General features: G+C 44.6%; 11 protein-coding genes across 30 annotated transcripts in view; 3 read left to right on the forward strand and 8 right to left on the reverse strand.

Annotated features, from left to right (window-relative positions):
* The first annotated feature begins 6,998 nt into the window (after positions 1–6,998).
* Positions 6,999–15,578, forward strand: cd9b (CD9 molecule b). Of its 2 annotated transcripts, none has more exons than XM_077004907.1 (8): positions 6,999–7,480; positions 12,819–12,921; positions 13,722–13,819; positions 14,012–14,086; positions 14,169–14,270; positions 14,353–14,442; positions 14,790–14,873; positions 14,977–15,578. In XM_077004907.1, exons 1-8 carry the CDS (start codon positions 7,412–7,414, stop codon positions 15,040–15,042), a joined length of 687 nt encoding a protein of 228 aa, XP_076861022.1. In that variant the 5' UTR covers positions 6,999–7,411; the 3' UTR covers positions 15,043–15,578. The 2 variants fall into 2 exon arrangements, with proteins under 2 accessions (XP_076861022.1, XP_076861023.1); XM_077004908.1 differs by lacking the exon at positions 6,999–7,480 and adding an exon at positions 10,470–10,605.
* On the reverse strand, positions 15,576–17,808 carry smkr1 (small lysine rich protein 1). The gene is made up of 4 exons (XM_077004909.1): positions 17,678–17,808; positions 17,040–17,163; positions 16,709–16,757; positions 15,576–16,590 (listed from the first exon to the last, which is right to left on the reverse strand). Exons 3-4 carry the CDS (start codon positions 16,709–16,711, stop codon positions 16,345–16,347), a joined length of 249 nt encoding a protein of 82 aa, XP_076861024.1. The 5' UTR covers positions 16,712–16,757; positions 17,040–17,163; positions 17,678–17,808; the 3' UTR covers positions 15,576–16,344.
* A 108-nt stretch (positions 17,809–17,916) lies between these two features.
* On the reverse strand, positions 17,917–39,506 carry strip2 (striatin interacting protein 2). 5 transcript variants are annotated; one of them, XM_077004903.1, is made up of 22 exons: positions 39,363–39,506; positions 36,747–36,816; positions 36,259–36,333; positions 33,782–33,916; positions 33,414–33,534; positions 31,903–31,971; positions 31,126–31,232; positions 30,397–30,524; positions 29,049–29,237; positions 28,396–28,446; positions 26,310–26,542; positions 25,145–25,210; positions 24,909–24,972; positions 24,348–24,419; positions 23,660–23,734; positions 23,307–23,404; positions 23,067–23,193; positions 21,090–21,190; positions 20,916–20,982; positions 20,695–20,799; positions 19,750–19,954; positions 17,917–19,519 (listed from the first exon to the last, which is right to left on the reverse strand). In XM_077004903.1, exons 1-22 carry the CDS (start codon positions 39,384–39,386, stop codon positions 19,269–19,271), a joined length of 2,433 nt encoding a protein of 810 aa, XP_076861018.1. In that variant the 5' UTR covers positions 39,387–39,506; the 3' UTR covers positions 17,917–19,268. The 5 variants fall into 5 exon arrangements, with proteins under 5 accessions (XP_076861018.1, XP_076861016.1, XP_076861019.1 ...); XM_077004901.1 differs by having other exon boundaries at positions 39,276–39,472; XM_077004904.1 differs by lacking the exon at positions 39,363–39,506 and adding an exon at positions 38,451–38,607.
* Positions 39,507–41,532: 2,026 nt separating this feature from the next.
* Positions 41,533–71,791, reverse strand: ahcyl2b (adenosylhomocysteinase like 2b). 4 transcript variants are annotated; one of them, XM_077004911.1, is made up of 17 exons: positions 71,373–71,791; positions 52,731–52,839; positions 52,064–52,207; positions 51,264–51,364; positions 50,960–51,062; positions 50,769–50,863; positions 50,567–50,673; positions 48,522–48,638; positions 48,295–48,358; positions 47,945–48,033; positions 47,769–47,839; positions 46,699–46,793; positions 46,485–46,583; positions 45,168–45,236; positions 44,827–44,905; positions 44,033–44,153; positions 41,533–43,860 (listed from the first exon to the last, which is right to left on the reverse strand). In XM_077004911.1, the coding sequence occupies exons 1-17, from the start codon at positions 71,688–71,690 to the stop codon at positions 43,854–43,856; spliced, it is 1,788 nt and encodes a 595-aa protein (XP_076861026.1). In that variant the 5' UTR covers positions 71,691–71,791; the 3' UTR covers positions 41,533–43,853. The 4 variants fall into 4 exon arrangements, with proteins under 4 accessions (XP_076861026.1, XP_076861025.1, XP_076861028.1 ...); XM_077004910.1 differs by having other exon boundaries at positions 50,769–50,866; positions 71,373–71,789; XM_077004913.1 differs by lacking the exon at positions 71,373–71,791 and adding an exon at positions 69,281–69,519 and having other exon boundaries at positions 50,769–50,866.
* A 613-nt stretch (positions 71,792–72,404) lies between these two features.
* On the reverse strand, positions 72,405–76,734 carry tmem209 (transmembrane protein 209). 2 transcript variants are annotated; one of them, XM_077004916.1, is made up of 15 exons: positions 76,666–76,734; positions 76,197–76,354; positions 76,054–76,112; positions 75,819–75,950; positions 75,509–75,735; positions 75,219–75,423; positions 74,938–75,113; positions 74,689–74,760; positions 74,305–74,401; positions 74,077–74,202; positions 73,872–73,969; positions 73,552–73,666; positions 73,334–73,431; positions 73,174–73,247; positions 72,405–73,048 (listed from the first exon to the last, which is right to left on the reverse strand). In XM_077004916.1, exons 2-15 carry the CDS (start codon positions 76,331–76,333, stop codon positions 72,994–72,996), a joined length of 1,671 nt encoding a protein of 556 aa, XP_076861031.1. In that variant the 5' UTR covers positions 76,334–76,354; positions 76,666–76,734; the 3' UTR covers positions 72,405–72,993. The 2 variants fall into 2 exon arrangements, with proteins under 2 accessions (XP_076861031.1, XP_076861030.1); XM_077004915.1 differs by having other exon boundaries at positions 76,601–76,734.
* Positions 76,735–78,783: 2,049 nt separating this feature from the next.
* Positions 78,784–81,529, forward strand: lyrm5a (LYR motif containing 5a). Of its 2 annotated transcripts, none has more exons than XM_077004922.1 (3): positions 78,784–78,909; positions 79,268–79,330; positions 79,473–81,529. In XM_077004922.1, exons 2-3 carry the CDS (start codon positions 79,286–79,288, stop codon positions 79,683–79,685), a joined length of 258 nt encoding a protein of 85 aa, XP_076861037.1. In that variant the 5' UTR covers positions 78,784–78,909; positions 79,268–79,285; the 3' UTR covers positions 79,686–81,529. The 2 variants fall into 2 exon arrangements, with proteins under 2 accessions (XP_076861037.1, XP_076861038.1); XM_077004923.1 differs by having other exon boundaries at positions 78,900–78,973.
* Positions 80,179–85,533, reverse strand: slc5a8 (solute carrier family 5 member 8). Of its 3 annotated transcripts, XM_077004919.1 has the most exons (15): positions 85,039–85,533; positions 84,495–84,560; positions 84,344–84,395; positions 83,613–83,680; positions 83,257–83,411; positions 83,027–83,167; positions 82,786–82,915; positions 82,558–82,646; positions 82,336–82,445; positions 82,169–82,236; positions 81,603–81,689; positions 80,869–81,086; positions 80,691–80,794; positions 80,510–80,598; positions 80,179–80,435 (listed from the first exon to the last, which is right to left on the reverse strand). In XM_077004919.1, the coding sequence occupies exons 1-15, from the start codon at positions 85,387–85,389 to the stop codon at positions 80,307–80,309; spliced, it is 1,857 nt and encodes a 618-aa protein (XP_076861034.1). In that variant the 5' UTR covers positions 85,390–85,533; the 3' UTR covers positions 80,179–80,306. The 3 variants fall into 3 exon arrangements, with proteins under 3 accessions (XP_076861034.1, XP_076861035.1, XP_076861033.1); XM_077004920.1 differs by lacking the exon at positions 80,691–80,794; XM_077004918.1 differs by having other exon boundaries at positions 80,179–80,598.
* Positions 85,534–85,986: 453 nt separating this feature from the next.
* On the forward strand, positions 85,987–105,244 carry utp20 (UTP20 small subunit processome component). The gene is given in 63 exon segments (XM_077004917.1): positions 85,987–86,180; positions 86,442–86,522; positions 86,737–86,803; positions 86,956–87,088; positions 87,280–87,468; positions 87,645–87,726; positions 87,863–88,000; positions 88,248–88,403; positions 88,677–88,823; positions 88,935–89,069; positions 89,185–89,262; positions 89,373–89,551; positions 89,684–89,818; positions 89,921–90,009; positions 90,117–90,222; positions 90,349–90,499; positions 90,641–90,703; positions 90,784–90,942; positions 91,031–91,107; positions 91,189–91,268; positions 92,206–92,455; positions 92,857–93,054; positions 93,162–93,252; positions 93,351–93,436; positions 93,929–94,054; positions 94,276–94,442; positions 94,594–94,802; positions 95,066–95,209; positions 95,317–95,396; positions 95,572–95,807; positions 95,915–96,059; positions 96,373–96,460; positions 96,561–96,704; positions 96,874–96,927; positions 97,035–97,187; positions 97,375–97,530; positions 97,621–97,761; positions 97,979–98,116; positions 98,225–98,364; positions 98,516–98,568; positions 98,672–98,964; positions 99,051–99,190; positions 99,304–99,460; positions 99,530–99,628; positions 99,712–99,879; positions 99,968–100,134; positions 100,217–100,358; positions 100,455–100,571; positions 100,683–100,853; positions 101,069–101,200; positions 101,496–101,606; positions 101,725–101,804; positions 101,917–101,986; positions 102,155–102,337; positions 102,471–102,602; positions 102,766–102,898; positions 102,999–103,024; positions 103,026–103,187; positions 103,301–103,372; positions 103,459–103,707; positions 103,909–104,035; positions 104,206–104,351; positions 104,449–105,244. Coding segments are annotated over 63 exon segments (8,328 nt in total). The 5' UTR covers positions 85,987–86,129; the 3' UTR covers positions 104,605–105,244.
* arl1 (ADP-ribosylation factor-like 1) lies at positions 105,121–107,128 on the reverse strand. Its single transcript, XM_077004921.1, has 6 exons — positions 106,989–107,128; positions 106,378–106,515; positions 106,195–106,276; positions 105,991–106,102; positions 105,727–105,905; positions 105,121–105,624 (listed from the first exon to the last, which is right to left on the reverse strand). Exons 1-6 carry the CDS (start codon positions 106,990–106,992, stop codon positions 105,594–105,596), a joined length of 546 nt encoding a protein of 181 aa, XP_076861036.1. The 5' UTR covers positions 106,993–107,128; the 3' UTR covers positions 105,121–105,593.
* Positions 107,129–112,280: 5,152 nt separating this feature from the next.
* Positions 112,281–117,235, reverse strand: tnnt2e (troponin T2e, cardiac). Of its 2 annotated transcripts, none has more exons than XM_077004925.1 (14): positions 117,222–117,235; positions 117,056–117,076; positions 116,793–116,813; positions 116,248–116,271; positions 116,103–116,114; positions 115,676–115,697; positions 115,526–115,586; positions 115,104–115,220; positions 114,926–115,003; positions 114,717–114,830; positions 114,404–114,516; positions 114,189–114,279; positions 113,580–113,617; positions 112,281–112,469 (listed from the first exon to the last, which is right to left on the reverse strand). In XM_077004925.1, the coding sequence occupies exons 7-14, from the start codon at positions 115,577–115,579 to the stop codon at positions 112,424–112,426; spliced, it is 651 nt and encodes a 216-aa protein (XP_076861040.1). In that variant the 5' UTR covers positions 115,580–115,586; positions 115,676–115,697; positions 116,103–116,114; positions 116,248–116,271; positions 116,793–116,813; positions 117,056–117,076; positions 117,222–117,235; the 3' UTR covers positions 112,281–112,423. The 2 variants fall into 2 exon arrangements, with proteins under 2 accessions (XP_076861040.1, XP_076861039.1); XM_077004924.1 differs by lacking the exon at positions 113,580–113,617 and adding an exon at positions 113,867–113,907.
* Positions 117,236–121,974: 4,739 nt separating this feature from the next.
* The window catches only part of cald1a (caldesmon 1a), a 35,954-nt gene continuing 22,682 nt past the window's right edge, over positions 121,975–135,246 (reverse strand). For 4 of the 7 annotated variants that reach the window (XM_077004931.1, XM_077004932.1, XM_077004930.1 and 1 more), the window contains 13 exons: positions 134,078–134,441; positions 133,918–133,953; positions 133,625–133,834; positions 132,959–133,050; positions 131,474–131,747; positions 130,195–130,335; positions 128,613–128,656; positions 128,313–128,388; positions 127,912–128,049; positions 127,705–127,800; positions 126,059–126,127; positions 124,545–124,581; positions 121,975–123,488 (listed from right to left, as the gene is read on the reverse strand). In XM_077004931.1, the coding sequence (XP_076861046.1) occupies positions 123,475–123,488; positions 124,545–124,581; positions 126,059–126,127; positions 127,705–127,800; positions 127,912–128,049; positions 128,313–128,388; positions 128,613–128,656; positions 130,195–130,335; positions 131,474–131,747; positions 132,959–133,050; positions 133,625–133,834; positions 133,918–133,953; positions 134,078–134,441 (1,591 nt within the window). In that variant the 3' untranslated portion in view covers positions 121,975–123,474. Of the gene's footprint in view, positions 123,489–124,544; positions 124,582–125,758; positions 125,803–126,058; positions 126,128–127,704; positions 127,801–127,911; positions 128,050–128,312; positions 128,389–128,612; positions 128,657–130,194; positions 130,336–131,473; positions 131,748–132,958; positions 133,051–133,624; positions 133,835–133,917; positions 133,954–134,077; positions 134,442–135,246 lie in introns of all 7 variants that reach the window. The other 3 variants (XR_013130763.1, XM_077004928.1, XM_077004929.1) reach the window with 3 other exon arrangements.

The following is a 135,246-nucleotide window of genomic DNA, read 5'->3' on the forward strand; positions in this document are numbered from 1 at the left end:
TGTTACTTTAAAAGAGCTGTTGTGAGGATATACGTTATAAATTCATTTTAGCTGGTTGTGCAGCCAGCATAGAACAAGAGAACTTAACGAAAATCACGTAATTTGATACCAAGTAACCAATCCATGAAAACAACTCACGATGGAGCCAGAGGGGTCATCAAACGTGCCTGTTACCGGATCAAATCCCATTCCAGAAAGTTCTTTCGCTATGCGGAATAGTCTGTCATTGTGTATGGAGGGCGACTCCATCATTTCCATGGTATCCTTCACCCTTTGGTCCATAGTATTATCTCGTGCTTCTGTTGAGTGAAAACATATCGCTTAAACCTTTTAATGATGAAAGACATTAAAGGACGATTTTCTGGAGAATGCTTTAAGAAAAATATCATGTATTTATTTGTGCAGTTTATGGTGTACTTTCAGTTTTTCACAAGGATGTAACAAAGTATTTCCCTTGTGTTCATGCTCCTTGTTAACCTGCAAGTAAGTAGGCTAAGTAAAGGTGGTTTAATGCTGGTCTATATAGTCGAGCCCACTCGCTGTTTATACTTGGGTTAAGTCAATAGCAAGAGGAAACGCCAGTCGTTTCGTCTTATTTTTGTCACACAACTAACGTGAGTTCTTCTAATTCTTAAGTAAGAGTCATTCTTTTGGGTTTGGGAGGTAGATGGCGGTTAGACAGAAAATTTACTAATTGTCTACTGATTTAAACGTCCATGTAAATTCGTCCTCAAATATAACATAACACTAATTAAATTCAGTTCATTTTGATATGGATAGCACTACACAACGTACATAAACCTGTTTTGTATACATCCGGGTGTACAAACACCTGATGACCAAGGCAAAGCATTGTAATAATAATGATAGATAGATAGATAGATAGATAGATAGATAGATAGATAGATAGATAGATAGATAGATAGATAGATAGATAGATCGATAGATCGATAGATAGATAGATAGATAGATAGATAGATAGATAGATAGATAGATAGATAGATATTAGTTACTTTTAAGCAAAGATTAGTATTAGTTCTTTAAAATTGGTTGAAACGTGTTCATTTGCTAGAGAAACGCTTGACTAACACGGACTAATGACATATAGAGTTTCCTGTTGTAACTCTTTCTGCCACTAGTTACTGAGCTTGGTTTCAGCACCATGGACAGTAATATGCAAATTACTTTTCCATAATAAAAATACATTAAAAAATGATCTTAAATTCGTAAACTTAAAGTAACTGCCTAAGAACGTTGTATTGCTTGCATTGACTGGTGCTTCCAATACTTTATCCCTTATGAATTCTTGTTTGGCCTCATTAGTTGTAATATGGTCGAACTGTATTGTTCAGAAGATGTAGGTCGCATCATCGACATCATCATAGCTAACGCAACAGTTGTGTTGGTGTGTGGTGTCCAAGTGCCAGTTAAACGCTCCGAATAGAAAACATATTATTATGAAACTGTCAAACCATGTATGCGCGTACCATTTTTGAGAAAATTACCGCGCACTTACCTCCGCGTGAAAGCGAGGCAGGCCTGTTCGTAGCCATGTCCAAATGCAACGTGAAACGAGTACAGCTGGTCTCGGGTGCTGTTAGGTTGCAAAATCCGTTCCTGGCTTTCTCCAGGTTTAATTTGCAAACTGTTGTGGCGGTTAATACCATGCCTGCCTGAGAGACGGCTTTATGGATGTGCAAAACTTTGACTAATTGCCAGGACCTTCTGTCTTGGTTTAGTCACAGGTGAACAGAGTCCACGATCCATTCCAGTCCCGTTTTGATCGCAGGTGAGTGTTTGGCAGTACACAGAAACCCCTCAAATTGGAACTTTCATTATGAAAAGTTTCTTGAGCTCTCAATATAAAAAATGAATAAGAAAAGGAAATAAAATGTGGTAAAAGTTAACCCAGTCTGCGTCAGACTGTATCCTGCACCAAGAACGTAGGAGCGCGTTCATCTCGTCGGCTGCAAGATGGTACATAGTATCTCGTTTCACTTCAGCTGTTAAATAGGCCCATCTCTGTGCTTAAATATTAAGGTAACATGTACCTGGTTTTCGAGGAACCCTCGGACTGCCTTCAAGGAAATCAGCAATGTAGTTGACTGTATTAGGCCTAACTATTTGACTGACACGTGGGCAAGGGGGTTTTATATTTAATGAAGTCAGCCTGGCTGATAAGGCAAGTCGATGCTGCCGTTTAGAGTGATATAGGAGGGGAGACAAAATCCATACATACTAGGGCCCTCCCATTAAAAAAAGAAAAGCAAAAAAAGAAATTAAACATTTTGGGAGCCTGTTTTAAAACAGTTCTCATGCAGTTCTGTCAAAGGCTATACTGGTCAGCCAGCCATGCAGATTATACAAGTGAGATTCATACATTGTAAAGGTTTCGAAAACTGGATGAATAACTAGCGAGCTGTCACACGTTCGATTCACTGCCTTAGATCTACGTTGAATGCAAAGGTCAAGGAACAGCGGTGAGTCTATGGCCTATATGAGCCGGAGCGCTCGGTGTAGTCTACACACCTCCATGTCAAGCGAAATGAAGCGAGCGAACTGAAATCATGGTGCCTTTCCAACGTTGTTGATACATTCACAAGCATGGCTTTTTAAAAGGCGCTTTATCAAATTGGATTTCATAATGTACTTAGGGTTCTTTATGCACTATTACTTTATGTATTATGTTTAGATAGATTATTGTAGGCAAGGCCTTCAGTCAAAGAGGCAGCATGTAATCACACTGAGCTAAGCCTACTGCAGCACAGTTCAGTCCAGACTAGGCGAAAAATGCATGTTGAACATGTTGTAAGAATAAAATTAAGAAGTTACATGAATTTAACACAGACTCTTCTGTTGTGCCATATGCAGTAGGCATGTATCAGAAAAGCAGGCTTGCTGTATCTATGCTTTTCAAAAGGGGATTTTAAAAACCACAGGTCTAATGTGACATGCAGGGTTCTTAAAGTAAATTAAAGTAAATTATTAGATGAAATGTAATAATATACTTATCATATTCATATCACTCCTAAGAGTAGAATCAGAATTGATATGGGATAATTAGCAATGAAAATGTTAATTGGAGCAATCTCCAAACACTGTATCACTATAAAACTCAAAGATTAATGTTATGTAAGAACTATGTCTAGGTTATTTATTGTTTTAGCCATAATTGTAATTAGAATGTGTAGTAGTATAAATAAAATATAAAGATGGGAACTCAATTGAGTCAGGGATTAAAGCATTTGAATCACTTCGGTTATCTCGTGGATTCCTGATATAGGCAATATGCCATACTGCCAGAGTAATCCTGAGCCTACATGTTCACACCAGTTGTATATCAACGTGCAAGAAGTGGAACGTTTCTGCACTCTGAGGCTCTGCACATAAATAGCATGGAGCGCGCACCCACACAGAACAGCCACCCGCTCTCTGTGTGCCTGATTATCCCTTGGAAACAAGAACACAAAACATCACATTTTCACAAATCTTCAGTGCAAGGTTGTTAAATCTTATTCATCGTCATTCCAGGGCTACACTGCACACTGCATTATGATTCATAGTGTGAGGTGGTGTAATTAGAAAGTACATCCAGAAAAGGTATGTGAAGGTGCTTTCGATCACATATGAATTCATGGATTTTTTTTTCACATCAGTCTCCTTCAGGCTGTTGGCCTTTATTAAACTTTGAAATATATACACTACTAGGCAAAGATTTACGGCTATTTTTGCATACCATGAAATACCTATGTTTAGTAAATGTATGAAAATAACCCCACACCTAGTAACCAAAAAGTTACTAGGCTAATTATTTTTAGCCCAATCTATCCTTTTACAATAAAGCTGTTTATGTCCAAAGAAAACCAAAAACATTTTAGAAAAAAATGCTATTTTTTATTGTAAACACATAGTCAGAATAAGTTCGTGAGAGATTTTATAACATAACAATCATACCACAGGCATGTGGTAGCTGCACTTTAAAAAATAAATCTTAAAGCTAAATGTACTAAAGGTTTACAGTGAGCCTATTCAAGTCATGTCCATTAGTGTATAACTCAAATTGAGCATTACATACTCTATATGTCGAAGCTCACGTTTTACTGCACTAAGCCGCGCTCTGGCGCGTGCTAGGTGTGCGCGTCTCTCTCTCCCTCCTCACGCACGCACACAAACGCCTCTTCCTCTTCCCCGTACGCACCTCTCATCCGTCTTTCATAGCTTTATATATGACTAGAAACGCTTTTTACTTTGAAGCACACATTCACTCCGCCGAAGTCGTCCCTCAACAACTGCGCTGATTTGTATGTACGGTCATTATTGTGTATATTGAGCACACCTCAGGGAATTACACATCTACATATTGAACATAGTGCGGTATGAAATATGAGAGTGTTCGAGGAAGGATTGCAAATTAAAGTAAAAAAAGTGAAAGTTAAAATAACTGAAACATTGGAATTATACTTTAAATTCGTAAGCCCAAACGTGGGATGTGGAAAGTCAGGAGACGGGAGAAAGCCGCGGCTCTCCACTGCGAAACGCGATTTACCAACGCAAAAGGCGATGACAGTTATTACACGAAAAACAACAGTATACATTTCTATATTTTGCTACAGTGTTTCCACATGTAGGCTCAGATTATGCACCGATGGGTGTATATTACCTAGAACTAAGACTATAACCCGTATGGTCCATACTTTTGGAAACTTTGACAAAATGGCTCCCTCGTGTGGTCAGAAAAAGAAAGTGCGCAGGTTTGTAGCTGTTGAACTGCTTGTAGCATATATGAAAAAGTAGCAACGGTTGATAGTGCTGTACACAAAACACATAAATACACAATAAACACATATAACACGCTCACTAGTTACTAGTGAGTAACTAGTCACTAGTTAAGACCACATCACAGATGTCACATACACTTCTCACAAGTAAATATACTGTAAATTTACACCATTTTAGTTGTTTCATAGCAAATTTGTGATTAAATAAAAACTTACATTTTCGTTAAAACTAATATCATGTAATTTACTTGGAGCATGTAAATAGTAATTGTTTTTAATATATAATGTGAGGTGTAGGCTGTATGATATATTTAAAAATCCAAGAGTCTTCAGATTTCCTTGCATTTCACATTTCATTTTAAACTGGTTTAATACATGTGTGAAAATGTAATTTTAAGTTTTCATACAGATCTTTTCCAAGCTTAATGTTTTTTTTATTTTCTCTATTTATTAACCAAAACCATGAGCTACTAATCACCAGTGTCAGAGTTATTGTGCATCAGAAACATTGCTATATGACAGGACTAATGTCACCTAAATGTGAAAATAACAGAAACCCTTACCCCTACAACGACCACTCTCAGGAGCTTTAGATATGTCTACATTGGCATTGTGACTGGGAATCTTAGTGAATACTGCTGTCACTCCCTTCTGGTTGTTTGTGACAGTAATGCTCTTTGAGACAACAGAAAAGACTGATTACAGCTCACCCAAATGTGTACTTTATAAGGCTCAGAGCAAATGTTTGTTTGTTCATTTGTTTGTTCGTTTTTTTAAAAGCCCATCAGCATTTATAGAGAACAGGGCTTCTTGTAGCACAAGTGAGATAAACTAATAGGAATAATGTGTTCAAACACATCCTTCATTCCATCACAGTGGTGAAGGGCAACTTGGGTCCTCACTGCCACATTCTACAGATTCTGATCAGCTGCGGCCGGGCTGATTGACAGCTATTGTGCTCTCGTTGCTAGGGGTGACGCGTGGCACTGCCCGAGCTGGACGGTGAGTGGGTGAAGTCGTGCAGGGTCACGTCTGACACAATGGGCTCCATTCTTCCGCGCAACACAGCGCTCTGCCAAAGCTCAGTTGTCATCTTTACTGTCCTTTCCCCCCCTGTACACACCCTGCTACTCACAGCCTGCGGGAAAATCACACAAATCAATAAATATTATTGATGAGAGGCAGGGTGATCTGGCATCTTCTGTATGGCTTCTAAATGGCTTTGTAAGAAGACATTAACAGCATCTGTACAACTTCAGGATGGGAAAGTTCGACAGGCTTAGAGCTCAGCTATCGTGAGAATGGTCTTTTTTTAGGGTGGAGTCGTGGTTGCTCTCTGATGGTGTGTGAACTTGTTGCATAGGTGTATTTAAATATTGTTGGTTCACATCAACAGGAGATGTTTGACATCCGTCTTCAGATTTGGGTCTGTTTTTATTGTTTTAATGATGTTTGCTCCCCTATGTCAATCATTATGATACATACAAAAAACAGACGACGTGGCATTTTATAAACTGAAGTAAAAGCAAAAATAAACATAACAGCCAACATTGCCCTTTAAGGCTAATCAAAGCAGTAACAAAAAAGTGCATATCTAAATATTCTTACATTTCATACTGAATGCTGAAATACTGAAAACTATACTAACATTTTTTAAAATGCTATTTTCAGGTCTCCAGCTTATTTTGTGCACACTCACGGACGTAGTTTTGGGGGGGGGGACGGGGGGGACATGTCCCCCCCACTTTTTCAAAAGCCGGTTTTGGTCCCCCCCAGTTTTTACAGTTAAAACCAAATATTTAAGTAGTGACGAAGTCATGTCCCCCCCACTTTTTAACGGTAAAAAAACCAATATTCAAATAGCGACAAATCTAGCACTAGGATCATGCAGCACCCCCCCCCCCCCCCCCCCCCCGCTTAACAGTTCGCCACCCCAGGTTGTGTCCCCCCCACTTATGAAATCAAAACTACGTCCATGTGCACACTGGTGTACCAAAACAAAACTACTTTAACTTTGTTACAGTAAATAGAGCCTATTTTATTATATTACAAAGATATTTCTGGCAAGCTTAGAATAAGTCAAAAGCTGACATGTCAGACATGTTCTTGTTCCCATCTGTGGGTTGTCCAAAACAAAACAAGCCCAGGGACGCAAGAGAGAGTGTGAGGAAGGACACACATCACTTTACAGCTCACAAGGACATGTTTAGTGTGCACTCTCAAGTCAAATTAGCGGTTTGTAAAACAACGCCATCAGTGGTGAAAAAGCGCGCATGTAAATGTTGAATTAATACTGTCCTTTTATGTAAAGCTAGATTTATATATCCACTATAGAAGTATTCATCACTGGACTTTTCTTCTGTTGGGACGAACAAGGCAAAAAAAAGAAAGACAGATTGAAACAAACAAACAAAACAAAGAAAAAGATCTGGTACTCTGAGTTCAATTGTTCTCAGTCGAGGTGGGAGTTATTCGCGCATCTCTGGAGGAGGAGCGCATTTGACCATCGGAAAATAACCGTGCACGAATCAACAGAACCGCCCTGGCGGAGAAACGTTTGGATTATTGATATCCTCGTCAAAGAAAGAAAGCATCTTGCGTTGACTGCGTCTCAAAGTTTTGAAGGGTTCGTCATGGCAGAGCTGACAAGCGCAGAGTATTGTGTCAAATATCTCTTGTTCATCTTTAATTTCATACTTTGGGTAAGTTGAAACAAATATATTTTTTTACTTGACGACGCGTTTCTAAGAATAGTACTTATTAGTTAATAAGTTAGGACTATAAATTGTTTGTTACACACAATTCCAGGTTCAGAAAGTAAAAGTCCTCACCAGGATTTTGCTCAGGCGTCGTAGATTGTGTTGATTCCACTAATTTTACCTGGATTGCACTAATTAGAAAATCTAGCAAGCTTGAGCAAAATCCTGGTGAGGAATTTTTACTTTCTGAACCTGGAATTGACACCTCTGGTGTTACATTAGGAAATTCAAAGTTCATAGTTCAAAGGAACTATGACGGTGACATGGGTTTTGTAGCTACTGATCCTAAGATTTCCCACATCACATTTTAAAACTTGCTTTAACATTGGAGATTATGTTTCGTTGAATATGCCTAGTTAATTTCTTAGATGAACAAAGCATACAAAAATAATAAAAACTAAAATGTCCCACTTAAGGAAGACAGAACACTAACAATTTGTCAACAAGTAACATTTTCAAATATTTCTTCAGTTGTATATAATATGTAATGTAAGCTAAGCTACTACATATATTCATTACTCTGTTCAACACGTTTAGTGAGCTTAGAGGGTACATGTACATTTGTTTGCAAGCCTTATTTAAAACACTATATATTATACAACTCAAAACAGCCTGTGTCTTCAGATGCAACAAAGATCATTAAGAAGAAAAATTTATATGGCTTAAATATTTTAGCCATTTAAGATGATGGCATGAAATTCAGGTGTTAACATTGTTAACAGGTGTTAACTTTGATGACATAATGATCCGTAGGCAAGTTTTTTGCCTGAAAGATGAGGGGGACTGAGTCACCTCATTATGAGAAGAACAGGAGGTTTTCATGGACGAAAGACATCGCACTAGAAATGTAACATCAAAGAATTTGAGGTTGATTTAAAATCAGAATACATAAAAGCAGAACTGGAAAATGATGCAGACCCAAAGTCACCAGCTTGCTTGTCTAAAACAGAACTCATCCATATCTATCATAACTTATATTAGACGTCTCCCACAACGGGGCAGAGCAGTTCACAAGCTTTCTAGAAACTCCAAAGGTCTAACAGGTCTAGTGAGCTAAGTAATCCTTAGATAAGTATATTATCTTATAAATATTCTCATGTTACATATGTATCTGTTCCAATTAAAACCCAAATAAACATATTACTTTTATACCTGAGCCTAATTCATTCTCGTTGTATTGTGCTATAACAAAGTATCCTGTAATATCATGTGCATCCTTGTCTAATATTCAAGGATGTTCGTATGAACATAGAAATTTGAAACAACTTCATCCAAATAATTTGTTCCTTTAATCGGTTGTTCCTTTAACAACTGTAATGTCTGCCTTGTATGTGTTCTGCTGTTTAAGGCCACCAATGTTGGTCTTACCCTTGATGTGCTACTGAGCACAGACCAGCTAGTCAAATGCAGAACAGTTTAGCAATAGCTTGTTTGGACCTTCCACTTTTCCTTCCCAGGACAGTTTAGATACAAGTCTATCATGCTACCGCAGTTTACAAAGATTCCAATGGTTAAAGGGAAATCCTATATAAAAAAGAAGAAAAACTATAATTAGCCTTACATGGTGTTATACATTTCAATTTCACTTCTTAGAATTGTGTCTGTATGGATTGTTTATTCCCCTGCATCCTGTTGTCTTCAGCAAATGTATATGCAGCTTGGGTTTGTCTGAAATTTGGAAGGGTAAAAATATTCTAAACAAATGGTTATACCTCAACTCAACTTACGTTTCCTCACAAACAAAACCAAAGCTCCTGTACTACACAAAATTAATAGTTCTGTTTTTGTGTCGAGACCAGCCTTTAGGGATGATACTGACAATTCATTTTGGAACACTGCTCCGGGTGTGGTCCAAAACGCCCGTGTCACGTGACTATGGTTGGCCCAAAGCCTGGGTGCGTTTCACCCGTTTCAACAGATGGTATACCTCAAGTTTCTATGTTTGAATGACACCTGATTACACCGGATTATCTGTCTCAACCGTAAACTCTCAGAATGCTTAAAAGGCAAACAAACACATCTTAATTTCAAGGGATTTCGTGAGAGGAGAGGGATGAGACATAAGATAGTGGTTGACAGTACGTCGGCCAGTGAGTAAGAGTGAGCGATAGATAGTCCTACAGTAACATTAATATGAGTGATCATTTACATAAATGTTCCGGAGCCTACACTGGGGCTTTTTTATCTTCTTAGACATCATGACATTCACATGAAACCGAAATACTGAAACAGCCTCACTAAGAAATACTTAGTGAAACACACAATTCCTCACAGACCCACTTTACTGTCTCTGAAAGTCTGTAAACGTTTGTTCGTTCCTTATATTGTGATTTTCTCCAAAATATTTAGTCAGAATTCGTGTCGATAACCTTGTATAACACACCAAAATAATTAGCAGTTTAGACTTGTAGCCGCTGTTTTACATAATAAAAAGATGTGATACCAAAGTGGCCACTAGGTGTCACCATAGACAAACCACCATTGCCGCCACAACAATCCACAACCGTACACATAATTGCCAAATTTACTGGGAATAAATTTCAATAGGTACATGCAGGTCATGTCTCTCCATAAATAAAAAACGGTAAATTAAATATATATGATATTCGCACGACATTAAAATCATTCGAGCGCGTTTATAATGGCAGTGTCTTCCACAACAAGATTTTTTCGGTCGGCGAAAATGCGACATATTTTTTCCCGCCGTGTTCGCGTCCGGTATCGTTTTTAGACGGAAAAAAACCCGGCCTTTAAATGTTTCGCTTTTTTCGCCTCTGAGATGTGAATACGTACCGGGGCGTGTAACCACCACCACCTCTCCGTGTCCCACCCACTCATGTGACCCAGGAGCGGACTCCACTGGCTCCATATAAGCGCGTTCGGGCGGTATACATTGTCATGCGAGAATAAACCCGAAAGGTTCGGACGCGTTTGTGCTGTTTTTGGGCTGTTTTTTGGGCTGTGTTCGTCTCCTGCTCGTCTGTCGCCTCAGAAACGCAACCATGGGATTAGGAGGAGGTCTAAGTTTTCTCAAGTACATGGTGTTTGCTTTCAATTTTCTCTTTTGGGTAGGTGGCTCTTAACGGTCCTCAGTGGGAAATGTTGGTTTGGGTTTTTATCTCGAACCAGGAAATAACACAAACACGGGCTGGATGTGCCTGTGTGTCAATATCGGGTGTGCCGGTTTGGAGTCAGCAAGACAGGATTTCATTTAATTAACTGATCAGATAGCCATATTGCTAACGTCTTTTTTCGTATGTTTGCATAGTAGTGGTAGTAGTAGTAAACTGATGAGCTTTTCCAAAAGTGTTTTTCAAGATAATTTAATGGTGGACTGCTACGGCGCCATTACCCTTTAGACCCCGAAAGCAAAAGTGGAAATAAAACTGTGTCGGTTCTGGTGTCCCTTTACTGGCCCGGGTTTGTGTTTTTAATGCCTGCAGCGACTCAAAACGGGCTTGTGTCTCACACAAACGACGTGTGTGAGATGAAATGGGCTACACTTCTCTCTAGTTTATTTTTTCTAAACTTCTGTCTGTTCTTTTTTTTTGTGCGTGTACGTATTTTATATCTAGGATGTTTTCCATGTGATTTGGTGCTTTGATGTTAATGTTAGTGACTTGTAGTAACTAAATGGCATTCATTTTTTTTCTTTTTTACATACTTTTCTAACACGATCCTTTGCCCAGTGTGTCCACTGCCTCTCGCGCACACACACACCCACACCCACCCAGGCGGACAACTCCCAGGTCTACATTTAGTGTTGGTGAAGCAGGCTTTACTGGTTTTGCTGTCCGGTTGGCATAGTTTTCTCCTCCTCATGCCTACGTCGTGTCCTTCCATGAAACTACTATTGTGTCAGTGATGTTTCATGCTTGGGATTCCTTTTGGAAACCTGTTCTGCGAGTTTAGGTTATTTTGTTTAACCTTATCTTTGTGATTGGATATCTCCCATGGTGTGGAGAAGGACAAACCGGTTCATGTGTTGCCTATCGGTGTAGGGCTGATCAGACTAGACTGTCTACATGGTGCTGGGTGTGTGTCATCCATCCATCCATTGGAGGGGGGAGTCAATTCCAGTATCTCCGGGCGAAGGCAGGTACTCCATGGGCAGGTCGCCAGTGTACCACTTTGCCACCACACACGCACACCAACAGAAAATGTAGTTATCAGTGAACCCGACATGCATGTCCATGCATGCCTTTGGACTGTTTGAGTACCCAGAGGAAACCCATGCAGGGAGAACACGCAAACTCCACACAGAGCAGCTCAGACCGAGAATCAAACCCTGACTGCCTTGCTGTGAGGTGACAATGCTAACCGCCACACTGCCCTCGGGGTCTGTGTGCTGCACCATTAAACCTGAGACCCTGACCACTCCCTCTGTCCTATTTGGAAACAAAAGCAGTTTGGTGCACAAGAATATCTGATCGTTCACTCATGCAGCTATGAGAGAGTATTTGTGGGGTGTGTGTGTGTGTCTCAGTCATGCTTTGTGTTTACACTATGGTTTCTGAATCGAAAAAACCACTGCTTTTAAAAAGGTGTCGAGAACCTCGTGTGGAGAAATGTGAGGCCTTTTCCGAAAGGAACCTGATGAGAGTAAAATTTGTTGGTTATAAAATGTTTAAGGATTTATAGGTTCTACAGATAATGTAACTGAGTTAACCAAATTATCCATGCAAGTTGATGGATGGGTAGCCTTTATGTTCTAGATGGGCCTAGTTCAAAGTCAAATAAATGACATGTGCTGCATCATAATATTGTGATTGTTTCAGATGCTTTCATAGAAAAAAGTTGCAAGTGTTTAAAGCTTCTGCTGTTAAACTAGTCTTTAGTTTTTTTTTTTTTACAAAATTGTCCCCAACATTGTCGTAATGAGACCAGTTGACATGGAGTTTTAACCATCCTGCTTGTGGTGGCCAGACTCAAGCAGGCCAGAGAAGTCTGAATTATGTATGGCGAGTCTCTCCAAGTCAAGCATAATTTTTCATACTCCGTGGTTAGTTAATTGTGGCATTTATGAACTTCCTGTGTGAGGTCACTAGTTTGTTTGTTTGTTTGTTTGTTTGTTTAAAGCGGAGGCAACATTTCCCCTAGACCAGTTAGACTTCATTCCTCTGGGCTCAGGGTGCGTCATGCATAACCTGTTGTGCTTTCTTATCACTTGCACGACTGATGTTGATGTACTGGTCTGAGCTTAAGGTATTGTGCTCTATTGACTGGGGAAAAAGGCTATAATAAAAACCCATGGCAATCTTGTTTTTTGTCTTCTGATCAGCTTGCAGGTACGGCTCTCCTGGCTATAGCACTATGGTTGCGTTTTGACAAGAGCACGTCGGACATCTTCCAGATCTCTGGCTCGCCTTCCACATTCTTAACAGGTATTTCAAAGATGAGAAGTTGGATCAGTCCCCCAGCCTTCTGCAGCTTGGCCCCACGTACCTCACCACAAAACGTTGCCCTGGTTTTAATATTGGTCACAATTTGAAGTTGCATTTGTGGAAATATCGAAGAAAATTGGATTTTTGCTTTACAAAATACAAAGAATAACTTTTGGCCATTAGCCCCTAGCAGTACCGCTGCGGTCCACTGGGGGATTGCCGTCCTCGGGTTGAAAGCCACGGTTTGATGATGCGGAACCTAAAATTCCCAATTCCAATAGGTTTAGCAAAGAAGGAACACTACTTACACCTGAAATTTGCACAACCCACATTCCAGACCGCGTTAAGTAATTTCTTCAAGCCACCACAGAGATGCCTTTCTCGGAAAAGTCCTCCCACATGCACACGCTCACACAACAAGATGTGCATTGTCTGAGGGTTGGGTGTGTCTCTCCCTCTCTCCCCCATAACAACCCACCACACTTTGAAAGACAAATCTCTTACCACTAGCGTGTAATACAACAGGAAAGAGATCTAGCCTGCAGTGGCAAATATCTTAATTATATGTCATCAGCAATAGCTGGTGGGTGTAGGTTATAGCAGTGGTACAATTTTTTTTCTTTTTTTTTTGTATTGTTTACACCCAAATTGTGCTAAAAGGATGCCTTTGGCATGATGCAAAGAGAATTTGTTTATTTTTTTGGCCAAAGCGTGTTTACTAATCTTGTGAGTTGGTTTTCTAAGTAGGTGTGCCTGGTGGGTGTCTGATATTACATAGTGTGGGGTAATCTGGTGTGCAGGTGTTTACATCCTCATTGTGGCTGCGGCCCTCATGATGGTTGTGGGTTTCCTGGGTTGCTGTGGAGCTATTCGGGAGTCCCCGCTCATGCTCGGACTGGTGAGTTCTCCGATGCCTCGATGCTGCAATGTGTTTCTAGATACCACCGTTTGCCATCATTGATTCGGTTCATAATGAGCGAATATGGCAACTTGTAAATGAAACTGACCTGAAGTTGAAAGCAAAATTAGGTAAATTTGGGGGTTTTGACTAGTTTGTGTGAATTTTTTTTTTTTTCCTCTCTCCTCTTAGTTCTTCGTGTTCCTGTTCATCATATTTATTGGAGAAGTGGCTGCCGGAATCTGGGCTCTGTCTAATAAAGACAAGGTTAGCGATGACTTTGAATGCTACATTATTAAAGTCTTGACCTAGTTAAATAGTCATGATGCCCTTTCACTCTCCCTTTCAGATTGTGAAAGACGTGAAGGACTTCTACACTGAAACCTACAAAAATTATCAGACTTCAAAGCAGGAGGCACTCAAGGAGGCGTTGAGGGTTATCCAGTATAGTGTAGGTATTGCTGTACTAGTACCATACTGGTAAAAGCCTTGTACATTCGGCCTTGTTAAGTATTTCTCTCACCCCTAAACAGCTTCAGTGCTGTGGTACCACTGGAACCATTTTTGATGGGTCCACCGACACCTGTCCACAACAACAAGGTTTGCAGGCGCTCGTCACCACGGTAAATGGCTTCAGCAACTTTATACTTTTCACAAACCACAAGCCCAGAGTCGTTACACCCACAACTTTATACCCCTCTTTGTTACTCGAGTCATTGTGGATATAATTTTATTGAATTGCGGATAGTGTTTCAGTAATGACTCAGAACTCGCAGACTCTGAAATTTTGTTTTCAGACCTTACTTACTTGATTATCTGAGATTAGACAAAATTTCATAATATGTCTGCTACCTTTTGGTAACCTTAATATGCAAGATGTACAAGTTGATTATTAAAACATGCTGTTTGAGCCTTTCTAATGAATTAAATGCCCATACAGTTGTCTTCCTTTGCTCATCCCTGTGTTTAGAGTTGTCCAGCTGCTATAGATGACCTGTTCAATTCTAAGTTGCATATAATTGGAGGTGTGGGAATCGGCATCGGTGTGATCATGGTGAGTGTCATGGTGCTCGCCAGCCACAGAACGGTTTGAGCAGTAAACCCTTTCAGTGCTGTAAAGGGCCATTGACCGTAACCACCGGCTTTACTGTTGCCAGATCTTTGGCATGATCGCCAGTATGATGCTGCTATGTGCCATCAAGCGAACCAGGAGCGTTCTGTGAGAGGGTCCCTCACCACAACCGCAACCTGCCTGTGATGGATTTGCCTTCAGGGATGGTGGCCCATGTGTTCACTGCTAAAGACTGACGCTTCAACATTCATACCCATATTAATCTGTTCTCTGATGCAAGCTGACTTGGAGGTGGGGGGAGTGACTAGACCATTTATATTAATGAGTATTCAGTTAGTGTCATAAGTTTTACCATTCATATCCTTGTTTTACCATTTTGATCTTGACCATTACTTGTTTTTACTACTGGTCTAGCTTGGGCTACTGAAATTTTTTATTTTTTTCTGCTTATGTACATATGCTTATGAATTGCTTTCACTATTGTAACAGTGATTTTGAGGCCTAATTTTTATCAATATTTTCTTTATACACATGTGCCCATTACCATTATTATTAAAGTATTGAATAACAGTTTGAATAGCTAAATAAGTTATTGAATACAGCATTGTTTAACTGGGTAAGATATTGCTGTACTAAATTGTTTCTTACTAGCACTGAGCCCAAATAAAACTTCAGAAACAAAAACAATTTAAACTCATTGCTGGCAAATTTATTGACCTGTTATGGTTGTACAGCACATTCAAGCCATTAGTGTTCAACAAAAGGACTGCAAGCTAAAGAGGAAAGAGAAGGTGATTATAAATTGTGCTGCGTGGGCACAGCAGTGGAGCTAAGCAACAACATTCACTAAACCACTGTAGTAGTATCTCCCAGACACAAAGAAAACACAATTGCATGTCTTATAAGAAACCCAAACTGTAAGTATGGCACTCGAGTTCATTCGTAGAGACGTGTTTAAGGCAGGTTGTCCTTCGATCTCCAGAAGGATTATGCAAAAGGGAAGTAAGGTACTTGTGCAACATTTCAGATTGTAATCTGAGTTCTGATGCACATATATGTGGTTGTTTTCTGCCACCAGTTTTTAGAGGTAAAAGGAACTAACCAAGAACTATTCATCACCACCCCCGATTTTTCTTCGAATGTAGTTTGAATAAACGTATTTCCAACAGCACGAGAAACTTATGCTACAAATTTAATTGAATTTCAAATTGAAGTCTATCTGGCTCAACCTTCAACTGCCAGGAGTAGTCACGGTACAGATCGAGAGGCATCAAGAGACAAACAATCGTTTTCAGTTCTAAAAGGTCTTGCATGCATCAATGGATATCAACACATGACAACACAAGTACAAAGTATATTTGCTCATGAATGTAGAAGACAATAATGCAGTGCACTATTCCCATTGTGTTTACATGATTGGTTAGCTTTAGTGTAAATATCTGTGCTTCATTTTTTATTTTATTTTTTGTTTTTTTCCTTTTTTCTTAGGGGCCTGGGGCCAGCCAAAGCCTCTGAACTCCAGGCAATCCACTGCATTATGGGATATGTAGTAGGCATTCTCCATGGCAGCTGGGCTGAGAATATCCACTTCTGGCTGTGCGGATTTGGCATTTGCGGACCTTTTCTTTGATGCCTGCTTTTTCACACTCTTTTTCCTAGGTCTGGCACTATGGGAGCGGGACTTTTTGGTCGCTGTAGGCTGTATTTATTAAAAATAAAGCACAGCTTTAGCAAACATTCTTTAAATAGTAATTATTATTAGCATTAAAAGCAGAGGAACATTTTTAGACAAAAATATTTATATTAAATTCACTTACCATACTTAAGTTTTAGCTTTTATTGCACTTCGTGAAAGCTGAAGACATTCTAAGGGAAAATATGTAGCTTATATCATTTGAGATATATACATGCTTTGCTGATGGGCTTTAAACTACATTCTTACACTTTCTGCAACAATTAAAAAACCTCCTCGACCTTTAAGAAGACTACGTTTCACGCCCACGTACTACAGTCTTAACCCATGCCGTTCTTTATGCCCTTTTCAGCCCACAACACAATCAACACCATTTCAGGGGACGAGAAGCACAAACAACCACTATAAACACACGCTGATGTACTTTAATAAAGGCTTTTTCTTTAATGCCCTACCACAGAGACGAAGAAAGAATCACTCCGGGCGCTCCTGGTACTAAAGGTTTCTGGCGGACTGTGTGTTGTGTGTGAGGTTGTCGTAGAGACAGGACGAGGAACCGCATTCCGGCGTCTTCTCGCTCTGCAGACCCAACCAGGCGTGAGATGTTGCTTAGAACCTCACACCCCACACCAACCCAAAGATAATCTGTCTGATCACGAGGCATCAATTTATAATGCGAATCCATTTATAATGGCTTCACTTTCGCTGGAGAGGCACGAGTGTGGATTAATATCGAAATCTGTGCTAGAGAGCTTAACCTGTCCCTGGACAAAATAACAGTAAGGGTTTAATATCTAACTGGCAGGAAGGAGCAGTCAATGTCAGCTGCCAGTCTGGCACTGGCAGCCGCCAGTAAGTCAGTGGCAGCCGCCATTTGGTAATGGCAGCCGCCGATTTATAATGGCAGCTGCCAGTCGTCAGTGTCAGCTGCCAGTTGGTTATGGCAGACACCAGTCAAACAGCAGCAGCTACCAGATCAGCAGCGACGGCAGCCAGTTATTGCCAATCAACCAGGGCAGACACTATTGGGCAGGGACAGCTGCAATTCGTTTTACATGTGAAGCTGAGGCAGTCTTTAAACAAGTCGAATTACCTTGTCGTGCAGCACACCATGCAGCACAACCGCTTACACCGGGAATTCATTTAATTATAAACAGAGATAACATGAATCTGAGGGGAATCCGTTACACTCGTTCTGCTGATCTGACAGGTCTGGAATTTGTCACAACACATGGCAACAACTCGCTAAACTGCAATGAGAAACCAAAACCACTATTCATTACAGATATTTAATAATATCCTTGATATTTGACGACAGAATAAAAGAGATAATTACCGTACAAGATGGAACACTTTAATTATCGACCAATTACACCAGAAAACAGACATAATACTGAAATTAGGGTGGAGTTGTTGTCTCTTAAAGACAAATATCTTCTACAACAGTTCCAAACGTTTGCCTGTAATTAAGTCTACATCCTTTTAAATACTCATATTTTGTACATTAAACCAGTGTTTTTTAAAAGCAGGAAACTGGTCAGTCATATCTTGACAAACACTGTAAAGTTTTGTGAAAAATTGATCGTGATTTTAAAAATGACTGCTGTAAAAAACAAACAAACAAACAAAAACACTGAGCACTGAGGTTCTGGGTAGTTTCAGTATTTAAAGGCCTGTGACACTACAGCTGAAAACTAGCCAAGTGACCAACACTGGCACGTTCAACTTTATGTTAGTCAGCATGCACTGCCCCCTGACTTATAAATAAATGACCATAAAAATGTGCTGTGTGATGAGTGAGAGGGGAATGAGTGAGGGAGGGGAGAGAGGTAGAAGAGAAAATGAAAGAAAGAATCAAACAACATAAAACAGTGTTAAAAAATCAGCACCATTATTTTATAGGAGGGCGAAGCTATTCAAGCTATTCACCAAGGTCACTTTTGTGCTTTTGACTTGTGCTGTTAGCGAGGGGCTCTCACGTTATGAGGACCTATGAGAGGGAGGAAGCTCTTGACACGAGAACAACTCCATGCCATAAGTGAAACAGCAGAAGTGCCTGAAAGGACTCTTTACGGATGGGCTCACCTGGCCCTGATGCCAAACAGGCTATGAGCCACACAGGCTTAGAGTTGACCATCTTGTTTCTTCTTGGACATATCAAGTCTCTTTAACATGACAACAGGGACAAAAAGTGCTAAGCCCACAAAGGTTTTTAGTTAGCTTGTTGTATTTACATATACGTGTACGCAATTCAAAATAAGAGTTCAGCAGTTCCAGACTGAGATAAGTAATTTGGTAAATATAAATAAATACCTTCACTCTTTAAGATATATTTATAATACTTAGAGTATTTTAGTGGAGATTTATACATTTATATATATATATGTAGGCTATATATAATAGAAAGTTTGCTATGGAGGATATGTTGTGTTTGATACTGTACACAGAGGAAGGCGTGACGGAAGACGCCTCAACAATAAAGGACAGCTACCATTCAAAAACCTTTACAATCCAATTGAACATTTTTGTATTTACAAGCATTCATTTACATGGAGAACGCGTTTAGCACAAGTACTGCTGCGTCTGCGTGCGAACATGCATCTGTCTGCGTGTGTGTGGGATGCTTGCCGACCCACGGCAGGTGGCGGGCCGAGTGAGCCTGGCCGCCGTGGTGTGCGGCTGGGTCACTGGGCCTGGAGCAGGCCCTCCCACTGGATGGGCTGGGAGAACACCTCCCTCTCCAGCCACATCTCGTAGCTGTAGTGGAAGTCCTCGGGCAGCTCCACACGCTGGCCCAGGACACTCTGCAGGCAGTTGTCCACCGGGGCAAACTCGCCGCTCTGGTTCCTGTCATAGCGGCGCGCGTTGAACTTCTCGATGCTCTCGCGCAGGGCACACTCCTCCGCCTGGAAGTCCCAGGGACGAGCGTCGATGTCTGATAGGCCAGAAGAGGGGGATATGGAGGCTGATGTTATAAGTGACTAGTAAATATTTTAAATATTTTTTTATGGTGTGTGTGTGTGTGAGAGAGAGATTTTTAATATTTTTTTTATGGTGTGTGTGTGTGTGAGAGAGAGAGAGAGAGAGAGAAAGAGCTATCAATGGGATAATGAAATGACTATTCAACATGTTATCTTTCTCGTAACATGACACAGCAGTTCTCACCATTTCCATAGGCCCAGTCATCGTTTAGCCGATGTCTGACTTTCTGGTAAATGGCTGACATGGTCTTCATGTTGCTCTTCCTCCACTGCCGGCCAAGGTACTTGGTCTGAATCTTGAGGAGCTTGAGGACATAAAGCTGCATCATGGCTTGCTTGACCTTCAGCGCCCTCTTCAGGATTGGAGCAGATTTAAACACCACCAACATCTGGTGAGGAGTGCAAACAGCTTCAAGTAGCAGTTAAATTGGTATCATTAACCTCTTCAACATTATTATGAAGTAGCAGTGTTCTTACTGCTCAAACACAACCGGGTCACATATTTAAGCCTCCAGTTTTACCTCCTGAGTTGTTTCTAGCAGCTCCCTGTATCTGTAGTTAACTAACTGCCCACTGAGTCAAGTACACAGCTGTGGCTTCTTGTAAAATCATAGACCAGCAAGCATGCTCACTATGATCTCTGGCTGAATACTGCATGAATGTTTCTGGCAGGATTTTATGAAATGTTTAAAATGGAGTCATTCGGTTGATGTGTGTGCTTTTCTTTTTAACTATGGGCCTCCTTACTTAATTCTAGCCACACCTCATATTATATTAGCTTATGTATGCATTTACCTGTCAGCTAATGCTAGTGAGTGGGTTGCCCAATGAACAACTGTGTCATTACCTCATTTTAAAATGTAAAGTAGCACTGCGTGTTGTGCGTATCTGAGACATTAGTGTCCCAACGGTCTGTGTATTAGGGGCCTAGTGCCCGAGTTCTCATTCGCTCTGTACTGATTCACTAGTGAATGAATCAAGAATCAATTCTCTGTCAAGTTAAAGCAAGGAAACGCTGCACTGTCGCTCTGGCACAGGACTTTGATTTCCTCTGATCCATATGTAAATGAGTCCAGACGTGAGATTCAACAGCGTGATGTCAGAAACATGGCGGTATCTCCTCCCTCACCATGGTCCTAGAGTGCTTCCACTTGGTGAGTTTGTTGAGGATTCGCAAAAGATTAATGCAGGAGAACAGGTTCCGCCAGCAAAACTGATTGCTATCTCCGGCTTCCTGTTAACACACACACACACACATACACACACACACACAACATCCTTCAGGCGCTTTGCTTACGCCTCCTCCGGCATTCTTCTGCCTATTTAAAGTCCGTGGGGTGTGTAAATTACCAGGCTTTCAGCAGTCAGTTCAGGCATCTCATGGACCACACAGTGAGGAAAATCCAGCACACAGATGCTGTAGTGAGAACACACAGCGCAGCAAAATGACTGCACACATATAAACGTGTACATTACCCCGAGAGCTGTTGGTATAAGGAAGCTGGAGAGATAACTGCCCCCTACCTGTTTTTGGCACTAATATAAGACATGATGTTCTGGTTGAAGAACTTGAGAATGAGGGGGATGCAGTTGGCAAACACCAGATGCTGGGACACGTACTCGAACTACACAGGACAAAAGAACCAGGACAAAGGGACCAGTCATTACAGTTCTGCCCCGTCAGCATGTTCATCCACCTCTACTGCCCCGGCACCAGAACCAGCTCCTCGTCTCTCCAACGTCTGGGAAGCACTGGACTCTGATAGCCGTCTAAAATCAGCACGCCATTTACATTTCGTTTCCACCTCCCAGTACTGCATGTAATGCACAATTTTTATTTTGACAGCGAGAGTGTGTAATTCACACAAAAGGACTTCCTAACCCTAAACAGAGCTCAAAAAATACTGCACAGAAGAAATTTCTTTCATAGGTCCTGTGCGATCTCGCCATCTCTGTTCTTTCCATCAGTGAAAAGGAATGGGGAAGAAAGCCCTTACTGTTTTAATTAGAGCTTTTGTTCCTTTCTAAGATCAAGGCTTCAGTGCTGTCTTGCATCATGATTAATTGCATGCATTTGATTGCTGCATTTAAAATTTCAAAAATTCAAAACCTCTAATAATCCTCTGGGCATGACAGCACTACTACAAACAACTAACCCCCAAAACGAGGCACTCAAATATTTAATATATAATATATATAATAATATATTTCTTTGTCATTTTTGTGTGGGGTTTGTATGCGAGACTCTCTTAACAGACGAGTTCTTGAGAGTGAGTCTATAAGAGCTACCTGTAATTTATAGGTGTCTGTGTTCTGTACTGGTGACAAACAGAAGCTATGTAGAGGTAATGTCTGTGACATTCAGTTACTGTAGAATTATCTGTAGAAAAATGCCCTAGGACCACTGAGCTGTTTACTGACAGTATTAGAGGGGAACCATGTATCACACCAGTGCACCTAAGAATAACACAAAATCCTCTGTAGTTCTCTTTGCAGTCATGACTGATCTCTGCCAGCAGATGGTGCCAGTCTGCCAAATTCACCATAAACCACATTACCCCCATAATCACACAAAAAAGATTGTCTTGCTCATCAGACAGGATTAGACTGAACGGCACTGACAGCAGTACGTGAATCACAGCACAGAACACCCCGTTCTCTCTTTTTGTTCCTCTTCCCTCTCTCCACCTCTCTTTCACATCCCTCACTCTCTTCCCTCACTGCAAAAGCGATGCCAGCACATACTGTTTGATGTGGAAGGGATCAGATCCCAATCTGAGTGCTTTGTTGGGCCAGCACTGTAGAAGTTTCTCTGCTGTAGTCAGCATGTAACACATATTAGCTCAAAATAGGTCCTGAATCCCTGGACCCCTCACACTGGAGGGTGAGGTTTGGCTGTCACCGGAGGAGACTGATATTCTCTATACCACACACTTCTTTCTCTACTGGAGATGAATACTACCATTCACCTATTAGCAGAGCACATCATCAGTAAGCCATTACAGGTGTGTGTGTGTGTGTGTGTGTGTGTGTGTGTGTGTGTGTGAGAGAGAGAGAGAGACTGGAATCTGAGGAAAATACACATAAAATCCAAATATTTGACACAATATGTAAAAGACTGAATCAACATACTACTGCAAAGTGGACGATAGCCATCATGCTTTGCTTTTTATGTAAAAAAAATACAGTGGTAACCAGTTAAACAGTTAAAATTTACAGCCTGGCCTTTGTGCGCCCCCGTCACAGAAATGTCCTTGCACTGAAGCAGATACGAGAGAGAGAAAGAGAGAAAGCAAAGGAAGACAGACAGAAGAGAGAGGGAGGAAACAGAGCGAGAGTTGGAAAGAGACAGTAAGGGAGAGTTAGAGAGCGAGAGAGAGAAGGAGACAGATATGGAGAGATAGAGATAGTGAGTGAAAGAGTGAGTGAGAGAGACAGAAAGAGAAAAAGGGAGGGAGGGAGGGAGGGAGAGAGAGAAGGTGAGAGCAAGCTGTTTGTGACCTGGTAGATGTGGTTGAGTTTGAAGTGTTTGAGCAGCAGAAGCAGCAGAGCGGAGATGGCCTTGACTATAATCTCTTTATGTCTGTTCACATCAATGCCCAGCTTCATGCTCTGGAGGACGGTGATGCTGTTCACACACACACACACACGCACACGCACGCACGCAGAGACACTCGTCAGAACAGAATCACAATACCACCACTATCGTGTCCACACGCTTCACAATATTCGCACACTCACGGCATCTCCTCAGGAAGGACATCGGCCAGGATGTTGATGGAGTCGGTCTTGGCCTTAGAGGTCGGCGCCGCTGCCAGCAGGAGCTTTAGGAGGGCGATCTAAACGCACACGGCACCGGAGACACACCGCCGTTCAGTGCCCATTCAGTCCGCCGGGCTCCAGCGGAAACGCATCCACCCCCCCCCCCCACCCCCCCCCCCAATAACATTCCCGCCGATAAGCAATCTAGTGGCGCCTACACTTTAATCCGTCATCAGTGCGACGGGCCAAATGACAATTCAGTGGCTCATTCACTTGTGATCTGTGCACGATATGCAGTAAAATAGGGAGGAAGACTGCAGCCAAACACTCACCACGTACTGAGAAAGGCTGGGGAGCATGCCCACGTAGAGGACCTCCGCTGGGGCTTCCTCCACCTGCTCCTCCCCCTAACCCAGGGACCAGCAACCCAGACAGGAAGAGCCAATCGTCAAGATATCCACAAAAAAAAATCACACTTCACACTTCATGATTTAACAACAACAAAAACACATGGTGTGTTTTTGTTGATGTTAAATCATGAACACGTAATTGGTGTGACATTTTAACATGATTACATAAAACATTTGCCTTTCTTAACATAATGTAATATAATGCAGTATATTATAACAGTATAATAACGTTTTTGGTATCAGTGAAAGGCTTCCTGTGTTTGACGTATGTTTGGGGTAAATCCACATATTTAATGCAGACTCACGCCGCCCCACTTTAAGCTTTATTCATATACAGACACTTTCCTCACCTCTGCTACAGGATACATTTCCACAAAAGTCAAGTGAAAAATCGTGAAAAATCTCTCAGTATTTGTTGTTTGACTGTTTCTTGTTGCATAATAAATGTCAGGGGGGAGCACAGCTAGAAATGGTCTGTCCACGAATCTCAATTCTCCATAATCGTTCGGAACCATCCACCTTTCATGCGATTTCATTCGCTGGCTTCTAGCCAATCAGAGCCAGATGTAAGCGTCCACTCAGAAGCAATGTTGGATTCGGGGACACTCACCATGGTCATAGGACACTGCTGCAGTTCGTCCTCCCTCTTGATCTGCACCTCGGCGATGGAGACATATTTGTGCTGAGTGGGAAAGGGTACGCGTGTGTTATCATGGCTGGTGACGAAGGCGATTTCGTCCGAGTGATCGAACGAGCTCTCTTGCTCGGCACCGAGGGCGTCCCGTGACCCAGGCAGGAGGGCTTAGACGCGGAGGTCTAAGATTTGTCACTCTGGTACTGACTAAAGCGTCAGTTACCTTTCACAATAACTGAAAGTGATGGATAAACGAAAGGTAACTTTCAGAGCTAGTGACGTGCCAAAGATACTGACGACACAAAGGTGACATCACCAGGATGGCAAAACTGTTCTCCTCGTGATCTGTTATCTTGCTGAGTTTATTTCTGGTTTGATCTGGTCCCTGAATTCAGGAAATGTAGATTAGCTGGATTAGGCATCTCTAAATAAACTAAAATACACAAGAGCACTATGGAATGAAACTAGAGAGATTTTACGATTGAGGTACTATGGAGTTCTGGCTAAAAATGAGGTAGCAAATTGGCTATCACTCACCTGTTTAAGAGTCTTCACACTTTCATGTATTGGTCGGGGCAACCCAACTAGGGTCTCGGTGTCACTACAAAAGAAAAAAAAAAGACAAAGTATCAAATCAGCTATGAGACAGAACATCCCACTAGACTACTGCACACTACCATACTGGAGCAATTTAATGAATATTCATCATCATCAACATGAATGCCAAAGCCTTATGAAGCTAAGCTTGGATGAGGTCATTAGATATGACTCACTTTCCCAGGGTGAAGCCAATGAACTTATTTCTGCTGGTCTCCAGAAACTGCTCGATGTCCTTCTCTCTGTAGACCAAGAAAGGGGGGGGGGGGGGCAAATGAACCCTAAGAGCACTGAGATGCATGGAAGAACCCCACAAACATCTCACTAGTGGAGGTGAGGCCTGATCTCCAACTCCCGCTGGAAGAAGACGTCTTAGGAACCACCACACTGGCTTCTGCACAAAATCCCAAGGACCCAGGCCACTCCTTGGGGAAGCCCTTGCACAACTGTACGAAATCTCCTGTTGTTAATTGCTTAAGGTGTGTAGGAGCTGGGACAGTGAACAAGAAGTGGACCATCTGGGAGTCCCTGCGGACCGGACTGGGAAACACTGGCCTGAATCACAGTCTGTCGTCCCCCACAGCAGACAGCGCACGCCGACATACTGTATGCGGGAAGCTTATGACGGAGCAAAAAGCCAGGAAAAAAACCAGCGTGCAGGCGCCCTCCTGGACAAAGCTTGAGGTGTGTTCGCCGGCCACATCTGTGTCAGGAACATCAGTCATGCTGCAGTGAACGCCCCCCCACCCTTCTCTCCATCCCTCCCTCTCTCCCTCCCTCTCTCCCTCCGTCTGTTACTACACTTATCAGCACAGCACGGCACCTACATTTCAGCCGTAAACACACGGCCGTAAGCTCAGGAAGGTGATGGTAAATAATACACGAGCTCGCTGATAATCAGGAGGGTTTAATAAGACTCGCACCCTCTCTGCCTCTCAGCCACCCCATCCCCCTCCTCCATGCCCCGCCCACTCCCTCATGCATTATTCATGACCCAGGTGCAGCGCCCACTAAGGTTGTTCATTTGGGCCGGCCGGGCAGCGCTGGGGATTCTAAGGGGGAAAAGGCTTCCACCAGCAGAATATGAGTTAGTGTCAATGGACTGCAGATTTAATAGCTCAAGCAATTACAAACAGCCTGGCTTATTATTCATTCACAGCTTAATACAAATATGTTAATAATAAAAAAAACATGCAAATAAGATGTAAATAAATAATGTAGAGCAATGGGGGAACCTGCACTTTCTGGTTTGCGTTTATTAGTGGGTCAGCAGGTCATGACGGAGGAACAGAAGGTGTGCTGTTGGGGACAGTTGTCCTACAGGTGTCTTAACTGTCTCACCTGACTTTGGGGGCCCAGGGAAGCCCTTTAGGGAAGGACACCCTCTCACTGGGGGGGCGCAGAGGGGGTGGCGGGGGAGGGGGCTGGATGATGACGTCACGGTCCAGCGGGTCGACCTCCCCCTCGATGCCGCTGTCCACGTCGTCGCCGTCCTCGTCCTCGTCGCGAGCGTCGTCGTTCTTGAAGGGGTCCCTCTCGTTGTACGTGTCCAGGCTGTCCTGCTTGACCAGGGGCTAAGACAGAGGAAGAGACCATCTTAATCTTTACACAGCATCTTTAAATATAGCCCAATACACCATGATGCTGAGTCTCTCTGATGACCAGGCCAGTTACTTAGAACTGAGATTCATCACACTAACTTCTACAATGTGGATCAAATTCATTTAATGGAAACATGATAAATTCAAACACCCTTAACAGCTATATGATAGGATAATTGTCAGTTACATTTTCTAATAAAACGTTTGTTAAAAAAACATTAGACCACACTCAGATAGGGATAGATTGTAATGGATTTAAATAACAGTGGTATGTATTATAGTAATTGAAATACTCTTGTTATGCAACATTTGTAACATGTTATGTAACATATATATATATACATGCATGGACGTAGTTTTGATTTCACAAGTGGGGGGGACACAACCTGGGGTGGCGAACTGTTAAGCGGGGGGGGGGGGGGGGGGTGCTGCATGATCCTAGTGCTAGATTTGTCGCTATTTGGATATTGGTTTTTTTACCGTTAAAAAGTGGGGGGGACATGACTTTGTCACTACTTAAATATTTGGTTTTAACTGTAAAAACTGGGGGGGACCAAAACCGGCTTTTGAAAAAGTGGGGGGGACATGTCACTTACTTACAAATTGCAAGTAGCTAACGACTAAAGATTGTAATCACATGGCCATTAAGTCACATGTGGACAGTGTTGCTAAAGGTATAGTGACACTTAAAATCACCAACAATGACAGTTGCTAGTGTCACTAGCTTTCAAACAAGTCATACTATGTCTGGCAAGCTGATTTCATGGTTTTGATGGGTGTTCTCTCTAGCATTAGCACGACCACGAGCCAATACTGAAGAATGATGACAAAATGTATTAAATGTATTTCAAATATTCTAAATAAGACACATCTATATTTTAAGTGAATATGCTACTGAATACATTTAAGTGCATTTAGTATTCAGCCATCAATACATTTTAAAGTATTCCTTCCAAATCTGATCATACAGGAAGCTGCAGAGCACAGAGAGGCTAACATCAGGGTGACGTCCCAGGACGCTGTACCACCTACGAGCACCTCCGTCATTTCCTCATTGGACGTTCGTCCCACGCGATGACTGCGAAACTCTCCTCCCGACGACGAGATCTCCTCCGGAAGCCGCTGCCTTCAGCCTTATTGCCCGTCCCACCGACTTACCGTTGCAGGAGCGAGCCGAGAACCCCGCAGTGGCACGGCACCCCCTCACAAACAACACCCCGCACGCTCGGTCGTGCGATCCGCGCGTGAGCCGATCCCATTCGACAAACGGCACAAACAAGTCAACGAGTCCCTCGCACGTCTAGTGCCGTTCAAACAGATGAATGGCGGACTCCGGAGCAAAGCGTCAGGCATGAGTTGCGTTAGTGAATCGGGTGTGTCTTTTTTCGACCCCCCCCCCCCCCCCCCCCCCCCCCGGGTGTGATGTATGAGTGTATGTGTGGAGGCCCAGTGGGCGTGGTGCGGTGGCTATGGGCAGAGATGACACGAGCCTATGAGAGAAGCCATTCTGAGAGCTAGTGAGAGGGAGAGTGTGTCTACTTGTGATCTAGGGCCTAAAACAAGGTGCAGATGGAAAGAAATGAAAGGGAGGAAAGAGAAGAGAGAGAGAGAGAGAGGTACAGAGAGACAGAGAGAGAGAGAGAAAAGTAAACAAATATTTTTGATCTAATGTCTGGTGCATTTACTACACACTACAGCCATTATGACCACAGCCAGCCTTATTTCTAAGAGCTCCCAAACAAAAGTCAACGGAGCAAACTGCAGTGGAGAGGAGTGTGGCAGCCCATGGTGGAGCGAATGCACACAGAGGGGATCTAGGTAGAGACCTGCTTCCTGGCAAAGGGACTGTCTCCTTCCAAGCTATCAACAAAGGCACTCTGTAGGGACACAAGGAAGAGAGGGGGATGAGCCATAAGGGAAAGACAGAAACCGAAAGAGAGAGAGAGAGGCAAAGATAAAGTGAGGCACAGGGAGAAGCAACAGGGTCTCTCTCTCTCTCTCTCTCTCTGTTGAGACGGAGAGATGAGATGTGTCTAATAGGACTACAGTCCGCTCATGTATTTTAAATAAGAGGCAGGGGTATCGGTACATTGCCAGACATCTCGCATTCTGTCACTGGTACCGCAATGTTACTGCAGTGTTTGGGTGACAAGTACATTAGTGCTGCAGTGTGGGAAAAAAAGCAGCCGTATTGCCCCTGGTGTGTGTGTGTGTGTGTGTGTGTGTGTGTGTGTGTGTGTGTGTGTGTGTGTGTGTGTGTGTGTGTGTGTGTGTGTGTGTGAGAATGCAGCAGACTGTGTGTGCTGTGTGGGTTGACTGAGCATACTGCAAAGTCTGCGACTGTTAGCCAACACAGACGACACAGGAAGACCCGCAAAATCGAACGGGACGTTTTGCGGTGGGTTGTGGGCGTGGTGTGGGCGTGGTGTGGGCGTGGTTGGGGGCATGGTGTGGTGTGGGCGTGGTGCGTGTGCCGTACCCGGCGGCTCCTCCGTCCTCTCTTCTGCTGCTGTTGCTGCTCGATGAGCTCCATGGCGGAGGCGGGTGGAGAGGCGGCCCTCATGCTCCGCACCACCTTGATGCTGTCCTCCGGGAGTGGGGGCAGACTCAGCCTCCGCCTCGCCTCCACCTTCATGTCCTGCAGCTCCTCAAAGCCCCCCAGAGTGAACTAGCACGCACACACACACGCACGTACACACGCACGTACGCACGCACGTACGCACGCACACACGTGGACATATGCACACACACACGTGGACACATGAACACATACAGATGCACAGAGACCCACAAGCACGCACACACATGCACACACACACACACACACACACACACACACACACACACACACACACAGGAAAACAATTCAAATCAATACTCATATCAGCACATTTGTATTCTATGACTACATAAAATATTCATATATTTTTTATATTTTTTCATATAAATTACAGTGAAAAATGAAAAGTATGTATAGCCTCATGCATTAATAGCAAAATAATAGAATAGAATAGAATAGAATAGAATAGAATAGAATAGAATAGGAGTAGAGCACCCATGGTGTGATGCTGGAACACTCACCAGTAAGGTGGTGGTATTGGGACACTCACCAGTAAGGTGGTGGTGTGGTACTGGGACACTCACCAGTAAGGTGGTGGTGTGGTACTGGGACACTCACCAGTAAGGTGGTGGTGCTGGGACACTCACCAGTAAGGTGGTGGTACTGGGACACTCACCAGTAAGGTGGTGGTGTGGTACTGGGACACTCACCAGTAAGGTGGTGGTGTGGTACTGGGACACTCACCAGTAAGGTGGTGGTACTGGGACACTCACCAGTAAGGTGGTGGTACTGGGACACTCACCAGTAAGGTGGTGGTGTGGTACTGGGACACTCACCAGTAAGGTGGTGGTACTAGGACACTCACCAGTAAGGTGGTGGTGTGGTACTGGGACACTCACCAGTAAGGTGGTGGTACTGGGACACTCACCAGTAAGGTGGTGGTGTGGTACTGGGACACTCACCAGTAAGGTGGTGGTACTGGGACACTCACCAGTAAGGTGGTGGTGTGGTACTGGGACACTCACCAGTAAGGTGGTGGTACTAGGACACTCACCAGTAAGGTGGTGGTGTGGTACTGGGACACTCACCAGTAAGGTGGTGGTACTGGGACACTCACCAGTAAGGTGGTGGTACTGGGACACTCACCAGTAAGGTGGTGGTGTGGTACTGGGACACTCACCAGTAAGGTGGTGGTACTGGGACACTCACCAGTAAGGTGGTGGTACTGGGACACTCACCAGTAAGGTGGTGGTACTGGGACACTCACCAGTAAGGTCTTCCACAGCAGAAGCAGCACTTTCTTCATGGGGAAGTGGGGAGCACTCATACTGCAGAACTTGGTTACCATGGTGAAGAGGAGAAGAGCAAAGGGCTCTCCATTGTAGAGGGGTGAACCTGTGAGAGAGAGAGAGAGAGAGAGAGAGAGAGAGAGAGAGAGAGATCACAACTGAGGAGATATACATACACACACACACACACACACACACACACACACACACACACACACACACACACACACACTCTCTCTCTCTCTCTCTCTCTCTCCATTGTAGAGGGGTGAACCTGTGTGAGAGAGAGAGAGATCACAACTGAGGAGATATATACATATATACACATATACACACTCATACACACACACAAACACACACACACACACACACACACAAACACACACACACACACACACACACATAACACATATAACACACACATACACACTAACACACACATACACACTAACACACACATACACACACACGCACACATACACACACACACACATATACACACACACACACACACACACACACACATAACACACACACACGCGCACGCACGCACGCACGCACACGCACATACACACATGCACGCACATATAACACATACATACACACACACACACATATAACACACACACACACACACACACGCGCACACACACACACACACACACACACACACACACACACACACACACACACACACACACACACACCCAGCTCAATCTTGAAGGCTTCTCGAGCCGTCCTCCACTCTGGTCCGTCTTCTTCCATTTCCACACGGATCGTCTCCACCATCAGATACATGATGCTCAGCAGAACCCTGCCCAACAGATTTTACTTTACTCAGTGACTGAATTAGTGTGTGTGTGAGAGTGTGTGTGAGTGAGTGAGATTAGGTCATCATATACTCTTCATAACCTCTCATCAAAATGCACCCTTGTGATTTGATTTAGCTGCTTAATCAACATGGTAAACTCCACAAGGTCTCTAATCGCTAGAGGGCTTTGCCTAGAGGGCTTCCTCACCGAGAGCACCCTCACTCAGATGAAGACACAGGGCTCAGAGGACAGAGTCAGCACACAGTGATGGTGATCATGTTCTCATAGCTAATAACCTCTCTAACCTCCCTCTGCAGTAGAGACTTCACACTAATGGAGAAGCCAAGATGTGAATTCATGGGTTAGAAGAGACGTTGATTCATGACTGTGTGCACGCACACATGACTAGACATGTTGTTTGCTTTTTAAATTTTTATGCATGAAAACTTAAGAATATCTAAGGGCAACTAATTAAGGTAAATCGTTTTTCATTAAGCTGTTAGTTACTGAGGTCAAGCTTAGAAAATACTTATTACATGCATACATAGATATAGAAAATACATATGTTGGTATATGCATAACCCCACAAACGTGTATATGCGGCTACGCTCTGGGAGGAGAGGAAGAGTGAGGTTATGTCATGAGGGGAAGCAGCTTCTGAAAGCGTCTCACCTCAGCTCGGTGCTGTCTGCCAGGGATATGGCTGGCTTCCTGACCGCACTGCTACACGCCTGGTTATTACTGGTGCAGGGTCACACAAGAAACACCACACACTGTAACGCCACGGCACATGTGAACACGTCATTAAACACACGTTTGCGCACACGCGCACACACACACACACGCACATACAGTATATAGCAAACAGTAAAACCAAAAGAAGCAAGCGTTCCTCAGTTGGAAGCCCTCAAGAACACTCAAGCATCCACTGACACCAATTGACCACCAATCACTAAGGCCATGACTAGCTGTCCCGGGTGGGCGTGATGGAGGACTCGGATCCAGCAGCCGGTCTCGGGAATGTGGGACCGAGGACTGAGCAGCAAACGTGGACGGTGGTGGAGAGGCTAAGCTAGCTGCTTAGGCTAAGATACCAGAGGGCACCACGCTTCATTTGATATTCTGGTTTTAAGCTAAGCAAATACACCATGCTGTTATGCTGTCAGTCATGGTGCACTGACTATACAGCTGTTCCTAGATGGTACACCAATCCTCTTTTCAACTAGTTTTACCTCAGAAGTTATTTGATTAATTTTGAGAACTTGTCTTGGTCTCTGCACAAAAGCCTGATCACTCAAGACACTCAAGAGCATAATAAAGTTGAAACAGTGTGTGTAGCCTCCAGGATTCTTAGTAAAGCCAGTCAGCTGACTTCAGAATACAACAGCGGTGCTAGAATTGATGGATTACACATTAAACCTGCACTGTTAAATGCTCGACAGCCCTTTAGGTATGGCTATAGATTGGGTGTACTAATAAGATAATCCCTTGCATCAGAACACATCTCAAAAGGGTTTGGAAGCCACCAGTTTTAGATTTGACGGGACAGTTCCTTGGTTGCAGGGAGGGCCGGTGGAGAGGTGTCTCATTAGGGCAGTCCTACAAACAGCACGGTCGACAGCCAGGCCATGACAGAGCTGTTTCAGGCCTGCTCTCCTGGGAGACGGCATAAAAATAGAATTCACTCCTCTTCCACAGAGCCACAGAACACAGAGGGGGGTGGTGTATGGAGGTTTTAAGGTGACCGCGCTCATGATCGACACTGCCGTCATGTCCTTGAGCAAATCGCTTCGTCTCAAGTTGCCCCAGGGCAGTACAACAATCCCCCCCCCACCCCCCCCCCCCCCCCCCCTGCAGTCAGGGTGCTATTATAAAGGGAAGCAAGCTGTGCTATCCTAACAGAAAAGTAAACACCACAATGGTTTCCCCCATCTTTCTCCTCTCGTCTCTCGCAGTACTGCACCCTGTCAACAGAGTCTACAGTCAAAATAGGTTTTAATCCATTAGCCGAGCCATGTCTACCAAGCTCTGCACTTAGCGATTAGCGCCCAGATCAAAGATGGACAAAGAGAGCCGGAAAGAGAGACAGAAGACATAGGAGAGCCTGTAAGAAAACAATATATCAGCAGTAATATTTACACACCTACACACACACACACAACATTTGTGAAGAGCACACTTACTCAATCTCCATGCTGAGGAGTTCCAGCAGAGCTGTGAAGATGCCCATATCATAGAGCAGGAAGACATTGTGTCGTGACCAGTAGAGCACATCTGTTTCAGTGTCACACTCATCAAATACACCTTTGCACACAAACACACACACGCGCACACACACACACGCGCACTTTTAAAAAGCAACATCAGATCATTCTTCACAATAGGAATGCTCTAGAGACTTAGAGAAAATTGAATAATGCAAGATTGTGACTGTAGGGTGTGTGTGCATGTGTGTGTGTGCGGTGAGTGTGTGTGTGTGTGTGTGTGTGTGTGTGTGTGTGTGTGTGTGTGTGTGTGCAGTGAGTGTGTGTGTGTGTGAGTGAGTGAGTACCCTGTGCCAGGTAGAGAATAGCACGAGCCACTTTGAGTCTCTTGTCTCTGTCAGTAACCTCCAGAGCATCTAGCAGCCTCATGATGTACGTTCTCTGCTCCTCTGTGCTCAGCTCTACCCATCTCCTGCCCTTCACTGAATCACACACACACACACGTGCAAACACACACACACCAAACACACACACACACACGCACACACACACACACACACACACACACACAGATAGAGATCTGTAAATACACATTTAAACAGCCCCTACTCTCATGGCGTTTCCATTCATTTCTCTCCTTCCTCACACAGGATTAGTGATCAGAAGGATTAGTGATCCTCGTTTACCAGAACACACTAACACATACAGCCATAAACACTCAGGACCATTGCCATGCTCATTAAGCCATGTACAGCTTTACACACATGTGCGCTGCAAACACAAACACACTCCAAATCTCTCCTCACTTCGCCCTTTGCAACACGACACTCTTTAGGACACTGCTGCGTTGCCTCTTTTGTACAACGGCAAAACTCAGTCTCACCACACCACAAAGCCCGAAGATGAGGCAGAATAATACTGCTAACATCCAACTGAAAGATTTCCTTTGGAGAATACTGCAGGCTTTGAGCCTGATGGGAATGTATGTGAACAGATGTGTTGAAGAGGGAGGGACAGACAGGGAAAGGACGGGTAGAGGAAGGGAGACAGACAGGGAAAGGACGGGGAGAGGAAGGGAGACAGGGAGACAGACAGGGAAATGACGGGGAGAGGAAGGGAGACAGGGAAATGACGGGGAGAGGAAGGGAGACAGGGAGACAGACAGGGAAAGGACGGGGAGAGGAAGGGAGACAGGGAGACAGACAGGGAAATGACGGGGAGAGGAAGGGAGACAGGGAGACAGACAGGGAAAGGACGGGGAGAGGAAGGGAGACAGGGAGACAGACAGGGAAATGACGGGGAGAGGAAGGGAGACAGGGAGACAGACAGGGAAATGACGGGGAGAGGAAGGGAGACAGGGAGACAGACAGGGAAATGACGGGGAGAGGAAGGGAGACAGGGAGACAGACAGGGAAATGACGGGGAGAGAGGAGAAGACCGCAAGCTTGATGTCTGCATTTCCAAACACACAGGCAGTGTATTCACACAAGGGCATACAACAGGGAAAGGAAGGGAGACAGGGAGACAGGGAGAGGAAGGGAGACAGGGAGACAGGGAGAGGAAGGGAGACAGGGAGACAGAGAGAGGAAAGGAGACAGGGAGACAGGGAGAAGAAGGGAGAGGAAGGGAGACAGGGAGACAGTGAGACAGGTAGACAGGGAGAGGAAGGGAGACAGGGAGACAGTGAGACAGGTAGACAGGGAGAGGAAGGGAGACAGGGAGACAGGGAGAGGAAAGGAGAGGAAGGGAGACAGGGAGAGGAAAGGAGACCGGGAGAAGAAGAGAGAGGAAGGGAGACAGGGAGAGGAAGGGAGAGGAAGGGAGACAGGGAGACAGAGAGAAGAAGGGAGAGGAAGGGAGACAGGGAGAGGAAGGGAGACAGGTAGACAGGGAGACAGAGAGAAGGGAAGCAGAGGCTTGATGTTGTCTCTCACTTTTTGGCTTAAAAATTGAATACATGACACTGCGTACAGAGAATGCAGTGGGAACAGGGAGAGTGAGACCAACAGGGAGAGAGAGAGAGAGAGAGAGAGAGAGAGAGAGAGAGAGAGAGAGGAATTCCACTGTAGGTCTAACAAAATCAGCTTCCAATGGTTATGCATGTATCAAAATATAAGAGCACGTTTGATATGTCCTCTCAACCCACACACACACACACACACACACACACACACACACACACACGCACGCATGCACACGTTAGTACTGCAGGACGTTGTTGACAATTCATTTCTGTACTCTCCCTTTCTGTTGCACTGACAGAGCAGTTTACATCTGGGATCATCTCCTTGCATCTCAGCATGCACACACACAGTACTCCATCAACCTCACTGCTACACACTCCCACTCAACAACTAGGCATATGGAGCACTGGAGAAGATATCTGGCCAGAACATGCAGGGGGAGGAGCCTATTGAGCAGAACTACAAAGGGAGACGAGGGAGGAGTTTCTAAAGTATTACCAGTGTTTAGGGCAGCCAGGGGGAGGAGCCTATTGAGCAGAACTACAAAGGGAGACGAGGGAGGAGTTTCTAAAGTATTACCAGTGATCAGGGCAGCCAGGGGGAGGAGCCTATTGAGCAGAACTACAAAGGGAGACGAGGGAGGAGTTTCTAAAGTATTACCAGTGATCAGGGCAGCCAGGGGGAGGAGCCTATTGAGCAGAACTACAAAGGGAGACGAGGGAGGAGTTTCTAAAGTATTACCAGTGATCAGGGCAGCCAGGGGGAGGAGCCTACAGGGCAGCTGTAGAGCCCAGAACAGATAGAGCAGTTTTAAATGTTCAGAACACACAGGTGCAAGACTAGGCCACTGGTGACAGTACCGTGGGTTCTGAAGTCTTCCTCAAAGTAGTCTCTGTTCAGACTGAACTCTGGCTCCTCTGTGTAACTGTACAGTTCTGAAAGTGTAAAAAACCAAAGGACAGGAACGAACAATGAGGTTTAAAAAGTTCAATATTTTTATGTTTGTTTTTTTTGCAGAAAAAAAAGGAACATTATGAACATTATTAACTTGAACATTATGGCTCTGTTCATTACATTGTCACAAAATGTAACGGGTTTAGCAACTAACAGTTTTAGCAAGAACATTTCACAATGAAACGAACAAAACTAAGCATCTAAACAACTAATAATCCATTTACACATAAACTAATTTATCTGTTTACATAAATGGCCATGACACTGCTCTGAAATAACCTTAAACCTCTGTAAATCCATTTCAGTGTGTGAATGTGACCACTCTCAAGTTTACTCAAGTGCATTTTCCATAATAACAGCCACATTACGTGTATGCGTGTGTGTGCACGTTCACCTGAGAGTTCTGTAGTCAAGCTGTCCGTGTCCCCATATTCAAACTCCAGGTTTGGGGATTCCATGGAACCCTGAGGAGAAGAAGCAAACAACAATGCAGACCCAGTCTGTCCCGCCCACCAGAAAACACGCTTTGGGTACTTCTGGGGTGTATCCCCCCCCCCCCACGCAGAGCACACCGTCTATGTCCTTGTGCTTACAGGGACATTATGCAAAGGTGGGCATGAGTGCAGCAGATTGTAGCAGAGACACAGGAGACATGAGTGAATAATACGGGGAGACACGCAGGACGTGAAGGACCCATTTCCACCCACTGCTCTTATATAGATGTGTGGGTCCGGTGTGGGGATTATGCTTTGGGAGGTTGACAATATTGTATGTGCAGCACACACGCACACACGCACACACACACACATCAGAACAAATCAGATCCTCCGTGATCAGTGCAGTTAAAAGGGTGGAAATCTGTAGTGTGTTGAGAATTGACAGCTCTCGGGATGTGGGTTAGATACATCTTTTCCTTCTCTCTCTCTCTCTCTCTCTCTCTCTCTCTCTCTCTCTCTCTCTCTCTTTCTCTTCCCCCAGCAAGCTGGCACTGACTTACACAGGCTTCACAAACACACACACTTGCAGCTGACTGCGTCTGGTTTCAAAACATCCTACAGCTCCTTAGATCAAGTATCTTTCAAACGCGGACGCAGTAAACGTGCGATTGCCGCCAAGCCTACGTGACACGGCCGGTCACACGTTACCGTCCTTCATACACCAAAGCACCGTTACTGGACAATTCCTGCAGCATAGAACTGAGGCTCATGTAGGAACACTGTGGGTTTCCAGGGCATTCCTCACAGCATCCGCTCCCAGGGAGAACGCGCCAGACCCGGGGGGGGGGGGGGGGGGGGGGGGGGGGCATGTGAGTCGCGGGGGGGGGTGTACTCTGGCTGACAGGTGCGAGGGAGAGCCGGACTTTTTGCGAGACAACCGCACTCACGCTCCTCCTGACGGGGGCTCCCCACAGTCTCCCAGGGAGACAAGTTAAGCCTCCACCCATGGTTCTGTGGGTCAGGGGGGGTTTGGGCCACAAACAAAAAAGCAGTCATGGTAAAAAACCAACGCCTTGTCCCGCACTGGCGTCTAGAAGTGTTTGGGACAGAACGCATCTTCCACAGTAGTATTGAGAACCACGGCCATTGCAAATCGGCACTGAAACACAGACGGGCAACACTAGGGTAAGATCACTGATCTCCACGTCAACAAGGGCCCAATCCCCACCCCCCCACCCCCCCCCACGCCACACGCCATATTATACCACGCAAGAAATACCACACAATAAGAAAATACAACAGGGACACATCCACTTTACACCAACGTCCTAAACGGGGTTCGCAGAGATCATATTCCATCAGCCTAATAACTCATTTGACCTCTGATTGAGTCCTATTCATTCGAAACCAGACACTAGTTCAATCTGCAGTAGCACAAGGTAAAAGGACCATCTGGCTTTTTTTCACCAGGTGGGAGAATGTGTTTACACACCCCAACCGCTCTCTGCACTGTCCTACAAACCGAAGGCTGCAGGGGCAAAATACGCTCGAATTCTTAAAAACATTTATCCTACTACGCACTGACAGGGTGGATATATGTTAGGAGGCTAACTTCGAGTGGCTGTAGCATACCCATTCAGAGCAGAGCAAGCACCACTTACCCTGGAGAAAGATCCCTCCCGATCGCGCTACCAAGGCATACATCAAAAATGCATTTTGCTTTCATTTTTAGTGCCAGTGAATTATGTGTCCACACGTTTAGATTTAGCTGTGGACGCACCGGGACAGTACGCACATCCTCGTGCAGTCTGCCGTCCAGTCCCCACACGTGTGCACGGAGCATATGGTTATATCTACCAAATAATCAGATTTCTAATACGTTCCCCATATTATTCGATATTATGAAATGGCTAGTTCAGATTTTTCTGTTATAAATAACAGTAACATGGTCCATGCTGAATGAACTTCAAAGTCACTGGGCTATGCATGGCTGATAGGAGCCACCGCACTTATAAAGCCGTTCTAGTAGCAGCACGGAAACTGGATACGTTTTACGCATTGGAATTTGGGCGCACGGAGTGGCGAATGTTGGCTTGATGTCGGTGGGTCCCGTGCACGGTCATTTTAAATCGTATAAATGTATTTATAGCGACGACTCGCCATGTTGCCAAAATAACAACTCGGACTACATGAAGATCCGCTCTCTGGGCAAGGGCATGAAAAAGCTTCCCAGCAACAACCACGGACACACACACACACACACACACACACACACACACACACACACACTCGCACACACACACTCGCACACACACACACACACACACACACACACACACACTCTCTCTCTCTCTCGCACACTCGCGCGCGCACACACACACACACACACACACACACACACACACACACACACACACACACACACACACACACACAAACCTGTCAGAGCGCCCCAATATCACACGGTTCGAAAGCTTCGCCTTTACCTCCGAATCCTTCTGATTCCTGAGCCCCTCTTGCGCCTGGGCCTTCAGTCTATCGCTGTTATAGTTCAGATCATTAAGAGCAGGTACCTCCATATCGTCGCTCTGCTGCATCTGTGCACTCGCGTCTGCTGCACCCCTCCACGGCGCATTCGGGCACGCGCGGCTTCAGAACTGTCACCTTCACACACGCGCCGCTTCTCCAACTTCAGAATATTCCGTCCCCGGCTGACTGATTGGCTGTTGAAATGACAGAGGAGGCGTGGCTTTACGTAGTTGGGCGTGGACGACGGTCAGCAGTGGCGACCGCGAGGTAACAGCTGCTGTTCAGAAAAACACCCAAAGGTCTCGACGTTTTCCGTTTTAAAGTTAGATCGCTATGAAACACTTCATCAGTACCCTGTAAAAACATCTTTTTGGTACCAATAATGCCTCGACTGGGGCAGCATGAGTTGATTTAGACATGTATTTACATATACCATAATTACCATAAAGCAAAAGTGAATTAAATAGCTTTAAAGAGCGCGAGACATTACACAGCCAATGGAGTAGAAATTTCGTATTTATTGTCACGTCTCGAAGACGCAGACCACGAATGCTTGACTTAAAGTGCAGTGTGTTATGCAAAAAAAGTGAAAATGAACTTGGAAAAATCAATAGTCTCTCAACACACATCTTGCTTGATACAATGTTTACACGGCAGTAGTGCTTGTATGCAGTGGGTAATTGTTTAAGCACAGACTCCCCCCTTTTCAAACAGGCTGCAACTGACAACGCTGAAGTTGGCTCCTTATTCATAAAGAGGTTATTGTTTCCCATACAGATTGTGTGAATGTAGAAAAATATTAACATGAAAGCATTCCTTTTGTAAAATGGTTCCTATTTCAAATTCATGTATGCTATTTGTACATAATTGATTTAGTCTACATTTCTAATGTAAGCATATTATTACTCTTGATTTTAGATTTGAAAACTAAAAACAGAGAAATGACACATACTGTTCTAAAATGAATCTAAATAAGAAATACCAGCTCAGGTTTTAGGGTTTAATAACCACAGTATATTTATAATAGAGAATAAGTCTCTCTGTGTGAGGAGCATTTGATTTTAGAATGGGACATGGTGATCTCATACATCACAACTATGCATATGATCTCCATCACAACATGGCATATTGAGCAGTGGGCATATAGGTGAGTGGATTTAAAGGTCAACGTCAGAGGCTTACTGAAGGTAAGGTTCCTATGTGTAAGAGAGACCTGATTTTAGCCCGCCATGATGAACTCCACAAGTTCATTGAAAGTAATTAAATTTCACTTTAAAGATTAAATGTCTTTAAAAAAGAAACAGAACCTCAAACTTCTATTTTCCAACCATGTTCAGAGCATCTTACAGCAGGGTTTAGTTATCAGCATGGAAGAAACCCTAAATCTACTGTACTGTAAATTCTATTCCAGTCAAGGAACTTAATTTTTTCAGAATGTCTTAGAATTTGGGCCTGTCTAGATGTTGTGGGCGGTTGGGCATATGCAATTATTGTGGTTTAGCCCAACTTGAGCAGACCGCCTTGATCATCTCAAGTCTGGTTCACCAGAAGCTGCAAGGTTCCAAGACGGAGTGTGAATGTGTGTAACAGCTTGTCCAGACTGACTAGATCTTACCAGTAAAGCTTATTCCTTGGTTCAGCCAAAGGTTCCTGATCACTCAGTAGTTCAGTCCCTGGCTGATTCAGGGGTTGACATCAGTAGACGGAGCCCCTCGGCCCACGTGTGTGTGTGTGTGTGTGTGTAAAGGCTACGGCATTCAAAGAGGCAGATCAAGCTTGTGTGTGAGTGACTACAGCACCTGCTCCCCCACAGTCATGTGGTCATACAGTGAGTTGTAGGCACATGCTCCAATTATAAGTCTTAACTACAGACACTGCAGGCAGCAGCACATGGTTGAACTAGGCCCGGTTTAGAATGCTGGGCTTACCAAGACTAAGCTGGTATGGTAGCTAAACCACTCACCCCAACACAGTATTCTAGCCCCGAGCTAGAAAACTGTGTTGGGGCACATGCTCCAATTATAAGTCTTAACTACAGACACTGCAGGCAGCAGCACATGGTTGAACTAGGCCCGGTTTAGAATGCTGGGCTTACCAAGACTAAGCTGGTATGGTAGCTAAACCACTCACCCCAACACAGTATTCTAGCCCCGAGCTAGAAAACAGCCTTTTAAAATTGAGCACAAAACAAACCACACTCGGGCATACCTGAAACAACTTTGAGTGTATTTTTATTAATTTTATTTTTATTCTTTAGGGTTACATATTGATTATTGCTCATCTACCATTACCACTTGCAATATTTAAACATGGTTTTGACAACTTAACAGTAAAAGATTTTCTCATTTGTATTCAATAAAATAAATACAGGAGTGAATCTGATTTAGTTCCTATTAAGTTTGCTCTCCTCACGAGATGCTGGTGTGGACCTGGTGCACATGTTGCTGTGGGACCACAGATCATAGCAGCCATATACATGAGCCTGGATCTGGAGTCGGCAGCAACACCGCAACAAAAGTTCTGGCCTTCCAGAAAACCCGTACACACACACACACACACACACACACACACACAGATGGAGAAAGAAAACTCACGGGGTGGAGATCAAGGTTAAAAAGACATTAAAACAATGGGTGTAGCACATAGAGGTATGTGCTGACCCATGCAACGATCAGTGTGAGAGTTGTGTGCAAAGACAGTTGAGAAGACGAGACAGTCTGTAAGGGCAGTTCAGACAGATGACGGTAAAAACGTCGCACTCGGAACAGTGATCCAACAGAGCACATCTGTACAGTTTTTACACCATGTATAGTTTCAGCACAGAAAAATCAGATGACTAGGTGATGTCGGAAAACTTGATTTCATAAAACAAGCTGTGAAACAAGCTCAGAAACGCCGTGGCGATCCTACTGCGGACATGCTTAACACTGGTGTACCAGGACAACATAAAAAATACAACCCGACGGTAAATGATGCGTGAACGTGTACGAAAAATGAGAAGGGAAAAGGCGGAGGCTTAAGCAACGATGGTGTCCGAACATCACTCTGCCTCTCGGGCAGCGCACCAAGGGAGCCGTGGTACCAAAAGGTCTTCCTGCCCGCATCAGGGCCCTGGGCAGCGTTCCCTTTACGCCAAACTCGCGGGTGGCGAAAAACGAGGCGGGCGTCTGCCATAAAGATCTTTCAGAGGTGTGGCAAAATAAAAGTCCCCATTTTATTCGATTTGAGTAAACCAGTCACAAAGGCAGCTTTCGCACGTCACAGTCCTGCAGGCAGTGAATCTGAACTGGTTCATTCCCATCAACGCTCCAGACATGGAAACGTGCAGCTAAATCAATCCTGGCTTCCGCCCCCCACCCCCCACCTGCTTTTGTGGCTGCTCAAAGTCAGTGAGGGACCTGGTGAAGAAACATGGTACCGGTTTGACTGTACATTTGGTATCTCATTGAAATAGTCTCTACTTCACAGTATATAAAATGAAGGTTTGAGTACATTTAATTTTACACTAGAATACCATATCACATTTAATTGCTTATCTTTATAATGACAGAACGATTTCATGGGAACACAAACAAATGGGAGGCAGAAAATAGAAAAATCTTAATTTTCTGTATAAATATCTAAATATACACCCCTGCGATTGACTACACAGTCTGATACATGTCTGCAATAATGTTATCATTTGGAAATAAAATTCAGAGCTAAAGAATTTGTGAAAAGCTCATAGAGGGATATTTTAAAACATCAATACTGGCTTCATTTTAATACACAAACCGTGTGATCCTATTTGAGATGGTGAAGCTCTGGCCAGTGAAATAATTTGCTTCCAGTTTGAGTGACAATTGGGGAAAGAGGCCCTGCCCCACATTTATCAGTATCCAGTTAAATTTTAACTAGCCTACTTTTATTCAGAACCGAGATAGAACAGCGTTCTAAAATTTGTAGTAAAAAATCGACACAAGTTCTTAAAAAAACAAACAAGCAAAGAAAGCTCGATGCATAATGTGACCTAGAGACAGGAATGACCAGGACTCTGCAGTCCAACTACAATCTTGTCCCAGCTCATCATTCAACAGAACGAGGAAGAAAAAAAAAAACGTAAAAACAGAAAATAAACATTAAGACAAAAGACATATCAGTCACAAAAAGGTAAAAGATAAAAATAAAATAATAAAATGCACATTTGTTTAGTTTTCCGTTTTTCAGCATCAGCCTAGCCATAAATGAACAACAGAAGATCTCTAAATTACAGACAAATAATCCATGAAGCTAATATAGGATGAAAACGAATTCCCCATGAAAATGGTGCTAGGATTGGCCACCAGCAGTAGCAGCTCATAAAAGGATTAGTTATTTTATTCTAGCAGAAAATAAATAAACACTGCCGTCGCCATTATTGGCCGCACCCATGGCCAATGAGCAGACAACTTCTTCCCCCCTCCCCCCCTGAAAGTGAGGCTCTAGCCCCTCCCCTCAGTACGGACTGACGAGTTGCGCCAATGTCTCTAGTCTTCTTTCTCCATGTGCAAGGTGGTTTAGTATCTGTGGCAGAAAACAATGAGTTGAGTAACAGGTATGAATCAGTGAAGGATTGCAATTTACATGAAGCAGAAGCAACACCTTGCACAGGCCGACACGGTGACATTTAAACAGAGCAAAACTGAGACAACCAATCAGAAGCAGGAGACCGTGACACCGCGGTGGCCACACACACCTGTAGTAATTTGGCTTGAAGGGTCCGTTCTTGTTGAGGCCCAGATATTTGGCCTGTTCATCAGTCAGCTCGGTCAGGTGGGCATCAAACGTGGGCAGGTGCAGGCTGGCCACATACTCATCTGGGTAAAGTCAACATGTGAGGTTTAATCGCTCCGTACGCTCCAGTAACCTGGGCGTAATGTGTGTCAGAGTCAGGCCACCTAGTGCCGAGTCTATTTTCAACAACCAATGAAGATGGGGGACCAAAAAAACAGGCCCTCATCGTCAGTCTGCGGGTGGAAATGTGACGAAGCCCTAATTTACCAGCCTGTACTGACTCTAATTAGCTCCCCCATATTTTTGCAACTCCTGCTTCCGGAAATGAAGCGGCTACACGCACATGCCATCAGACCCAGCTCCCTGGAGACCTCCGCCTCAGTCAAGTGTTCATCACAGTAGCGATGTTGAACTACGGGGGGGTGAGGAGGGGCGACAGAGAGACTGCAGCCCCGCCTCACGGCACCCTGACAGGCTGACCTACATTACACGCTCCCGTTCCTGCCTCTCTGTGCAGGCAGCATGCTGGGTCACATATGGCCCAGCTCGGTGTCTTTCAGCTCACTGCAACCTGCTGACCCACTGCCCCCGACAGCCCGGCCCCCGCAACCCTGACTGTGACCGCGAGCGTCTTAACGGCCCGGCACGGATCGCCACCGGTCTGGCTCTGTGTGTGAGGAGAGCGGTTTGGACTCCAGAGGCACGCCACGCGAGCTCACGCTAACCCCCGTGCGGGTGCACGCGTGCGCGCCTTACCCATCTTCTTGGGCAGGAGGTAGACGTCCTGTTTGTAGCGGCCCTCCGGAGCGTTGTACAGCTCGATCAGCGCCAAGGCCTGGAGATGGAAGGACACGGACCAGAACTCAGTTTCCACGGCAACCGTTGGGCAGAGTACGTGTGTGTGTGTGTGTACGCGCCACGCTCACATGCAGCTCGGGGACAACACACGGCTACTTAACATCCAGGTAAAGTGAGCCAACCGCTCCTCTAACAAGAGGCGGAAGCGAAGAGTCCGTCTGCCACACAGGGGTCAGTGGCCGTAACAGACACGGACAGTTCAGGGCGTCTAACACAAGTGGTTATGTGCTGCGTCTCACCTGGGTGGTGGCCGTGATGGACAGGACGAAGGTGGGTACGGTGGAGCAGCTCAGGTTGAGGAGACGACCCTAATGAGGAGTGCGTACACACACACACACACACACACACACACACACACACACACACACACACACACACGTTACCTATTTCCAGACAGTAGTTGTCACCTACACAACATGTGTCACAATTACATGCCATAAAAATGACCTGCGTTATCCTCCGGGGGGGTATGAGAGGAAGCAGGATATGAGACGATGCGGGGATATGAGCAGTGTTCATTTTGACAGCAAATTTTGATGTAGTTTTAATTTTAGTCTTTTGACTAAAATGTCATTTAGTTTTAGTCATAATTTAGTCATTGGAGTTGTTTTTAGTTTTAGTCTAGTTTTAGTCGACTAATTATCATTAGAATTTAGTCGACCAAGTATCAAAAGAATTTAGTTGACTAAAATATAAATGGTGTAGTCATTATATACACTTACACAAAATTAAACACAGAATATTATTGTTTGTATGTGCAAAAAATATAAACAACTTTATTGACCTGAACTTGGTTATTGAGCATAACAATAATACCTGAAAAGCATATGTAGTTTATGAACAATGCAGATTACATTTGTTATAAAACTGGGTGCCATAAAAACAGCAATGCCATAGCCTGCAGATGTTCATTTGTAGTTTTTTTCCCCGACATCATCGTCCCACATGGTTTACACACGTGGTCTTGTTTTTCTCGAAGTCAAAGGAGAAATGTGTCCATATATCGCCGCTCATCTTTCTCCACTTTTCCTGACATTGTCGAGTTAACTTTGAGTTGAATTTCATGAGTGACCACAGTTCACAGGCTAGGGTTGTGTGCGATGTGAAGACGTTAGTACTGATTGGATGGTTACCCGGTTTGTCCCGCCTCTCCATGTACGCTAAAGTAGTTACGGTTGGATCTCTTCTTAACTTATCCCTACCTTTCACAAAACTAAATCAGGTCTGATTGGATGTCGCCGCTGGCCAATATTTTCGTCTTGTTTTTAGTCGTTGACGAAAATGTCCATTAATTTCGTTTCGATAGTTTTTAATCCGTTCGTATAGTTTTTATTTAGTTATCATCTCGTTTTCGTTCATTGACGAAAAGTATGAAAAATTTTTCATCAACGAAATTAACACTGGGTATCAGGCGACGTGAGGGTATGAGGTGGAGGGGTATGAGGCGACGCAGGGTATGACGGGGTATGAGGCAACACGGGGGTATGAGGCGACGCGGGGGTATGACGGGGTATGAGGCGACGCGGGGTATGAGGCTACGCGGGGTATGCTCTTACCTCCGCCAACAGCACTATTCTCTTCCCATCAGGCCAGATCACATGGTCAACTTGTGACCTCACACGCTCCCAGGTCAACTCGGGGGTTCGCAGACTGGCCTGAGAAACACAAGAGCAGGATCAGGCAAGCGTGCTCTGCTCGGCTATGCCACAAAAACGCACAGGACACACACGACCCGGCAGCAGAGCGGCCGGGGTCACCGGGGTCGCTCACCACATCGATCTCGGTGTTGGAGTGGCCCATGTTGCAGACGATGCAGCCATTCTTCATGCGGTCCAAATTCTCCCTCACCACCACGTTCTTGTTGCCTACGAGGAGCACACATCATCGGTGAGCAACACAGCCGAGCTCTCTCGCCCCAGCAGAGACAACTTACTGCAGTCTGCACAAACCTCCCCATGGCTGGCCCACTGAGAGCTACTTTACAGTTCTGCAGTTCTGTTAAATTAGGAAGATTTTACAGGGAATATTCCAGGCCCCTGCAGCCTTGCACACAAGCAATAGGTCGATACAGACCTCCATTACAGGGCAAAGGTCACGCGAAAAGGTTTTCCCGTAAGCACCGAGGCAGCTCTGTGGCTTCACCTCAAACACTACATGGACAGAATGGCAGCCGGAAAACAGCCATATCTCATCCCTGTTAACCTTTAAAACGAGCAGCATTAACTAACGTACTCACTCTGAAGTGAACGGTAAAAGGACTGAATTATGCATGACCTGCATTACGGAGGCAAATAAACAACCTGCTCTGTTGTTCACACCATACACGCGCTGCTCAAACCCTGGCCAAGTACCTGGAGACCAGCTCCATGAGCAGTGTGTGATATTAAAACCTATTTGTTCCAATTTTAGGAGACGACATACTACACATCACTCTGAAAATGACATCAACGAGAGTGCATGTGAACGCTACTGATGCAGTTTGACCTTATTATGGCTTCATAATAGAGTAATTAGCCTCGGTGAGCACGGGTGTAGGTGTTGAACTGAGCAACAGGATGAAACCATTAATCTACAGCAGAGCTGTATAATTGTTGACATTTTCTGGTTTTTTGCTCTGATCATGGACCTAGTTTCTCAGTACATGTTCTAAATGAATGGGTTAAAAAAAACTGGGTGTGGCCGGAACCAAGAGTGACTCTGGGTGGGTAGAGGGCCACCTCCACTACAAGCACATCGCTACCACAAGGCTGAGAGGACTTGAGCCTGCCAGCTTGGCAGCAGGACAGCAGAGGGCCCGGCAGGGGTCAGGGGTCGGCTTCCACGGTTCTGGGGCGACAGACCTGTGCAGGTGATGACGATGTCCACTTGTCTGATAACCTCGTTAAGCTTGACCAGTCTGAAGCCGTCCATGCTAAAAGGGGAAAAGAGGTGACACAGCTGAAACCACAGCAAACCAACCCCTGACCTTTGATCCCTGACCCTACTCCCCAGAACAGGAATTATAGCGTTGAAGTACCAGGCCTGCAGGGCACAAATGGGGTCGATCTCTGTGACGTAGACAATGGAACCCATCGCCTTCAGAGCGGCACAGCAGCCTTTTCCAACCTAAAACACACACACACACACACACACACACACACACACACACACACACACACACACACACACACACACACACACACACACATTATGTGGTTCTAAACGTTATAATATAGTTACAAAGCCGGCGTATATCCATGATCGAGAATTCGATTAGCACCACCGGGCCAGCAAAAATAGTTGCAAATAAGTTTGAGAAGTGGGGCCTCTAGTGGTTACATTTGGTATTTATTGTGAGCATGGACCTAGTTTGGTGGTCTGACTCACCTCTCCATATCCACAGACTACCACCTGCTTCCCTCCAAACATCACATCGGTGGTCCTCTTCAAACTAGACACACACATATAAAAAAAAACATAAAAGAAAATGTACTGAATTCAAAAATGATCTATAGCTAAGGAAATTACAAGCAGAGAAACTTTTAAATTAATCAGAATCCTTTTTCTTTCTCCTTTTTTAATGCCATAAACTGCTAAATGAATGTTTAGCTCACCCATCCAAGATGGACTCCCGGCAACAGTAGAGGTTGTCAAACTTCTGTTTGGTGACAGAGTCATTGACGTTCATAGCAGGTACACACAGCTTGCCAGCCTTGGACAGCTGGTAAAGCCTGGGTTGGAAAATAACAAACGTGGAAATGCAGTTACTGTTACTTAAGCCAGTTACAGTTACTTAAGCCTGTCACTGTTACTTAAGCCAGTTACTGTAACTGAAATGTACTGACACTGGAAGTTGGAGAAAACCCAATAGTGGAAAACGGATTTGAAATGATGCACTTTTGCAGCGCATTGAAAAAAAGGAGTGTTGATGGAGCATTCAACCCCCTTAAAATAACCAAGATTCATCTGGATTACAAATGAAACTTTTCACATTCTGTGCCGTTTTATTTTAAAAGCCTTTAAAGTGATCCTGGTTTTGAAAGGAAAGGAACTAACTAAAGTTTTTGCAAGTATTCAACACCTGTGCTGAAGCACTAGATTTAGACAGATTTACTGACAGGGACATGACGTCTAACTATGAACCATTAAAAGACCACTTCATTAGTCAGACTGTGAATCTGAATGAAAGCTCTGAAAATGAACAATATTTTAGGATTTGGGTCAAATTCTAAATACTATGGCCCAATCCCATTTCTCCTCTTCCCACCCCAAGTCTGCACTCCTAGGGATAGGGTGTAGGGCTAGATAGGTAGGGGGAAGTTGTTACAGCTACTTGGCCCTCCAAACAGAGGCTTTTCGGAGGCACTACACAGTGTTATGACAGGTTCCTCAGTAAGAGTCGCTAAGCAATTTGGCTGTGCTAGTGTCCAGAACAACCCCAGCAGGTTCTCGGTTAATAAATTCTCCAACAACTGTTCTATTACCTTAATGTCAACGTATTAACGTCCATTTCAGCACAAAGAAATTTGCTGGTAGTATGCAGACTTCTCGGTAAGTAGCTAGCTAATGTAACAGCGTTTTTAATTGTACGTGGCAAGCGTGACAATCCATTACAATTTTGGCATATCGTTATGACGCAATTCCCCCCTCTGAAGACACACGATGCCCAAAGCGTCCTGTGGCGATGCTGCTGGACTTTACTGCTCTTCTAATATGAATGCAGACAGGCAATGTTGGCCAACAGAACGCCGCTAGCAGTCTGCTAACGAAATGGTTAGGTGACCGGTTGATGTGTGAAACTGAAGCTGTGAATGACGACTGCAGACAACCACAAACGGATGTCTGCCGCCCTGGCGAGGGAGATCGCCTCAGCTGAGATGGCATATTAGAAACATCCGGAACAACCTGGAGCTAATCTGACTCAGCTGGTAATTTAGCCAAAAGACTAAATGCAGTTAGAACAGCACAAGAAGGTGATTCTACCCAAGTACTGTGAATTACTAAACGTTTACCCTGTTTACTTTTTCTTCAGCTATAGCTACACAGATCTGAAATGAAATTGTTAAAAATGATACACAAAAAATATATCATCTTACATATTTACTTTTGGTACTCATATGGATCTGAAAGTGTCGGTTGCTTAACTTAAACAGACTTTTACTCTAGTAATATCTCCCAAGGGCACAAGTAACAGTCTATTATCTACTATTGCAGCCTGGTCATAAGGAGAACAGAATACCATGTTTATACATGCTAAGTACAGCACACCTCTGGGATTACAGACTAATTAACCTGTGGAAACTTTTACAGGAGCAACCTACTCCCATTACATTTCACATTTAACTTGATAAACCTCAACACTAATAATGCATTATTCAAGCCCTGTTATTCATATTTCCAGCCACTAGGTGGTGTCACACCCTTGCGGACGTGGAGCTCTATAGGCACTGAAGAGGCTCTTAGGAGCCTAAAGTGGAGATCTAAATTGACCGAAAATACACTTGACAAAGTGATCAACAGTACTAACTTGTCAAAACACTCGGACATTACCACAAAACTCGGACGTTAACAGGTTGACATCGGCGCCTGTGGGCGGTGTGGTGTGAGGAGGCCCAGGACTGGGTGTGGGTCGTGAGGTGACGTGAGGCTCACTGCTCACCTGTGAACTCCAGTCACGCTCTCCTCCACGATGCCTTTAATCTTCTTGAACATGCTGGGGTACTTCTTATAGATCCAGTGGGTGAGGTCACCGCCGTCGTCCAGAATCTGAGGGACAATGGGCAGGTGAAGCAGACAGCATCCCCTCTAGGGCCGGCGCACGGATCTAAAAGGCGGTGTGTGAGGTAAAGGGGCTCGTTCACCATGTTGGGCTGCCAGCCCTCCACGTTGACGCAGCGGTCGATGCACCACCAGAAGTCGTCCTCGGACTCCCCCTTCCAGGCGAACACGGAGAAACCTGCTGGGGGACACGATAGCATTACAGAGGCAGCACAGTGAAGGAGGGAGGGAGGGAGTGAGAGAGGGAGGGAGGGAGAAGATGAAAGAGACTCACCTCCTTCTGCTAGGGCGGCTGCCACTTCATTCTGGGTAGAATAGATGTTACACGCGGCCCACCGGCATTGAGCCCCTAGTGCGGACAGGGTCTCCATTAGCACCTACGAACACACACACACACACACACACACACACACACACACACACACACACACACACACACACACACACACACGTGTGACAGGTGCATGGTTATCTGAACGAATACAAGGTGTATGTAAACATGAGTGACAAATGATAAAGTGAGGGAGAGAGAGGCAGTTTGTGTGTGTGTGTGTGTGTGAGAGACATGGGCTACTCACAGCAGTTTGGGCAGTGATGTGAGTACAGCCCACCACTTTTGCTCCAGCCAGGGGCTTCTCCCCCTGAGCCCTCTTCCTCAGAGCCATGAGAGCTGGCATCTCTGCAGAGTGCACGCACACACACACACACACACACACACACACACACACACACACACACACACACACACACACACACAGACAGACACGACCTTCTCAGAGATGCTGACACATGCAGCTGCATTACAAATACAACCCCGTTCATCTCATGTCTTCAGAAACAAGATGTCTTCCACAGGCCGGACTTTAGCAGCAACTTTATTCCCCGAGTATTCAGAGACAATGCTGTACTTTCCCTACACAGTACCTATAGAGGACGACCTGAGAGCCCTTCTGGCCTATTGAGTGGTTGTGTGCCCACTCGGTGTTCAGCTGCGTGGTTATTTAGGGGTGTAGCAAAAAGCACCATGTTGTCTCAGCACACACCGAACATATGGGCCCCTCAGCAGCCCAGGAAGAGCACTACAGCTCAGGACACACACACACACACACACACACACACCTTCTCTCATGCATGGACATACAAAATGCCTGGTGTGCAACAAGATGCCGAACTCGAACATAATCTACAAGCAACGCACAAACCCACCCACCCACCCAAAATATACACCCTCGACATACAGGTCATTCGCTCCTAAAACTAGCCTCGGCGGTTTAGGTGGGATTAGATCTAAATCAAACTAATGCCATCAGCATTCAGGAAAACAAGAAAGCAGCCGGAGTTGCACAAATCAACCAGGAGGGGGCACTGTCCCACATACCTTGCTCAGCAATCTCGATCTCGCGGCGACCAAAGTCCGCCTGTTTGATGTTCTTGATGCAGAAATCTCCATTACCCTTGGAGTTCTTCTGCTGTTTGTCGCGAGGGGAGGTCTCGTCATCCGAGCTGTCAGTGTAGGAGGCAGCTGCAAAAGGGGTCCAAAGACGTACGTGTGAGAGTCACAATCACACACACACACACACACACACACACACACACACACACACACACACACACACACACACACACACACACACACACACACACACTTGTCTGCATTGCCCGCTCAGCTGGTCCTGTGTGGTTTGTGGCAGTACCTCTGTCAGCTCTGTCAGTGTAGGCCTAATCCACTTAGAGGCCTGCCACTGGTGTAACACAATTCTTTCCCCCTCTCTCTCTCTCTCTCACACACACACACACACACACACACTAAACTTGGTGCTCTGTAAGTATACTTTGGCCACAGTGTGAGAGTTTGTGTGTGTACAGGACGTTGAAGACACTGTTCAGTTCTTTTTTCCCCTGTATAAATTTTTAGTGACTTCAGGTCCTGAAGCACTCCGGGACCACGGTGACCGAGGAGATGCTGCTATATTTCCCACATCATGCTTCTGAATCTCAAGTCTTGGATCATGTACAGATGAATCAGGGGGCGTCGGTGTTGGTACCTGAGCTGTAGCTGTCGGTGGAGGACTGGGAGATGGAGCGGGACAGAGACCGGCGGCCGATCTTGGTGGGCCTCTTGTTGAACTCCTGCTTCTGGTCTGCAAACTGGATCTGGGAGGGGGAAGGGGAGACGGGTTACTGGTGCCGCCCAGACACCCCGGGGGCCTTTGCTCCGAGAGAATGGTGCAGAGTAATGGCGGAGGAGCATTGTGAGGGCTCACCAAACCACTACAAGGAAACCGTGGCTGGGAAGTGGGAGGTGTCCCCTCTGATCTATGAAGTGCAAAAGGCCACGCCCTCACACAAGGCCACGCCCTTGCGGGGCCTGATCATGACCACGGGACGATGAGAAATCGTCAGGGGTGGAAAGTAACTAATCACATTTACTCATTACTGTAATTGAGTACTTTTAATGAGTAATTTGTAATTTTCTGAGTAGTTTTTGAAATATGTAATTTTTACTTTTACTTGAGTACATTTTGACCCAAGTAGTTTTACTTCACTACATTTGAATGCCCTCACATTACTGAGTAAAAAAATATTGATGGTGAAAAATTAAATACGGGCAGAAATTTTAACTTCTGAGTCCCAGAACTGAAGGCCAATTGCATGGCCTTGCCTTGCGCGCACCCTTTCCATTGTCTCATAATCAGGTCGTAATGTGGTGCACTGTTTTTTTCCAAAAGTATGAGATTGTTCTATCTTTAAATCTTCTATCTATCAGGTTCTGTGGGATTCTGTGGACATTTTATTGTGAAAAGTGGAATCCTGTGGGCACTGTATTTTGAATAGTTGGATCCTGTGAGCGTTTTAAATAGTGGAATCCTGTACACATTTTGTTTTAATTTGAGATGTGGGATCCTGTGGTCATTTTATATTTTATTTTGAGTTGTAGCAACCTGTGGGCATTTTATTGTGAATAGTGGGATCCGGTGGGCACTGTATTTTGAATAGTTGGATCCTGTGAGCACTTATTTTTAAATTGTGAGATCCTATTTTTAAATTTTTGATGTGGGATCCTGTGGGCATTTTATTGTGAGTAGTGGAATCCTGTTGCATTTTAGTTTGATTTGTGGCATCTTGTGGGCACTTAATTTTGTGTGCATTTAGTTTTTTGAATAATTTGTAATTTAAATTTCTTTATTCTTATCATAGTGTTGTCCGTTGGACAATAGGACTGAAAATTGTTTGCACTTTATGGTACAGGTTGTGACTGTCCTTGTGCTGTGAGGAAGTATGTTCCTGAGCCCAGCTGATCTTTTTTCAAGTGTGGATGTGCACTTAAATACATTTTGAAATCGATTAAAACAACTGAATTTTTTGATTCATGATTCATCCATGCATTAAATAACTGAAAGTAACTAAGTAACTTTTACTCAAATTACATTTTAAATGAAGTAATTTTGTACTTTTACTCGAGGAAATTTTGAGATGGGTAATTTTACTTTTACTCTGAGTAGATTTTAGGCAAAGTAATGATACTTTTACTCAATTACAATTTTTCAGTACTCTTTCCACCTCTGGAAATCGTCAAAAAATATAAAGAATAAAATCAAATGAAAACGCAAAACATAACCCAACTACAGCCGACTCAAAAATGGCATTTAATCGTCCCAGTTAATCGACAGATACAAAACCTGCAGATCTGGTATCTGATCTCTGTTTCAGTGCGTACTCGTACAAGTTCAAAGTTCATCAAGTTCATGACTGTGCAGCCTCCATGGGGCCTGCAGGCTTGCGGGGGAACACGCATCCCTGAGAAGGAGGAAGTTGAAAGCACGGTTCACAACGGAAGGAGGCAGACCTCAAGACCCTACCCACCTACCACCTTCTACTAGAAACAAAAATACACAATTCATATCCAAAAACGCTGTCGGGAAACGCTCAACGCTGGTGGAGTAATTAGTGAAAATGACAGATGCATCAGGTGGTTCTTCCTTTTTGATAAAATCCTGTGAGCAGGAAGTGGCGGTTTTTAAGACGAATAAGCACAGCAGAGTTTTAGCAAGAGAACAAAGGTCCTAGTCTTACTAAGGAGGCCCACACACAGAGCAGCAGTCTGAGGACACAGTCGTGACTCATACGCGCTTAATGGGACACACACACACACACACACACACACACACACACACACACACACACCGGAATCACGCAAGGTCTAAAGTGGTTTCGACTCACAAAGAGGAGGTGTTGTAACACAATAGCCCAGATTAAACAGCCTTGACTCTTATGGGAAGAGAAGGGCCCCCAGAGGCCACATGCTTGTGTGTGACCTCTCCTTATCAATGTTTTACACAGCGCTAACTTTGACTGTACCACACACCGTGTACAGAACAGCCTCTGAGGAACAAATTTGGGACAAGAAACTGATAAAGTAACTTAGTGACACGCTCCGATGAAGATAGCAACGTGATGTGCATACGCGCACGGACACAAAAACGCAGACGCACAGAATAAACGCGATCGTGAAGGATTATACCGAAGAACGCAAACGTTTCCGTACGGCAAAGGCAATCGTGCACCCAGACACGACTCTGCCCAGATACTCGCACACCGAGCCCGTTCGTTTCCACTACGCCGCCTTCGGCATACGTTCAAATGCACCTGACCCGGCACGCTCCTCTCTGGCGAACCGCGTGTCGCCGGCCCGGCCCGGATGGAGCTGGTCCGGCGCGGGCGCTCTTACCTTCCGCACGGAGGGCTCGCCGCCGCCCCCGTCCTCCTTCTTCAGCATGACGGGGACCGGGTGTGCGGGAGTAGGCGCTGGGCTGGAGCTTGTCCGCCTGCCGCGCTCCGGGTCGGTCCAGACCGGTGCCACCGTCCGCCCGCACAATGCCTGATTGTTCCTCGGGCCTCTCCCGTTACTCCTTTGTTAATTGCTCACAGGCTGGAACGAACATGGCTCGTCTCGCAGAGGGCCGGGCATTTTCCTGGCCTGGCCCGCGGTTTTAAACCGGTGTGCGTGTGTGCGAGCGAGAGAGAGAGAGACTTCAGCCTGTCTTTTTTTCTTTACGTAGGGAGGGTCGGAGAGGAAACGGGAGCGCTTTGAGCCCGGGACGGAGCCAACGGCGCCTGCGGTGACGGCGGACACAGACAGCAGGCTGTTGGCATGCGTGAGAGCACAAGAAGGCGTGGACGAGGTGGCGTGCCATGGGTTGTGCCACACTAGCGAGCGAGCCGTGCGACATCAGCTACGCCAGGCGTCACGGTGAAAGGACGGCGTATCGGTAGGAAGCCATCTTTGAAACAACGACCCAGAAGGCGAGGTGGTCGAAACGTCGGAGTCGTTACACCCCCACCCCCCCCACCTGAGCGGTGGGAAAACACCTTGATGCTCAGGAAGAAGAAAAACCCGAAAAGTGAAACAAGGAGGAAAAATCCCTTGAAGCTGACCAAGTATTTATTCCTCCCTGTGCTTACCGGTGACTGCAGTCTCAGAATAATTACGTCAGGGTCAGTATGTTCTGAACCACTCTGTGCTGTACGGTACAAAGCACACACACAGGGGTTGGGGGGTTGGTGGTGTTTTGAAAATGTAAGAAAGCATTTGAACTCGTCACACTTGCCACTTTCCTTTAAGCATCAGCCCATTTGAAGGACTGCTGAAGTGAGTTCTTTTAATCTGAGAGATAATATGGGTGGATTTGTGGATTACAGGAGAAAATCTGCCTTTCAGGGGATAACGGAGAAGCCATATGTGTGGAGGCCAGCCTGCGTAGAAGCCCAGAGCGAACCGTCTTGTGCGAGAGGACGATGGGGCTGTGGGAGACAGGAAGGCACAGAGATGCAGGCGTGTGCGTGTGTACAAGCGCAGCATGATAATAGCGCAGACTGCCGCAAATACAGAGGCGTCGTGACAACCGAGAGAGAGAGAGAGAGAGAAGCAAAGCTCACACACATTTCCTGCGAGTGGGAGAGCGAGGTCAGTACCGAGCCGTCACGTTTAAAGTAACGCTGACGGGGAGCGTGGCAGACGAGAGCGAGCTGAAGCGTAAATGATTCATCCCTCATTTAGCGCTGAATCACTCGTCAATGTCATCACGGACGCTGCCGAGACCGACTCTGCGGCTACAGGAAACACTGCAGCCGAACTACGGCTTCGCGCGGTCGTAACCTTTCGACTGTAATCTCGTTCACGTTAACTGCACAACATTTGCGGAAGCGCCCGCGTTCTAAAAGCGCTGAAGCATAAACAACGGATGGAAGTACAGTGGAAGGTTTCGAAGAAAGCATTATCACCTAAAAACAAAAACAAAAACCCAAAACATAGGAGGTCAAGCGGACCTGCCCGGAGCCGAGCAGTGCTGCTCAGAGTAAATCCTTCAGCAATTTGGGTCATGTGCCAAAACAAGCGTTTATTCAGGAAGGGCCAGGGGAGAACATGGGTGCACCATAACGACTCCACTGGGTGGCACCATGGCATTCTGCTACCTCCAAACAGAAGGAGCACCGAGAGTAACTGAGTGTCTATGCTACTAGCCACCACTAATCCTTAAACGTGGACATATTCCTGTAATCCCGTAGGCTCATAAAAGTGAAGTGACAACTGGCTATATTCATGGATTCACATAGCCGTTTAATTTAAACAGCACAGCGGGAGGCTCTCTAGGAACAAAAAGGACAGACGGGTTTAACGAGCGGTGCTTTCAAGTAGGTGATCTTGGCAACAGTGATGTAAAGGTTGTGCGGTGTTTTCCAGACACATCCCTGCGGAGAGCACAGTGGCTTCCCTGCCCCGAAATGGGACGGAGAAACTTGTTACCCTCAAAGCCCGGGTGAGCTGAACCCTGGTGTACTGGAGCAAAGGAACCTGGGTAAAGTGTACACGGTGCTCCAAGGGAACTGCTTATCTTCGGATGAGCTTTTTCAGGTGTAAACTGGTAGCTAAGCAAATTAATGATTGCTTATCCCTCTACCCACAATTCCTAGAGTAAAACCAACAACCCATTGAGCCCGAGTTAATCCTCCTGACCCTGAGCCATGAAGCAGATATGTGACAAATTCAATGCATGTAAAGCAGGATTAAGTGTTGGTATTCAGGTAATTAAAGCTATTGTGTTCTCTCACTGAATTTTTACACAGAGAACACACAACTAATATTTTTTACTTGAAGGTGCTTTTCTTAATATTAACACGTGGACTTGTACGTTATATTTTCAATTTACATAACTATTTGAAACTTTAAGCTGGCACATACTTAGAACTCTTCCAACAGGCCACAAGAATGAGTCTGATACGGGTCCACACCAAAACCCCATAAAGATGCTTCAGATGTTTTCTACTTCCCTGAAGCACGAAGGCGGCCCATGCTGTGGTCTCCAGGCGTGAAGAATGGAAGGTTTTTCTCCCTCTGCTGCAGGGGGCTGTCGACCTTGGCTGTGCAAGGTCAAGGGTACCGAACCCCCCCGCCGCCATACTGTGGCCAGAGATAACAAACAGTACACATGTTGTGGAAATTTGATGGTGACAAAAAAAATAAAAATAAAAAAGAAATTTGCTGACAATGCATGGGCATATTTGTTAAACATGGACATCCATCTGTCCCCTCACGTCCCACCCCCTGGAACCATGAACTAAAATGTCATGAATCTAAATCTCTTCAGATCTGATGAACCAGTAAGATGGAGGATACGAGAGCCCTTTTTGATGGTTTAGGATTAAAGGATCTTTTAATATTGGAACCATAGCTATCTGCATAAAGAAACATGGTTCTGAAAGGTTTAGGGTTAGAATGAAGCCGTCTCAGCATCATCCTTTGACCTACTGGAAGAGTATTAAACATTGTGACTGTCGAGATTTCCAAGTATAAACCAGATTAAAGTAAAAGGAATTCTGCACAAACTCTAATCATAAGATACTAATAGACACCAGCATGTCTCACAGAGACCTGCAGCAGTAACATTCAACCACAGATCCACTAAGAAAGAGACTGAAGCTTTCTTCCACAGTAAGGAATTACATATCTAGAGGTAAAGAAAGCAAATGTAGAGAAATATAGCAAAAGGGAGAACATTTTCTCCATTTATTCAGTTCCATTCATTCTCAGAGGGATGTGCTACTATGGAGTGGCACGCTAGTACGGATAGACGTGCTACTGTAAGGGGGAAAACAGACTGATGCATCAGGATCATTTTCTATAGACGTAGCAGACAGAACTGGGCAGTTCTCTTGTCAACGTACTGAACTGCACGATATTGGCATGCAGGCAGTAGCATTAAAAACACTGCAGGTGGTTTCGCATGCTTTGAACTAGAATGCTCACTCTCACAATGCAGAGAGGGAGAGGCAATTGGGATGAATATATGAGCTACCGAAAAACAAAAGTGCATTCGGAACAGTTTGAACAGAAATGTCTAGAGTTATAGTCCAGGACGACAAGTTGCTCCCTCTGGAATACATGTTAAACATGTAAAACGTTAAGGTAACGTTTCCTTGACTTAAGTCACCTCAGCTTCCCTGTATTCCTACTGGAAGGCCACGGTGAAGACGGCCACGGTCCTTCTTCACGCCAACAAGTGCCTTTCTGCACCCATGCACACACACACACGGACATTTCCACCAAGCGCCTTTTACAGTAATTACGACATTTACAGAAGAGGGAGAACTTGGCAGGGGTGAGCGAGCAACATTTGTAACGTGACGCCAGGTGGAAGATATGTTGTGCCGCCATGTCGAGAGAGATAAAGTGCAGTGAAAACCCTGGACAGGGTCCATCCTGTTAATCACCACAGGACATTTAACCAGAGGCAGGAGACTAGACCCACGTTTGTGAATAACAGGGTTCACATAAAATGACAACCACAGCCCATAATGTTGCCTGGAGGGTGTGGTACACTCAGCAGGAGACAGCGAGGAAGCATTACAAAAATATCCAGACAGATAATATGCATTTTTACTTAAATGAGGACGTCACTCATTTAGAGACTTAACGAACTGGACTAGAAGGTATTTTTGTGGACAGACCATTCAGGCTTCTAAATGCACGTTCAAGAACGTGAATTTCTGAAAAGAGGACAGGCTGAAAATGTGTCTTTTCAAGTTGTATGATGTATGCTAAAGTGACATTTTCTTCCCTCAAGATCAGGAGACTTGGTTAAAACACTTGCCCTTTCCAACCTGAAAGCGTTCAAGCAGTGAACCAGTACTGAACTTTGAAGCCGTTTTTCCAGTCGAAAGACCGAGGTGAAGTCTTCAGATGAGTTCATGCTAATTCAGTCATAAACAGAGGGCAGTCCAAAGATCCACAGTGGAAACTTAAGGAGGAACATGGAAGAGAACTCTGTAGTGGGGGGGTGGGAACAAAAGTGGATTACAGTTTAATTAGTCCTGGTTTTCTGTGCATACATGTCCATGTGTGTGTAGTTCATGTTCAGCTATAAGGTAGATGGTGCACACAGGTCAATAACAAAAACATTTAAGTGGAGTCATCCGATACGATTCCCAGCCACTGTCAAAACAAACCCTGGCTCCCTTCTGCCTTGAGGAACCTCTGGATGCCGAGCTTCAGATGTGCAAAAAGGCAGAAATGTCAATAAGAGACGTCACAAAGTACTGCTGCAGGCCCTCCTGCGATGTCTCGGAAACGAGGTGACCGGGGAGAACATGCCTACATGGAAACGGTACTAAGAGCTGCAGGTCCCCGAAGTGACATCAGATGTGCCTGAAAGGGAAGACGAGACTGCGGGACTTCAAAGTGCAGATCGGATGAATGCATCCCCCCCCCCCCCCCCCCCGTTTTTCATATTCAGCGGCGCAGGACAAAGGGCGTCTTTTGAATACGGCAAAGCGGCTACATTGGCTCAGAGCACCGGTGCTCTTCGACAACAGCAAACTCACTCCCGCCAGCACCTTGTGGAAATTTCCTTCACCGACCCATCCTGCACCAAGAGGCGACCGTTGTCTCGAGGCTGGCTGATAAAAGCTTCTATTTACGCGCCAGATGGCGTTCCTCTGAGGCCCTGCGTAAGCGCTGGAAAGTGTGATGTTCCTTGCCGCCTGGACCGGGGCCTGCATGGGCACCGAGCATGTCTCCAGGTGGCGCACGCTGTATCTGAAGAGGCGAGAACCCGGGAGGCCACATCGCGCTAAAACGGCAGCGTCCCCAGAGACGTTCCTCTGCCGAAACAGCCACGGAGGGGCGATGCGGTATCTGCGATCCAAGGGGTGATCGTTCATGAAGATTCTGAGGTCTGTTTCCCCAACATAGTGACAAGGGTGAGCCACAAACAGAACGGTCGGTGAGGAAAAATAAGAAGCTCGGCCTTTAAAGAGGCCTTATTCAAAAACAAGTGAATTAGTTTAGGTTTTCCTTCCCAGTGAGGCCCTATTTCGGGCAAACGTCATAATGTAGGATGTGGGCCGAGCTGAATGTACAGGCTGAACTCAGCTCTCCACATTCTGACTCCAGACCTGCTGTCAGGACTGAATTCCCAGCAAAGGGCCGTCCTCTCAGAGTTGCACAGCAGACCTAGGAGCAATGTGTCTTTTTTAATGTGTGAAGACAGTGGCATTAATTTCAAGCATCAAAATAGGCCCTGAACATATTCAAATATGGATTCACTTTTACATATGTACGTGCAAACTCGAGAAGTGAGATCTTTAGTGTAAGAACCTAATAATCTAACAGTCCTGATTCAGGAACAACGGACCAGATACTGTTTTGGTAGCACAGTGAATGTGACATTTCCCTGATAAACAATAAATAATTATTTGTAGTGCTACATTCATAATGTGGCAGACAAACAAGGAGTGTTTTTGTTGGTTTATACATTAAAATTATTCCTCATAATTTGTAGCAGAGGTCCTGCTTGTTCTCATCATTAACACTAAGCGGAAATCTACATTTACGGAACACAGTTGATCAAACTAGTGGTGAGAAGTCTATATTCCATTACCAGTCCACCCTTAACTGACACTGTTGTTATCTCAGACCAGAGAGTCTTAGGAAACAGATGCACCAGGCTTTTGATTCCTAGTCAATAATGAGCAATCATTTGATTCTCGGCCAAACTGCTGGTCTTCCTCCGGCATTCATGCTTCGTGCTGTGACTGAACAAAGCTGCTTGTTGTGAACATTTTTGAATAACATGGTTAGTGTGAATTATCCATCTTAATGGGCTTTTTCCTATCCAGACATCCATGTTGTAAATACACAATGAACCCAAATGGCTTGTCTTACAGAGAACAGATAATCAAATTATTCATTATCAGTAGAGCATGCAAGGTGCATTTTAAACCCCTTATTCTACCCTTTTAGGTTTCAATGTTATACTTGCACACTCTAAATAGGAACATATTGGCCAAATCGAAACATTTTTGGTTTTTGAAACATGCTGTTAAGACTTTCAGGAATCTCTGGTACGCCAAACACTCGACCAACCATGTTCATGTGTGAACAGGACGAACAGTCAAAGGACAGAGACGGAGAGGAGATCCTGTTACCCCAGTCTGGGCCCAATTTCTTATTCATAAGAAAAGTCTAGTCCTGAAGGTGCATTCTCTGCTTTGTAACCTTATGTAGAAGTGAAGCATCATAAAACATGAACCAATATAACTGCAGCGAATTAGGTTCTAGAATGACAGAAAAACCACAAAAATAAAAATTTTAAACTGTGTTGGCTACACAGTGCATCTATTCTGGCTATAAATGTGATAACGATCCTTTCTGTCCACTTTTCTGAACTCCAGTGTTCATATGAAACCAGCAGAATGCCGTTGAGCGCATACAAAAGGGCCTAGTTTTAAAATGTTGTTGAACTCCCATCCAGGAATTGGCACATCAATCCAACGAGCTGGCCTCCCCCGGCGAGTCTAGCACAAGTTAAAAGGATATAATTAGCAGGGACAGAAAGAAAAACATCTTCCAGGTGATATTCAGGCTCCATCTCCAACGGGCACCAAGACAACTACAGGGTGTGAGAAGTTAGCCAAAACGTACCCCTCCAACAGAGATATATGGGAAATGAAGCTCCTCTATTTGATCTACTCAGGCAAGCGTTCTTGCAAGGAAAAGAACATTAGGAGGTCAAGAGCTTCAGAGGTCAGGAGCTTCAGTTAACAAATAACACTCCTCCTCAGAAGAAGCACCAATTTATCAGAGACTGGGAGAACACCAAATGCCAGGAGGCTTAACGTTGCTTAACGAGTAAAGCCCATACCTGTTCATCAGTGAGGGCCTGTGACGTAGAGCAGTCTTATCTCTACAACAGGCACTTAGCACTGAAGGAACACACACTACCGTACCACTACCACACCACTCGACTCTTACCTCACCACAGGTGTTGGCCGGCGAATGCACAGCAACATCTTCAAGGGAAATGATACAATCCTCAAGCTTCGTCAGAATGCCATGTTGCGATTCACCTCTGTAAACTACGAACCGTTAATCGTGTTTGCTCTTTGAGGGGTTCAGGGAAGAACCAGGTGGTGAAGAAGTTGCCGTTAAAACAGATCAAATAAAAGTTGCTGCCCTTTCGTTCTCCGCAGTTAAAAATTACTGCCCCCACTCCAAAGACGGGAATGGAAAGTTTTCAGCAATGGTTAAATTATATATTTGTGTGGGTACACTGTTGAAAATAACATCATCTTTCACACAGAGCTATAATTAAGTTATACACACTGGGCTGTAAAAGTCATTTTACATTTGTCTTATGTGGGAATGGTCCATCTGAAACCCTTGTGTCACGTGTCTCGAACAGATGTCTAACCCACTTTAAAAAAAAAAGAAAAGAAATAAAACAAAGGTTGCCATAAAATATGAGAACGCACATAAAGCATATTGATGGGTCACTCTTTGCACAATATGAATTCAGCAACTAGCTAATCTACAAAACTGGGCAGCAGAATTCAGCAGCCATGGCCACATGCTTTCAGACTGCTGGTGGTGACGGTGGTGGTGGTGGTGCTGGTGGTGACGGTGGTAGTGGTGGTGGTGACTGTGGTGGTGGTGATGGAGGTGGTGGGGAAGACAGCATCCCAGCTCCGTTGTTGATGCCTTCATGCCTCAGCACTCTCTGGATACACCGAGGGCTCTGGGTGTTTGGCAACACTGGGGTACAGGGCACGATCTTAGAGCAGTAGTTATCTACAGCACTCAGTCTGAAGAGGCTTCAAGCTCCCATGAGCCAGCGTGCCAAACGGGATAGACGTTTCAGCAAGAGCAGGACAAAACGTCCTGCGGCCTTGACCGATATGGAGGGGCATGTTGGATTTAATACAACTGACAGACTACGGCTAGAGGAAAACATTCAAAGTAGAGTATCAAAACTAATGGAAGAAATGGACTTAACGATACTTAAATAAATAAGGCTAGTGATTCAGCAAAACCTCTTAATGAGCAATCACTTATGTCTGAATCTGTAAGCTCATGGGGAAATATTTTGGGGGATGATTGCCTCCCGTGACATCTATGGTCAGTGGGGTTTAGGTCGGAACACTGCCTGTGTGTATGGAAAGCAGGTTGGAAAACATGGACCCCCGCTGAAATGCGACGGGGTGCCATGTGAACACAGCATCAGCAAACTAAATGCCTAGCAACATAAGTGAGAAGTTATTCAAAACACCGAAGGCATAAGCATAAACAAGTTTGCCCTCTTGCATGGCAAGATAATATTAATTGTGGCGATATGAAGCAATATTGTAATATATATTGAAATATTGTATTTTAGCCTAATTTAGGTCATTTATAATACATGTACATATTGGTGGATATTGTTGCATGGTTAATCTTATGATCACACATATGCACCGTGTTCTGTGCTGATACCTTTAGTTATATTTAGGATGTTTGATTTTACGAATTTCAGCCTCTCTAATGCACATTGCAGTTCATATAGTATGATGGATTACTTAAACTTGTTTTAGAGTTCACAAAAGTAAAACAAATATTGGTAATCCATGTTGTTTCCAGCCACAGCAAAGTGAAATTACTGGTTATTACGACGTAAATGAGGCAGTCTGGCTGGCAGACAGACATGTCCATGCTACAGATGAGGGGGTAAGACAGTGTGGCTCATGAACAGGTCATGTCTTACGTCTCAGTTCCCATCACTTGTTACTCAGCTTCATCTGTGTCTCATCTGAATACAGGACTTTGACCCTGAACACCAGTAAAACAGAATCTCAACTAGAACAAAGTGTAACTAATTTAGGAGGATAACAGTGATGTGAAACTGTGGCACTGATGCATTGCGTATGTATTTCTGATTATTGTAACCTTTGACACAAGTACACATAGGCTAAATCTTGTGTTACTGTTCAGTTTTCTTTAATCTGAAAAGGCAAATGCCACACAAAGAACACTTTGCTATCGTGTACATGTACTTCCAATGAAATGACACCACAGCCAATTAATCAATTACTACTGGTGACAAACTGAAAAGCTTATTTACAAAAAACATGCTTGTTACACAGTCCATATGATATCAAGATGCACGCTAGAAGCAAATGAAAGCTAATATAACTGCAAAGTTGTTGCTTCGTGTCAAATCCAAGGTCCCAGAGTGCATTGCCGACACAAACAGCTGTTAACGTTTCATTTGACTTGAAAATACGAAGCATAATTTCAACACCATGACTGGACAGCCAGAAGCAAGCGGACCTGTTAATGAATAAAGCAGAAACAGCTGTTCCAGGAGGGGGACTGAACACAACGCATGGCCATGGCGTGAACCAAAGCTCTCCAGAAGCTCTTGTGGAGAACCTCTCTGTGGCCTCCTGGTAATCTGTGCAGCTTCAGCATTCCACATTTTCTGGTCTCTTATTGCAAACTGGTATAAATGCTGACTGCAAGTACGCCGTCATGGCCGTTATCACAGCCTAACGTCACAGTAACGCCCTCAAATCATTTGGACTCAGCTGATGTGCACTGACAATATGAACATCATTCGATTTTTAGGCAGCAAATATTTAAATATTTTTACTTAATAAAAAAACTAAGACAAACAAACAGGGAGGGAAACCCACAAAACCAAACCAAAAATGTCAAGCTGCACTTCATCACATCCAAGTGTGAGGACAAAAACACTGGTCTGTTGCACAAGGAAATACAATGAGACAACTACTGAAAGCATAACGTTATGTAACCTACCAAAGCACAAAATGCTTGTAGTGCAATTAGGTAATAATAAAATCTCTCTAGAGAGAGAGAGAGTTGGCAGGCCCAAAGAGCACAATGAAACTTGATCAGCCCACAACAATGACACATTCATGTTTGCTTGCTTGTTTGGTTCACTTGTACATGACCTAGTCTACACACAACGGAGTTAATTAGCCAATCACGAACAATAACGTGACCAGAGCCGATCAAAGCCTTTTGAAATGCAAGTACATATGCCACGTTTTGAGCAAAATCCCAGTTGGGTTGTGTGAAAAAACTATAAATGATAAGCTGTCTATGGTGTTTCTACAACATGGCCTATGGACGATCAGAGCACATCACCAAGGCCACAGAGACAAGTTTAGCCCAAGTGTCAAGGAGCAAATGAATATATGTAAATGGGAGCACGTTGGGACGGTGGGGGGTTGGATCTAACGACCACTGGTAAGGTCAATGGAGGGACTGGTGTACATGAAAATGCATAACCAGCCCATCGGCCTTGTGCAGTGATAAACTGGTCCAACGTCATGCACACCCATAACAAAAGAGCAAAAACGTAAAGAAATCATTCACTAAAATGTTATTTCTTTAACTTGGCCATTGTGTTGAAGCCACGGTCGATGACCAAAACTACACTTCTTTGCATGCCCTAGCATAGAGTGAGAGGGCAGTGTAATGCCAATATTGTAATAATTTCTCAATGATATAACACCACTCAGAAATAGAATAAACGTTTGTTCTGGTTTTGGATTGAGATTAAGGTTAGGATTAGAAATGTGGCCAGGGTTGGCCTGCTCCATTCAACTGCTTACGTCCAATTACGTCCACTTAAAGGGGTCCCATTATGCTTTTCCAGTTTCTCCATTTGTTTTACTGTGTTATATAGCCTTCTCTGCAAGTAAACCGTCTGCAAAGTAAAGCCGAAAGCACGCACCAACACAACAGTCCCAAAGCAGCCACTTTTCTTAGCTGCTTGCAATACCTCATTGAAATTTCATTCATTTTCTTTGATATAGCCCAACATGCAATCTCAGAATACTTAGCTAACCTGCTAACTAAACTTCTAATGCGCTCTGTATTTTTACAAATGTATTATGTATTACATTCTGCCTGTTCATTCTGGGGACCATAAAAGGCATGATAACCACTGGACAACGTAATGATTCCTAACATTTCAAACACACTGGTGTTTACATCTCCTCTGATTCAGTCATACAACACATAAAAGAGAACAAACCAAATAAAGTGGATATTAACTCATTAACAAAGTACATTTCCAAGTAATCCAATACAGTATAAGGTTTTCCACATGAAAATATAATAAATTACCAATAATTTATAAAGCATTACATTACTATTCAAAATCTTATATTACATTTTTAGGTAAATTATTTCATGATTAGGTTATAGGCTATTACATTGTTGTCCAAGTAAATTGCACAATTACATTTCTGGATGCAAATGCATTATTGAGAAATGCTTACAATATTGGGTTATACAGAGCAGAAAGGGTGTTGTGTTATACACACTCAAATTGCTCCAGGCACTGCATTTAGGAATTATTTATTAAACACGAAGATGAATATCAACTCTCGACCTTGTAAACATACAGTGACAAAAAATGTGTGTATAGTTACAAACCTAAATACAACTCCCAACTGTTCTTACATCCTATGAGCATTCAAGACCTCTAGTTACCAATGACTAAAATGAGCAATTTGCAGCCATTTTAGGACAAAATCAAGAAAAGTTTGAAATAACATTCAACTTGCCAGGAAGAGGCTGCATCCATGCTGAAGATGAAGGAGCCATGGATCATACAACAGCAGACTGCGCAACATCTCAATGGAGTATTCAAATACAGTCAATATGTCAATTCCATACTCATATTTTCCCAAAAGGTTACACAGACAGAAAAGTAACAAAGTTTAGCATCATAGACCTACAACTGAAACTGGTCAGACAAGACAACACACTCCTGCTTGTATGACCTGCAGGCAGATTCCCTATACCCATTCAAATATGGTGGTGGTGGTCGAGCGCTGACTCTGTGTGGCCATATCCATGCCATAATTCTCCCAGCATGCCCCTGCATAAGCAAAGGAGCACTGGGGCCTAGCAGCTCTTCGCTGGGGGTGTCGAGTTGGACAGAGACTACATGGATTACACACTTGAGCTCTGGAATCACTCAAGACGATCATGAACAGATTATCAGAGTGCAGCTTCACAACAGTCCACTGACATCCATTTGTCTTTATTAAAACCATAGTCAGAAACCAAATAAAACAAACAAAAAACTAAAAATGATTCATTTAACAAAAAGGGAAAACCTTAACCTTGGCCCCATTGGTTTATACATATTTTATACATATATATTTACTTATTCATGAATGTTTTCCTTCAATGCTTTTACTGTATTTTACTGAGGCTATTTAACTTGTGCCCCAACATAGATTTTTCGACCCCTCTTAACCTTATTTTTGTAATGCTATGATCAGCACTGTGGAGAAGCTAATTTAACCACTGAGCAGCTGGAGCGTTTGTCATAATGAAGGGGCAGCAGTTAGGAGATCTCTCTCCTAACCTCGCTCTTCTCATACTCCCAAGCTCTGGCTGTATTAAACGTCTAGTCAGTTAAGTGAATTTATGAGTGCATCACGCCCCCTGCATAGCTGCCACCTCTTTCTTTCCTTGACCATTTACCATATTAATAAATCTTGGGTCATGTGGTCACCTCTCCGATCTTCAGCCTAGCTGAAGGTTGTGCGTGTACTCTTGGTTGTGAGGTTTCAAGCTTTTAATCCATGATGTGCGACATTATTGAAATAATACTAAGTAGAAGGGAAACCGATCTACTGGACATATGCTAAACGTGTATTCAAAGTGGGGAGTGAGAAAGAAGAGGCAGGGAAGCTATGAAACCTGTATTTCATTGGTCCATTTTTATTTCTTCTTTCCTCTGTCACCAATCATTCCACCGTGGTGACAAATATACTTTGTGTAGACTCGGGGAACATCAGGAGGGATCGAAAAAGAAAGAACTCTGAACAACTCTTCAGTAATGGATGACAGGAACCCTGGCTGTCGGACTGCTGAAGGGGACGTTGGTGTCTGACTCACGGAAGGTTCATGCACGGTAGCTTCTGCTGACCGGCACGATCGCGGTGAGTCACGGGAACCCGCCATGATTCACCACTGCAACAGGAGCAGGGGGCTCTTGCGTCACTAATCTAAGCCTGATCCACTTTCCTGAGTGAGTGGAAAGCCAGGATCACATCAAAACAAACTAAAAACACCAAGACACGCTTTCTGCTAAAAGGGACAACCTAATGTGCCCCACACTGTTTGGGTGCTCGCACCGACCACCTCAGTATATCACCGCATCACCACCCAGATTTGCTTAGCATACACACACACACACACAGATAAACCACAGCTACAAGAAATGCGACTCACCTTTGAGAGATGCTCTGTAAACTTCATAACCGTCGCCGTTGTTGCAAACTCGAACCATTACCCACGCAGCTACAGTCAACAGTGGCAGGGGATGGGCAGTTTAAATGACCAGACGACAAAGGTTGCGATGGAGTAGAGGCATTTGCATTTAACTGTGTAAAACACGAGGACCTGGGCCTTGTTTCGTTCCACAGCATGTCAAAACAGGCCCATGACATAGCACACACAAACTAGCTATACTAGACTGTCAGCAAGACTCCGTGGGCGACCAACATTCAAAGGCCAGATTTGTGAGTGTAAAAAAAAAAAAAAAAAAAAAAGAAGTGGTCAGAGTTACGACAGGAGAGTCTACAGAAAGTCTAGAAATAAAGTCCGGAGCAGTACACCTTGTGCTGGATGATAATGAGTTTTAAGAGGATTTGGGGGATTTTGCCGATGCTTTTTCCTAAAATCCATGAAATATCAGCATACCTTCACACTGGTATGAAAGTCTAGCAGTGCCATGAACCTGCCATGAAGGCCAAGCGTGTTCAGTTCAAGTACGTGATACGTCTGTGAAGAACACACCTGAGACCAGTTCTAAAAACCATCTGCCATGTTTCATCTAGTTTGCCAAATGGCAGTATGTTCTTTGCTTTTCAACCATACATCAAGTAATAAAGATAAGCAGATTGTTTTCTCTGGAGCTTGATCCTGTCTGTGGTATGATATTAAATAAATTATTCTTGATTAATTACTAACTATAAAACTTTTAAACTGATTATGAGGGTTATTAACATTACTCAAACGTATCCTTGAATCGACAGCATATCAAACCAATGGGGGAGGAATCAAGAGGAAACACTCCTTACCCAAAGATAATGAACTACTCAAGTGTAGCACATACCACGTTACTCCACTGAATATAGGCTGGATATGAATCAGTTGCATTTAATATGAATACTGCAACGCTGATGAGTGGGAGCAATTAAAAGCCATCATCTAACTTATGGTTTGTAACCTTGTTTGTCCCATGAATGGTTTCAGCACCACATACAACAGATTCACCAAGGCAGAACAGTGCAAAAGCCGGTGGGAATCCCAATACATCCTATTCCCTGCAGACAAAGGGGAAGAGAATAAAAAAAAGATCTCGTTGGGCTCCTTTAAGCTCATGAGCAAGAGAGAAAGAAGTGGCAAATGTGGTTGGGTTGAAAAAAATACATTCTGTTGTGCTTTACTGGAGGGTGATGGTCACAGGCTGGAGATGACTCAGCTCCACTAGCACAAAATGGTGGGACATAAACAGCAGCACTGTTTTTATGAGCAAGAAATATACGTTTAGTACATTTTTTAAGACCAAAATATCTGCAATACTTTGTAAAACGCGATTCCCTTCAGGAAAAACCGGGAAATGAATGCGTTGAAACATGGAGTGGTGGAATAAATCACACATTTTGATGGAAAGCTTAGGAGTGTTGAACTTTCTCATGCGCAGTGATGGTGAACTTGAATGTACCTGCGGATGTGAATGACCTTGGTGTAAGAGTGTAAGAGTGAGAGAGTGAGAGAGTGTGAGAGTGTGAGCTGATGCTGAGGAGACCACAGCAAACCACGAAATGGTCGCTAGCGATACAAGCGCAAACTCCACTGAAGCGCGCGCCGCTGGCCGCGTTGATTTGAGCCCTCAACGGCACGAGACGCGGTCGACGGTTATGTGAAGTAAATACAAACTCCAAACCCCAGTGTTTTTATATAAAGTCATGTCTGAAACATGTACTTTATATGTACATACTATCGTTAGTTAGCCTAGGGTGACCGACGTTAGCTAACGCTTCGTTTCCTTATTTCACAAACGTCGACATATCGCCAACTGTACGTTAGTGTTGGTATGCTAACGTCGGTCGGCTAGTTAGCTGTAGCTAGTTAGCGCTCCCTAGTTAGCCGTCGCTAGGTAGCGGTCGCTAGTTAACTGTCGCTAGGTAGCGGTCGCTAGGCTACAACACTCCAGCCCTAGCTCACACAATGACATGCTAACTGGCTACCCCCCCACGACCGCTCGGAGTCGATATAAAACATATTAAAAACGTCGGGATATAAGAAGCGACCGTACCTTTTTCATTCTCGGCGCCTCCGCGACCGTGCCGTCGCGGTTGACGAACGCGTCGCCGCCGTTTTGCTGCGGGTCCGGCCGCTTCATCGCGGAGGCTTGCGGCATCTTCACGGGGTTCGGCGTCGAGGTGACGGGACTGGGCTCCGCGTTCACGGTGGCCTCGGGCGTCGGGGACGCCGCCGACGCGTTGCAGTCAATGTTTAGCAAGACCTTCTCGTCCGCCTTGGGTGTCACTGGCGAAACGGCAGACAATTCTTTATTAGGGACGTCTTTTAAGTCGGTCTCGGCCATTTTCGCTGCCACAAACTGAACTGACATCGCTGCAATCCGGTGGCTTTTTTCCCCCCGATTCGAGCGAGGATAGAGCGACACAAGACGAATTCGAGTGGCTGACCGGGTAGCTGCAAAGGATTGTGGGAGGTGTAGTCTTCGAAGCGCAAGACCGGGTTTTTGTAGAGTTAGCGACACGAATGAATTCGCACAAACATTACTGAAAACATTTAATGAAATAAAATACACACACCTGTATATAACCCCCTTCTTTTAAAGGGTTAAATCCAAAAAATATTCACCAGACACTGAAACTCTCCACTTTACACAAACTGTGAAATTGTGGTGGTGACTGCAGATTTGGTTCTCTCACATATTTTTCCAAAAAATGTTTTTGAACGACCTTAAAAGTGATTGTCATTTTCAAGTAGCATAAGTTTACCATTTAAATTACATGAAATAACAGTATACAAGGATCAAATATCTACACACGATTTAGTTACACAAGAATTGCAGAAATAATCTAATATATAAGTAACTATATAACTTGCTATGGGGTGAATTTTTAAATCCTTATGAAATGCGCAAAATACAGCAATACGACGCACTCAATAACCCCCCAGGGTTGAAAAAGTATTCCTAGTTTAACCATCCCATTTGAATACAATACTGACACCATGTGGTAAAATGGAAGATTACAGTCCTTTATGAAGACTCATGCAAAATAAAGATCAGGTAAATATTTTGACACTGAAAAGCATATTGTGTAAACATGTTTGTTTCATTTATTGCATTCCCATACAAATCTACTTGTTTTCTCCAAAGAAGAACTTAAGATAATATAACAAAGACGTCTTTTGGCAGATGATATAACCAGAAGCATTAGGAGCCCTCTAAAAGTGTTGACATAAGCCCTTTGCTGGAGTGGATAGCATGTAGTGGCAAACAACTAGCCCTAATAAACAGTTTGACATTTATTAGAAAAACAAACAAAAAGCATTTTACACATTTTAAACATTTTTGAATCAGCTGTATCATACAATATGTACAAAGCCATTTTCTGCTGTTCTGACTCATTCTCGTATAAAGTTTTCTGTGAAGAGCGTCACAGCTTAAAATGGATTCTTTATACAACTTAAAATAATTCAGTGCCTCATGCTAGGGTACAGAAAAGGTTACAGGAACGTATCTGTAGTCCAGAAACAGGTGCATGTTCCTCTGAACCATTGTAAATTCTACAGGTAAAAACAGTCATCAAATTATAAATCACATACAGACTTTTCCTTATTCTGCTCTTTGCATGACCATTTCAGAGTGTGTAACATTTATGCAATAATAACAGGTGACAACATTAATCTCCAAATATCCAAAGAATGTTCACACCCGATAGCCCCAAATTGACTCTCCTATAGGGAAAAATAAAACAATTTAAGATTAATGGGTTTTCTTATTATCTTGTAAATCAAAGTGACTGTTAAGCTTAGACTACTAAAGTCTGATTACTGACAGAACAACTTTTGCCAGGACTCACCCCAGCATGCCAGACTCCTTGGTTTTAATGATGAAAAGGAACATAAGGACTGTGTGAAACAGGTTATTTCTGCCCTGTGAACAGTGCCAAGCCAAAAATGAGTCATGGGAGTGAAGAATCTATATGGCTGTAATTCACACTCGTATGAAACGCACTGTACCTTAGGCAGGCTGTAGATATGTCCCTGATAGATGAGTTGATAGTGAGGGGGATTGGTACTGCTTTGGTAGATGCAAAAGAGGTTCTCATTGGAAAGATCTATTTAAGAACACACATACAGAAACGCATGAGTCTTGGGCTAAAGGAAAACATGGGTTTGGAAATAATGTAGTACTCTACATAGCATGTTGTACTGCACTGTACTGTTCATAGCATTACCTGGCTTGTGTGGTGTCTGGATAAAATGCTGAGATGTGAAAGTTTTCCCATCTGGGTACTTTGGGTGGGGTGGAAGCCTGGAGTCCAGGTAGGTACATAGAATATGCATGAGAATCTGCAATAACAAAAACAAAGTCATGTTCTGCTCTGCTCCACTAAGAAGCTCAATCAGATGAGTGAGGGTTTGCATAACCGCAAAACACACCAATGTAAACAATCCTCATGATTCTACAACTCCTCCTGCATAACGCACGCAGTTTGCGTCCAATAAGACTAAAGTAACGAACGTCCTGCCTCCTTAACGGGGGCGTGAAACTCACGGCAGAGTCAGTGGGCAGGTCGGTGTCCCACTTTCTGTTCTTCAGGTTCCCCCCCCCATTCCAGCGGAAGGAGCTCATGCACCCGCTGTGGGCCAGTTCTGGAGAGGAACGGCACCAACAGAACCCTCACGTCACTGTTTACAGACCAGCATTCAGCGTTTAGACGGACGAGCAAGCCGAAAGAGAGGTGGTGCGAGCTAATCACCCTTGATTCTCTCTACCAGGTACTCTTGGTTAGGGGTGATGTCCAGGTACTGCACTATGGCTCCGAGGGTGGGGATGACGGAGGCCTTGACTACGGAAGCCTGTTTAAGACTGGTGATGCTAGCCTCTGGAAACACAGGAAGAGATGAGCAGTGCTGCGCGGTTCTCAGCAAAGACAAAAATCACAAAGTAAATATACTTCAAATCTGAGCGTATCGTTGAGTGTTACCTCCGATCTGGAGCTCTGAGCAGCCCATTCTCCTGAGTTGGCTGTTGATGGTATCCATCTCTTTGACCAGGTGAACCAGAATGGTGTCGTTTATCCACTGCATGTGAGAGAAGAGTCCCAATTATTAAATTTACATCAAAATGTTCTCCATTTGGAAGGAAAAGCTAAAGTTGTTTGTTACTAAGCACAAGGAACCCATACCAAATAAAATAATGATGAGTTAACACAATTCCTGCCTTAATTCAGCTTTTTAAAGTTATACTTATATGGTGAAACGTACTGAAATGAAGGCATTTTTCCTAGTTTTAAGAAACGTCATGCATATTAAAATATATAAAGAATGTATTTGACTAAGAGTTGTGGATATTTGGAAAGCAAACTCACATTTCTTAGTTTGGCAGTCCAGCTGTCAATGCTGTCAGTCACAACACGACTAGTTGTAACACGTGCCCACACCTGAGAAACCAGACCACAACTGTAACACAAACACTGCTGTAAACCAGTAGAGTTACACTGACTGCCTTGAAAGACTACACAAAGTCGTAGGCTATGCTGACTTTAAGCTAGGCGGGTACACCAGGCTTTGTGTTTTTAAGTTCCAGTATACACGTGGCTGCAAAACTCTCGCCGTGCCTCCTCTGCTGCTTGCTTGGAGCCCAGCTCGGTCTCGTCTTTGTGGGCAGAGGGAGCTTGGGAACGACAGGCCGGCTGGTACTGGAACTTGCGCAGGCTCTGGGCGTAGTCCCCCACAGAACGGTTATAGTTCCAGAACGTCGGACTGTGAGACGGAGACGCCGACTCGGGACTCCCTGAAGAGTCGAACGCAACGAGCTCAAGAATGGCGGCATGACGTCAGACTGTTAAGAAAGCAATTCGTTAATGACGGTAGGCTGGACTTCGTGGTGGAACGTTACCCAGCTGACTACGGTGACTCTTCTCCTCCTCGGAGCGTAGGAACTTCTCCAGGGACTTGAGGTCGTCCATGTAGTCTTCCTTCCCTCCTGGAGAGCTAAAGACCGAAGGAGAGGTGCGGTACCGTGCACGCAGGCTGGTGCCCTCCACCGGGCCCAGGCTGCTGGGGTAGGGCGAGGAGCTGGTAGACGGACTGTAGCTCAACACCTGAAGACGAGGGCATCAGTGATGTTTCACCAGCAATATACGTGAAGGACAATTAGAGAAGTCGACAGGAGCCGAGCACACGCACCTTGCCAAAGGCCACAGGTGGGGAAAAAGCCGCCCCACTGCCCGGTGAGGACGGGCCGCTCAGAGGTGGGCTGAACCCAGACACGCAGCTGGGGGAGAACTTGGGGCTGGTGCTGGGGGGCCGTGCAGGACTGAAGCTCAGCACATTCTGGCCCTGCAGGGGAGAGGACTGGGGAGACACAGGAGTCTCCTTCTTTTCAGGTTTCAAAGGCGGTGAGGCCTGAATCCCTGTAGATGTGACATGAATGGTTCAAGTATCTACAGCTCACGGGGAACTCTTAAAATGCAAAAAGGTCAAAGGTTGTAATCACCAGAGTTGCGAAGGCCAAGAAGTCGATATTGTTCTGGGGTGATGGCAACGGTTGAAGGGGCCATGGTGTATTTGAAGTATTTCCAAAAATCAAAGACTGCATTGAGGCTGAACAAAGTGGCCAGTACCAGTTCTGTTCCCACAAAAAAATAATAAATCCCAAAACAAAACATATAAGAAGCCCACAGGTCACTTGTCAAAACTAACAAACACAAACAGCCTTACCACATACTTACCAATGTACCAGATCGGCCAGTAAGTTATGTTGTAATATCTACTTAGCAGCTTTCCTGACCTGAAACACATTTTTAACACATTACTAAAACACAGCACATTGCATTATTACAAACTTCTATGAAACATTCCTAACATCTCTTACATTTCTGTGTAAATCATCCCAGCAAGAGAAACATTCAGAACTGCCCAGGCAAGGACAACCTGGCGCTCCTCTTCCTCCCTCCTCATCCTCATGGTCTTCTCGATGAGAGAGGACATGCCTTCTTTATTCGGAGTCATGTCCACAACGCGTTATACTGCCTGGGGGCATTAAAACATTTTAATAAAGAATTTTTAAAAATGCTTATACATTTACATTATAGCTAATTGTGACAGCGAAACTTGATAGCTAGAAAAGAAAAACAGGAGAGTCTGACGTTAGTTATCTGGGCTTAAACCAGCACGTTGCTCCCTAGATAGCCTACCGTCCTGCAAGGACAACAACGAGAAGTTACCGAAGTTTAACCTCGTTTATTTAAGTATTAAAAACACAAAGCAAAGACATACAAAGACGCAGTTCTGTGGACTGTTCCAAGAGACGTCTAAAGTGGCATAAAGAACAGGGAACATACATCTGCACTATCATTAAACTCAGGCGGCAAACGGAGCAACACGGAAAAAAGCAGCAGCGCGAGTCGCCGGAAGTACTTCTTTTATCAAAATAAATGTCTTCACGTCTCTCTCATTTTAATTTTTATTGAACTAAATAACTCTATTGTGGTCTGTATAGACAACAAATAGATAAATTAACACAATTCCTTAGTTGTGTTTGCATTTTTTCAACTCATCGGCTACCTCTTTGCAATATTTATTTTTTCTATGAATTAAATACCGCATTTTGACTCTATACAAATTAATTAGTTCCTTCAGAATAGTGTTACAAAAGTTCACATCTAGGACATACATCCCACATTTACGCACATACTTCACTGGCTTATCAACAACTAGATTTTATGCTTCAAAGTAATGCTCCCCTTTGCCACCGCAACCTCCTTCAAACTTCAACTTGGCTTCTAAAATTAAAACAGCACAACTTATTGTGTGAATAACCCTGTATACTATAATTGTGTCTTTTCTACCTAAGGCCTCCTTGCTAATGGAATTGTCAGAGATCATTGTATTAAATGCTAATCCTATTGCAACTTCTTAAAGCAACATTTGATCTTATCCTAATTGTATTCTAGTATCTTTATTACTTTCTCTTATGTAGGTTTTGGGGTTTTCACCCTTATTTTTGTGTGCATGATTAGTGAAAAAAAGCTAAATACATAAGTTATTCATAAATAGCTTTATGAATAAAAAAAGTTTAATAGTAATGTTAAAAGCAAGAAGCAATACATTTTACAAGCATTTAGAAGCATTTGACACATTTTCTGTGGCAGCTGGAGTATCCTGACTATTTTTGATCATTACATTTACCCTTTCCATCCTGATGAACAGTAGTTGACTAAGTAATGAAACCAATGTCCATATCCTTGGTCTGGTCTGTTGAAATCACTAAATATCTTTTAGGCCGTCAAGTGTTATTTGCTCTCGTTGGATGGATTTAGCTGAATCCCATCCATGGCCTTCTTTGCCTGGGCTGTTAAAAGTAATAGAGACGCACCTGGCCAGTTCTGGGACGCTTTGGTCTGTAGGTGAACTGGTCATAAGACGGTTTGGCAAATGGGTGTGGCTGAAATGTATTGTCATGGATCCTGTATGATCTCTGGGCTGCAGCTTGGACATGGCGCACATCTGTCCCTCCAAGGCGTCTTTGCATCACGGATGGATAGTGACCTGATAATAAGCTTGCAAAGCTTTCTCCATATTTGACATAAAGCTTAACATCTGGGTTCTTCACTGGAATCTCAGCCAGGCCCTGGTTTGCCACTAACATCTTGTTGGGCATAATAACCGGCACCCTGGCAGAGGTCATTTGGATCATGGGGAATTTGGTTGTCTGGGTGTTTTTTGCCATGTGCTGGACTTTCTCCATTTGTTTTATACCTCCAGCAATGGTAGGAAAGCGGGAATGGCCTTCTGTGGGTTTTTCAAAAAGTTGTTATATGAACCACGTCTCATGTTGGCATCTAAAAGAACAAAGAATTTGAGAACATTAGATAATTTGAGCACAGAAGCAAAGGACCCTTAAAGCTATGACTACAGCAAATTATTGAACATGTTTTCAAAATATTTACCTGTTCTTTACTTTTCCTATCCGAAGTACCTGTATGACCTTAACCAGCCGTTTAATTTTGTGTTTAGCAAGATTAACGAGTCGGCACGAAATATTCAATGAAATGACAAAATAAGTAAACGAGTAAAGCTAGATAAGTATTGTAGAGCGATATTCCGTCGTGAACGTCAAGCGCAAAATGATAAAGATCTTCCACAAAGATTTTAATCAAAGACGCACATTGCATCACAGTTGTATTGTTACGGAATTAGACCTATACAGTATTATACATATACCTGATCGTCCAATCAGCAACCGTCTCAAAGTGTGATGTGCTTTTATAGGGCATGCTATACCACGCTTAATAGGCAGTACCAGAAATAATGTGATCTCCTCCACCCTCTAAATATCTGTTACTTCAAATTGCTTGTTCACAATAAGATCATAAACTGAATTTTAAGAAATGATCACATGCAAGTATTATACTTGCAAAAATAAATAAAATAGCAAATTTAATTTGATCGCATTTCTTTTTACAACAATCGCCGTTAGGTGGTTCAGACTTTTACGTTGAATAATGACCTAGGTCGTCATATCGTCCACGTGATCCTCAGAAAAACCACCCGCAAGCTTGTTCACCTTCCGTCATGAAATTAAGGTGAATATCTGCGACCCGTCGAATCGGTTTTCGTGACACGTGCAGAAATATTTCAGATACACAAGTAAATTTAATATTGCTTTTAATCGCTGTACTCCACAATAAATAGTTATTCACAGCATGTAGCAGTCACTAACACCCACAACGTTTCTGATAGTCTGAGCTAACCAACTAGCGTGTGAAAACACAGCCGTACATGTTTATAAACAATAAGAACAAAATAGCTGGATAGATAATTAAAGGTTTTAAAAACTAACACCGTTCGTAAAATGTGAATGTACAAATGCATTATGAATACCAACGTTATAATGTTGTTCCTCTTGGTTTTGTTTTCATTTTTGGAATAACATTGAATTAGTATCTAGGCAAAGGAAAGATGACCAACCCACTGAGGGGAGAAGTTATCAGATTGTACAAGAATGTAAGAAAAATGTTATATAATCCTGTTTGGTTTTTGCTGTTTTCCTTTTGCAATACATTAAAACCGATAAAATGTACTATATTTTAACGTTAACAGATTTCTATATGTGGTTTATTTTTTGTCATTTGTTCTCATCTAAAAGCTTCTCTACCTTGGAAGAGAATACCCCAAAGGAGCTGTGTACTTCAGAGAGCGCTTAAAAACAGCTTTCATGAAGAACAAAGATGTCAGCGACCCTGAGAAGATCAGAAAGCTGGTTGATCGAGGAGACTTTGTAATTAAGGAGCTGGAGGCCATGTATTTCCTTAGAAAATACAGAGCCATGAAGAAACGATATTATGACCCAGAACACTAATGCATTTGCTTCTCATCCACCAAATGGGATTAAGTTCAATAACAAAAACACAAACTCTAATTAATATACTTTATTTAGAAATCAGGAGTATTTGAAGAGCGGCTACTGAATTAATGGATGGAGTGGGTTTGTTTTTTTGGCCATTTTAAAGAGAAAGTCATGGTGTTTTATTTGATGTCCCAGTGTCACAGCTTTTAATTAATATAATGTGTTCAATAATCCTTTTACATACGGTGCTCCAGTAGCTATATATGACGGTGCTCAGGTCTAGGATAGATAAAATCCTTGGTAAAACAAGACTCACAACATACAAATTATCCATATAATTTGTTTATGTTTATATAATTTATGTACATTGCACATCACTGTAAAAACAAATATGTTGTTTTACCCAAGTTAAGACTTTTCCAATTTCTTGTAAAAACTATCCTATGTTTATAATTTATAATGGTGGAGAGCAGGAAGTACAGAAATAATGGTGTTTTTAAGAATATATCTTTCCTGGGAAGTGTATTTTAAAATACTTTACCCTAACTATCAGTTAAAAGGCTAAAAGGTGGAAACGATGATTGTTTATTATACAAATTTAAGATGTATTCACTGTAAAAACAAAACAGCATTCTATGCAAGCGTTCTGTGGCACTGATATTTTGTGATGTCTAGCTCGACATCACAAAATGCAAGGTTGGTGTTACCAGATTTCTTCTGTTTCTTCCCAGCCAGGTCAATTTGGTCTGTGTTTCTCGTTGCCTGGAAGTAAAGCTATAAATTAATATGCAAACAATGTGACACAGGTAAAGATCAAATGCAAACCTTGCTCCCACCTTCTGCTTCAGTGTTTTGTAGACCTTGTAGCATGTTAAATCCTCCTTCACTACTGTCAGTCCTGGTTGCAGTTTTTGAGGACTGCCCCCTGTGAAGGTAGAATACATGGGGGGGGGACACATGATCTATGTGTATTCTATGTATTTTTCACTGATGTGGTAAATGTTGTTTATTTCTTACCAGAAAACAAACTCACTGCCAGCCCCACAACTATAACAACTAAAGTCCCCACAGGGCAGACATACAGGTAGGAGAGGGAGTACCAGTTATCAGCCAGCCAAGGTCTGTAAACAGCAGACAAACATGAATTCATTCTGACACAATTGACTCATATCAAATCTTTAGGAATAATTTCTACCTGTCCTGGGATATGTCCTGCTGGGCTGAGGTGATGTGGCTTGCCGGAGTAGAGTATATACTCCAGTTCATCAATGCAGTCTCAGCCATGGTGAAGTTACATCCATGTGTTTCCAGTGCAAGAGGTCTTGTGCTTGAAGGCAGGGGTCTGTAAACCTGGGCCCCAATACATACCCAGAGTGACATGGCTAGTCCACTGACCAGCCCAGCTAAGCCTCCCTGCAATACATATCAATGTTAGACTCTTAACAATAATAAATGATGCAACTCTACCAGGTGATTTTATATGCTACTGCTTCCCTACAAAGCATCTAGAACTATTCAAGATTTCTCATGTCTTCCCATTCTCTGATCTGTAATCATAAAAGACGAACCCTGGTTTCTGAACATCAAAGGGCCCCACCCTACAATATCTCCAATGGTGGTTCAGAAATACAGAACCTTGACCTAAGGACACCTGGCATGTCCAAGCTTAATACGATCTAATGGGATGTAGCCACAAGAAAACGTCTTGCTTTCCTTTGTGTTCTTTTCATCAATGTGCAAATGAGCTTCACTGAACTTCTGGCATTGCTTATACTCTTGTTCTTTTGTTCTTTGAAATGTTTCTCTTGGACTTGCATGTGTGTTTACAAGAGTTGAAATAAACAAGTTTATACGTATTTTCAGATTCTCTGTGCCTACTGTCATTTGCACCATTTTGAAAGTTCTAAGTTCTAAAGACTTTACACTGACTTTTGAATTCGCTGAGGGGAACACGATGCCTAAGAAGTAAAGGCCCAGCAGAGGTCCACCAATGGTCCCGATGATGCTGATGGCCGCCTATGAAAGAACTCAAATATTACATCACAACATAAGCAAATTCAACTGTAGCAAACAAATCACAAGTTCATGATTAAAGTACATTTCTATCTTTTTATAAGCAATATGGTATATTATATATTATTGTATTATATTATGTTATATTATAATATACTATATTGCACTATATTATACCATATACATATTATATATCTGTATAACCCCCTCTTCCTTTTGTTTCTGTCCCCCTTTACACCCCCCCTTTTCTTCTCCCTTTATACCCCCCTCCCCCCATTTAAAATGTGCTAAATTTATATATGTTTTTATGATTGAATAAACAATAAACAATAAAGTATCAATAGTCCTCCGAAGAGGGGGGGTGGTGGTGGGGGAAAAAAAAAAAAAAAAAGAAAGAAGGCAGACATCCGAAGAAGGAAAGACCAACATACCAAAGCACTACTCAGGTGACTCAGATGAGTCCCTAATGAATAAAGGTTTACCTGTAGTAATCCTCCCATCAAAGACGCAAGGCCAGCCATTCCAATGCACACTGCCCCATAGAAAATACCTGTGACATTAGACATGGAGCCATTGTATAAATAATGCTCTATCTACAACACTGTCCACGTCAGGTTAATAAGAAAAAAACAACTTTATTCTCACTCACTCAGTCCTTTCGATGCCCAGGACAGTTGTTGCTCGGAAAAGCTAAAGTATGGACTTATAAGATCCGTAACGGTCACTGCTGCTAATGCATTCACGCTGGACGATACTGTGCTGTAGCAGGCAACAGAAACACATGGCACATGGATAAACTTGTGCTTTTGTGGATACAACTCTCAGTGACCACAGTGTGGGCAGGTACACTATGGGCTCAAAGAACTCAGACCTTAACGTGCCACTGTACGCTGCTGCCACAAACAGTCCAGGAACACCTGGATAGTCTCTCAAGATATCCAGCACAAGGTAAGGCATGAGCTTCAAATAACACAGACAGTTGTAAAATAAAAAAAATTGGTTAATTGTGTTATATTGTCTTTGGCCATATCAAAGTACATATGAATGATTAATATTTATTTTCATTGTTATACTTCTGTTTCTTTTTTAGATTTCTTACCTGGTCTCGAGCAGTCACACCTTTTGCTGTCCATGGATCACAGTTCTTATAAACAGAGTACAAACACAGTCCGCAAAATACTGAACACAGATTGATGATCCATAGAGACACCAAGTTCATATACAGTGACCTAGAAAGAAACACAAGCCCTGATCATTCTTAGTGTACGTTATATATTGAGATGGCTGAACTCGGAAGTCACTTGATGCATAATAAGTGCACTGTGGGATTTGCTGCTCACATTTTTGCATGAAACAGGGACTTGCAGGACACATATCTCTGCACCTGAGCTTGGTTAATACCATAAGTACTGGTCCAAAGGAATGTACCTCCAATTATGACGGTCCAGAATGTATGCCTCCTCAGTGGATCAGGGTCAAAGCTGAGGGGCAAAGGTTAAAAAAAGACAAAGGCTAAAATTTTGGAATGTTCTACAGTGTTCCAGGACCCGCCCACCATATTGAAACTCACTCCCATAGGTTGAGCCGGCCTCCCTGGGCAGAATCGCTAATGATTACGGAGACCCCACCCTGTAGCAGCACAGACTGGATGATGACAGCCAGGAACCCAGCCACCATAATGACCACCTGGAATACGTCAGTCCAGACTACTGCTTTTAGTCCCCCCTGCCATATAACGGAGCAGTTTGACATAACTAAGTGCTGTACTGTAGGGATGCTTTAATTAGGGTTTAATCATGGACACTTTTTATGGATTGTATTTTTAAAATTTATGTTAGCAGGATTTTATGCATTGCTTTAGAAATGTAATCACAAAGTAGGTCAGACCCTAGAGAGTGCCTTGTGAAACAACTTAAGTGAACTTACCAAGGTGCAATAGAATGTACAGACCGCTCCAGTTGAGATTACAGCTCCCCACAGATGTATGCCAGTGACTAGTGCACGAAGGTGGAGGAGACATGTTTATTTGACCTTTGTTAACCGTAGCTTTTTGAGTGCACTAGGTACACACTTTACACACAATGTCATGATTATTCATCACTGGGAAGTTTAGTAACAAAATCTTTTTTTATTCTTTTAGCAACAACCATCCGCCAAATGTGACCAACATAACAGTGCTACTTGGACACATTTTATTTTAATCACTGAAGAGTAGCTCTCATTGTTTTTCGAGGATGTTCAAACATTCAATTGGTGGATAAAGGCCTCATGTGAAGCACACTTCAACCTGACCTCATGCCAAGTTTCCAAGTTCTTGCGTCTTAAAGAACTGCAGTGTGTATACCTATGATATTTGCACTGGCCATGCCATTTTATTGCCATGAATGTGAATATTAGGGATCTTTTTATATCTTAAATTTAATGATATTAAAATTCATATATTTTATGGTTAGTGGTTCTTTCATTTTTATTATAACAACATTGGTCTGATAGAGTAACACAATTTCAGCCCTCTAATGTCCTGTACATTTTGGAGTATTGACAATAAAGCTGGCTGTGACTTAAAGCAGGGATTGATATAACATATAGTACATTTAATGTAAGACACATACACAGGTATACACATAGGTGTGTGATGTCATGTTAAGAAACCTCACCTTGATTTAAAGCCAAAGCTGGTGCGTAGATAACCAGACCAGTGTACAGGAGCTACAGAATGAGAGGGAAAATTTTCAGACAAAGATAATTTCCCAGTTTGGTCCGAATATTTGCAGTGAAATAGAGACGGTTGTCACAGTCAGCACTCACTGTCTGAATTATGAACAGCGCTGCCCCAAACAGTTTAAGTGATTTGTCAAACCGCATCTCCAGGTACTATAGGGATACACAATCCAAAACACAAGACAACATTTTGCAGCCAATTAACAAGCGAGTAGTAAATCTACTGGTTGAGCACAAGTACCTAAGGAATGATATAATTACGGTAGTTCACTTTGGTGTATGCTGGTGAGATAAGCAGTAGGCTTACAAAAGATATGTGAAAAGTGTTTATATTTTTAAAGGAATATACATACAATGTGACAGCCAGTCCCAACTTACAGGAAAAGGCTTTGAAAAGGTATGCTTTAAATTTCAAGATTAAAATGTCATGTTTAAGGAAAGGAACCTTAGGAAGTTTTCAATATTGATGGTATCAAAATCTCAGAACATTCTATACATTCTGACTCTAAATTAAAACGAAAGATTTTAATTCCAGTCTTTGCTGTGGCACTGTCCTGAATCACAGAAGGTTCGATATATTGAGCACATGCTTTATATAAATATATTCAACTGCTTTATGCAAGTACTTCACCTGATAGGTGCTGGTTAAGCCCAGTCTGTAGAAGATGGGGAGGAAGAGTTCAGAGCCGATTACCACCATCAGGATGTATGACAGGCAGGTGAGGATAAAGATGGCCCCATAGAAGTAAACCTCTACTGGGGTGCCCAGCACCGTGATGGCTGACATGAAGCTGGCGGTCAGAGATAGAGCCACCGGCACTGCCGTCATGCTCCGACCACCCACCAGAAAGTCCGTGGAGCTGTGTTGACCCCCCTGGGCAAAGGCGTAATATACCCCAATACCTGCTGAAACGACCAGCATAGAAGCAAAAACCACATAGTCCCACAAAGTAAAGGAGGCTACAGCTGCCAGCTTCTCCATTGCCTCTTATCAGTAAAAGTGTTAAAAGGACTTAAATTGAACTTTTTCTAACCATGAGTCAGTCAGTATGTAAAGCTGATAACATTTAGGCAGTTGAAATCATAACTAAGTTAAAGTTTGTCTCCTCCAGGAGAGGGACCTCTGAGGACCTCTTTGTATTACTGAGAGTCAGAAATGTCCCCAGCAGGTAAGATAGCTCTTCACCAGCTCAAGAGCTGTAATTGTTCTCTGGACTGTGGAGTAAGCTCACCCTCAACCCTCCCTTTAACCAGTGCTTGACATTCCAATCATATCTCATGGTTTTGAGCAACAAATAATTATGAGTTTCTAGTAAATGTATCAGGTTTAACACTGCTTAAAATGAACATATGCTTAGACTAAATAACCAATATAATGAATAATAGTTTTCAAGAAGCAGCAATGCTGTAAATACACTGTTTTGGGATTTAATTATTGTGACATTTAATTATTTTAATATTCAGACATATGATCAGGGTATTTAGCTATTTATTTAGGAAACCACCGTCTGCTGGGCAATACGGTGAACACTTCAGTTCTGAGCAATTCGAACTTTTACTTTGAAAAAATAATCACTACTCCAATAGCGGTGCTACACTCAAAATGGCGGCCTCCTGAGACGGCATGGGTATCAACAATTCTACTGAAAATTAACAGTGTTCTCTTATAACATCGCTACGATTCGTTTAACGTCAACCTGGGTGCACACAGCAGAAAATAAAATGAAATTAAAAGTGAAGCCACTTTCTCATAAATCGGAAAATACTTTCCGGGTAAGTTAGCAGTTAGTTCGATAACTAGCGACGTGAGTGCCGAGTAGAATGGCACAGCTCATTCAAACAAGACTAATTATTTGTAAAATAAGTAGATAACTTAAGATATTTTAACATCAGAGGTATCACGTGTTAAGGTTTATCATAATTTACGATGCACAATATAGCCAAAGCTCTATAAATGTGTTAGTTTACGAGATGCAGCTAGCTAACTATATTGCTTTATTAACGTGGTCTAACCTTTTTTGCTGTGTGTTGCAGTTTCTTACATTTTCCGAGAGACTTGCCAACGTGAACATAGATGTGATCCACCGTATTGATCGGACGGGAAGTTATTCTGAGGTGGGTTTAAACAACAACAGTAATACTGCTGACAACACAGAGCACGTGTTGGTTAGTGAAGTAACTTGGCATAAATTGTTAAGTATTGCTAGAAGGTTTTTAACTGATCTAGGAGCAATCTATCTAATGACGAATCTTGATTTTTGAAATTCCTCCTTGATATGTACTCTCGGGTGGTTATTCATGCTTCTCTTTTGTTTGATGTCCATGTTAGGAGGTAGACACCTACTTTTTTGAAGGGTTAACAAAATGGAGAGACCTGAATTTGACAGACCACTTCAGTAAGTGTCTCATTTTTTTCTCTCTGATGTATTTCAATGGTCAGTCCTCATTGCTGACACTTGAAGGTGTTCAATAAGTTGTCGATAATTCGAATCCATTTTTTACCCGGTTCCTCATGCACAGATTCTGATTGCGTACTTTTCTCCCACAGCTGCCTTTCTGAGAGACGTAACAAACAAGAGTCAGTCTTTCAACATGTTAGTATTCCACCAAAATGCTATAGTGGAGAGTTTGAAGACTCATCTGTCAGTCAAAAACAGCATGGCTTACCAGCCTCTCTTGGAGTAAGTTTTTTTTAGTTTTTTAAAATATATATATGTTTATATATATATAATGATAGTGGTGTTGTATCAGAGATTAACGTTATTCATTGTGCTCCCAAAGATATTGGGGAACCTTCAGAACAGAAGCAAAGGAAACACTATTGGCCGTAACAATTGCCAGAGATCTAACAAACATCTCTTTGCATCTGTAGTCTTGTAGTGCAGCTTGCCCGGGACCTCCAGACGGACTTTTACCCTCACTTCGCCGACTTTTTTATCATTATCACCTCGTTGCTGGAGACACAGAACACCGAGGTGCTGGAGTGGACCTTTACCTGCTTGTCCTACCTGTATAAGTACCTTTGGAGGTTGATGGTCAGGGACATGGACAAGATATATAGGTGAGGGTCAGAAAACCCAGAAAGTAAGAACGGTGAAACATCTGTGTGCCAGTATTACTGACATGCCTGTATGCTTTAAAATATTTTCGTTCTGCCATTGTGACTTGTGCCAACTCTGAAGCTCTGCATTTGGTCAGGAAATATGGTATCATTACACATCTCATGTCCTACCCCAGTCTTTACAGTAAACTTCTGGCACACAAGAAAGAACACATCCGCAACTTTGCAGCAGAGAGCTTCTCCTTTCTAATGAGGAAGGTAAGAACTGTACGGCCTGTGTACCTTGGAGTCACTGAGTGCTTTATGACCTGTCTCCACCAATGAAGGTGGTCGATGATGGTGTCTCCTCCAATGAAGGTGGTCGATAATGGTGTGTCTCTCCCTTGATGCTCAGGTTCCAGATTTTGATGCTCTGTTCACCCTGATGTTCACCGACCTGGCTGAGCACACTCAGAAGGCCCAGGGTGTGGGACAGCTCATCTTCGAGATGTGCAGAGGAGTCTGCAAAATGTTCCATTCCTGTGCCAACAAAGTGAGCTCATAGTTTATTAAGTCTTTCAGACTGGTTTCCTGGTTAACACAGCTCTAGAAACAGAAGTATTTTCAGCATGGAAGGACTTAATAATTGTGTTTATTTTTTTTATTAAATGAACATGTCCTTGTCAGAATTTTGTTAGGAGTTAGCCATTTCTTCACCTAGTGTGGTCATCATCCAGCATGAAGGTCAAAGGAATTTTTAGATTAGTGTGTTTGAGCTTTTAATTGTTATTTTGTTTCAGGCTTTGCCAGTGGTTCTGAAAAAACTTGGTCCAAGTGCTGATGGGGGCGATTCCCTCCCCTGGGATGCCGTTAAAGAAGCTCTGGATCAGATGGCCGAGTCCTCAGCCAATTATGTTGAGAAGGAGCACTTACTGGTCCTTTGGGATTCATTGCAGGTAGAGGACGTTCTCCTGTTCAATGAAGAAATAGACATAGAAGCCTTTGTTCATGGGTCACACTGGTTTCTAAACTCTTAACGCTTTGACTGAGCAGTAAGGCAGACTGATGTGTCCAGGGCATAGAGGAATCGAGATGCTCTTTCTCTATAGTCAGTAAAGAAGTATAAATGTAAAATAAAGAAAGAAAAAAATGTATTTAGTCCTGTCAGTCCTGTCATTAGAACGTAGTGGACAAATGGTATTGACACCATTTAACTCTTTCTTTTCCAGGGAAGTGTGATGGAACTGCTGGTGAGGCTGGAAGCAGGCAGCTGTGAGGAGGCTAGCGAGCACATGGAGAGGATCCTGGTTCTCTACCACACCCTCATAGAGCACCGCAAAGGTGCAAAGGTCACCAAGCCCGAATCTGTGTGTGAGGTATGTGTGCCCGTGGGTTTTTTTTTCTTTTCTTTTGCATCTGGTGGTTGTCCCGCGTCTTTTTCCCGGTCACTTATCATGGTGTCCTGCCTCTGGTTATTGTGCTCGTAGACGCTGGTCCAGCTGGTCCAGGCTGCAGGCCTGTCGTCCTCCTGCCGTGGTCTGTTACTGCAGGTGGTCTCCTCCTTCCTGCTGGGAGAGAACATGACCCTGCCAGCCAGCATGACCCAAGAACTGGTGAAACAGGTATGTTTGTGTAAGGCCTAATGTCAAATATAAAAAGCTGTGTGTGTATTTCGGCGCTATGAAGTGTACGTGCCGATGTGCTCTGATGGCGGCTTTATTCGGATTGCTTTCTTAGGTCTTTGCCAGTGGGGCAGACCAGGATCTCATCATCTCATTTGCCAAGGAGATGTTTGATATGAAGCAGTTTGAGCAGGTCAGCGTGAGAGGGATTGAACCCTTTCTTTATGCTTGTCGAACATTGCTCTTGTCGGACGTAGGCGTTCGGCCGTGCTCCGGGTTCACGTGCGTGTCGTCTCTCTCCAGCTGTTCCTGCCCAGTCTGCTCCAGTTCGTGGAGCGTCTGTTCTGCGGTGAAGACTCCAGGAGCAGGCTGCTGGCCGTGGAGCTGCTCGTGCGGCTCATCCTGGCCAAAGCCCGCCCTCCCACCGACGGCTCTATGGCCTTCGAGAAGTACCCCCTGCTCTTCACCGGACAGCCTGTGGGGTGAGGGTGGGGACTTCTCCCTCGGGGCGGGGTCATGCAAATGATGATGATCAGTTCTGTAATTGCTAATTAGGCCACAGATTTCACACTCAATGTGAACTTTGCCGAATGCCACGTGGTGATGTTGTGCAGGGGCCGTGGCGTGGAGAATGTCCGGCCAGTGCACGTTCCCGAGCTGATCCTCTCGCTCATTGACATCCCGGATGAGCAGCCCCTGTTGGATCTCTCGCAGCCCTGGGCCGCCCTGGTGCTGCTGCCCCACCTCAGGTAGGAGCTCCTATCTGGTCCTAGGGGCCTAGACGTGACTTCGCTGCGTCCCGCGAGCACGTGTTTGGCTGTTGTGGTGAGAAAGCGAATGCTGTTTTGCAGACCCATAGAGGCAGCAGTGGTGGTTCCTTCTGTCACCGCTCTTCTGAATCGACTTCTACGTGAGGTGCACACTGAAACACTTGGGAAAGGTCAGTCGGTCGCGAGTGTGTGTAGGAACAGCTTTGTTTTGGTGCCCTTGTTTAAAGACCTCCAGAGGTTGTAGAGGGTTCTTCACGTGTTCATTGCGTTCCTGCAGGAGGGCTGTTTGTGGCCAGGCAAGCCCTAACCACGCTGCTGAGCTTCAAGGAAACAGCACAAGTTCTCGACCTGCTTCCAGATGAGCTGGTCAGGCGTGTCGTAGAGTAAGAAAGCTTCAAGTTTCTAAGAAAGCTAACGGTTTCTGTTCAAATAAGTAAAAGTCACTGGACTCTTTCCAAGTGCAGGCCTTCCGAGTTTACAAAAATGACCATTTTGTGTTGTCCACACAGGAAGTTCCCCACCGATCTCTCTGCGCTGCTGTTAGCTGATCTATACTACACCAGACTTTCTCTCAATGGCTGCTCCACCCAGCTCTCCCACAGTTCCTTACTGGGACTGTATCAGATTTTGCATTCCAATTTTTCATCCAATTTATCCAAGGTAGAGTTTTTGTTGATTAATGCCAACTGTTTAGAAATGCCACTGCGCCCCCCCCCCCCCCCCACCCCATTAGATTGTTCTATTTACTATAGTGTATTTACTTAAAATGGTTTAAATAGTTTCTTGACTTTTTGTCCTTAGATTCGCCTTTTGACCCTGAGAATCATGTCGCACTTCGAGGCCGAGCTCCCCAGACCAGCAGAGGTGCGTTTTGGTTTAACCCTCCGCTGGAGCAGTAGTCTCGCAGCTCCGAGCCTCTGACAGCCGAGCTCTTTTCCTCGCAGGGCGAAGAAGACTCAGGTGCGCAGAGCGTGTTCGCCGTCTGCCTGCAGGCGGAGCAGGTCCCAGCCACCGTGCAGGACTACCGCGAGAAGCTCCTGCACCTCCGTAAACTGCGGCACGACCTGGTGCAACCCTGCCTTCCCCGAGGACCCTTCCACCAGGTACACCCTCCCGTGCCTGAAGCTCCGAACCGCTCGGCGTGCTTTCGGGGAGCAGCCAGAGATGACCCGCCTGTCCGTGTCTTCCCAGGTTCCTTTGCGGTATCTCATCTCGATGCTGTTCGTCAATTTCAGACCGTTGTGGGATGCCGTCATCGATCTGCTCACGTGAGTCTGCTGTGATGGGAGAACTGAACCTGAGTAAATGTTTGGTTTGGAGTTAAGGAGCTCTTATTGTTTCGGTTTTAGGAGCCATGCCAGAGATATGGACAACAAGGAGTTCTGGAAGGTTTACTCTGAACATCTAGAGATGGTTGCTGGTCTGGCTGGTGAGTTCTCATTAATCAAAGAAGCTAGCTAATCCAGCAAAAATGTAAAGGTGCTTACTCCACTGGTCTGCAGATTAATATAATTTGAACATGCACTTACTGGATGGATAAAATCTCAGTTTCTCCCCATAACCCTACGCTTAATCATCTAAAGCGGGGGTACTCAACTAAATTTGTCCGCGGTCCAATTTTGGCAGATACCTGTGACCTGAGGTCCGGTGCGGCGGGGGTGGCGAACGTAAGTTGTTGGGGGGGGGGGGGGGGGGGGTGGCGAACGTGGCTGGCCGTATCCAGTTAATCAGGAATGAGATTGGGTCCGGACAGGACTGCGTTCGGGTCCGGATCCGGACGGCGGTCCGCCAGTTGAGTACCCCTGGTCTGAAGTGTGTACTGGTGAAGTTCAAAGGTTTTTACAGACTTGGAAATGGAATAAAAAAGCAAAAATTGAAATTTTTTATTAAGATTTCAGGCTCTCCAAATTGTGGTGAAATACATCCAGTTTGCTTTAATGATCCTTTATGTGTGTAGAATGTAGTTGAGTTGATGGGACACACTCTGGTGAGGTCCATACAGGCCCACAGGCCTAAAGCCTAGCGATGAGGCTTTGGGAACAGTCTCTGGATCTCCAAAACAAAAGTCAGGGCATGATCTGAGTGTTGCCATGACCACAGCAGCCTCAGTGATTAAAATGGAAGGAGTTTGATGGGATCTGCCATGAAGAATAAAGCAAATCCAGATGTACAAAGCTTGAAGAGACGTGTGTAAAACCTGCAGCTTTAATTGCTGCCAATGGTGCTTCTTCAAAGTAGAAGTTTTGTGAAAGAGACTTCAGTTTATTGTAAATGTTTAGCGTATGTTTCTGTCCATATTTATCATGTAATAAGCATATATGCGGTATTTGTGGTCACAACCCAAGTAAACGCTGCCTGTTCCTCAGAGAACGAGCTCCTTGAAGAGGAGGAGGAGGGTGTTTATGAAGGGCGGAGGAAGAGCTCGGGGGCAGATGTGATCGGCAGTGGCGACGTTGGACTTGTGTTTGTGGAGCAGCTGGAGCAGGCCGACAGCACCAGCGACCGCACGGACTTCTCCAACTTCCGCAGCCTTCTGTGGAGAGCCATGGCCCAGTTCCCCGACCGGGTGGAACCACGCACCCGCGAGCTCAGCCCACTGCTGCTGCGATTCATAAGGTGTGGCTGTGTGGGAGGGCGTGGCTTGGTGGGTGTGGCTGGGTGGGTGGGTGGGAGGGTGTGGCTGGGTAGGTGGGTGTGGCTGTGGGGGTGGATATGTGGGAGGGTGTGAATGGGTTGATTTGAGGATGGGTATATGTGTCCCTAGGGACCATATGTCCCCACAAGGAAAAGAACATAGACATTTTTTATCTTGTGGGGACCATCTTGTAACCATGAGTTTTATTTATTTATTTACTTTATTTTCACCAAAATCTGTCATGTTTGTATTTATGTGGGGTGGGTTTTTAGAAACATGTATAGTGGTTGCAGCGCAAGTTAACTGGTGAGTTTGTATAGTTAACTGGTGAGTTTGTATAGTTAACTGGTTTTGCTCAGCCAGTCTCCTTCCTGATTGACAGAAATGAGTTCTACTCATCTGACCTACTGGTGGCCCCAACACAAAACCTGAGGAAGAGCAGCTGCTCCACATCACGGCAAAACATGGCCGTGGCTGATGAGGAGGACGTCGACATGAGAGATGAAGACGAGGAGGAGGAGGAGGAAGAGGAACGGGCCAAACAAACGGAGAAAAAAATACCAAGAAGAGCTGCAGCCAAGTAAGATCTGTCATGTTCTCGGCGTATTCCACGTCCTTGTGACCGTTTTCTCTTGAGCGCCGCTCAAGAACACGCGGTGAAACTCTCTGACCTTGCTGTTTGTGCAGGCAGCTGATAGCTCACCTGAAGGTCTTCTCCAAATTCACCAACCCCAAAGCTTTGTATCTGGAGCCTGAGCTCCAGGACCTGTACACGAAGGTGAGTTTGCCCTGTTCTCCACCCTCCAGAGGTGGAGGCCTCATCCAGGCTCTCCCGGCGTGGTCCTCAGCCCTCTGCCTCCTTCCCCCCCCCTACAGCTCCTGTGCCACAAGGACCAGCAGATCCAGAAAGTGGCTCTGGACTGCATGTTGACGTACAAAGACCCCGACATCCTGCCTTACAAGTACGTCCTTCAGGCCTTTATCCACCCCTGTCGCACCTTCTCCGCTGACACTGTAATGGCTGTAATAGGGTAAGATGTTGAAGTCGGGCGAATGAAGAAGGACCTTTTATACCCCGGCCGCATGCTGATGATATCGGCCGCCGCGTCTCTGGTTTCCGTACGCCGCGAGGTAGCAGGAATGCGCTCGCCGATCCAGGAGTCCGAAAGCTGAAAGCCCGACTCTTAGCCTCCATTATTCTGTTAGAGGATCCATTTCCTGTCCCCCTTGCTGCAGTAAACTGCCGTAGCCATCAGCCTTGGGGAGTAATGACAAACGAGTCACCCCCCCCCCCGTCCAACCTACTTTCAAAGACTTTAATCAGGGATCTGATTTCAGACAGGGATCATTATTTTTTGTTTCATGTGTGTGCCCCTTTTGTTTGACGGAGGAACGGTCACTTCATTCCCTGATATGTTGCCCGGTCTAATCCCGAAAGTGCTGACTGCTTTCAGGGAGAACCTGGAGAGGCTGCTGGACGACAAGCACTTCAAAGACGAGATCGTCCACTTCAACATCTCCGAGGAGGGAGCTGTGGTGTTGGGCTCGCACCGGGCCAAACTCATCCCTGTCCTCATGAGGTCTGTCTCTGTGTGTCTGCCTTTGTGATTCTGGTGTGTGTGTGTATGTGTGTGTGTGTGTGTGTGTGTGTGTGTGTGTGTGTGTGTGTGTGTGTGTGTGTGTGTGTGTGTGTGTGTGTGTGTGTGTGTGTGTGTGTGTGTGTGTGTGTGTGTGTGTGTGTGTGTGTGTGTGTGTGTGTGTGTGATAATCCTGGAGAATCATGCGTACCGTCTCCACGCAGGATCCTGTACGGGCGTATGCGCACCAAGGCTGGCAGCAGGTTCCAGGGCAAGGCGGCTACCGCCTCTCGTTCCTCCATCGTCCTGCGCTTCCTGGCGGGCTGCCAGCCTGAGGAGCTGGCCATGTTCATAGACCTGCTGATGGAGCCCGTCAGCCATCACAGCCAAGGTGCCCACGACCGCACGCACACACACCTCCAATGCCGGCCCCCCCGTTAACGAAGAACGCGTCCAGAGAGCCGACTCTTTGGTCCGGTGGTTTGAAGACCTGGGGTCGTGACCCTCTGCCTTTTGCTCCTGTCTGTTGACTCGCCTTGCAGGCACGTGCCTGGCTGCGGTGGACAGGGCCATGACGGGGACGGACGCGGCGGCCGTCCTCCCGCTGGGGCGCCAACACGGCCTGCTCAATGTTGTGGAGACGGTGTTCCACAAACTGGGTCACCTGGTCCACACCTACCTGCCCAAGCTGCTGCAGATAGTGCTGGCTGCCACGGCCTCCGTCACCTCCCTGCTTGAGCGCAGGGAACAGGTAAGACTCCGCCCCCTGCCCCAAGACACACCCATAATTACCACTGTGACTGCTTTGGACACTGTAGATGAAGCTCTGCTCAGACACACCTACTAAACCTGCCAGTTGATTGAGTAATTGAATCAGGTGTGTTTAATAATAGTCAGTGTAGCGCTACACTTTGAACTAATGTATCTCTGAACCCCGACCTTTCACCTTATACATAAAATGAGACTTTCATGAGCAAATACTTTCTGTCAAAGCCTAACTGTGTGTGTGTGTAGCTTAAGGCTGGCTGCATCAACCCTCTGAAGAACCTGAGACGACTGGGCGTGCAGCGTGTCCAGGACTTCTTCGACAACTTCGATACATACAGCTTCACCGAGGACGAACTTGACGCCGTGTTCCACGCTGTGGTCTGGCCTCAGGTACGACGGGCGTCTGTGTCGGGGGGGGGGGGGGGGGCGCGTTGCTGTGAGTTTTGTCTGTGGGATGTCTTACACTGTGGCTGTGTGGGATATGTATTTTCTCCCAGATATGCCGTTTGCCCTCGGAGAGCCCCTACGCCCCCACTCCACTGCTTAAACTCATCCATGTGTGGAGCAAGAATGCCAGGTGTCTTTAAAACACACACACACACACACACACACACACACACAGCAAAAGACGAATAATAATATTGCTTTTCTAAAAGTAACGTAATCTTTAAGGTTTGTTTCCTCCTTTGTAAGTGCCTGGTAATGGTAAACCCATTCATGACAACCCCCCCCCCCCCCCCCCCCCCCCTCAGGTTCTTCCCTTTACTGGCTAAGCAGAGACCTGGCCACCCCGAGTGCGACGTCCTGCTCAATGTCTTCGCCCTGCTGTCCTCCAAGAACATCTCTGCCAGCACGGTGGCCATGGTGATGGACATCTGTGAGGGCCTGCTGAACACGCCCGACTTCGAGCCCTCCGAGAGCGAGACGGAGCTGAGCGTCGGTGACTCTGCCATCCCGGAGCCCCTCCCCTGCTCCGATGACATCACAGGTAGGGGGCGGGGCGAGGGGAGTGGTCCGGCAGGGTCAGGCGCTTCCTCACCCGGGGTTCTGGGCCTCGTCTCCTGTAGTAATGTCCGTCCCCGTGTTTGCGCTCAGACTCGTTGACTGTAGGGTCCAGGCTGCTCTTGCCTCATGTTCCCGCCCTGCTGCAGTACCTCGGCGGTGTCGTGCTCAACTCTGATCGCATCAAGAGGAAGAAGTTCAGAGCTCAAGTCAGCAAGGAGCTTAACATCCTCTCCAAGTAGGCCCCTCCCCCAAACACTCGCAAACACACCCACTTTACATCCTCTCCAAGTAGGCCCCTCCCCAAACACACACACACACCCACTTCACATCCTCTCCAAGTAGGCCACGCCCTAAACACACCCACTTCACATCCTCTCCAAGTAGGCCCCGCCCCAAACACACCCACTTCACATCCTCTCCAAGTAGGCCCCTCCCCCAAACACACGCAAACACACCCACTTCACTCATGTCACCTGAAGTCAAAGCACAAGTCATACGATGCCGTTTTTCTTTTTTGTTTGTCTGTCTGTTTGTTTTTCATCTTCCAGGATCAGCAGGTTTGTCACCGACAAGGAACAGAGCTCAACTCTCATCAGCCTCCTGCTGCCGTACCTACACAAGCCAAAGATTACTCAGGTACCATTATCCCCATAGTACCAGTACCAGAGCTAGTACCAGTGGCACAGCTTCATAGCACTTGGAAGAAAACAAAATCGTGTGTGTGCGTGTGTTACAGGAGACGGAACTGGACATCCTGAGCACGGTGCAGAACCTGTTGAGGCAGTGTTTAGATCCCGCCGTGTTCCTGAAGCCCCTCAGCAAGCTTCTCTCCAGCACGCAGGGCAAGCAGTCACGCCAGGCCCTGTGCCACGTCTTCCAGGTCAGCCCCGCTCTGGGACGTCCGTCCGCCCCGCCCCGCTCACGCCCCGCCCCGCTCACGCCCCGCCCCGCTCACGCCCCGCTCACGCCCCGCCCCGCTCACGCCCCACCCCTCTCACGACCCCGCTCACGCCCCGCCCCGCTCACCGCCTCTCGCTCTCTCTCTGCAGACCCTGTCTGACCTGGATGGAGAACTGAAGTACATCTCTGATGTTGTGGTCAAGGTGAGGAGTTCTTGGAGGGCACAGGGAGCAGTGTGGCAGTCAGTGTGGTTTTTGTTCTACCTCTAAGCATCTCTGCTCCTCTCCTCCTCTCCCCTCCCCTCATCCAGCTGAACGCCTTTGACAGCCGCCATCTGGATGAGATCCACTTTGACGTGCGTCTGATAGCCTTTCAGGAGATCATGAGACGCATCAAAGAGATGACCGTGCTGGACATGAGATACCTCACTGCTGTCATGCACAACTGCTTCTACTCTTATGAAGTGAGTACAAGAGGTGTGTGTGTGTGTGTGTGTGTGTGTGTGTGTGTGTGTGTGTGTGTTGTGCAGTAGAAATGCTGCTACATAAAGTGTGAGTGTATCAAACAGAATTAACTTGGCTCTCTTATGCGTGTGATTCTCTATTGTCCTACATGCTTCATCAACTGTCCTTTGTGTGTGTACATGTTAGATTGGGGACATGTCTTTGGCGGACAGTGCCACCCTGTGTCTGTCGGCTGTAATTACACAGCTGAACACAGTGGGCTGCCCTGAGCAGGAGTACAAAGAGATCGTGCAGTACACTGTGCTAGAAGCAGTCAGGCGGGGGCTGAAGAGCAAAACCGAGGTACACACACGGATGTACACACACCTTCAATAGCTATGGGAGAAAACGACACGCACACCCACAGCGCTGAACCCGTTGTGTCCTGCGCAGAGCGTGAGGAACGACTACACCTCCGTCCTGGCCTGTCTGGTCAGAACCTTCCCCAGCCGCGCCGAGTTCCGGGACCTGGTGCAGCTCACCAACTACACCGACCCCGAGTCCGACTTCTTTGAGCACATGAAGCACATTCAGGTAGAACCTCCGTGTTACAAACACCTGTGGGACCTTCACGCTTTTATGAAGACTGGTGGTATTTCCACAGGCACCAAAAATATACTGGGAAGATGATGGTGATGAAGAGGATGACAACAAGACCTTTTAGTGACATTGTATTGCATGTTTTCTCTCTCCGACTCTGTCTCTGTCTCTCTCTCTCTTTGTCTGTCTGTCTCTCTGTCTGTCTGTGCAGATACATCGGAGGGGGCGAGCACTCAGGAAGTTGGCCAAACAGCTGACGGACGGCACCGTGACCATGTCCTCCCGTTCCCTTCAGAACTACATCATGCCCTACGCCACAGTCGCTCTGTTCGATGACAAACTGCTGAAGGTAGCTACGGCGGCTGCCCCCCCCCCCGTGCACACACTGGGCCCCCGCCATCACGTTTAGTGTGACGAGTGTTCTCTGTCTGGGTCCTCACGTGTCTCGTGCTCGCAGTACGAAGCCATGACGTCGGCGGCGGTGGACGTGATCGGCGCCGTGTGTGGACGCCTGACCTGGTCCAAGTACCTCTACTACCTCAAGTATTTCATCCACGTGCTGCAGACAGGACTCGCCGAGCAGAAGCTGGCCGTCAGGTGCGTGCACGTGTGGGGCGTTCACGTGTGGGGCAAGCGTGCATGGCGTTCACGTGTGGGGCAAGCGTGCATGGCGTTCACGTGCGGGGCGTTCACGTGTGCGCGTACCGGAAACGTCTGCTTGACGGTAACTTGTCTCCCACTTGCGCAGTTTGCTGGTGACCGTCCTTGAGGCGTTCCACTTCGACCACAAAAGGGCGGACGGTGAGTTCTGGAGACGTCGTGGCGCTGTGGGCCCGCTGCGGAGGTGATGGAGGCTCCGGCGGCTCCAGGCTGGACGGTCACGTTCTTCGGTTCTGGTCCGCAGAGGCGAGCGCGGCGGCGGGCGAGGAGGAAGAGGAGGAAGAGCGAGCGGAAGCCACGGACTCGGACGACGGCGATGAAGGCGACGCCATGGAAACCGCCGGTGTCGCGGAGACGCCCGCCGGCGACTCGGCCAAGCCGGGCGGAGACGTGGAGGGCGGGGTCAAGAGAGCGGCCTCCGCCGTCAACAGCGGCCTTCCGCGGAGCAGAGAGCAGCTGGAGGCTCTGGTCTCCTCCATCCACAACACCGTCCAGAAGAGCATCCTGCCACGGCTTCACAAATGCCTGACTGCCAAGGTCCGCATCGCACGTTCCCTCCGGTGCCGGTGGTGTGGGCACGTCCGAGTCGAGCTGTAAACGTGACCCGAAACTTGTGTGTACAGGTGAAGAGAGATGAGGAACACAAGACGGTGAAGTCCAAAGACGTGAAGGAGGAGGAAGTTGCGAGGGTGCCCATCGCCTTCGCCATGGTCCGAGTCATGCAGTCCCTCCCGCAGGAAGCTATGGAAGACAACTTGCCAGGGTGTGTGTGTGTGTTCTCCACTCAGAGTGTGTTGTGATTTATCCCTTTTAATACTTACCAGCTCAGTTCAGTGGAGGTGCACTTGTAAGCAGGGTGACGTGTTGAATTCGCAGGGTTCTCCTCAAAATCTGTGTCCACCTGAAGAGTCGGTTCCAGGAGATCCGAGACGTAGCGCGGAGCACTTTGATCAAGATCATCGAGGCCTTGGGGAGTCGCTACCTACAGTACCTTCTACGAGAGATGCAGGGTGTCCTCGTGAAGGGATACCAGGTAAAAAATCGCAGCCGAATCAAGTTGCAATGAAAGCAGGGAAATGTAGTCATTCATGCTGTTTTTCAGATTCACGTGCTGACCTTCACTACGTACCACCTGCTCTTGATCCTGAGGCCATCGATGAAGGCGGGAGACCTTGACCCGTGCTTGGACTTGCTGGTTGAGGTAAACGATCCTGCATGTGCTGTCTTATGATATTGGCTTTGTATGAGTATCCTGAGCCCGTTGATGCTGAGAACCTTCTCTAGATCTTCAACAACGAGCTGTTTGGGGCTGTCGCTGAGGAGAAGGAAATTAAAGGCATCGTTTCCAAGGTGATGGAGGCGCGTCACAGCAAGAGCTCGGACTCGTACGAGCTGCTGGCCCAGTTCTGCAGTCAGGAGCGCGTCACCCAGCTGATCGTGCCGCTCAAAGAGGTAACCGTCCAATCAGACGCGAGACGCGAGTCTCGAACGCCGTCCACCCGAACGCTCTTCAGCCCACGGCTGTCTCCGTCTTCTCCAGGTGCTGGAGAACACGGCCAGCCTGAAGGTGTCCAGGCGCGTTCATAGCGTCTTGAGGAGAGTGGTGGCAGGACTCTTGCTTAACCCGGGCATGACCCCGCAGTCCATCCTGTTACTGAGCCATGGCCTGGTCAGCCAAAGTCTGCCCCTCATCACCAGCAAGAGCAAGTATGTGTCTCTCTCACACACACACACGGTCCGCTGATGCGTCAGATACCGTTCGAGTAACTCCACATCCTCTTTGGCTCAGGGAGAAGCCTGCTGTTCCTCCGGACCCCCGCCGGCCTCCGCCCAGCTGCCTCCTGCTGCCCCCCACCCCAAAACGAGGAGGCCGACCAGCTGCCGTCAGCCCCAAAACCAACATGCACATCCTGGTGGACGCAGGGCTGAGCGTAAGCGCCCGGAAAAAACACGAACCCGACGCCCCTTTTATATCGATCGTATATTCGTATATTATCCTTGGTGACTTGCTTCGTTCTACGTTCCAGCTCCTCCACTACAGTTTGAGGAGCTCCAAGGTCAACTCCTCCGTGGCGACCGTGCGGGAGATGCTGGACCCGTTTGTCCCTCTGCTTCTCGACTGTCTCGGCTCCATGCATGTCAAGGTGCGTCCCCCCCGTCCCCCCCGCAGCAGGGAGCCGCACCTCCTCTCGTGATGCAGCATGCACGCTGCTTTTTTCCCCCCTCGTGGTCGTGACGCGCGCTTTTGTGCGCAGGTGATCACGGAGGCTCTGCTGGCCTTCGTCTGGGTGCTGAAGTTTCCGCTGCCCGCTGTAGATCGCAGTGCCGAGCAGCTCACCAAGCAGCTGTTTGTGCTGCTGAAAGACTACGCTAAAGCAGGAGCCGGCCGCGGGGAGAACTTCCAGCTCGTCCAGAACTGCTTCAAGGTGACGAGAGCCCACACCACACGTTTCTCCGATTAAATCCCGCCTCCCTTGGAGCTGACTTCCAGATTAAGTCCAAAATTGTGGTGTAAATTGTAATGTCACTAGTTTTAGTTTAGTGACCAAGCATTGGGACTTAGTTTAGTTTTAGCACTGTGAATTGTTTAACGTTGTGAAAATGTTTTATGAATGATTAAAAAATGGTCTTTGTCTTGTAGGCCATTACCATCTTGGTGAAGAGTGTGACGATCCACCGCATCTCTGATACACAGCTGCAAGTGCTGCTGGGATATGCCGAGGAGGACATCTATGACAATTCTCGTCAAGCCACCGCATTTGGCCTGCTTAGGGTAGCTTTAACCTCCAACTTAAAATCATACTTGTTCCCTAATAACTCTGATTGTCCCTTAAAACTGTAACCATGTGTAAGCATATTAGAAAGCTGCCAGCTTGTGTTTAATTCCAAGTTATCACGCCTCGCGTAGCATAAAGCTAAGTGACGTCTGCTTTCAAGAGTTGGACTTCTCGGTACCTGTTTCTGGGTTCTCGGCCGACTCGAGGAGCACTTTCGCGCGTGTCTGGGTTATGCCTGCATTCAAAAACCACGGCTTGCTTAACGGCCATGGTGGGGATTTTTTTTTTAAGGCAATCCTTTCCAGGAAGCTAGTGGTGCCTGAGATGGAAGAGGTGATGAAGAAAGTAGCCAAGCTGTCCATAAATGGGTCGAACGAGCAGGTCCGCGTTCGCTGCAGACAGGTCCGTCAAGAAGATAAACTTCATTGCCTTTGTCGCCATACCCATTCCCATTTATGCACTGCTTTATAATCCCATCATGTGTTCATTCTTGTAATGAATGTCCTCCCTCTTCTCCCAGATCTACCTGAGGTACCTCATGGATTATCCGCTGGGGAAGAAGCTCAGGGGTCATTTGGACTTTATTGTTTCCCAGCTCAGGTAGGTTTCCTCTTACAGAATACAGGCACAGGCTCCATAGGCCGTTCATTAATAGAGCTATAAATGTTCTCCGCCTGTGGAGATGAAAGATTGTAATTTCTCCTTCATGCAGTTATGAGTATGACACTGGAAGACAGTCTGCCCTTGAGATGATGGCCTTCATTTTCCAAACGTTCCCTCAGGTACCTTCTGACTTTGCTACTAATATTTAAGCTTCGAGTTGAAGGCGTTAAGACGAGGCAGAGGCGTCTTGTACAGGTCAACACTGACGCGTGTGACTCGGGAGTATTGGACAAGTTTGTTTTGAAGTGGGCGATGTGGGTTGATTTTTGTTGCTGTGTCTTCCACAGCCGCTTTTGCTGGAGCATTGTGGTCTGTTCTTTGTGCCTCTGTCTCTGACAACGGTCAACGATGACTCGACACGCTGTAAGAAAATGGCTTCTCTTGCTATTAAGTCACTGCTGGGGCAGTTGGATGTGAAGCACCAGGACTCCATGTTCACGTTGGTAAACAGCTGGCTAACTGGAGAGAAGGTAAACCAAAAAGTCTTGCAGTCAGAAAAATTAAGAAAAAAAAATCCCAGCTCGCCTCTGTTGAGGGTAAAAACTGATCCTACTTTGCAACCTCTCTCTCCCTCTCTCTCTCTCTTTATGTGAATATATATAGATGGCACTGCGTAGGCTGGGGGCTCAGGTTTGTGGACTCTTTGTAGAAGTGGAAGGGAACAGATTTAATCGCAGGATGGATTCCCTTCTGCTCCTTATAGAGAAAGAAATCCACATTTCCAATTTTGAGGATGTAAGTATTGTTTGAATTTCTGTGTGCACAAGACACAAGCATGTGATATTAATTTGTGATATATTAATTGAGTGATTACAGAAGCAGATCATGTGGTACATTTTATAACTCTTTGTACAGTGGCTTTTAGTCAGGAACTCATAATTGTGTGCTTTTGGTGTAGATTGAGGAAGAGGAGGAGGAGAAAGGGGCCGACCGGCTCCTCTTCAGCTTCCTCACCCTCATCACGAAGATCATCAAAGACTGTGGTTTCTTGGAGCTCCACAAACCCGCTGACACACTCCAAAGCATCTGGGGTAGAAACCCCTCCCCGCACAAATGCTCACAAGCATACACAAATGCATCTGGGATAAATCTTCATCTGCACCCTGTCCCCCCCCCCCCCCCCCCCCCCAGGTCACATCGAAGCCCACCTCCGCTACCCCCCACTCCTGGGTGTGGCTGACCGCCTCTCAGATCTTCGGTCTGCTGTTTGCGGACCAGAAAGCCGAGGAGCTGGTGTCCGCGTGGCAGTCGCAGGGGCACGGCCTCAAGACTAGCCGGTCCGCAGCCACTTCCTTCCTCTCGACCAACCTCGACAAGAAGGTGAGGGTTCCTCGGTGTTACCAGCACTGGACAAGGTAGTCCTCAACTCCTCCAGATCCTAGAACATCTGAAATGTTCTCCTCTGTAATTTTGTTGGCTGTCGTTTTCCTCAGATGAGGGAGCTGGTCTTGTCATTCTGCCACCAGCTGCAGTCGAAATTCCTGGACATGACTGCAGGAGAGCAGGTAGGTTTGGCCAGTCCACACTGAGCAGACATAAAACCCATCAACGGTAACATCACGGACCTTCTATAATCTGATCCTGTTCACAGGTAATCAAGAACCTACTCTTCGTGGCCAAGGTGATCTACCTCATCTCACCTGAGTCCGACTCGGTAGAGAAGGAGGAAGGGGGAGGAGATGGTGAGGGGACAGAGGACAGAATTGAAGAGGAGAAAGGAGGAGTTCAGAAGCAGGAGGGTGAGGAGGAGAATCGCACACCTTCTCTGCTCTGGGTGATCAAGAAGCTCTCGCTGCTTGCTAAGAGAGAGGCATCGGACACACCTAAAGTTCCACTGAAGGTGTGTAATTACATCTTAATACTCGGGCTTCTCCCTGTAACCTTTGATGTGGTCAAAACTCAGTCCTATTGCTTCAGGCAATTGTATGTCAGCCTGGTAACTGACCCAGCCTTACGGAAATAAAAACTTTGCTCTGAGTGCTACCTTTGGGGGGTGTTGGGTAAGGAGTGACTAATTTGAGCATGTTTTTTTCCCCCTTAGAGAACGTGTGTGTTTAAGTTCTTAGGAGCCATATCAGTTGACTTGGGCAAAGAGTGCCTGGCTCCATACCTGACAACTATCATTGCTCCACTGTACAGAGAACTGGACAGCACATATGCAGACCAAGGTAACTTCTTCTACCTGCGAGAGACGGGCAGAAACATTGTCTCATGTTTCAGAAACTTCACATCTATTATGGAGGGGCAGATGGTGGTAACAAGTACGAGTTCTGGATATAGAGCGTAGATTTGTATTGTATAACCACCTGTTTTTTTTTTTTAATCTGGTCAAACTTAGACCCCACACTGAAAAACCTGGCCCAGGAGCTCATTGAGCTGCTAAAGAAGCTGGTAGGCTTGGAGAAGTTCTCCCTCGCCTTTGCTGCTGTGCAGAAAGATGCCACGCTAAGACGAACCTCACGCAAGAAACAAAAGGCTGTGCAGGTGAGTTTCTCTGAGATTATACAGCTCGCTTCAGGTTCTTAATAGCAGTGTTGAGATTATCTGGTGGTAAATCCCATATCATTGCCTTTATTTTCAGGCTGTTGCTAATCCTGACATCACAGCTAGGAAAAAGATCAAAAAGCACCAGAAGAAAAGGGAAGCAAAGAAGAGAAAAATTGAATTTTTGCGGCCAGGACACAAAGCAAAGAAACACAAAGGCAATTCACTGAGGGACCTGGCAATGGTACAGTGAGCTCTCCACTGTTCCAGCGACTGGCCTCATGAAATAGTGGCCAGTCTAAGAAAACGGATGGAGATGGGAATTATGGACTGATGTCATAGGTGGTAAATGGTTTTACAAGATCACATGTTGACAGATGATACATCTTGCTATATGGATCTGTGCTGTTGATTGTACAATGTTTTTATGAAAAGAAAGGCAAAAAAAAATCTTTATGGGCAACATTACTGTGACACACGACTTGTGGTAAAGGGCAAGGCAAGAACTGATGAGACACGAGGATTTATTGTCTTATTCTAAAGGACTAGCAAAAAAAAGAAAACAAAGGCAGTTAGTCATCCCATCTGCATGCCCAGGATAGGTCAGCATTGTAAGATCAGCCCTGACCCAGGTGGAAAACAATATGCAAGCTTCACCCAGGAAATTCGACACTATAGATTTATTTCAGAGTTAATGCATCCCAGTCTCAACAGTATTGTCCACTGGCCATGCTTGGATATAAATATGTAAATGACAAAACACAGTTAGTCTTCAATAACATTCGCTGTAATACCAAAGTAAAGATACCAAAGTTGCAAGACCGATTTAAAGTGTTCAAGGGGGAAGAGGCAACTGCGTGGTAGGAGTGAAGTGTCCTGCCCATTGCCTGGCACCAGGCTTCAAAAAAGTAATTACAAGAAACAACTCAAATTACACGGGTGTAGTGGATGCATTTTACAGGAAGAACAGGTTGGGACAAGGAGGGGGGAGGGGGGGGAAGGACCAAAACATTTTCTACAGCTCATGTGCAGAGTGTCCATTTACACCAGGAAACCCAACATTTGTTTCCTTATTAGCCATACCGCCGACCAACAGTTCTGGTGCTTCTCCTCACAGCTGGAAGAACCAGAAAGAGACAGCTACAGCCTTCACAAAACAGAGAGGAATGCAGTCACTGGTTCAGAGGGAACCCAGTAAAGGGCTCAGAAGACAGGAGTATTTACAGGGAGGTGTGTGTGCAATTACTGCCTGCTCTTCAGGGACTCCACCAGCCTGCAAAGAAACGGTCTACTTAGTAAACAGATGTATGTAAACATGTTTTATTTCATAAGCGTCAAACGTTTGATGGTAACGTGCGTAAAAACAAACCCTCACCATTCCATGGCTTCATCTAGGCCTGTTCCTTTGGTGGCAGATGTTTTGAAGATCTGCCACTTCCTGTCTTTGAGTGCAGGTAGGCCCAGCGAGTTGGCCACCTCCGTGGGCGTCATTGCTTGCTCCATGTCCTGCTTGTTGGCAAAGACCACTAGGATAGCCTTTTTTAATTCTTCCTCCTGTGGGGAAAAGAGAAAATGGTCAATATCAAAGCAATATCAACATGTGCTTGGTTATAAAAACAACACGTGCTACTTGATTCACCTCCAACATGGCCACCAGCTCGGACTTGGAGATGCCCATCCTGTCACGGTCACTGCTGTCCACAACGTAGATCACTGCATCCGTGTTGGAGTAGTAGCAACGCCAGTATGGCCTGGAGAAGACAATTCCATGGGGAGCTCATTAGCAGAAAAGCTTAAAGGTAACACAGAATGGGACGACAGTGTCTGGACTAATGGTTTCTACCTGATGCTTGTCTGTCCACCAAGATCCCACACTTGGAACTTCAGGTTCTTGTAAGTCACGGTCTCAACGTTGAAACCAATGGCTGTGGTGAAAGAGCAATATAAATGATGAGCATGTTCCCTGACTGGTTTAAACATTTTTGGTTGATGAGAAAGAATGTGATGTAAAAAAACAACATCATACTGGGGATTGTAGTGACAACTTCTCCAACTTGCAGCCTGTAGAGTATTGTAGTCTTCCCGGCACCGTCCAGACCCAAGATGAGAATCCTCATCTCCCTTGTACCGAAAAGTCCAGAAAACAAGCTGGAGAAGAAGCCCCCTGTTGGGGAAACACACGTTAAGAGGTCGAACCGGCCGAGTGGCAGGTCGCAGGTCCACACACACCTGGGGCTCACACGAGTGTACCAAGCAGCCCGGTTCGGTCCGGAGGTGTCCGACCCCACTGACGGACCCACCTGCTACATTACCAGCTCGTTGGGCAACAATGTGTCAAATGTGTTAACGTTAACCGACGTATCCTGCGCGCACAGTTAAATGGCAACATCGCTACACCATTTTGAGAGATTTACTATGTAGGTGTGATGAACTGGCGAGGTGCGCGTGCTGCGTTTCTCTGTCGATAAAAGCCTCGCGCGTAGGTGAACTCGCGAGCTAACCTAGCCGGCTGACTACAAGTTCGCAGTCATAGCAAGTTAGCTTGAAACCAGTAGCTTACAAAATATAACGAAATTATTAAATATTTGTCACATCATTTTGATATTTTAAAACAATGTGGGGGGGGGGGAAACATACCCATTTTAGACAAAATCCCACGCTTTTCTGTCAGGAAAGTGTCAGTAGCTAACAGCCTCGGTGATGAGCGCTTCCGTGTTCGGAGTTCTAAATGACGTGTCGAAGTTGAACGCGTTGAAGTCTCTCGTTATTGCCACATATCTGCGCAGTCCCCCCCTTTGCCACGTTATTATTTCTCAGATAATGTAGGTCAAAGTAAAAAAATTTATATATCGTGGAGTTTCCCCACAATACTTTTATTAAGACGTGTATATTTATTTCCACTGTCTGTGGCTTCAGTTAAAATGTTTTGTTATGTTGAGTGACCAAAGAAAACATTTGTCGTGAGCACAATTCTGAATAAATCTCACTGGTATGTGTATCATGAGCTTGTGAAACCATATTCACAAATTCTGAAATTTGCTGCTTTGTGCAACCGTATACATGTAAAAACAAAATCTATGAATGAATTGAAATATGCAAATATGAAACGACAACAAATAAACAATTTATAAATGTGTAAAAATAGGCTCCAACCTCAATGTGATCCTTGACAGCACTAAGAGACATTTGAAAGAAACTACGGCTTGATGTATACCAGCAAGTCCTAGATGGGAACAACAAATAGCTGAGCTGCAAAAAGAGCAGTGAGCCCCTAAGGAGAAGTGGTGCCAATCAAACAGGGGTGAAAAAGGCACGTTGAGTTAGATCAATGACAAACTGCTCAAGAGATAAACTCATCACTATCCGGATAAAGGAAAGGGAGAACCTGGTGAAGGAAGGCTTTCTTTGAGAACCCCTTTAATATCACTTCGTTCCTCCCGGGGAAACCTAAGAATGGAAAACTGGCATGTTCAAAAGAAAAAGTGGAATAGTGAGCTGAGTCAGGGTGGAGATCCCCACAGAAAGCCGCCTTAAGGACATTTGCCCACTCTCACTTCCAGCAACAAAACCTTCAACGCCTTCTGACATTTCAGACTTCACCTAAGAGGAAGTGAGGGCTGTAGTCCAACAATTGCAGGCAGGACGGGCTGCTGGCCCTTCTGTCACAATAAATATCTGATTTATAAGAACTTTCCATTACTCCAGAGAAGGCCAAACACCACTTGAAGGTAATATAGAGGAAAAACAGGAACCTCAAGTCTAGGCTATGGAAGACTGCTGCTTTGTCTTGAACAGATTGCTCCAATTGTCAGTCAGTTCAGCAAAATCTCTTGGTTGTGGAAAGAAAATATATATTGCGCTATCACTACCAGAATATTAACATCTTGCCTGCTTTCTGACAAGTTCACTGACCCTAACGTTCAAAGAAACAGGATTCCATGACATCTGGTTACCTAAAAATGCACAGTGATGAGCAAATTAAGGAAAAACTCACTATCAATAGTCTGGCTTGACTTCCCAAAGGCTTATCTCACTGTTGTCTATCGGCTTATGCAAAAGGGACACAGAGTTCTGTCTAGTGCCATATGATGTAATGAACCTGGTAATGTGACACGTATGGAAATATTTTACTGAAGGAAATCTCACCACAAGATGGCAGAGGCATCATAGTTAGATGCACAATATCCCTTTATATTTTCCCAGATTCTATCTATTTCTGAAGGCCGGCGAATGGCAAACAGAGGTCCAAAGGCTGAGAATAGCACGAGACAGCCATTATAAGGCCGTCGCAGATGACGTGACAGTGATGCCCACGTCCATTGCAAAGACTCAATGGGTTTTCAGTGTATTGGACAGCAAGGTCAACTGGGCATGCGTGCAATGTTTCTGCATTCATAAAGGGAAACAACTGAACATCTTCAGTGTCCAGAAAAAAATACAGATTCCTTTTTATTCCTATTACTCCTAAGAACATCAGCTGAGAGAAAATGGGAGCTAGCAGTCCAGAAAGCTGAGATCTACCACAGACGCTGCTGTGACCCTGAGATAGCTGCTGAGGATGCAGAGGGGTTCCCCTCCAACATGTACGGATGCATGATCCACAGTCCCAGCTGTGTGAGCTCAGGGCAAAGCATCTTCTGGTGTGGAATTGACCAGATTTTATTGAATGTACTGACCTTTCATTTTGATGCTGATGACAGCAATATATTTATCAGTTGGTATAACTTGGTATCACTATTTAATATATATAGTGTGTGAAGCATGTCCTCTGTCTTTATAAAATGTCATCAGGTTCTCATGAGGACCAACCAATTGTTTTTTTGTAAATTAGAACTCATAATCATGTATGTTGTTTATGAAAATATTTTAACTATATCAAACCACTGTCTCTTATGGGAAACAATGTCAAATTTCTCATTTGGAAATCTCCTGCATGTGGTTAGATTAAAAGATTAAACATTGCATTTGTTGTAATGTTTAAGGTTATATTTGTTGAACTAATCTTAATCCAAAACCATCCGGTGTTTGAAAACCGATCAGCCTTTCTGAAGGCTAATTCATTGTAGTAACCATAGCAACAGGTATTTCCCAAACCTGTTTCTTGTCTGTGTTTGCGTCTTGGTGTCTTTGGCTTTCAGGTCACATGATCAGCGCTTCCATAGCGATCAGGAGTGTCTGCTTTGTGTCACTGACCAGGTGCTTTTCACATACAGGAATCACAAAAAACAAACAAACTAACAAAAATCTTTTCCTTCAGATACAGGTAGATTAAGAATTTTGTATCATTATAATAGATTCGAGCTTTCTGATATTTTAGTCCCAACCAGATATTCATTTGTGATTTTCAGTGCAAATGTCATCTAAAAACAGACTGCTATATTACTGTAGTGAGTCTCATAGTGTGTTTCTCAGCAACCAGTCAGTCAGGAAAATTCAGTCCTACTCTGGCAGTTTTATTTCTTTCCAAATTTATCACTGAAGACACGTATAAAAGTTATAGACGTCTCCCCGATAAAGTAATCCAGTCTGAGTAGGGCTTAACCCACACATACACACAGCCTTTCTTTGTCAATTTTTATATATATACTGTATATATATAGACATTGTTGATAGTCAATCGTATTAATGACTTAAGGATTAACAAGTCAACAAATGTGTTGTTCTCTAGACATTATTCCAAAAGGCAGGTGAAGAGGTGTGTTCTCATCATTAGTAGATGATTAGTGTGTCACACTCAGTTTAAAACATTCATGCCCTGCAAAATTTGTTTTCTTCACAGTATTCTAATTCTTTATATATATATATATATATAAAGATTATATATAAAGAATTAGAATACTGTGAAGAAACCAAATTTTGCAGGGCATGAATGTTTTAAACTGAGTGTGACACACTAATCATCTACTAAAATCAAAGCACCTCCACAGGTGTCATTAAATTGCTTCAGTTTGGTTCCCTTGTCTCAGTTTGGTTCAATATGGGGAAGACTGCAGACATAACAACTGGCCAGAAGACCGTCATTGATACCCTCTTTAGGATAGGTGAGCCACAAACGTTCATAGCTAAGGAGGCTGGCTGTTCTCAGAATGCAAGCCACCTCTGAACCTGAGACAACATAGGAACCATCTCAACTGGGCCAAGGAGAAGGAGGGCCGGACCGTTGGCCAGTGAACCAAAGTCCTCTTTTCCAATGAAAGTAAAGCCTTTCATTTGGGAATCAAGGAAACCAAGGGTTTGGAGCAAGAGGGGTGAGGAACAGAACCCAAACTGCTTGAGGTCCAGTGTGAAATATCCAGTCTGTCATGATTTGGGGTGCAATGTCTGGTGCCGGTGTTGGTAAACTCTTCTTTCTTAAATCCAAGGACACCGCAACAGTCTACCAGAATGTTATAGGGGACTTCATGATTCCTTCTGCTGAGGATCTGTATGGAGATGCAGATTTCATCTTCCAGCAGGTCCTGGCCCCTGCCCATGCTGCCAGAAGCACCAAAGCCTGGTTTGATGCCCATGCCTTCACATTGCGTGCTGGCCAGCCAACTCGCCACACCTAAACTCCATTGAGAATCTATGTGGTATTCTCAAGAGGAAAATTAGGGCTTCCATAACTCCCAGGCAATGCCACAGGCTGATTGCCTCAATGTCACGTCACATCGAGGCAGTGATTAAAGCAAAGAGATTCCCTACCAAGTATTGAAGATTGACATTTCATTTTGAAAGTACCATATTTTGATTTATTGATTTCTGCAAAAATTGAGAAGTATTTTGGGCTGATATCTTCACAGTATTCCCCAATTTTTGAAATCCAATTTTTGTGGGATGTTATGGGGTTTTATGAGCTGGAGGCTCAAATTATGTAAAAATAAACAAATAAATACTTGAAATCATTTAAATTGTGGGCCCTGAATTTATAATCTATGGAAGTTTAACTTTTTGAATGGAATTATGGAAATTAATCAACTTTTCCATAATATAATTTTTTTTTGAATGGGTCTATGTATATATATTTATTTGTTTAAATTAATCAAAATAAAAAGGCTTAATAAAATGCTTATGTATTTTCCCATCAGGTTCTAATGAGGACCAACCAGATGTATCTGTCATGGTGAGGCGGCCCCCTACCGGTCGCCTCCGTCCACAGCGGCTGTTGTTGTTGTTGTTTTGTGACGTTATGTTTGTCCCTCAGGTGGGCGGAGCCCGTGATCCGTCATTCATGACTGATCTGGTCATTATATCCTTAATTTGGATCTATTGCACGGGTTTTTGGTTTGCACACTTTCTATTAAACCATCCTTTTTCCCTGAGACTTGGCGTGATTGCTTCTTTTTTAGTTGCTCACCCTGCCCGTCACAGTATCAAATGTATTATATGATTAAGATTAAGACTTGAGCAAATGAGGAATTTTTAGGACATCTTTGAATAAACTAGAAATATGATCTATTAATAAACATTCAAAACAGCTGGGAAGATTAAAAACCCTCACCAGAATAAACTAAATGCCAATAAACTAAATGTACTTTCATCTGTTGAATTATTTGTAAACAAATTATTTTGTCTGAGTCACTTTCAGAAGCTAATACAATGTTTTCACATGTGGCACAATCTATCAAAAGATCAAAACAAGTGAATCAATTGAAACAAACTTTTTAAACGATGCATTTGAACTATGCTACAATGTTTTTAAGGGTACATGTCAGCTAGTGGGTGAAAATGTGGGGGGGGGTGTTTTAATATTCTTGTTTGGAAAATATGTGCAAAAATGTAAAAATCTTACACATGCAGAGCAAAGTATACAATATTTCGTTGGCTCAATGTCATTAAAATGATTGAATGCAAATCTAGAGTTGAAACCTAAAATTATATATTTTATACTAAGACATGAAAGTGTGACAGCACATATGAATAATGAAGAGAAAAATATACAATGAGATGAACATTACAACACAGATTCTCTTTACTGTCTCTACATGTGCTATATGAACAGTCCAACAGTACAGTGGATTGAAGTGACTGCTGAATGTCTTCTGGTGACACAAACACTTCCGGGTCATAGAATAAGTCAGGCTGCTGCACGTTTACCTCAGCCTGCCGCCCATCTTGCCCTTGCCACGACCTTTGGCACTGCAAGACAAGAAAAGAGAAAACATTACTTCATATTGGTTATTATAATATCACCAGGGTAGTGTAATTCATAATGCAAAAAGTGTGTATGATCTTGAAGAACGAAGAAGTTAAATGGATAAGTAGTTACCTTTTACCAGCAAGATCATTTGGACTGCAAATCGGACTATAAGGCAACTATCTACACCTTGACATCTTAAGAAAAGTTTATTTGGAATAACTTAAAAATACTAAGTTTTGATAACTATATTTAAAACAAAACAAAAAAAAAGCAGAATTAAAACAGGAGATACATGTGTTAAGATTATGAAGATATATGTTCATATATGTACATGCACCAACATGCAAAGCACATCTCTGTACACAAGAAGGGTCACATTTACAAGATGGTCATATATGTTCCCAGTCAGTTTCTAACTTTTTCATTACTCGCTTTTGATTGTTAAGTTTCCAAGGGCAGATTAGTAATTTGCTTTAAACTTACCATTCAATCTGAAGTGTCCCCACCTCTCTCCAAATAATAAATCCATCGGCTAGACATCTCCTAATGACTATTCTCTCCATAGAGGATAAGTTCATTAAAAGTATCTAAAACTTCCTAGACACACATTATGTCTAGTCATAGACTACACTGTTTGAAGTCTTTTTTGAAATCTAGGACAAGACTTAATAAGTGCTGTGATGACCTTGTCTAAATCTTTTTACAATAGATAGAAGGCAGGGAAAGCAGGAATCACAGGAACTGGTCATATTAGGATCACACTTACAGATCCTAAAGATTTTTGCCCCTCGATGCCAGCTAGCTTTAGGGTTCGAGCTAGCCCACATGCTCCGAGCTTGCTCCTGTAGGCATCTAATGGTCTCAAAGGGTCTGGGTCAATAAGCATTCAGCTCAGGACAACTGCTCACTTCTCTTGTTCTCTATTCAAACAGAGTCGAATCAGACTAAATGATTGGCAATGATTCTTCTCCGATCAGCAAATCAAAGTCACGTCATAGCTGCGAGGGTGTTACCGACTAGAACGTCAGTAACACTGTTTTTTTTATTTCTCCCAGCCCAGCATCCTTTAACACCAGGGAAAAGTGACCAGTGTGACTCAGAGTACTTACCTCTGGTGATCCCTGACCCGAGCCAGAAGCTGAGTGATCTGTAAGGAACACATACGGAAGCCTCGCTAAGCACAAAAACGACAAGACGCATTGGCCCACAAAGGGGTAACCTGGGGATCCATGGACGTCCGCAGGAGAACCGGCCCCTGACCGAACCCTGCCAGTCACCTGTTTTACGCCCGCAGCAGCAACCGAGCGAGACTCCAGACCCAAGATAAGTCTGACAACAGTTACTGACAGCAGGCTACACAACAGTGGGGTCACCATCCCCACTGGCAACTACTTACAACTTCTGCTGTTCATTCACTCGGGATTGGAGAAGAGTGATCTGAAAGCAAGTCACAAATTTAGACAGGCAATTTATGGGTGCCTGTGTGCATGGCTGCAAAATTGAATCTACCCTTCACCTGTATTACTGATGGGAGGAAAACAATGAACATTTAATTGTCTGTTTAGCCAGCGCTTATTTCACACCTTTGTTCAAAGACATTTCAAATGTAATGGATCAAATGCATATGACACCAATATAATCAGTGTCATAAGTTCCGGGGGTTCAAACATTCATTTCAAGTGTACTTTGCAAGTCGTGAAACTCGACAAAGTACTTACGTCATATTTCTGTCTCTTAAGTTTCTCGCCGAGGTCAAACTTCTCAGCCTCCAGCTGCATCATCCACTGCCAGAGCTCATTGGCCTTCTCCCTGCAGAGCGAAGTCAGAAACTCAGCCAACAGGTATTTCCAAAACCCTCTGATGGGGAGGGTAAGCCCAAGGTTTGGGTGGGGATGGGTCCTGGGACAGGCTGCGTATGAGGGCAGCGGCTCACTTCAGTTTGTCCTCGGACAGATGATCGACGTTGAGTGGCTTTCTCCTCTCAGCGAGGATCTTCTTCTTCTTCTCCCTCTCGGTCTGTTTCTTCGCCCCTTTACGGCCCTCCATCTATCAGGGGTTGATTTCAGAGTGAGATAAAAGATAAAAGATGTCCCACACAGAATGAGCTTTAACGTAGGCTGTTAGCCAGGGGTGTAGTAGAAGTTCCAGCAGAGGAACACAACTGAGAGCTACGTAGATGTTCAAAGAGAGTTGTGCCCTTATTTACTTGTTTTAAACAATCACTATATAATCTCTGGAGTCCTCACCTTCTGCTGCAGTCCACCATACTGCTGTGTCATGTTGGTGAGAACTTTCTTCTTTTTGGCATCCTCATCCAGCTTCTTCCTCTGTTCTTCTTGCTCTCTCCTCTCCTTCTCCTCCTGTGGAGAGTCATAAGAGACAGAGACTTTCCTTCGCACGGCGCAACACCAAAGGACGCTGGGATAGCGGTGCGCCCCGGAGACCGGCCACTCACCGCCAGACGCGCTTGTCTCTCTCTTTCCTTCTCCGCACGGATCCTCTGCTGTTCCGCCCTCTCTGCACGCCGCTTCTCCTGCACGTAGTCCCAGGAGAAAGGAGCAGGAGCGTTGCTATTTTTCCCTAATCAGCCGGGACAGACTTCATCTGGGTCTTATGGGCACACCAGCACTTACGATCCTGTTGACGAGTGCAATGAGTTCCTCCTCATCCTTTTTTCTCTGAATGAAGTGAGCCTCGATTAGGGACTGCAGCTCGGACAAATCCTTCTCCTGACGCTTCCTGTGGATATCCTGACGTTTACGCAATTCACACATGCAAACACATAAGCACAAACACAGACACACATTATTTGTAATGTTACATCGAGTTTGGTACTATACAAATCAAACTCTAAATATACTTCTAACCTTAACCATTTTGAAGAAACTGATAAAAAAAATATTATACAGTAGTATTATAACAGTATTAAGGATATGGTAGGCCTAGTAGGTCATTTGAAGTAGTGATATCTGATTTCACATGTATTGCAATACAACTACACTTGTAAAAAGATTTAGCCAAAACTTTTAAAAATCTTAAACTAGAGACAACTCACATCAAAGTCCACTTTGTCTCCTTCAGGAATCTTTGGAGCCGCAATATTTTGCATGAACGACCTGCAATTTTCCATGAAAATGAGCTTAGCACAGTTCACGACAGTTTATATATGTGAAAGGTAGTTGAATTAGTTCAAGGAAGTGCTTACTTTGGCTTTGGCTTTAGCTCATCTGTATCAGGAAATATAAACATTTATGTTATTATTAGCATTTCCATTACACAATCTAAACATAACAAGCACATGTGTCTGACAGATACTGAATCTTAAAGTTCCAAGAAACTGTTTGGGTACTGTCCATTTTCACCCCATATTCCCTCGTTAACAGAGTGTTAAGAGATTGTTATATTGTTTGAAATTTGCAACCTGACTTGTGAGAAGAGGTAAAGTTATGCAAAGAAGACTAAACATTTTTACAGGAGTTTCAATAAACTTAAAACTTACACTTTTGAAGTGGCTTACCTTTTAGGTGAAAATGTCAAATGCTTACAGTGTGTGACAAAAATCTACTTTCCTTACTTTATAATTTCAGAATCCTGTTTCTACTGTTCTGTGATTACGGCACAATTTGAGTTACCTTCAGTTGGCTCTGAAATTATAAAAATGATAAAAATGTCATGACAGAGGCAGAGTCTGTATAGACTATAAGATACATAGATCATGTTACACCATACATGCAATATCAAAATAGAAAATAAAACTAGTATGAAAATAAAAATTACCTGCAGCCTCCTCTTCTGCAGGAGCTGTTTAGAATAATAAGAAAAAAATAAATGTATCAAATGTATCAAAACAATATGGATTAAAAAGTAACATAACAACAAACGTACAATTACACATTACAACTACACAGTAGGTTTTATTCAACCAGTGACAACCCAATGTTCTGACTGGCAATAACAGTAGCTGACAATGATTCTTCATCAGCCCATTTGCAAATGATTCTGTGCATTACGAGATGCGAGTCGTACGGGCAAACGTGTTGGTCTTCCTTCACCTACATGCAATAGTTGAACATGCTCCACGCAAAGATTCAGGAAGGATCGTTACAGCGAAGAGCAATGCGTCATAACGCCATTCCATCTGGGTGATTGGGTTCAGTTTTTGGAACACATGGTGAAAACTAGCATGGGCATTATTTGTAGTATTCTGCATGGTGGGTGTTGCGGTGATTGCTAGCAGTAACTTGTATTATAAAAATAAATAAAAAATGATAGAAAGGTTGATCATTCTACAAAGGTAAAACAGAAGGTAAATATGTGGTTACCTTCTGTTTCAGGTCCTGCTTCTGACATGGAGATATGAAAAAAGATTAAATATTGTCTATGCTATGGAAATCTGACACAACAAACTTCCCATGAAGTCCTGAAAATGTCAAATGTATTTGTAAAATACAAAAGCGAACTATGAAAAAGTTTTGTTTCAAGGCAGTGGCAGTGGTACAATTTACCAGAACAAATACGTCACGAACGCTACTGACACAGAACGGAAATGAGAACAGTAGAAAAAACTGCAGAACTGTGATGTTACCTTCTACTTCAGGTTCTGGTTCTGATATGAAAAAAGAAAAGAGTTGAACATTTTGAAATACCCTTTTTGTAGAATAAAGGGGAAAATGAAAACAAATGCGTCATGAACTTCTACAGACGATGCAGAATAGAAATTAGACTTGAATGTGAGTGCATAATTGCGTTACCTTCTACATCAGCTTCTGGTTCTAATATAAAAATATGAAAAATATTTGATGATGAACGATGAATTTCCAAAAAATAAATACAAAGAAATTGTAATAGTAATGCATTACATACTACTACTGAGTAGTCATAGCAGTATAGCAGTTATAGCCTGTAGGAATGACTGTTATACTGTTATAGCCTGTAGGAATGACTGTTATACTGTTATGGCCTGTAGGAATGACTGTTATACTGTTATGGCCTGTAGGAATAAAGCAAATGTCCCAGTGTCAAATTACTAATATTAAAATACTAATACTAAAATTCTAAACTTTACTACTACAAGCATATTTTAATGATGCCATGGAGATTTGAAGTATTATGTTCATAGTTATGGCTCTAAAATATTACATGCAGCTGCACACTCAACTGTCTTTTTGTTAATCTCAAATATGTGGAGATATTATATTTCAGAGCCAAGCATAGTTACTTTTAACTGCTATTGGTACAGTATATAATTGTAATCAGAAGAAATATGGAAACATAAGTAGGGGCTGACATGTAAAAAATGGATGAATGAATGAATTAATGAGCTGATACATTAAAGATATAATTTACAAACAACATGGTGAATGTGAAATACATGCATATCAAAAGTTGCAAGACTCAAGATTTACCTTCCACTTCAGGAGGAGGCACTACCGTAAGAAAATATGATTGGTTGTATGATTAATAAAAAAGATGCAGTAAGAGAACATCTAACATAATTAGTTTGAAACAACAGTAAAAGAGTTATAACATGGATCAGCTCGGGATCAGTTACTGGATGAAGTAGGCCCACTGAAGAAACAGTTTTATGAAAACAATTCAGTTTTTCTTCCTTAAATTGTCAAACCTGAGTAATGTATACTACCCTGAAGGGTTTAATAAAATATAAATTCTTAAAAGGGTTCATTGTTACATCAAAACCAACAAAAAAACAAACAAAAAACAATTAAATTGGAAGTTCATCCAAGATTATCTGAGACCTGTTGAATGAGTGTGAACAGGACATGTTCATGTGTGTTGGGAAACTAAACTAGAATGATATAAGCAAATCCTGCTTATGCTAATTGATTTGTCCATGTAAATTTCTTTGACACTTATCTCCTTGAAAAAAAATGCTATTTAAAAAAATCTATTCCTATTTTTCATTTGCAGTGTTCTGTGAATTTGGTGAGATTTGGTGTCTTATAGATAGAGCTTTATTGGACTCAAGATTATAGTCTTCATGGTAGTTTTGGGTTGTTGGAGGCAGAACAAAACACTCCAGGGTTTGATTGGAAATGTGTTAGAAGTAGGCTATGCACTTAAGGATTGTTTTAAATAAGAATGCTAGTTAGAGGTAAATAATTTATGTAAAAACCATCTGAAGTGCATAGAAATCGTTCAATCTTACACTCAGTCAAATGTGAAATAAGGTGAACCTCCCCTTTTAGACCATGTTTTTGTTGCGTTATTAGCTTCTGCAAAATGATTTCAGGAATGGCCTGAATATGCTAGTCATAGAAAATTCCATTATATGCTAATCGAGACAGTTGCTAATATTATAAATAGACAGGTGGATGTATATGTGTCAAAACTTTCTATCAAAAAATATATATTTTTATTAACAAAATGATATATATTTTTAAATTAACAAATACCTGCCATGCTACACATCATGTTTGTCACACCATGCATTATGTGCAGCTCACAATCATGATGTCCTTTTAATGCAACTCTCCTCAAAACTGAACGACCCAGTGTGGTATCAGTTAAATGATGGCCATTAGTAACCTGCACAGCAGTTCGCTAATGGTGTCCCAGTGTATCAGTTTAAAACGGTGAGTCAGGATGAGGACAGGGTTGTTACAGGAACTTGGTAGGAATCCGATGAACCACAAAGGAAATGAAGGTACTGTTCAGCATCGCCCTGCAGGTCAAAGGTCAACCAAGCATTCTCTAAGGGACGTAGAAGACATGGGAGGAGCGAAAGCACACAGGTCACAGCAAACCAACGCCAAGGCTGAGTTTTACCTTCTTCTTCAATGTCCTCCTCGACTGAGTGGATGGATTTGGGATTAGTAGATGGATACAGCCAAAAGCAGAAAAAGGCAAATGTTCATTCTGTGCAAGTACAGCTGTAACTTTGTGCAAATTAAGTTTCTTAGGTCAGTTTTCACATGCTCACTTGCATTGTTATGGTGATGTGCTGTGAGAATCGAATGTATTGGATTATATGACTATTGTATATTTTAACCAAAAAGCACTTATCACCTTTGTCAGAACATTGAGATCCACACAACAGAAGATTTATTTCCTATCAATATATAATCTGAAACAGCATCTTTATACATCATTTGAATAAGATTTCCTTTGTAACAATTAACATTACCATAAATAAATCACACTTATAAAAGGCTTTTCTATTGACATTTTGCAGTTTGAGAAACATTTGAATGTGAACTGACACTAGACTGACATAAGACACACTCCAGATAACACAATAAGATCATTACATAACTTTCTATGTATAGATATGAAATCATCTATACAACGAATGTTCTATTTTTTAATACTAAGATCTTATGATTATGGCTATTAAATGAATCGAAAGCCACATTAAATTTTCCTTCTGGTACTGTCTCTCCATTTCCATATATCAATGACAGATAGGGTACCCAACCCTGGTTTAAGACATCTTTTTTAATAGATTTATTAATGTTTCCTGTTTCTAGTCCTTGACAAACTGACCTAAACAATAAACTAAATAAACACAAATGAATCACTGCAACAACAGTTTATTAATAATCCCAGACGATAATCTCTTCTTCTCAGAGAGCTTACCTTCTTCCCTGTATGTACAGCATCGCCGCAGGTGAAGACACACAGCAAAACAAGACAAAGGGCATTACAGTCAGAACAACAGCTTGCCTGGTGTTGAGTACACAAGAGGGAAAAGGTGATGGTGTGGATAGCAGACTATGTAGAGACATAAAATGCCGAAGGGTGCTCTAGTCATACTTACTGCACCTCTTCCTCCATCACTTCCTCTGTTTCAGACATGTCTCACACTTCCTGAGGGCAAGACCACCTGGATTAGTTACAGCAACTTTCTCGAAATTTGATTGGTTCACTAAAGTTCTGTGAAAGTTGATGATTGTGCCTTGACTGACTTCATTTTAGTTGCCATTATTTTATGGCCATTATGCTCATTGGGCCCCGTTATGCTAAACATTTGGTCGCACAAATTCATTTGGGTGTTTTCATGCAATGAGATCCAGACAAGCCCTATTGTTTAATTACTTCCCGTGGACATGATCCTGGTCTTCTAGATTCTATATACATATTATTAGAGTAGCTTCCACTCAAATAATAATAATTTTCTTCACCATTTCGAAGTTTAACAAGTGTCCAAACATCAATGTGTTTGGACTGAAGACGATGAAAGTCCCGGATGATGTTGCATTATCAGTAAATTAAGAGGCCTTAAAAGAGTCGGAGCAGGTGACAGAGATGGACTAGCGGTTATTTATAAAGAGAATAAACTTTAGCTTGGAACAGGTGCCACGTGTTATTGCAGACAATGAACTTGGCTGATCTCATCCAAGCCTCCCACTTATTTGCAGAGTAAACCGAGCACACGTCCTTGCTGTCTATTTTTGAGACTGGCACCGATGGGTCGGGTCATTGTTCCTTGCAGGGCTCCATTGTCTTTTTAGTGTGAGGCTGAATTTGCCACCACTATTGTAGTGTGCCACTTTACCCACTACTGCACTAATGCTTGTTCTCTACGGTTACACAAAAAAGGATAAATAAAATAAAATAAAATCATTATACCACCGCTCACTAATACTCGACTAATTAGGTATTCAGGCAAAAGGTCTCCTGCCAACACATGCAGGAATAATGCTTAATGGTCAAGATGACCTACACAGGTAAGACGTTATCATACAGTGCTGTGGGGATTAATGAGTGATTAACAAGCCTGTGAGCGTGCTAATGAGTGTGAGGATGATGCGGTGATGTGCTGATGAAGTCCAAACACACACCACCTCACTCAGAGTCACTCAGGACGGATCCAGTCGTACTTTGCAGCAGCTTAACCAACTCTGCTCGGGCTAAAGCGTAATGCAACGCTGTCAGTAGCATGCTGTCAGAATGCGGCCCGCCACTGTCCCTGCATTAAGTAGCATTAAGCGAAAAGCCCAGAGCATGCGAGTGGTGGCCAGGCCCTGTTGGAGAGTGCAGAAGGCTCGGTCTCTGCCTCTTGAGCTGGCGTTTGGGTCAGTATCGGTTACTGGAAGATAAAACATGCTTTTAGACCAGCGTGGGATTCCACAAAAGAGATGAAAAGAAGGCTATCCGTTGGCCTCTCTTACCTCAGACCTGGACAAGGAGAGATGGAGTCTTATTCTCGAGGGTCCAGGATGCAGACAGTTTCCAGCTAACTCTAACACGGCTCACCTAATACAGACCTGGGTGTCCGTGTGTCCTTAGTGCTGCTCCGTGATTGGCCGGTGTCACTGAGTCTATTGTTAGTGTTTGGAGGAGGGGTACATACATTATGACAATGAAACCTGTTACACATCTTGCAGTAATTTTAGCAGACACAAAGAGTCTTGTTTAAAAAAAAAGAGATAAACATGGAGAAGATTCAATAACATTTAAAGATAGTTACAGTTGATAAGACTGAACCTGTATCTGGGAAAACAGCCTTTAATCTTCTTCATAATAAAAGATAACTAACATCAATTGTGAGGTTTTTAAAAGGATCACTTTATTGCTGTTGCAGAGTCAATGTTACAACATTTAAAAAGTTTTTCTTTATAAAAAAAAATCAGCTACAATAAACATGGTCAAAGTTTTAACAAGGACATTAACAAATTAAAGTTGGTGCGATTTGCATGGAGTTACCCTGGTTCAACACAGACATGTTTATAAGACTCAAGAATCAACCTGGAAAAAGTAGAGATTACTTCGTGTCATGAATGATTGTCAAATATAAGACCAGAATACAAAACCTTTCACATTTTAAAACGTAAATTACGATGTTAATGAGCTGGGGAGAGACCTGGACATTTGTCAAACCACCCCCCCCCCTCCACATATGATCAGTCACATAACCCATGAAAACTCCTGACTGAACAAGCAACTGTCTGTCTGTTCACGAACGCGTGCTTGAGATCCATTCCATAGTTACCAACGTGTCATAGTGTTTTGCTCTAAACAAAGTGATGGAAAGTAAACAAAAAACAAACAAAAACCCACACGAATGACATTAATTGGTCCTTTGTAAGGGCACTAAACCCTTTCCACCTGTCCTTCAACATACTAAACCCAGTCGCTCATCGGGATGATAATGGCAACCCGAGCCTCACTTGTAATAGATCAAGCCCTAAATGTAAAGAAATGTCTGTGAAAGTCATGTCCTTTTTTTTCAGATTTTTCGTTTTGGTCTAGAAGCATATATTCCCTTTATTCAGTGCAAAGCCAAGCCTTTACCTCCATTAATGTTCAGCGATATCACCGTGTCTATAGTGGCTGAGAAGGCGCCTGGAACAGTGAACGAACGAAAGAAAAAACACCTAATAATAATGGAATGTCTATAATTAGCAGACATATCATGATACTGAGAGCAAAGCAAGGACATCTTGTATAAAGCGGCAACATATAAAATATATAATTACAAAACACAATGTGCTAACATATATTATTAAGACCATAGTTTTCCTATTAAAAACGTGTCATTATGACAAAAGTAAAAAAAGAAAATAAAGAAATACACTGTGGGTGCTCATATTCGTTCCTGGACTGGTGAACATTAATAAAATATCGATATGTGAAGCTTTGCTTTAATTATAAATTAAAAAGATGTGAAGGGTGACTAGCAGAGAGGAGTTCAGAAGGGAAGAAAACTGCTACACTTCTTAATGTGGAATTATGCAAGGTCATTACATAATGAGAAACGAAGTTATGTGATATTTGGTTTCTCTGTATGCAGGGTAGTCTAAATGTCTGTATTTCAGAACAGTTTCTAGTATAAAACATGTTTTATGCTAAGCGTGACACTATAATTATGCCTTTTACGCAAGGCTATGCAAGATTAAGGCCTTTGACGGAGTGGAAAAACATGTATCTTCTTTGGGATATGTCTAGGCAGTGGGAACGTTTAAAAATAATTTTTGGTATGAGTAAATGCATATAAAAAGGAAGATGGTGCTTTGGTCCCTGGTGCTCTGTGTCTTCTAAAAGTTAGTGCCCCATTCCTGTTCGGACACAAGATATAGCCGTTAACAAATGATGCCGGCAGACATTACATAACATGCTCACAGCTCTTACAGCAGATGCAACAAATATGAACCAGAGATGAACCAGACCAAAAAATATTTCCTTTGCGTAATCTTGAATTATTGTTAATCTCACAGAAGAGCAACGTGTGGCGTGGAATATTCCGGACATTTCTGACTTGGCACACTTTTCAATGACTAATGTTCGCCAGGTTGGCATTTGACCTACATTCTTTCAAATTCCAGGATGACAGATTGCCAGGTGTGCATGTGCGTGTGCGTGTGCACGTGCACGTGCGTGTGCACGTGCGTGTGCGATGCACAGGCCTTTTCTGTCTTGCCGTGGAGGCAGAGCGGAGCCTGGGGGAAACGTCGCGGTGAGCGCCGGGCCGACATTCGGGCCCCCGGTACCGTTGGTGTGTGTGCATTCGGGAGCAGGACACAGCTGTTCTCCTTTACCTGCCTGTGTGATGGGCCGGCGTGCTAATCTTTTGCCACCTCACACAGTAATGTGACAAAACTGGCAGCTGCCCGCCCCGTGTGAGGCCAAAATGCCTACAGGAATAGTGAGGGGGTGGAGGGAAGGGTTGGGTGTGTTGGCCTGTGCTCGGGGGGGATTTTAGAGTGAGCTGCTGCCTATTGTTCAACCATGTCTGGCATGCCTGAAGGCCACACCGTCCTCTTCTAGTGGAACAAAAGATGTGCCTTCAAAATAGAACCCTGTGCCACAGAGGCATGTTCAAAGGCCACGACTGATGAACGAACTGTCAGAACTGGTGATTTATGGTTGTCAAGGGCCTCGTGGCCAAGAAGCAGGCATGAAATTGTGGGATGTGGCTGACATGGTCCTTTGTCTACTCGGTTCTGAAACATGGCCTGCCTTAAAGAGCATAAACTTCATTTAAGTGTCTGTGACCCGATGCTAGTGCACAAACATTTATTGTAATCATTTGGAGGAAACAGTTGAACACAAAGATTGTACCTTGAAATTTGAGTCTACAGACAATATGGAGGTATTCTGAAAGCCATATTTACCGTTAGCAACAGATTTACTCTCTCCTCTGCTTGTCACCTGGATGAAGGTGAGAGAGAGAGAGAAATAGAGAGATACAGAGAGAGAGAGAGAGAGAGAGAGAGAGAAAGAGAGAGAGAGAGGTCAGTGAGGAGAACTGAGTGACAGGAGAAGGTTTATCAACAAACAGGCTGACAGAATGATAGTGCCATACATTAAAATAGTATGCAGTGAATCTGTATATTTGGAAGCTATAGTGTGGTTATACGTGCTGTGTGCTTAGTTCTACTACTACATTCTGTTTACATTCCATTTCTCTCTTATCAATACTCTCTTTCCTTCTTTATAGTGCCTGACGGGGGAATCGTAAGGTTCTCCGTCATGCACGAGCTCCACGTCAAGGTGAAACCAGTGGCTTCGTGGAAAACGACCCCGGGCGAGAGAGCAGAGCAGCGTTCACATACCACTCCTACCTTTTATTCTCACTCTCTCCCCCGGCCACCTGCCCCCTCCCCCCTTTAACCCGTAACCACGCCCCTCCCTTCCCCCAGCAGCCCTGCGTGGACCATTCACGTGGCCTGAGGCTCCACCGTGGCCACGGCCTTCACGTGCCGGACATGTGCCGGAGTTGCCACACGTCCCTCCCGGGGTCCCGGACAAAGATAGAGCGGACTCAGACCACCCTCTCGCTTGGGCTGGAGGGCTGGAGGGCCCCGGGGCCCCGAGGGTGCCACCTCGGCCCCAGAGGCAGCCCGCCACTCAGGGTACGTGCTAGGATGTGCCATTACATGCAGGCCAAATGTGGCTTTAAGGGGCTGTGTTAAAATAGAGGATTGTGGAATGATCAGCTTGGTTTGTGTGTGTGTGTGTGTGTGTGTGTGTGTGTGTGTGTGTGTGTGTGCGCAAAAGAAGGAGATTGGAAAATAGAGAGGGGATAGAAGCCCAAGCGTTCGTGGTGATCATATGCAACCAGAAACCAAGTCTTGCATGGTACATTCAACAAGCAGAAGGCTTTGGAAAATGTTTGCAGGCCCTTTCGGTGGCTATCAAACATCTAGCATTCCACCCCCCCCCCCCCCCCCCCCCGCCCCATTTTCATGGCAGTGAGACAGAGAGAGAGAGCAGAGTAAAAGTCAAAGTCATACCATCACACAAAGAGTGAAGCTGTCTCATGTTAAATGCATTAAGTGGACATTATCAGTCTCTGTGCATCCCTTTGTGATGAAGTAACATTTACCTCCTCACGGAGCCCAACTCAGAAGACAACTAGCAGGGAGAGGGCTTTAAACAGAAACACACTGTTACTGGTTGGCTCACAGACACTGATCACTCCTTATCTTATCTTGCAATACCGCAGATATATCGACTGTCATCAGGACAAAAATGGACACGGTCCCTTAACGGTATACAGAAAAGGTTATGAAATACAGCGACCATTTTAGGTTAAAGAAACTTCAGAATCCATCTCTTGGGTGAAGTGAAAAGATGGTTTGAGTATAAAAAAAAACTCTGTGACGGTGATGATATATCCTGTTACCTTGGCAGCAGGGGAGCCTTTGTTTTCCCATAGACTGCGTTTGCCAGTCACATCCCCACGCTTCAGGTCCTGGAGAAGAGAAAGGAAGTGTGATATCATGCTTACACACACACACACACACACACACACACACACACAGACCCGTGCATACCAATCAGGAGAATACAGAAAGGCATGCTGGGTCACGCAGATGTAGCTCATACCTGGTGCTCAGCACAGTCAGGGCAGAGGAGCAGACAGAGGAAAGCAAAGATGGGCCGCTGCTCTTTGCAAACAGCAGGAGCTCAGCTAGCGCAGGAAAGAGGACACGAGGTGAGACCGCTCACCAAGACACGTTCACGCTCCACTCTGTGAAGGAAGGCAACTCCCCCGCACTCTCAGAGGCACTGATCAGGCGATAGGTTGGTTTTTGAAGATATATATATATATATATATATATATATATATATATATATATATATATATATATATATATATATATATACACATACATATACATATATGCATAAGCTGAAAAAAGACTCGATCTCTAAGAACTTGAAATGCAAGTGTCATTGCCGTTGTTGGCCACCAGGGGGCAGGCTAATAAAAGCAGCTTATTTACTAAAGCAGGCTTACTGCAGGACAGAGATCAGCCAGTTTTTTCAAAAGCTCTGCATGTAAATGTAAGGAAGGTCTAAGGATTCTGAGCCTACAATCAAATGAAGTGGTTCTAAAGCTACAGCTGCCCCCTACTCACACATGGTTTATACTCTTCATTTTTTACTAACACATAACTGAAAACAGTACCTTTCTCTGTTAAGCAGCATCTAAGAGATTCTCTGTATTATCTATGTTTTCTGTAAATTCAGCGACCACTAGAGGTTGCCAACGTATCATTTTTGTGGCGTGTCTATGATCTAGGGGGTTGACGTTTAATTATACACTACCATGTGGGCATACTAAAATCTTTAATTAAAAGGGTATGCTAATCTACAGTACAGCAATATGACATTTACTTGTCAAGCAATTTATTGCTGGCTTGAATGAATGATGTATTTGTTCCTTAGCCACACAAGCGAGCTTCGACATCTGCACAGATAAGATCAGCAAGTTTCCTGTCTGTGCCTCTCTCCGTTAGTCTCTATAGTGGTTGTCTTCTGATGGCCAACTACTAAATCACAGGCTTGCCATGATATATTACTGCCCCCCCACCACACCACCCTACCCCAGGAGCCAGAGGGTTAAAATAATCAGCCACGGTGAAGTGACCCACAGGGTGGAGGTGGGTAGACATGGGTGGAGGGAGTATAAGCAGAGGAGGAAGCAAAGCTAGGAAAGCTGTGCTACACAACACAGGGACAAAGCTTGAGTGACATCCGTGTGATGGTATCTCCCTCACCCTCTCAGAGACACACAGTCTCGCTCTCGTACACACACAATCTCACGTGCACACACACACAGATACGGACACACACACTTTAACGCACAGATAAACATCTCTGCTACGAAGACCATTAGCCTAGGCTAACGTAGACAACCCAACGCCACTAGGTGGCCCCAGCTAGACAACCTATCATAGATGGGACATCTTCTAACGCGAGGACAAAGGTCAGAAAGTGCTGAGTCATGGGGGGGGGGTGTGATAGACAGTGCTCGGAGCCTACCGCTGGCATTCCTCCCGGCGTTTTGCCCGCCTCCGGAGTTTTATTCAGCCAATCGTTGATGCGGCCAGCCACGCCCACCTTGATTCCAGCTGCATCCTGTGCAGAGGAGAGGAGAAGGCGCCGTGTCGGTCAAAGGTCAAGGCTGAACAGGAAGTCAGAGCACAAGGGAAGCCGGTGCTCAGCTACCCGGCGTCGGACGCTGCGAACCTTGTTGCTGGACGGCGTGCTGGTGCCAGAGCCAAACACACTCCCCTTCTCCCACATGGTCTTAATGTTGCGGACGCCGTCCGACACCACGGGCAGGTCCGCCGTGCCCGCCCGCGGCGAACGGACCTCCTTATTACTCTGACAAAAGGGCAGGGAGAAAAAGCGACAGCATTAACCACAATGGCATTAAAGAGAGAGGGACCCGAGGGCAGAAAACAGCCAAAACGACAGAACGGCTAACACAACAGCGTAAAACGCAGCAGTTCCATCATCATGGATTTTTTAGTTTATAATTTTTTATTTTTTTTTTTACAGGCAACCTTTGGAAAAGCTCTTTCCCATAACAGCAGAGCTCCTGTTGCTGTGTGCAGTCCATGAGCTGGAGAGTGTGTAGTGCTCACCTGCACAGCAGTGGTGTACTGCTCCAATCTGTTATCAATCTTCGACACCACAGGAGAGTGAGATGTCTTCACAGTACTGACACCACAGGAGACACACACACGCACACACACATACAGGTTAAAATGTATTGTGAATAATTATCATTGATTATATAGGAAAAATTACCATATGGTAGCAATATTTGATAATAGAATAATAGACTTTTAATGAAAATGTGAAAAATTGGATAAAGAGTGAAATAAATTGTGTTTAATATTTGTGTGTCAAAGATTACTTTCTATTTAAACAAATCAAAATACCTTTTCTGTGCTGACTTGTTAAGAAATTCAGCCCTTTCACCAATCTGGGGAGAATGAGACAATAGAGGAAAGATGAGCACTGGCCATGTGGACGGACGGACGGACGCACACACACACACACACACCCACACACACACACACACACACACACACACACACCCACACCCACACCCACACACACACCCACACACACACACACACACACACACACACACACACACACACACGTTCCCTTTCGGAGTTACTATTTGGATGAGCCCAGAAACAAGTCTGTTCTTTTTTGGCCTGAAGCTGTCCATGGGCCAGGAAACATGGGGCCTTATTCAGGCTAAGCTCTCTGGGAACTCAAGTCTGCCTTTATGGTATACAACAACATGGCTGAGGTGCGTGTGTGTGTGTGTGTGTATTTGTGTGCCCCCTCCACACACACACACACACACACACACACACACACACACACACACACACACACACACACACACACACACACACACACACACACACACACACACACACAACAACACACACAACCACACTCAAATTCCCCCTCTTTTCCCAGCTCTACGTCACCCCTACTTTGCAATGGCACCGAATGTAGGAGTTCCTAAAATACAGCCTTCAGGAAACTCCCCATTCAGAGGCATGTTCGGAGTGGCTCCGTGTGAATGTGCTTCCAGTAATCCTATTAGGCTAATAGCCTTCCTGCAGCCCCTCTGAGCACACTCTCTCTCCAGGCGCACACTCCAAAACACTCCACATCTCTATCTGTTGCTTTGTTACAGTACTATCCACAAGCAAACATTATCTGTCTTAAGTCGAAGGCTCGAATACATCTCACTCAAGACACTCGGCACTTCAAACCAGATCATTTCGACGAAGAACGCTACGATATCTGAAAGTGTTATAATCAGATAAATGACATTTGAAAAAAAATGACAAAACGCTCAAATCTCACGGCTAAAAAGATCACGCGGCATGCGCTACGTACGGTGAACATGATGACAAAGTAAATCTGTGGGCAGAGAGCAGAGGAGTAGTTAGTGTTTGTGTCTCGTTAGTTAGTGTTTCCCAGACATACAAACCCTCACAGGCCAATCATCTCGTGAAAGTGTCATCGTGGTGGAAGAGAAGGAGACAGCAGAGATGCGGCTCCCTAAACTCTCGCTCAGGGAAAGCAGCACAGACTTGAACCACAACAGAGCCAGTAACCAGATTACCACGTTCAAGCAAAACCATCAAACATAAATGGGCTAAAAGAAGCACACGCAGACACACACACACACACACACACACATACGCATGCACGCACGCATACGCGTACATTTTTTTCTTGGAAGCAATTTTCCTAATGCTGATAAGCTGTCCTTTACCTTATTAAATTAAAGAGTTCAGGGAGAGAGAGAGCATCTGAACTTCGAGGGCTCCTATAGCGTCAGTGAGTTCTTATAGGGTTCGTGTGGTCCTGTGCTATTAGTGATTTCTTCTGGTGATGTTCTCCTGTGACACAACAGTGCTGTCGATGCTGGGTGGTTGGTGGGAGGCCCGGTGCCAGAAGCTTGCCCGTGGAGGTGGGTGAGCTCACCTTCAGGGACGATCCTCTCGGGCTCACGCACTTAAAGGGCTTGCTGGCATCGGTATCCGTCTCCTCCCCGACCTTCTGCCTCCGCTCCGCCGCCTGAGCCCTCCTCCTCTCTATCTCCTCCTTCATCCTCCTCTTCTCCTCCTGTTCAGAAATAGGCAAAACCAAGCACACATCCATGACACACACACACACACACACACACACTTCCCTCACCCCCACTCTGTTGCAGCAAATTCCATCTTAGCTGGGGAATTATAAATATGCCTTTATACAGGCCACAACAGCCCTTGGCACCCACCTCACTGTTCTTGCCACAAAGCTGCCCTGCCTTCTGGGGTACCTTCTGTCAGGGGCAACTTTCATGTTTGCACCGTTTCATGTGGATGTGTGTCCTTACTTCAAATATTATTGTAACGGGAAGCGATGCAAAGACTTAATGTTTGTTACCTGTGGCTATAATTGACAAATAGCAAAACACAAAGTGGACTAATATTTTGGCAGTGAGCTGTAGCGAGGCTCTGAGAAACTGCATTTTTTTTTTTTGCTTTAAGACCCAGAAGACCACTCAAATTCTGTGTCCTTTGGTATTTTCCAGATGTGCTGTTGACGCTCGCTTGAAAGATGCTGTGTAATAAACGCGCTCCAGTAAAACTAGTCCCGCCGAGTTGCCTTGGTTATTTACTCCGCCTTCTTTCTTTAACTGGAACCGAGGACGGCATTAACGTCAACCCATGTGGTCACACTGGCAGTATATGTGGGAGTTTTCTGGAGAGTGTCCATTAAGTGATGTTGACCGTAATGTACCGCGATGGCTCGTTTGAATACGGCCCCATCCGAGTGGCGGTCAGCAAACGGAGACCGAAGGCAACAGGAAGTTGACGTAACCTTTTTATAAGTCGCTGTCATTACCCAAGAGACCCTGAAAAAGAACCACGGCCCAAAGACCCTAATATAGACATATTCTCAGCAATATGGAGCTTCTAGAGAATTCTATCCACCCAGAGATAAGAAGTTAGAGAGTCTAATGACACTGACGGCTCTGAGCCAACAAATATGCAGAAAATGCCCTCCTCTTGTTAGAGGTTACATTCTCAAGCCAGAATAGAACATTATCGTTGACGGAGTGCCAGGAAAACAGGCCGCTCACATGCGGAAGAGCTCTAGAGGGGGCTCAGGATTCCTCAAAAACGATTAAGCGAGAGCGGCCATCTGTCTCGAGCGGAGACGTCTAACGAGAGGAGCTCGGGGGCGGGAGCGAAGCCGCGCTAGGCTAACGCACCTCCTCTTTGGCCCTCCTCTCGGCCTCCTCCTGCTTCCTCTGCCGCTCCTCTTCCTCCAGCACCTTCCTCCTCTCGTCCCTCTTCCTCCGCAGCTCCTCCAGCTCGGCCTCCGCCTCCTGCTGCTTCTGCCTCATGCGCTCGAACTCCTCGCTCTCCGTCTCGTCCCTCCTCCTCCTCAGCTCGTCCAGCTTGCGCTCGGCCTCCAGGCGAGCCGCCTCCCCGTCCACCTCCTCCGCTGTGGGAGGAGCCTCGGGCTGGTGCAGGCTGCCGTGGCTGGAAACACACACACGCACACACACACACACACACACACACACACACACACACACAGAGGGTTTAAGGGATCACATGACGTGTGTGTACATGTGCATTCACACACACACACACACACACACACACACACACACACACACACACACACACACACACACACACACACACACACACACACACAGTCTACTCTGTCTAAGGTGACGGTCTCCTGTGACAGTCAGGGCAGCTGGGATTAGATGACAGTCACCAGTTCAGCTTCAAGACTGCTGTGTGACTGTGAGATCTGAACAGAGACACTGCGAGAAGTCTTTAGTGAGACGCACTATTTCCCTAATGATCCTAAAATGCTAATATCATGTTGACACATTTGACCCAATGTCCTAGGCAGGGCTGGACACAGTACACAGATTTGAGTATTTGAGTGAAAGACCAAGGGAGCATTCTTTGACCCGGAAGGTGAAAAATTGAAGCAAGAATTGAGCATATATCTTTTTTTTCTGCTTGAATTAAAATACAAAAATGTCTGCTTTAAAATCTATTATATCAAAAGTAAGTATTGTGAGTTATAATAGTGTATTACTGTATTTTGGGGGATCAATGTCTAGTGTGTAGACACTAAGGATATATACTCTTTTTCTGCCCCAACTTCTCAAAAATACCCCTGAGCTATGGCCAAGTGTAGTGCAGGGGGCTAAACTTCTGTGACACAATGCTACACTTGATTTTGATTGTAGCTGAGCAGCTACAGCTAGCTTACCACCATCTCTTATTTCTGTAAAGTGCTCTGTGCTACGATTGTTTTGCTTTTTCGATGTGAAAGTGCAACACATTCTTGATATTTTAGATGCCGTTCTCTCAAAGTGGTGAGAACTGACAAACTACAGAAAGGAATGGAGTGAAAATAAAACACATTTAAAAAGCGGAATTAATGTTCTGTAACACATGATGGAAAAATTTACTTGAGTAAAGTAATTAATTACGTGCACAATTACTCGAGAACACATAAAGCATGAAAAGAATTAACACAAAAGCACGAACAGTGAGAAGTCATGCCTGCTCAATTAACTAATTATGACACTTAAACCCTTTATGTGGTTTTGGTAATTAGTGGTGTAGCAGTGGATTTCTTGAGCGTGCCGAACACAGCCGGGCACAGATGCCGTCTGTGCTGTCTGACAAGAGGACGAGTCTGATCTCCGTGTCTCACGCACCTCGGAGTTCTCTCCACCTTCCTGGGTTTGCTGTCCCCATACACTCCTCCGTTGGGCTGTCTGCTCCTCCTATCATCATCTCCATCCTCCACCTGCCGACAGGAGGAGAAGTCAGCATGGAGCGCCACAGCGTGTGTGTGTGTGTGTGTGAGTGTGTGTGTGGGTGAGAAACAGTGGGCAGAGCAGCACTCGCGGAGTGAAGGTGGTGAAGACAACACAAACATCTGTCATGCAACAAGCTACTAACTCTTGGTGACAAACCACATTTCAGCAGTGAGGTGAAGTGACAGTATGGGAGAGGCCACACCGTATGGCCTGGTGGCTAAAGACAGCGGGATCTCGTGGACACAGTAGTGGGTTCACTCCTCTGGATGCCTTAGTGAGCTCACTGCACTCAGACTGGTGTGCAGATAAATTTCAGGCTTTGGGGCAAAGTCTCTCAGTGCCACAGACACTATATCTTCTTTTGGAAAAGTCTTTACAAATAGTTTGGGATAGATAAGAGAACAATTCAAAAGGATTTACAACACATTGGACATACAATACTTTAAATTCAGATAATTTCCTCCCTGATGCTTCACGTACAGTCAGTCATTCTTTGTGACTAAGCCCCAAAGCACAGATTATCACAGATTATCAATGTTCTGTGAGCATCCAAACTCTTACCAAACCCAAACCATTCTCTCTGTCAGTGGGAGTGGTCTCCTGCGTTTCCTCTATCTCCTCTCCCTCTCTCTCCTTCTCCTCTACTTCCTCATTCACTCCGCTTTCGTCCTCTCCCGCTTCCTGCTTCGAAACTACTACGGAAGGGTCTATGTCTTCATCTAAAGTCTCACTCTTTCCACCGGAACACCAAGCATCCTGCTCGGTGCTGCCCTATGAAAGGAATCGGGATTCACACGCTTTACGCTACATTGCGCTAAATGAGTGAAGGCCAGAGGAAGCCACGGTAACTGTACCTCATCTTCAAGTTGAGGTTTATCCTCATCGGAGTCCTAAGAGTGAACAACGTTCATCAAGACAAGACCTCGAAGCCACAACGACAAACCGCAGGAGAACGAGACAGGGGAAGAAGTGAAAAATTGAAAAATAAATAATCAAAATAGCAGATGCACACACCTGCTCCCTCAGGTAAGACCTTTGTAGCTTCTCCTCCACCACTTCCTCTTTCTGCTCCTCCTCTTCCTCTATGGCAGCCTCCTCCTCCTCCTCCTCCTCCTTGGCCTCCTCTTTCTCCTGCTCCTTGCTGCTGTGTGGTGGGTACTCCTCGAGGGAGCGCTGGGTGGTGGGGTGATCCTCCACACTGTGGGAGAAGGTGGAGTCGTCGTCCTTCTGTCTGTCCAGCGCCTCCTTCATCCGCTTCTGCCTGCGCTCCTCCCGCTTGGCCAAGCGCTCCAGCAGGGCTTCCTCATCATCATCTCCTCCTCCTCCTCCCCAGCCTGAGCCGACCGCTGAGCTGGAGACTGCCTCCGTGACCGTCACACTGAGAGGAAGAGACATAGGGAAATTTAGAGACAGGTGAGTGAGAGAGACAGGAGAGTGAGAGAGACATGGGAGTGAGAGAGACATGGGAGTGAGAGAGACATGGGAGTGAGAGAGACAGGTGAGTGAGAGAGACAGGTGAATGAGAGAGACAGGTGAATGAGAGAAACAGGTGAATGAGAGAGACATGGGAGTGAGAGAGACAGGTGAGTGAGAGACAGGTGAGTGAGAGACAGGTGAGTGAGAGAGACAAGGGAGTGAGAGAGACAAGGGAGTGAGAGAGACAAGGGAGTGAGAGAAACATGGGAGTGAGAGAAACATGGGAGTGAGAGAGACAGGTGAGTGAGAGAGACAAGGGATTGAGAGAAACATGGGAATGAGAGAGACAGGTGAGTGAGAGAGACAGGTGAGTGAGAGAGACAGGTGAGTGAGAGAGACAGGTGAGTGAGAGAGACAGGTGAGTGAGAGAGACAGGTGAGTGAGAGAGACAGGTGAAAGAGAGAGACAGGTGAAAGAGAGCGAGGTGAATGAGAGCGAGGTGAATGAGAGCGAGGTGAATGAGAGCGAGGTGAATGAGAGAGAGGTGAATGAGAGCGAGGTGAATGAGAGAGAGGTGAATGAGAGAGACATGGGAGTGAGAGAGACAGGAGAGTGAGAGAGACATGGGAGTGAGAGAGACAGGAGAGTGAGACAGGTGAGTGAGAGAGAGGGCAGAAACACAGCAAAGGAGAGACAGACAGGCATCAAAGAAGATGCCAAAATAAAATATTACACCTAGTTGACCATCTCAGTGTATGTATGAGCAG

Source organism: Brachyhypopomus gauderio, chromosome 5 (genome assembly GCF_052324685.1).
Source record: "Brachyhypopomus gauderio isolate BG-103 chromosome 5, BGAUD_0.2, whole genome shotgun sequence".
Lineage (NCBI taxonomy): Eukaryota > Metazoa > Chordata > Actinopteri > Gymnotiformes > Hypopomidae > Brachyhypopomus > Brachyhypopomus gauderio.

Coding starts and splice junctions, on each gene's coding strand:
- cd9b (XM_077004907.1), top strand. CDS start 7,412: ATGGCAGAGCTGACAAGCGCAGAGTATTGTGTCAAATATCTCTTGTTC. Junction 14,443..14,789: donor TGCAGGCGCTCGTCACCACG/GTAAATGGCTTC, acceptor CCCTGTGTTTAG/AGTTGTCCAGCTGCTATAGA. Junction 14,874..14,976: donor TCGGCATCGGTGTGATCATG/GTGAGTGTCATG, acceptor TACTGTTGCCAG/ATCTTTGGCATGATCGCCAG.
- lyrm5a (XM_077004922.1), top strand. CDS start 79,286: ATGACCAACCCACTGAGGGGAGAAGTTATCAGATTGTACAAGAAT. Junction 79,331..79,472: donor TTATCAGATTGTACAAGAAT/GTAAGAAAAATG, acceptor CTCATCTAAAAG/CTTCTCTACCTTGGAAGAGA.
- tnnt2e (XM_077004924.1), bottom strand. CDS start 115,579: ATGCAAAATATTGCGGCTCCAAAGATTCCTGAAGGAGACAAAGTGGAC. Junction 113,908..114,188: donor TTAAGAGACAGAAATATGAC/GTAAGTACTTTG, acceptor ACTTGCTTTCAG/ATCACTCTTCTCCAATCCCG. Junction 112,470..113,866: donor GTGAATGAACAGCAGAAGTT/GTAAGTAGTTGC, acceptor CTTGTCTTGCAG/TGCCAAAGGTCGTGGCAAGG.
- tmem209 (XM_077004916.1), bottom strand. CDS start 76,333: ATGACTCCGAATAAAGAAGGCATGTCCTCTCTCATCGAGAAGACCATG. Junction 74,203..74,304: donor CTCAGAGCTCCAGATCGGAG/GTAACACTCAAC, acceptor CTGTGTTTCCAG/AGGCTAGCATCACCAGTCTT. Junction 73,432..73,551: donor CCAGACACCACACAAGCCAG/GTAATGCTATGA, acceptor GTTCTTAAATAG/ATCTTTCCAATGAGAACCTC.
- slc5a8 (XM_077004918.1), bottom strand. CDS start 85,389: ATGGAGAAGCTGGCAGCTGTAGCCTCCTTTACTTTGTGGGACTATGTG. Junction 83,681..84,343: donor AGCTTTGGCTTTAAATCAAG/GTGAGGTTTCTT, acceptor TTCGTGCACTAG/TCACTGGCATACATCTGTGG. Junction 82,237..82,335: donor CTGGGCATCGAAAGGACTGA/GTGAGTGAGAAT, acceptor CTAATGTCACAG/GTATTTTCTATGGGGCAGTG.
- arl1 (XM_077004921.1), bottom strand. Junction 105,906..105,990: donor AGCTGGTGGCCATGTTGGAG/GTGAATCAAGTA, acceptor TTTTCCCCACAG/GAGGAAGAATTAAAAAAGGC. Junction 105,625..105,726: donor CTAGATGAAGCCATGGAATG/GTGAGGGTTTGT, acceptor GTTTCTTTGCAG/GCTGGTGGAGTCCCTGAAGA.
- ahcyl2b (XM_077004910.1), bottom strand. CDS start 71,690: ATGTCAGTTCAGTTTGTGGCAGCGAAAATGGCCGAGACCGACTTAAAA. Junction 48,639..50,566: donor AGCGTGACTGGAGTTCACAG/GTGAGCAGTGAG, acceptor TTTCCAACCCAG/GCTTTACCAGCTGTCCAAGG. Junction 46,794..47,768: donor CATCGTCATCACCTGCACAG/GTCTGTCGCCCC, acceptor TGCTCCTCGTAG/GCAACAAGAACGTGGTGGTG.
- strip2 (XM_077004901.1), bottom strand. CDS start 39,386: ATGCAGCAGAGCGACGATATGGAGGTACCTGCTCTTAATGATCTGAAC. Junction 24,973..25,144: donor ATTGGCTTCACCCTGGGAAA/GTGAGTCATATC, acceptor TTTCTTTTGTAG/TGACACCGAGACCCTAGTTG. Junction 24,420..24,908: donor GTGTGAAGACTCTTAAACAG/GTGAGTGATAGC, acceptor TTTCCCACTCAG/CACAAATATGTCTCCATCGC.